Source organism: Numenius arquata, chromosome 12, assembly GCF_964106895.1.
Source record: "Numenius arquata chromosome 12, bNumArq3.hap1.1, whole genome shotgun sequence".
Lineage (NCBI taxonomy): Eukaryota > Metazoa > Chordata > Aves > Charadriiformes > Scolopacidae > Numenius > Numenius arquata.
The window spans coordinates 28,932,497-29,076,675 of record NC_133587.1 but is presented as its reverse complement, the minus strand read 5'-3'; the positions used below and the strand labels follow the sequence as shown (position 1 = coordinate 29,076,675).

The following is a 144,179-nucleotide window of genomic DNA, read 5'->3' as shown; positions in this document are numbered from 1 at the left end:
TTCTCTTTATGTTAATATAAAAAGGAATTCAACCTGAAATAGTTACCATCTGTCTGAAAGAGGACAGGAAAACGTGGTTAGAAAAGAATGTCTAAAGTGTGGAGCAAAATACAGTCCTGCTAATGGTAACATTTCTGTCATTAACATTAAAGATTAAAGCCTATAATATACAGGAAAATATATTGCATGGCTTATCACATTTTTAATGAAGGGTTCAGTGTTACAGCAGGCAAGCGCTGAGAAGAAAAATGTACCTCTTGGATTTTATTTGCTCTCTTGGGAAACTACCCTATCATGATTGTAGCCTGTACGATCAGCCAAATGAACACCAGGCAGTAAGTGAGCAGTCCCCAAAAGGTTAACAGAGCTTCTTCCTAATGTTACAGCAATGATTAAAAAAATTAGCTCACATTAACCTTTCACCTTTCAGTGGATGGTTCAAATCTAGAGTGTGTTGGTAGTGATTGAGAATGGTTACTATAAGTTTAATGTTTTTTTGGTGGCTTACGCAATGCGAGCGGGTGGTCTCTTGCTGCTTCCCAGGGGAGGCGTGTCTGCCCGACTAAAACCCCAAAATAACTTGCCTCAATTGGTGCTAATTGGAAACCTCCCTGGTAGTTTCAGTAGAGACCCCTGGGTGGGCACAGGCGTCGCACAAGCTGCTACAGACCATGGCTACAGCAAAGGACACCCTCAGACACTCTGCCTTCCCAGCGAGGTTTTGAAGTCCTGAATTTTTAATTAAGGCAGGTTTGCCCATCCTTGGTGCTGAGCCTCCCCAGGGCCCTGCTCTAGCTTTAGCCCCTTCTCCCTCCCTCTTCCCCACATTCCCCAGGTCCTCCCAAGGGTGCTCCCTAATTCCTCATCCCCACATGCAAGTTAGACCAGACCTTCACACATGGGTCTCACTGGACAAAGTATGGGAAGAAGGCCTGGCCATGTAAGATTAGGGGTCTGCTCTCTTCAGCTATTGTAATTTTGCGGAGCTGACTTTTGCCCTGGCAAAGAATGCAGCTGCAGCAACCCATTTACCTCCTGCATTTGTGTACTTCATCCATCTCCAGCCCCGGCCCCTTGCTCACTCCCCCAAACCAAGATCCACAGTGTAAGCATATCCATAAGGTGAGAGACTGCAAGCATTTGCCATAAGGTAACAGGCACAGTCTGGCCCAAGAGCATGGAACTCTGGCCCGATGATGTGGACTCAGAAACACAAGGTCCAATGCACTCCCCAAGGTTCGCCATGATGACTGAGGCAACATTAGCACAACCCCAGTACGCCCTGGTTCCCTGTGTGCCTTCAAATCTTGGACCAATTGTAAACACTTAATCAATGACACATGCACAAACACAAGCTCTGTGCAAATCCTGCTTGTTTTCTGTAGAAAATCCTTTACCTGCTCTAACAAACGACTCCCCTGCCTCTTCTGTTGTATTTTGCAGCTAGAAAAAATTATCAGGCTCTGGCCGTGTGTATTTCTTGCTTCTTGGGTGAGAAAGAAAGCAATCAGCACTCAGGTTTCTTTTTTTTCTTGGGTAAATAGTTCTTGTTAAACCAACCTAAGTAAGGTGATTTGCAGTATAGATTTTTCCCATCTAGGTTATCAGAATAAGTTCAGTCAGCACATTCAACCCTAGTCTCTAGTGGTACATAAATTTAATGCAACACTCAACTCTCCTTCAGTATTTTTGGTGTATACTCGAGTTTTTCTTGGCACAGAGAGAAGTGGCAGGTGGAGTGATCAGAGACTTTTTTCCTTCAAAGTGAGATTAGGGTTTTTTTAGGTTCCTTTGTTCTGTAAAAGCCTTGGTCTAATTTCCTACAAGCTATCTAGGACTGAGAATGCCATTTCTTTACTAATTTATATATTTGATTTAAAGCTGTACACTGATCTCAGTGGAGTTTCTCTATTTTCAGAATCCTGCTAAGAATTTTTAAGCAAAGGGATTTATGCACAAGAAGGGCAGGTTTTGTTGGGATTTCTTTATTTTGCATTGCGCTATCAAAGGCAAATAGTTTCCTCTTTCTTCCCCCTGCTAACTTCTTATCTCAGCAAGAGAAAGTGGGACATCCAGGCTAGCTCAAGGCAATGGAAACCCACCAGCATCTGTTCAGGATGACATTGGTTGAGTTGAGCCCAGGCTGAGCTGGGTATCTTAAAGTTAAAAGCCCCCAGTGCGCGTGAGGAAGTGTGCTTGGGAAGGAGAAATATGAGAAGGAGAAATAGGATTTGCAATGAGCTGTCTTCTCCAGGAATATACTAAATAGAATTCACCTGGCAAAGAAAATTGGAGGATGCACGCAGATTTCTTGGCAGGTGCAGAGAAGGCCTTTGACATGATTTAATGGTATTTTAAAAGGCAAGCACTAGAAACAAATGGGAGTGTGCTGGGATGAATTAGATGGATTAAGATTCAATGCGATAACCTAACAACCTCAGGAATAACTAATGACCTACCCTAACAGAAATGTCTGCTGGGTAGGGAACAAGGCAAAGCTGTTCACTTTAATGATTTTGCTGGCACTGAAGCCTCTCATTTGGGATGTTCAGCAAGAACAGCTTATAACAAGTATTGGCTGAAGTCCTCCATTTGTGTAAATTGTCTCGGTTCCTTTGGCATCGGACGTGTGACCCTCTGCCCCACCGGAGCATCTGCCTTATCCTGCTACCAAGACAGAAATCAATGCAGGCCTAAAAGTGAATGATATATTGACAGCTGAAATACTCTTGTTTATAGAAATGCTTTCATAATACCAGGAACAGGATAGTCTAGAATTTAACATCCAGAGGTGGCAGGGACTGCCCCAAATGTTTTATGTGTGAAGAAGTGACAGCAACGGTTAAAACATCAGAAAGGGTGACTGTGGTGTACAGGCACTGGTGTGACACCCAGCAAGACTCCTTTCCGTAGTAAGAGTGACGCTTCGCTCCTGTGACATTTGAAATAAGAAATGAATGATAATGCACCCAAGAACTGTCCTTAGAACAAGTACTTTGCCACAACCTCTTTTCAGTTTGGTAATTATTCACTGCATCAGTTCAAAAGGAAAATTATCATGACCTTGGCTGAACAAACTAAAAAAATCTCCTAGCATATCAATTAACAAATTGTATAAGAGCATTGCAATTAATTTGTTTAATCGAAGTCCCTATTTCTTAGCAGTGCCAGGCTGATTTACTGCCTTGAAGGACACAGATACTCTGCAGAAATGAAGAGAATGCGCTAGTCACAGGAATGAAAATCCCCTTTCTGCAGTCATTTACGGGATGAGAACACTGGGACAAGTGTCCATAAATCTCAGCTTGGCCACTTGACTTGCCAGCAGTCAGAGCTACAGAAAATCCACCTGAAAGGCAGAGGGCTGTTAACTATGCAGAGCATTCATCCCAGCTATGAGGGGCTGTGGGTGCTCTCTGTCAAGGGACCGATGGGGAAACCATGGAGATCTCCTGCACGTTCAGACTGCATGGTGCATATCACAGTAGCATGCAACATGGCTTCAGTCTCTCCCACAGCTTTCCATGGGATTAGAGCAGCCCTCAGGCTCTAAGTAGCAGTAGACAGCACCACTGCCAAAGGACCAAGCATATATTCCAAATTCTGGTGGGATGGGCTGAGATCAGTTCCTCTCTTTTCCTATGTTCTTGTAATGTATATGGTCTGTACCAGCAGTGGCTCATATTCCCTTGCACAACTCTTTCTTTCTTATTACAAAAACCGTGTTACTGAGCAATGAAGAGCTGCGCAGCCATTAGGCCCTTGATGGTAAAACAGCATGTACACCTGCAGATGTGGGTGTGTGGGCAGCTAATTGCAAACCGTGACAGTGTATGGCACACGCAATTTAATACAGTTGGTAGTTCAGAGCCTGACCTTCACAAAGGCTACATAAAAATACTTCCCTTGATCAACCTCAGCTCATGATTTCAGCTGTGGCACCTCTGAGGCACTGCCCTGGGTGTGGAAGATGTCTCTGTCCTGCAGCGGGGCCCTGGGTGACGTTGTGCTCTATCAGTTATTATCAGCTCCTTTAATTACTAACAGGTATGTTAGAAAGCATCCAAATTGTAATCAGACTGAAATGGAGTTATAATGATATCTGATCTGGGAATTTAGTCCAAAGCTTTCCTTTTCCATGATGGTTTTCATTTCCTGTAATTTAGAGCTGGAAGCATTTATGGAATATCACATGGTTTTAGTTTACACAGGAAATCAGCTGCAGTTGCGGGAAGATACTGACTTACGGGTTTTAGGGTTTGTTTTGTTGTGGGTTTTTTTTAAGAAACAAAAATTGCTTCAGAGGAAAACATTGCGGAGTTCTACCTCTGCTGTTTGAAGCCTGCGTTCTGCAAAGGGATCCGTGATTATATAGGAACAAGCAGTTTATTTCTGTTACATGATAATCACTTAATGTGAATGAAGCAATAAATGCCTTTCCTTTTTACAGTGAAGAGATAAACCAAGTGCAGGAAAAGATGTGGAGGAGGGTGAGGGGAAGGGATGCTGGGCAGCTGCAGCAAGAAAAACCTCTGAAGCAGGAAGTATCAAATACAGTCTGCATGAAAAGCCTGAGATGGCCAAATCAGATTAAAATGGGAAAAGGTGGTTATGTTTCTTGAGTCACAGCCTGCCATTTTAATTACTCTCCTAGGGAGGGGGTGGGGTACGTCAGGACTAACACTGCATCATGCTGCACCACCCAGACCACACCACAAAAGCCTTCTCCATTCTCAGGGGTGAAAAGCTGGTTCTCCCAGTGGGGGCCAGGCACATTTCTCTTTGGAACTGGGGTGCAAATGCTGAAGTTTTAGTCTTGGGGAGGAAAAAGCACTTTTGAACTGCACTCCCACAGGTAACATTTCTTCTCAACAAATTACTCTTCCGAAAGTGCCAGCAGAGCAGCTCGGTGCGTTCTAACTGGAAGGCCAGGGCAGGGCAGGCTGGCATCCCTCGGGATGTGAAATGCCAGTCGGGAGATATCAAAGAGCAAGAAAGATAGCAGGAAAGGGGGTGGAAGCCAGCAAACTGCAATAAAAATTCACCTCTTCCCAAAGGCAGCCCTGCCCACGCCATGGTCTCTTTGGTGCCAGAGCAGAGGGAGATGGCAGGCTGCGAGAAGAAAGAGATGGACCGCATAAGTCAATAGCGACTAATGAACCGTGTTGGAAACACCGTCAAAAGCAAAGGGCTGGGTTTGCAGGACGGTGAGAGCAGAGGAGTGCTGGCTGCTCGCTTTCTGCACACAGAGGTACATTATGATTTTAAATGAATCCAGAACAGCTGAGGCATTTGTGGACTAAAAGCCAACATAACCATGACCATCTTAATCATCCCCTTGTAAAATGAGCAGCCATATGCGTGAAATCAGCCCATACATTTTATGGAATATCTGTTGTATGCTGGACAAGAACTTGGACTGAGGTTTATTTTCTCAGGACTTCAACTCCTGAAATATAAACCATGTAACCTTTCTCGTCATAAAACCAGAATTTAGAGAGGGGAGGGGGAATCCAAGCTTTGCACTGCGTGGCTTTGCCTCTCACATGGTGCTGCACTTGACAAAGTCTGGTGCTATAGTGGACCCTATAAACAATGATTCCTTTACCACCCTGCATGAACAGCCCGTGTCACGATGGGGAAGAGCGTTTAAACAAAGGTGGCATGGCTTATAATATTTGTTAGCAAGATATCAAAATATTTATGTGCACAGTACTTCTTTGCTATACTTCTTGAAAGGCTGAGGTTAATCAAAAGGAGCCTGTTCCTTGTCTTAAAATCTTGTCCTAAGTCACCTGCTCCTTAATTCCCAGAAAGCAATATCATATTTCCATACTGGTTGCTTCTCAGCTAATTGATTCAGTATCAGAGGCAGTGTTACTCTGCATTAGGATTTCTCAGGGTGGGAGAGTTTCTCCGTGACCATACCTCTCCTGGGCTCTGGCTCCGCAAGGTTTTGTGCATGTGTTCAACCATCTGCTCTGGAGTAAGAATCCAGGCTCCATCTCCTCAGGCCTCAGCAGGACCACTCATGGGCACCGTTACACATATGCATGGGTCTGTGCAGGACCGTGGTCTGATTGTATTTTATGTTGTACCATATCCTGTAATATATCCCATTGTCACTGGCTTATATGTCACAAGTTCCTTCAGCTCCCGGAGCAACCTGTTGGAAGTGTGGTGGTTCACAACAGCCAGAGAGCGCTCCTTGCACTCATGGTCTCGTCTTGGGCTTTCCGCTTGCTCCACTTTCATCTTGTTCCATTCTGGTTCTTCAGCATTTCTGAAGACTTCAGGCTCATTTTTCCCTCTCCTCTCTTACTGAGGTCCATCTAAAACCACCAAGGTTTTATATAGCCATAGCCTGTCCAACTATGTCCTGGTTGCTGTGTTTCTACTACCTGGCAACAAAAGCAGCCTACACCATCCCCTGAATAGTACTAGAAGCGAAATGTGTCCAGAGGAGAAGACCATACTGCCTGCATGGGAGAAGATGATGGGGTTTAGCACCCTTTATATGCAGAAAAAGTTGTTTTTGTTAGGGAAGGTGTGAGCAAGTATCTACATGGGAACAGGGCTAAGGGGAGCAGACTGATTTAGGAGAACAGGTACTGACTTTGGAAATGGGAAGAATGATTTTGCCTGGGCAGTGCTTGTGGACAGTGAAAGGGTGCAGCCAGGGGGGTGAGGAAGCCACTGATGGACCCTCCCATTCCAGAGAGGAGATCTTTCTTCTTAGGGCTGTCAGCAAAAAAATCCTGCTGAAACAAAGATTTGCTTTTGAGAAACAAGCTGAGAATTCTTTGAGCAAGAGAGAAGAGCTGATGCAGAAGATACCATGCAACTTACCTGCTGGGAGAGGATGTTGGGACCTTCAGAGCATCACTCACTGTCCTCACGTGCTGGACACGAGCTTATGGTACTGTGGTGCTCCTGCCCTGCATCAGCCCAGGGGCAGAACCTGGGGGCAGAGGCTCCTGCCTGGACACAAACATTGAATGATGGGGAACAGGCTGTGGACCTGGGATGAAGATCAGTATTATTTCATGGTTGATCTCAGTTTCAGGTTTTCTTCTTCTAATGGAGACTTCCTGGATGCTGCAAAAGAAGATAGACTCGCGGGAAGTTTAATCACAACTTCTTAAAATGTGAATTAGGCTCCCCTTTGCTCCCTCCCTTCCCCTCCTCTGGGGATCAACCTCAAAGCTGGAGCCAGGAGTCCAGGCAGGACCGCTGTGCTCCTGTCTTTCTCCAAGCCCTGTCGAAGCGCCTTATCTTTAAGTAGTCTCCATGCAAACAGTGTCTGTTGGAACACGATGAATTTGTGCAGATGTATTTACCATCCTGAACTAGATTTTAAACAAATTGACATTTTAATATGCATTTATTCCTGTCGCATTTAAAAAAACCTGCTGGTATTATGCCAGAATGCGATATATAATGATGTTGTTTAGCGGCAACTCTGTCATTTGGTGTTGTTGACAGTAAAATAAATTAACATAATAAACATAATTTGTTCAAAAACAGCTAAGTAAAAACAGATGGTTAAAATATTTTGGCAGGACCCGTTAGCCCAGGTTTACATGTGTGTTTAGACATTAGTTCTGTTTGCAACATATGTTACATATTTTCTTGATCCCATTTAATATGCAAATACACACCCTCTTCCACAGTTGTATAAACAGGTCCTTTACAGCGTGAGCGATGGGGAGGGTGGGGGGAAATGGGATTTTTTTCTTACTTTTCTGAGTCAGGACCAGTTCTCGGCTGCATAAATGAGAGACGAAAGTAGCCATAGTACTGTAAGAAACAAATAGGACAGAAGGTGGAGCATAACAACATATTTGTGTACTGACACAATGGATCTATTACTGGCTGCTGATACCTACTTGTGCAAGGCTCTGGTTTGTTGCTCGCTCTCCCGACCACGCCAGAACGTGCTGTCCCCATCAGGCTCCACAGCCTCCCGCTTACCTAATTCTCACCGCACTGGCCTGAGCCCCAACAGGATTAATGGTCACATCTCGTCTCGTCCCTCCCTCCCTCCTGTTTGTGAGGGCTAATGTGAAAAAAAAAAAAAAAAGGAGGGGAGAAAGCAAGCTGCTTTTTTAAGAGAACCTGACATTGGAAGGGAAGAAGCTGGGATTAAGTTCTTCTTTTTAACTCTTTCGAAGCTGCAGCTGGACTTATGCAATCATGTGAATACTATGAAATTTTTGTTAATGTTTAAAGGTTATGTGTCTGTCAGTCATTTTCAAGGCATAGGGACATGGTTTAGTGGTGGACTTGGCAGTGTTAGGTTAATGGTTGGACTCCATGATCTTAAAGATCTTTTCCAACCTAAATGATTCCATGATTCTATAGCAGATGAAAGTAAACTTTGTGCATCGTACCTGGGCATATTTTAAACAAGCTGTATATTTTATATAAATCATATATACATGTATACATGTACACAACATGTACATAAGATGCAGCTTGTAAACCATAGCTCCAGAACAGAAGGAGCATGGACACATGGATATCACATGGGCCATCGGTGCCTTTCAGCGTGCATCTGCTTCTGGAGAGCTTTGAGCCAGAAAGCAAAGGTGATCTTCAGTGCCTTCCTGAGAGAGCCCAGGATGTACTCATACCAGGCTGCACCATCCACACAGGGTGAGGCTTGTTGATATGTGGACTGGAGAAAAAAATGTTTTGATGGGTAGTGCCAGTGGTGTGAGCTCTTTTCCATGAGTCAGTAGTAAACTGTGCACACTTCAAGGTTTCCAACTTTCAGGTAAACTGTACAAACTTCAGTACTAGGTGGCCTCAGGTTGTCCCTCTGCCCAACTTTGCAACCCTCTTTCTCACTCACCTCACGCTTGCAGAGGGAGAAGGGCTGTTCATATCCCTTCTCCACTCATCCTCCACAAAAACTTCTTCACCTCCCTTGGAGATCTTCCCCTGCCTGAACCCTCCAAATGCCAGCAAATGTCACTGCCCATTTATCTCTCCCCACACTGGTGGCTCCCCACTCCCACCCCATGTCTCTTCCTGCCCCAGCACCTCCCAGCAGCCTGGAGGGCAATGCTGGGGAAGGGTCTGGGAGACATTTCTGCCTCTGGAGCAGAAAGAGATGAGGGAGAGAGGGGACAACAACATTACCTTCCATGCTGGTCCTTAAAACAGTGACTGACAGCATCCACACCACGAGCGGCTAGGGCATCATCTGGCCAGGAGGGCCCTGGATGCCCCAAAAGTGTGGGCTGCTCTCTGGGGAGGTACACAGTCCGACGATGCAGAAATATGTGGCACAAGGGAGCGTTTTCAGAGGTTCCTCAAAATGTCACTGTCCCTTCCTTGCATGGCCCTGCGACATATCTAATATAAAATATTATTTGTGAAACTTCCTTTTAATTGCTGTTTAATGGCTTCTAATATATTTCAAATAGGCATCTGCAAGTTCATTTTGACATTTATTAGAAGCCATTAGATACCAATTTAATGGTGATTTTATGACAAATGTCTGACATCATTAAAAATGTGATGGTTGATAAATTATAATGTGATGTGCTTTTGAGCATCAGGGAATTAGACTGTTTCCAAATGTGACTTGTTTTGATGTTGTAAATTAAATTTTATTTCTAATTGATTTATGTTTGTGGGCTCTCAAAGTGGAGAATATCAGAAGTTGAAGAGGAAGTAGGTTCTGAAGAGGGCAAACGTAGTCAACTAAATCAGCATAGGTTCTGATGGTTTGATTTGGGTGAAGGAAGAAGGTATTTGGAATAACTTGCTTTCTAGAGGAATTGCTTGATCTCTCCTACCAGTGTTCCATCAAGTACATTCCCCTGTATTAGTCTGATTATTTGTTTACCGCTTTTATTATTGTATAGCAGATGGATGGTCATTCTGGACCATCTTCCCTTTGTGCCAAAGAAAGGACAAGTGTTGGTCCTGCCCAGGCAGTTTACAGTATAGGCTGGCTCGGGGCTGAGGGAACAGGGAGACAGAATTAGTGTCATAAATAGCAAACACTGGTCTTTAGAGAGCTTTTCATAGATAGCATGCAGAAGAGAGGTTTAGAGATAATTGGCAAATGTTTATAGGAAGTTCCTTGTGAGCGCAAGAGGATAAATGGTAGAGGAGAGAGCTGTGCAAACTGAAAAGGGGTGACAGAGGCTGCCAAGGGATCCCTAAGCTACAGGGTTCAGGCAGATCATGGATGCAGTTACCAAAGGAAATCTCCATCTCAAGTTGCATGGAAATCCCACACTCACATTAACGTGCACAAAGCAATGGAACAGAACCGTAAGTATATCTCAGATTTCAAAGTGAGTATGAGACCTGCAGATGTGGGAAAAGATGCTTTCTCACAGAAGGCCCTTGGCTTTATGGAGAACAAATTGCTAAGGCCACTGTGTCTGCCTAGATGGAAAACAGGACTTCTTGGAGACAAAGGTACAAGTCAAATGACATGGTGTCACGAAGGCAAGGCCATCTAGGTGTCCAGAGGCAATCATGGTTCAACAGCTTGGCTGTCTGGCAGGACTGGCACAAGCAGGCATGCCTAAGCAAGCAAAAATGCTGATGGCATGGCAGCATCTGGTTTGACATATGTGCCTGACCCACTAGGGATGCTGGGTATGAGCCTGGGTAGCTTGATCTTACTGATGGCCATAGCATCATTGGTGCCTCTATCCATGCCTGCTAGATCAAGGCTGTCTTTTCACAATCCCACCATGGTACCACGGTCTGTCTGAGAGCTCTGCATGGAACATGGCACAGCCTCCATTGAGACGTCAGCCATACCTTCTTCATTTAATTCCTCATGTGTGGCTGAAGTCAGTGGAAGGAAGCAGGAGGAAGAGGGGGGTGTCAGGCACACTGTAGCATGGACAGTATGCTACCTGCTCCTCCACAGTCTCACCACTGGCTGGAGGACGCAGTGCTGCAGCCAGTTTGGGTGAGGAGGCCCACTGGGTTCTTCTCCACACTACTGAGGCAGTCTTTGTCTTCCAAGCCTGGGCTGTGAGCCTTGCTCAGCTACCGTACAGCACAGTACACAATGTACATGCATTTTAGTGATTCTTACACAGGCCTGGAGTCAAAAACAGTGTCCGCAGTAAAACTGTGCATCTTCCCGACTCTAATATTGAGCCATGTGGCTTTCTGAAAATGAAGATTTTTGTTAAACAAGATGCCCTTTTTTTAGCTGCAAGGGTAAACTGGAAGAGTTCCTCAAAGTAGTTATACAGTGTCAAAAGCTCTGTTAAAGAAAGAAAATCTTTTTCAAATCCTTCTGGGAGGTGTTTGCCTAACACATTGAAGAGTCTATTTTGGCTCCATTAACTTATTTTCTTGTCTATTTTTCAAGTCTTTGAAGGTTTTTTTCTTTTTCCTTTGGGTAAATGTTGTTTTACCACTGCATAGTTAAGTGTGGGGGTCCTACAGACATGTCATGATGGAACAATAAAGGTTTGACAAAAGAATACTTTGCATTTCTATCACTGCTGTGTATCTGAGGGTCTTCAGTTTTGATGAAGCTGAGCTTTGCTCGTCTTGACTAAGGGCTTACCTCTGCTAGGAACACTGCACACAGTACTAAGGGAGGACTTCACAGCACATTCATCACAGAATCATAGAATCATTTATGTTGGAAAAGGCCCTTGAGATCATTGAGTTCAACCGTAAACCTAGCACTGCCAAATCCACCACTAAACCATGTTCCTCAGCACCACGTCTACACACCTTTTAAACACCTCCAGGGATGGTGACTCAACCACTTCCCTGGGCAGCCTGTCCCAGCGCTTGATGACCCTTTCAGTGAGGAAATTTTTCCTGCTATAAAATCTAAACCTCCCCTCGTGCAACTTGAGGCTGTTTCCTCTTGCCCTGTTGCTTGTTACTTGGGAAACTGACCCCCACCTCGCTACAACCTCCTTTCAGGTAGTTGTACAGAGTGATAAGGTCTCCCCTCCGCCTCCTTTTCTCCAGGCTGAACATCCCCAGCTCCCTCAGCTGCTTCTCATTAGACTTGTGCTCCAGACCCCTCACGAGCTTTCCTGCCCTTCTCTGGACACACTCCAGCACTTCAATGTCTTTCTTACAGTGAGGGGCCCAAAACTGGACACAGTATTTGAGGTGGGGCCTCACCAGTGCCGAGTACAGGGGGACCACTACCTCCCTAGTCCTGCTGGACACACTGTTTCTGATACAGGCCAGGATGCTGTCGGCCTTCATGGCCACCTGGGAACATGCTGGCTCACGTTCAGCTGACAGTTGACCAACACACCCAGGTCCTTTTGCTCTGGGCAGCTCTCCAGCCACTCTGCCCCAAGCCTGTAGCGTTGCATGGGGTTGTTGTGACCCAAGTGCAGGACCCGACACTTGGCCTTGTTGGACCTCGCACCATTGGCCTCAGCCCATCAATCCAGCCTGTCCAGATCCCTCTGTAGAGCCTTCCTACCCTCAAGCAGATCGACACTCCCACTCTACTTGGTGTCACCTGCAAACCTGTTGTATGCCAGTAGTTTGAGCACAGTACCATGGGCATGCGTGTCATGATGTGTGCCCATGGTACTGTGCACAAAATGCCTGCCTGCAAGATGTCTAAGAATGCCTTTGGGAGCAGACAATGCCTTAGGGTAAACAAACCCCAGAGTATTAAATGGCTTATTCCAGGATATGGGGAAAAATAGAAGCAGCTCCCGGGCTGAGCCTGAATTCCCTGATGCCGAGCCCTGGTACCCTGCTGCTGGCTGAAGCCCAGCCCCACGCTGCTGACTTGCCGGTCTGCCCATGGCTCCCCCAGGCACAGAGCACCTCGCAGTCCTCCGCACACTCGTGTGCGTCTGCCTCGCCTTGTATGGAGGTCCTCAGCACAACGATAATTGTTTTGGTTGTGCTTCTCTGGCCTTTTTCTCCCTCTCTCCCTCTGACTTTTCGAGAGAGAGAGAGGTGCTGGCCAAAGCCGAACACACCATTCCAGGAGAGGAAATACCATTATACTGGCATCATGAAGGAGAGGGATCCTAGTGCTGTATTTAAAGCAAAGCATGAGCCCTGGGTACATCTGGGTTCTGTTCTCAGTCGTGCTCCAGGTTTTCTCTGAAGTTTGCCCTACTTACTCCGAGTCTCTATGCCACAGCCTCTCTCCCTGTGAAAACAGGGCTGTAATATTTTTCCTGCATCTTAAAAGTATTGGGATTGTGAAAGACTCAGATACTTGAGTGGAGATGTAATTAAAAATGCAAGATAGGGTGGATTAATTATACCCCAGGCCTCTCGTAACAGAAGCCAAATGTCTTGTTCTGTGGTTTTATAAGGAAGAAATATGTGTTTGGACCATGTATGGGGGTTGAAGCAGAGCTGGGAGCTGGGAAAGCCGTGGTGGGGAGAGCAGGGACAGGAGCTCCCCCCAGACCTGCAGTGGGGTTCCTGGTGCTGCTGCTGGGATTTACTTAAGCACAGAGAGGGCTTGATTAGGCAAGTTGCTGAATACACCTGGAGCTGCTGAGCGAGAGGGGCACTGAACCCAGCCTGGCTTTACAACCACCTCAGCACCAAACAGCCCCGTGGTGGTGTATGGGGCAGGCTTGGGGATTTTTTTTTTTATATGGCCATGCACAGCCATTGTGCTGCTTTGCCTCCTCTGTGTGTGTGTGTGCACAACTGCAGCATGCACGCCCTTCTTGCCCAATATGCCTGGTGGTAAAAGATGAACCTGACCGCAGATTCGGCATGCCGGGGTTAACCTCCGACCCGCTGGCAGCCGATGCAGCTCCAGCCCTGTTTCTTGTTTTGAGAAAAGGGAGGAAAAAAACCAGCTCTGTTTGACTTGTTCCTGTAATAGCAGCTGATCTGGACTGGATTTTGTCCAAGTCTTTATGTGATTATACGGCCCAATCCCCACAGTATGTACACAAAGCTATTAAAAAAAGATGAGACATTATAAAATACAGTCAGGCTTTAAAAAGGCCTGCTTAAATTGTAAGGAATACTGAACTTCTGCCAGGGATTTTGATATTTGGTTGAAAATTGAAATCCCCTTACAAGATTTGTTACATTATTGAGCAATAAGTATCCCTAGTTAAATAATGAAAAAAACCTCCAGTTTTACTGGTGTTCTGCTAGTGAGTTGTCAAGCGAAAATAAAACAAAATATGCCAGTGTATGAGCACTGAAGCAGAGTTCCTGCAGGAGGGGAAAAGCAGATTGATGGCCGTGGTGCGTCTCTCTCTTGTAGAAACATGACAACGTAGAGAAAAGAGAGGACGGGGGAGCTCACTTGTGGTGCGTGTAAGAATTGGCTGAGCAGCAAAGCCCTTATTTTCTCTGGATAATTTTTTCCTAAGTGAGCAAATGCCTGCTATAGAAATGGCAAACATTTTCCGAGCAAGGTTCCAGGTAGAGAGTGTTGACTTGCGTATCTGAGAAATCACTTAAACTGCAAACTTCATGAGCAGATGTCAGTGTTTTGAAGCCGTTTGACATTATTAAAGATGCAGGTGGTACGTTGGCACTACTGACTCAGCTCTGGGCAACGATGGGCATTGCCTGGGAGACGCAGTATCACATCACATCACATCACTCTTCCCGAAACTCCGGTCACGCTCAATGAGGAAAGCCAGGCTAAGATGAACCATAAATCTCAAAATACACATTTTTAGTAAAAATTACGTGTGAAGTCCAATTTTAAAATATTATAATAATATTGATGTTACTGGTGTGTATGCCATTTTTCACGTGTAACGGGAAACACACCAGATCTTTCATGTCAGCTTAGGCCAAACCTAGTAGACTGTGAAATTCTAGAGAAGAAAGGGATTTAAAAATTGCAGTTTTGTCTCCAACCTCCTGTTTTCTTGCTGCTCCCAGATTTCCCCAGGTGCCTTCTCATTTTCATCAGCTCCCAGCAGCCAGAACCTTGTCATCTAATATGTTTTTAGCGTGTATTGATGAGTCCAAATGACCAGTACTCAATGACCAAAACATGCCTGGTCAAGGCTGCCTTTCAGGGTCTTGTCTCTCTGCCCGGCCTGATCCTGCAGTGTGCCCAGCTCCCTCAGCTCCCTCCTCGCTGGCACTCTGCTGCCGGTGGCTCTTAGAATCATGTTGGGTTGGAAGGGACCTTTGAAGATCATCTAGTTCCAACCCCCTGCCATGGGCAGGGACACCTCCCACTAGATCAGGTTGCTCAAAGCCCCATCCAGCCTGGCTTTTAACACTTTCAGGGGTGGGGCAGCCACAGCTCCTCTGGGCAACCTGGGCCAGGGTCTCACCACACCCATCGCCAAAAAATTTGATCCCTATGTCCAGTCTAAACCTAGCCTTTTTCCATTTAAAACCATTGCCCCTTGTCCTGTCACTACAGGTTCCTCTTCTCCACTGACAGCAGCATTTCTTTTGGTTGCCTCTCCACAATAACGGGGAAGGGAGCGTGGCAGGGACATAATGCCCAAAGGAGTATTAATTCCCTCCCCACGGGGCCCCAGAGCACCTACCAGCGAGGCTGTGCTCCTGCTGCTCCTAACCAGTGATGGTCTAACCCAGAGAGCAGCACTTTGCAATTCCTAGACCTGTGGTTCAAACGTTGATGCTACTCCTTACACTTAAGAGGACACAGAGTATCTCTAAAATAGAACTTGGGCGGGGGGTTCATTGGTTTGGTTTTTTTGGGGTTTTTTTTCGGGTTTTTTTTTTTAAGTGTGAGCATTTTATGTCCCAGGTACAAATGTTTGCAGGGCAACAGAGGCTGCAGTGGGACCATGCCTGTTTCTAACCAACGCCGGGTGAGATACCTGCTTGCCTTCTGCTGCCTGCGCAGGACATTGCTGCTTGGCCCTCCAGTGAAGATGGCCCAAACATGACAAATGAGTGTGTGTGTGTGTGTGCGTGCTGAGCCAGCTTCGTGCCAGGTGACAGCTAAGGACTGGGACTGAGGCATATTCCTTAGGATCTTTTGTGTCAGGCCCTTGGGCTGATGGAGCTGGAAGGGATTGCTAGAGGAAGAACGCAAGGTGAAAGCTCTGGAAAGCACAGTAAGGTCCCATAGGTTTAATCTGAACCTTCTTAAACCATGTGAATTTGGCAAGTTGAGTTTCCAAGTTCATCTGGCTGAGACACCGTGGAATCAAAGAGAAAGAAATCTCCTTTTCACTTGGTTCCAGGTGGAGCAAGATAACTTGTTCTGGCTACCTTTCAGTGTCCCAGAAATGTGTAATGATGTATGGCAAAGTGTGTGCCCCTACCCTCTGGGGGAGAGTTCAGCATCTGCAATAAACTTGCAGAGCCTAAACCATGCCCAGAACAAGAGGATGCTTTTCAAAAGGAGCTGGCGAGTTCTCACCATCGCCTTCAGCAGTCACAGTTTAGCCAGCTGATTTAATAAGAGACTTCAATGTATGTTCTTCTTCCAAAAAAACAGATTCCCCTTATTATTCAAAAGGCAACAATCGACCTAGGAAAAAAAAAAGTTTGCAAATATGATTGTTTCCTTCAGCCTGTGAGTTATGCTGCTTTCCTGCTCAGCTGGCACTGTTTTGAGGCGTACATTTGAGTATTTAACATGCTAATTAAATGCCTTGCGCCACACAGGCACTGGCCCCTTTTAGTATTTACTTGAAAATTCCCTGAGGAGCGGGTGCTGTGCCCGCGCTGGAGCAGCAGAGCTGCCCATCGCCGCCTCGCACCAGGACCGAACCTCCGGGACACACGCACCCAGACCAAGACGCAGCCATTGCCAGGTCCCCTCTGCGTCCATAAGAAACGTCTGGTGCAGCAGAAAATGGGAACTGAAGCAGAAGCATTAACTCTTTGCTTTCCTTTGGGGAAAACCCATGGAAAAAATTATTCCTCGGTAATATGCTGGAAGAGTAGTTCACGTATGGGATGTTTAGCAGTGCTGAGAATCACCTACGCTTTCATACACGATAAAATATTATGATGATTTATTACATGAGAAACCTTCTGATTAGATTTAATGAGGTTCCACTGTATTGGTTTATTAGAAGGGAGACAGTGCTCATTAAAATAATTTCCAGAGTTAAACTGGAAACATTATTAGACATATTTGGGTACATGAGAGTCCCATCTATAGGAAAGACATGTATTTATCTGAATGTGAAAGCAAAGGGATCCTTTTAAATGTGAGGAAGGTGACAGACAGCAATAGTTCAGTTTTCCAAACTGAAATTTTAGCTCTGGTCAATGCTTATTTTCAGGTTCTGCATTATATCCGCGCAGCCTTGTCTTCCCACTAAGAAATATGTTAGATAAGGTTTGCAAGAAAAAGATCTGTGTTACAACTAGATAAAGAACAACTGAGTCTGTGGTAGCTGCTAACTCAATTCTGCAGTCTGAAAATAAGGGATGGAAGGGTTTTGTCCCGGAGAAGCGGAGTGACAGCTTTGTGCTTTCAGAGCACCTCAGGCTTCTCTCAGAATGATTTATTTTTCACTTTACTCTGTATTTATTAAACCGTTTGTGCAATGTATTATAAAAGCTGGAAACACAGCAGAAAAAATCCATTTTCCTCATGTACTGCCGATCACCAGTGACATGAAAGCCTTGGCACAGCCCGTCACCAGAGCATGGGTGAGTGTCAGACACACGTTTCTTTCCTGAGTCACACAAGAAGGGAAAACTTATTGAAATTTTGTGTTTGCATTGGACTGGACAGCCTGAAAACTCTGCTTAATGACACGAGAGGAGTTTAACGTAATTTAAAGCTAGTCTGATCACTAATCTCATCATAAATAAAGTCGTGGGCTTTTTCTACTTCCCCAGCTCCCACCAACTTCATTGTCCGTTGATGTCAATAGGAATGAGCGCCCTGGGTCTGCAGTGGTGTCTGACATTTTAATGAGCCACACTACAGGATCTGAGCAGCACTGAATACCCTGGCCTCTATAGATTACACAGATTTAGGAGACTGGGAGAGGAAGAGAGAGGCCGAGATGAAAAAGAAACCTCTTTTTTGCCTAGCTTTACACCGACCAGAGCGGAGAGAGCCATCAGCAGGTGATAGGATTGGATCCAAGTCTTGAATCTTTCCTTCAAAATGCCAGAGCCTGCAAAGGGTCTGAATAAAACATGAGGTGAAAATTTGTGTCTCACTTCTACTGTGAAGAAAAATTAGCAGTGGAACAGGAGCGCCCCTTCCCTGGTTTGACTGTAGCTGCAATCCCAGGAATTAATTACAACTTGCCCACTGGGTATCTGGCCAACAAACACTTGTATTGTATGGAAAATTTATTTCTAGATTTGTTTAATTGTCTCACAACTTTTTTTCCTAATAAAAGATCTGTTCCACTTAAATCACAGAATGCCTGGCCATTGGCTTTATTTGGAAAATACACAAAGACAGTGGATGTTTGTACTATATTTGTTAGACAGTCACGCTGCAGTACAGCTCAGGGCACCTGAAGTTGAGCACCTGAGTTGCCTGTGTGGTCACAGGGACCACAAATGACACCCAAAGGTTGATCCAAGACATCCAAGACAGATGTTGAAAGGCAGGAGGTGTGACTTCAACTTCTGTGTCCATTCAAGTGGGAGGTGAAAGGATCTATGCTCCTTTCATAAGCCATCTCACCGTTTGTAAGATGAAGCAAGTCTCTCTAATCTCTCTGAAATTAATTTTTTTATTTTAATTTTTTTTTTACTTTTTTTATTTCTCTTTTTCTTCACGGTGATGGCCAGAGCTGACCTGCCACTGTTGGGGCCTGCAGTGCTAGGACATCCTCATCTGACAGCACAGTGCAAAGTGGGCTGACAGCCATGTGGGATGGACCTCTCAATAGAGCAGTGCATGTGCCTGCTACCTTTCTAAAATTGTCCAGCCACTGCTGGGAAAAGCTTCAGTATGAGGATCTCTTCCCCTGCATGAATGGAAAGGAGTCCAACCAGACCTTGCTCTCTGTTGAGACCAGGAACAGGACTGAAAACTCAATTTTTATGCCACTGACCCCAGCATGGAAGTTCTTTCTGAAAATGTACAAAGCCTATTCACCTCATTTCTCAGAGGGTAATCAGCTGCCACGGGACAGGAGAAACATTTTGTCACTATCACCCTGACTTAATTTGAATTTCATTTCCAGGAAGAATGCAGTGTGTGATGAAATCACCTCACCACTGCTGGTGTGCTGCCAGTGACGCAGGTGACAGCTGGCTGCAGCTAACTGTCCCTTTTTATGTCCCATCCTCAGTAAAACCCACATAAAACAGGACATCACACCTCCTTCGTTGTACAGGCAGGGAAAGTTCCAGGTTATGATGAGCAATGTCCGTCACTAACCTGGGAAAAGAGTCTTGTCACCTACTTTTGTACTCAGCTTGCTTCAGGTGGGAATTCTAAACAAGGCAATGAATATAAGCTTTTCTTTTCTACAGAAAAGCAAGCCTCACAGTAAAAGACCTGAAGGTAGAGGAACTACCTCATCTACTTCTCCTATGCTGGTCTGCCCATGGCCTTCTTTATTTTTCATATCCAGAGTAGTTTTGTATACACCAAGGGGACTTCCACCTCTACTTTGGAAAACTCCACCAACTTCTGTTACTTTGTACCTGTGTCCTTGCATGAAACATTTCTTCCTGTCTGTAAATTCATCCCATTACATCTAATCTTATCCCAAATGAGCCAGCCTTGGTGTTTATAGCCTTCGAATACTTGCAAAGGGTTATCATATCCTCCTCCTTTAGTCATCATTTGGAAAACTTGTTTATGCTGAATTCTTTCAGGCTTTCCTCATCCAGCCGTTCCCTCCCACCTCTCATCCGCGGTAGTGCTCTTGGAAAGCCCTCCAGCCTGTCTGCATCACCCAGGGCCAGGTCTGAGGTGCACAGCATTGATTGCAGCAGCCTTGGTGCAGAGCCCTCCTGCAGCCCCAGCACCTCCTCACCCTGTGATGTGATGCCCCAGTGGGCAGCCCCAAATCACACAGGCTTGTCCTGTCCCAAGTTGCAGCAGCGGCTGCTCACTGACGTGCCTGCTTTCTGGGTTCCTCTGTACTATTGACTAGCAGTGTTTCAGATTATTTCCCCCAAATGTATTAACTTCAGTTTTCCCAAGCTAATTTGGTTATTTCCTGCTCATATTTCTAACCTCTCCAGCTTCATTTGCTTTCGACTGTTTGGGCCAAATTACAGAGAAAGCAGAGATGAGCCAGGATGTGTATCCAGGCTCTCCGCCAGCCATTTTTGCAAAGAAATCACCCAGGCCACAAGATCCCACCTCTCGCAAGTCGCAGTGACAGACTGAGTTAGTGAATGGCCTTTCTTTTTGCAGCCTACCTGCTTATGTGGGCAGGATTGGTACTGGGCACCAGCCGACCTGCGTGGTCACAGGGACCTGAAGGTTTCCAGCTCCTACAATGACTTGCAAGGTACTCCTGAGTCCTCAGGGGAGATCGTCAGGTATTATTTCCAAGCAGTTATTTGAGGTTAGACAGAAAATTGAACGTGTCCTGATTTTCAGATGCCAAGTGCTTGTAGTTTCCATCAGTGATTTTGGCCATCGTGCTACCTAAAGAATGGAGCTCTGGGTGCGATTTGACTGAGAGCAGAAAAGTTCACCACCTTTGCATTTCACCTCTGAAATTGTTTTTGTGTAGGTGAATGAATTTCAGCAATTTTGGAATTGTTTGCCCGCCTGTGTTGGATGTGTGTGTGTTCTGGGTTTGGAACCAGAGACCAGGCAGAGGGACATCAGTACTCCTCGAAAGCACAGGGACTGAAGGGGTGATGACAAGGGCCACTGGAAGTCTGTGGCCTTGCTTGGGAGTGGGGTGGCCTGTGCTTTAGCCAGCAAGCTGTTGCATATTTTCCGTCTTCATAAATAGCCAGAATCCCCTCACACCTACATAAGCTGCTTTCCAGGAGGTGACCTGCTTTCCTGAGACCAACCATTTAATCAAACTGGGCTTTATTTTTGGTTTAGTTCTTTGTGTAAAGTTACTCCTGGTTCATGAACACTTTCAGCAGCTGTTCATGGCCTTTCATCATTGCACCTCTCACTTCCTTGCGGCTTTTTCTCGCTTGGCAACTGAGGCATCACATCTGCTGACGCAAAGTGAGCGTTCCTAATTTCACTGCCTTCAGCTTTTAGAAAAATGGCTCTTTAGTAGAAAACAGCTTAAATTTCACTGGACTGCAAATGGTCTTACAAACTAATATTTACTAAGTTGGACTCAACCAGTGGCTCGTTCCCGGTACCTGGCTGGAGGCACTAGGGCAAGCAGGGCCAGCTCCACAGAGTGGCTTATGTGGTGTGGCCCCCAGGCCCTTAACAGCCTTAATGACACAGAGTCATCACCTGTGTGAGCCCCCCCTGCGTGAGCTCGGTCCCCTCTGCTCCCTCCCTGCCCCAGCAGGCTGACATCAGATGGGCAGGAAGATGACCTCCAGCCCCTCAGGCCAGACATCAAATCCAAATCCCTCAACAGCTCTAACTACAGCGTTATGGGTTAAAGGCGAGCTAGTGCTGCCTCTGCCAGCCCAGCAGCAGCCAGGGCTGGTGTGCCTTGTGCAGACATCATTAGTGGAGACCCCTGTGCCTTGGAGTCCCACAGGGAGGGGAGGAAGAGCCTGAGCTCCTGCATAGCTCTAGGTGAGAAGGTGAGGAGTCCTGCTGCAAAGGCAAGGGCTCAGGGCAGACCTCCAGCTAAGAGCCCTGGGTTACTGGGAAAACTTAAGCACCTCCAGTCCCCACTGGGGGGAGAACCCGACTCCCACAGTGACTCCCACAGTGGGATTCCTCTCTCCTCACTCTACAGTGGAGCCATACACCCCAGTGTATGGGAGTGGGAGAGCCCTTTATAGGCAGTGGGGAGAAGGAAAGCCCTTTTGGGTACAATTCACCTGATTTGATATACCCATCTGCTTTTGGATGAGGTGACTCCAATCCTAGAATTCAGCAACTGAACCAAGTTGACCTCTGCTGACTATAGAACTGAGAGGTGGTGGTGGCTTCCCCAAAACCTCCTCTTAGCCCCTGTGTGGAGCCATGAGGTGGATTCAGGTACAAGATGCTCTGCAAGCCTGAAGGCTGAAAATGGACAAAAGGAAGAGTGGGTAGGCAGGGCATTGCAACGGTCACAGTGAAAAAGCCATTTATAGCTGCTGCCATGGCCTCCCTTAGCTTTACCCATCCCTGGCCATCCCCTTTTGTATTCAGGAGCAAAAGCTGAGGAACTATTGGGCCTTCAGCTGTGGTGAGTAAGTGTCGTAAAAAGTGAGAAAGGGAGGCTTTGAATGATGTAGCTGTCCTGGCGCTCAAGTTGTCTGTGGTTACCCAGAATCAGGGGAAAGAGCCCAGAGGTATCCTGGTTGGTGGGCTGGGAGCCAGCGCAGGTCCCCTGATGTCAGCGCAGTGCTGTGCCCAAGCTAACAAACCTGAGGCTTATTAGCTCAGGTGCAATGGCAGGCGAATGCGTCAGTGCTGCTGTCAGACCCACTGCTACGGGTGCAACACCAGGCTGCACCTTGTGTTGTTACCAGCTCTCTGTGCGTGGGCAGCCCTGGGCTGGTTTGGAGCGTATGGGGCTCATAACCACTACTGCTTCAGGCCACATATGCAAGGCCCACCTCCTTCCCCTTCTATATATACAGTAATAAACTCCATGAAAAAGTCATAGCAAGTGAGAGAGAAGAACGTCCAAGCCTGGTTTTGGTCACCCATTTTGGATCTATGCCTTGGAAAGCAGCAAACTGCCAATGACCTTCTGGCATGAGTAGTTTAACCTCACTCTGTTAGTTCCCTTGTCCTGGACAAACGTCCCTTCATTTCTTACTTGATGTTAGAGACCCCTGTCTCCTCCTAGATATTAAAATGTGTCTTACAGGTTGAAATTGTTGAGGTCCCAAAATGCTTTCTAGAGATGTGATGTACGCGGGTGACTACACATTGTCAGCAATGACCAGCAAGACTGCTGTTGGTTAGCACATTTAGCCCTTCCTAACAGAGCTCCCACTGCAAGGTGAAAAAAACTTAAGTATTCAGCACATGACGTGTTTAAAATGTGCAGGGTGCGGGGGTGGTTTCTCTGCAAACCCCCGCTCTGTGGTCTGGCTGAATATTTCAGGAGTGGAATAAAAGCCCCTCTCCAACTCGTCTGCCCCCGAACACCCAAATAAGGGTGTATGTATTCAGCACAGCACTGCTCTCAACCCAAGCCCCAAACGCCAGCAGGTGCTTCTCCCTCTCTTTTCATCATCTGAGCGTAGCTGATGTCTCCTGCCAATTTCAAAGGCGAGCAAACACAATGGTGATGGAGGGCGAAGCAGCTGGGGAGGCGGCATGGAGGGGGCACGGAGGGGGCCCTGCTTGGCAAGGTGAGTGGTGCCCACCGGGCCAGCGGCCAGCCCTGCCAGCTCTCTTTGTGCAGCTCTGGGAGAGAAGGGGGGAAGGAAGAGACGACAGCAAGAGAGTGAATTCACAGTGAAGCGCCTGGGGCCAGCGAGCCGTGGCTGATCTGTGCCAGCTGCGAGCCACTGCTCCTCTCCTCAATGTGCCAATTATTTTGCTGGAGTAGGGGAAGAAAAAGCCACCAGACGTGTGCATTTGTGGGCAACGGGGCTGGAGGAGGGCGGTATGGATCTATGGCAGGACTTTAACTGCACCCCACTGACCCACAGCCATCACAAATCCTTTAATGCCTGGCATTTGGGGTATGCTCCATGCCCAGCCGCAGCCTGGCCAGCCCCAACTCCCGGGTCCTGAGGGAAGGGGCAGCCATGGTCCCCATGCCTATCCCAGAGAAGGGAATGCCACAAAACCAAGCCTGGGTCTGCCAGGGAGCCATTCCCTGAGCTGCCGCAGGGATGGGACCTCAGCACTGGCTTGCTCAGATCGGCTTCCAGATAATCAGCTGGCAGGGAAAATGACCCTAAAACTGCCCCTGCTGAGCTACTGGTGTCAGCATGGAGGGCAGTCCCCTCTGCTATTCTCTGTCTCCTCTGTCCCACAGTCCCCCCAGGGGATGGCCAAAGGATGTTTTTGCCCCTTTTGTGCGATCCTGCATGGAAGAGTGTTGTTCACCTCAACCACAGCCACTGTCCCTGAGCTGGGATTAGCACCACCTGCGTGGGAAGCGGGTTGGGTCAGGACAGCTCTAACACCCACGGTGGGATGCTGGGGCTGGGGAGATGGCACGGCTGCGGCTGCCAAGGGCTTTTGAGGAAGGACTCGTGCAGCGTGGCAATGCCGTTCTGTAGAGAAGCACCACGGGCTGGCGTCGGGCAGGGGGACTCTCTGTAGCCCCTCCAGCACAGGGGTGTCAGCCAGGCACCACAGCCATGTGGGCCCCTTGGGAAGGCAGCAGCGGCTGGTGGCCCCGGGAGCATTTTCTGGGCACTCGACTTTTTGTACCCTGAGTTCTTGAGGCCCGGCCTGCGGCAGAGCACCCCAGCTCACCACCCGCTGTGCCGCCCTGCCACAAGCCCTCCCTGACTGCAACAAACTCTTCTGACGCCGTACAGCGAAGCGTTACGGCCTTCGCTGGGCGAACGGGTCACCAGCCCTGCCTGCCCCCGCTACCCTGGGCCGAGGAAAGCCGGCGCCAGAAGCGCGGTCGCCCCCCGCCGGCGGCAGCCCTGCCCCGGGCCCGCCAGGCCGCGGCCGCGCTGGGCCGGCAGCCCGGGCCCCGCGGGCGGCGGCGCGGCGGCGGTGCCACCTACCGGCGGCGGGGCTCCACGGCCGGGAGGGAGCGGCCGGGCCCTCCGGCTGGGCGGGCCGAGGGTTCACCCCCAGGGTGGCGACTGAGGCGGGCTTTCGGGGCGCCGAGCGCCGCCTACCGCTGCAGGGCTGGCCGCTGAGGGGAAGGCCCGGCCGGAGGGCTGGGTGACGCCAGGCGAAGCGCCCCAGGCCCGCGGCCCCGGCACCAGGCAGCGGCGGGTTAACAGGAGAGGAACCACAGAACCGTTTGGGTTGGAAGGGACCTTTAAAGGTCATCCAGTCCAACCCCCTTGCAATGAGCAGGGACATCTTCAACTAGATCAGGTTGCTCAGAGCCTGGTCCAACCTGGCCTTGAATGTTTCCAGGGGTGGGGCATCCACCACCTCTCTGGGCAACCTGGGCCAGTGTTGCACCACCCTCATTGTAAAAAATGTCTTCCTTATATCTAGTCTAAATCTTCCCTCTTTTAGTTTAAAGCCATTACCCCTTGTCCTATCGCAACAGGCCTGGCTAGAAAGTCTGTCCCATCTTTCTTAAAAGCCCCCTGTAAGTACTGAAAGGCCACAATAAGGTCTCCCCGGAGCCTTCTCCTCTCCAGGCTGAACAACCCCAACTTACTCAGCCTGTCCTCACAGGACAGGTGGTCCATCCCTCTGATCATTTTTGTGGCCCTCCTCTGGACCTGCTCCAACAGGTCCATGTCTTTCCTGTGCTGAGGACTCCAGAGCTGGGTGCAGCACTCCAGGTGGGGTCTTTCCAGAGCAGAGTAGAGGGCCCAAATCACCTCCCTCTCCTTGCTGGCCACGCTTCTCTTGATGCAGCCCAAGATACAGTTGGCTTTCTGGGCTGTGAGTGCACATTGCCACCTCATGTCCATCCAGCTTTTCATCCACCAGCACCCCCAAGTCCTTCTTGGCAGAGCTACTCTCAGGCCCTTCAAGTATGGCTTCAAAGCGGCATGAGGGCAGGAGAGGTGACAGCTGGGCAGTGAGGCTCCCTTGGTCTGTGTCCCACAGGCGCTCTCTCCTGTGGCCATAGCTTAATGCTTGCATGGCAATTAATTACAGGCATCGCGGGCCAGCCACGGAGGGAAATGCAGGCTGTCAGCGCTGAGCCTGAGCAAGCGGCTGCTCAGCCCTGCAAACACTGACCCCTCGGCACTGCGGTGAGAGGCACTCGGTCTGCCCCAGGGATGGGCAGCTCTTGTGTCCCCTGCCTCACCTCTCACCCTGGGACATTTAAACCTTCACTAGGTGAATACAATCGCATGTGTCTAGCTCAGGTTTAGCCAGAGGAAGGACGTGAGCCTCTATGGGGATGATGTCCTCATGGTAAGCAAGGGGCATGAAGCCGGTCTGTCCATCCCAGTTAGCAGCGGTGGTTGCAGGGCAGGAGCACAGCGATGTGCCTGTGTTACAGACGCTACTCATGGCAAACAGCAGGCACAGTGTTCACCAGCCGTATTTTGTGTAGTGCAGTAGGCAGTCATCTGCCCAGCCATCTGCCCTTGCTAGGCCCTGTGGCCGTGGCTTACATGATGCGATGTGAACATGGAAAAAGGACAAGCCGCTATTAAACTCAAACAAGGCTGGCAGCCTTCAGCCACTTCTTAAAATAAAACAAAAAGACATCTTAATCACTCCATGCTGGCATTTTCCCAACAGTTTTTCCTCATCTCTTCCTTTCCAAGAAGGCTCAATCATTATCCCATCTACCAGGGGCGCCTTCTCATTAGCAAACATCCTCTGCCTGCCTTCACTGAGCTCTGCCTGCCTCCACACACACAGCTCAGTCCCTTCTTTGGAAAATCCTGCTTTAAGGGTTTTCTAACTTTTCTTAATGAGTTTGGCTAAGAAAGGGGAACATTTGGTGTGTATCCTTTGGGAAGTAACAAACCCATAAGAGATCCCTCAGAGGACAGAGTGAGGAGACTGCATGTGCAAGTGCGTTTCCAGAAGCTCCACTTTTGCACTCGTTTGTGTCTGATGAGGGACATCTCACCCTAGAGAGATAACCTGGAAGCAAATCTGCTGCTACCAGGCTCTCACAGACCATTGCCTGTTCTATGTCATCAGAAATGAGGCAGTTGCGGTAAGTTCCCCAAATACAAAAGCATATATCCTTCTAGCACTTGGTCTTACAGTGTATGAACATCAACAAGTGAGGTGTGTTGGGAAAGGTGGTATCTTACTTGACCAACCAATACATGCTTCTCATAAACCTCACCTTATGGAGTCTTTGTGCGTATTTTAAGGACAAACTGTAGATTTTCTTCTGTGGTATCTATTCTGTCCAAACTGGTACTAAGAACAATGGTGGTTCCAGAGGATCTCATCTTCACAGGTCATTCTTGAAGGGCTCTGACTTGTCCCCCTGTCTGCCCAGTCTGAGTCTGTTGCTCAGACTCTGGGATTCCAAAGTTCATTCCTGTTGGTGTCCTGGGTAATTTTGGCCAGTCCTTCTGTGCCTCACGTCACTCCCAACCTTGAGTGCTCCATCTGCTTCTGCAAAGTCTGTCTTGCAAGTCTTCGCTCATCTAGTTGTCATGTGTTGGCAGAACGCATGGCTCTATCTACATCAAAAAGCATTGCAAAAATTAAGTCTGTTTTGCTGGAAATTTTGATACTAAAGTAAACCAGAGGCTTCTGGATAAAGTCAAAACCTCAGACTATTTTTGGTAGTTTTCTTTTTGTGAAGTGCACTATGTTCCTTAGTATTTATTCCACTGGTGTGGTGTGGTACGGTGTGGTACGGTTCCACCTCTGGTCTGCAGCCAAATTTTGAAAATCTTTTCTGAAATAGAGAATCATCTTTCCCAGATCACTTATAAACCACTTGGAAAGAACTGGGGGGAAAGATTCCACCCCCCACAACTGTGCAGTAAGGCACCAGCAATTGTATTCCTGAAATACAAGTGTTAGAATTGTTTAAAAAAACTACCCCACATATTTAAATTGCAAGACTTCATTGAAATGAAGGTAGCAGTCAGAGTTGGAGAAAGAAAAAACATTAGAACTAACTGAGATTTTACTTGAACTACTTACAAAAATGACTTAAGTTCAAAAAAAGCTATAGAAGTGAAATGACAAAATATTGCCTGGGCCCCCACAAATCAGTTACTTTTTTGTCTATAAGTCATGAGCAATTTATAAAACATAGAATGAACAATGATTCCTGTGAGAACAGAGGCACTTTAATAATGAAGCGTTACCACTTCAACAACATTATTATATACAGCATCCAATTTCTGGAGCTGCGAGGCAGGTGCCTTTCTTCACAGCAAGTCACCATTATCAAGGAGTGATTGTATTTAGGTTACTTTATGTTTACTAGCTGCATAAAGGCAATTAATAGCCCCACAAGTAAACAGTTACCAGTTCGTGCAGCATATTTCTAAATTAAAGGGATTAAATATCAGAGCGCTGCTGTCAAGCAGAAGTGGCTCAGCAATTGCCTCTGGAAACCGAATGTGCTGGTTAGCACAGCCTGGAGCCTGCAGGCAGCAGAGGGGCAGCCTGAGCAAACACCACCCTTTTGGGGGGGTAAAATTGAAGCTGAACAGGTATCAGCTAGTAATATGGAAAACGGGGACACTACATGTTGCTTCCTTTTGCCTCCTCTTGCTCCTCTAGCAGTGCATGTGCTCTAGGACTTTTGTCTGGTTCAGTAACTTGGTGGGTAGTTCCAAGGACAGGGCCCTGCAGAGGCGAGAGCAGAAGTTTGGGATGGTTTAGGTCCTGATTGCAGCCATGGTGTCGATGACCAGGATAGACAACCCCTCAAGGCAGCTTGATTGGACTGGTAGAGCCACAAGAGTAGAAATGCATAACTGCAAGGGTTTGCCAGCACAGGGCCTGGACTGTGTGTGTGCAGAGACGTGCATTCAGTAGCTTTTACCATGAATCTCTACAATCAACTTCACCTTCTGTTTGAAAAGATAAAGTTTTCTTCAAATGCCCCGGTTGCTTATTGTGATGACAGAGCAGAAAACAGAGCTGTTTTGTTTTGTGTAAATATTGTATCTTTTAGCAACAGGAGCTAAGAAATTTGTCCAGAGTCTGGTACTTGCTGTGAAAATATATTCCTGCACTAGACAGAGAGTCACACTGTGCAGGAGTGACTTACAAAACTTTGTACAAGTGGTACTTTATTGTGTTGCCAAGAGAGCAACTGGTGATTTCCCCTGTGTCAGTGCACCGGACTGCATGTGGACCTCAAGTCATGGGGCTGCCCTCACTTATGACTGTGGCTGTAGAAACAGGATGGGGCCATCTTTGCCACTTGGGCTGCACATTGTTACGGAGGGCACAAGATTTGGCATGAAAGAGTGTGAAGATGCAGTCCCTGTTGCAGATCTTGTGTGCCTGCTGCCTTGGCACTTGGGCACATCGCATTGATTCTCTGAGGAATAAAGGACAGGTCCCCGGGCTGCCAAATGGGGAGTTTAAGACCACGCTGCGAGTCACAGAGAAGGTGAGGTGCCTTGCAGCCAGCACCTCTGCTAGACTGAGAGATGCTGATTTTGAAGGGGAGAAGAATCACGCTGTGGCAGGTACCACATGTGTGAGCAGCGGATTCCCTCACAGGTGGCTGACCAGCAGGGTCCCTGGGGTGCCCTCCTGCCTGCTGGCAGGAAGAGCTACTGCTTCATCCTTTTCTTTCTGGGACCGGCCGTACTTACTGCTGGGGTGTTTGGGCCGTGCCTCTGTCCATGGAGAGGTTTTGCACTTGTTTACCTACAAGTTCAGAAGTCAGCGCCCAGAAAAATACTGCTAGCAAGAAGCCAGTACAGCTCACATGCTGTAAGGCTTGCTGTGAAGGGAAAAATATTATGAAAATATTTTAGCTGGGTTTTTGTATTATTATTATAGGACCAGGGTAGTTGGATTAGGTAGAGAAAAACAAACACTGTGACAACCCTACCCCACAGTCACAGGTTTTAACAAAACTTGGCCACAGATCCAGCATGAATCAGGAAACTGCACTGACTCTCCAGACTGTTCTCTGGGCAGTTTTGGCTACCAGCGCCCCAGGAGAGCAGTGTGTCGTGGTGTAACCCCCACCACGCAGCTGCTTGCTCATCCCCCTGCCCCGCAAAGGGAGAAGAGAGAGAAAAGGAGGGGAAAGGAAAAAAACACGTGGGTTGAGATAAAGACAGTTTAATAGAACAATATCCGAAAAAGAAAAATAACACTAATGATAATAACAATTATAACACCAGACACTCTCACTGCCTGGTGACTTGGCACCATCCTGAGCAGTGATCGCAGATTCCCTCCCTCCCCTGGCAGCTAATCCCCATTTATATACTGAGCATAGCCTCTGTGGCATGGAATGTGTCATTGGCCATTCCATCCTTCTGCCTATTCTTCTATGGGAAGCTGAAAAAAAGTCCTTGAATAATGTAAACATCACTTAGCAACAACTAAAACCAACAGGTATTACTGACATTCCTTTCACAGCAATCACTAGAAAGAGAAATTAACTCTTTCCCAGCTGAAACCGCGACACAGCAGAAAGAGGAGTTACTCACAGTGAGCTGTTCTTCCAGGTGCTCATCTTACTCCAGCGATCAAATCACAGGAAAACAACATAGAATCAGCGTTAACCTTACAGGGCATATAAATACGAGACCAGAGGAGGGAGAACCAACCTGGCAATTCCCACACCGCACCACAACCTCTTTCATCCCCATCAAAGATCAATTCCCACATTCAGTCTCAGGAGGAAGGTTAAAAACGTTCCTCTACCCATGGCAGCATCTCAGGCTTGTGTGATCAACCTCCTGCTTGCTGCCCTTTGAGAAGGCAAGGGGACTGCCAGAGCCAGTACTGACTGGCTGAGCACCGTCCTTACCCTGTGCCCAAAAGGAATTTCCTTGCAGCATCAGCTCCCAGCAACATACTGGGAGAGTGCATCAGGTGTAAAGGGGCCTTGAGTGTTTGGGCAGCGACTCGGGCGTACAGGCTGCTTTCTCCTGCTTCTGGATGGCCGTGACCTATTATTGCAAGCCTGCCTTAGTTTCCAGACACAGGGATGCGGAAAGCAGGCACACCGGATGATGTTATTATTTGAGCTATTTCTCCTCATCTGCTACTTTATCTGAAAGGCAAAAGGGAAATTTGGACTGAGAGTTGGCAGCAGAGACCGGTCCCAGAGGGCTCTCCAGTACACAGACTCCACCACACCAGCCTCGGAGCCCCACTGCACAGGGGGTTACTCTGCATCTGCCACTGCCCCCTCCCACGACAGCACCAGGGGCTTTCAGAGAAGCTCGGAAGCTTTCACCCCTTGTGCACGTGTCCACAACTCCTGCCCAGCCAAGTACCCATCTGGGAGACTGTTGAGATGGTGGTGGATAGAAACTAGCCCTCCCAAACTGTTACAGATTAGTTTTGTTTTTTCTCACCCTGCTTACCTTCCATTTCCCCTCCTCTTCTGGCTGAAGCACACAGGCTGCACATTCTTCAGACACAATGTTTTATTTGCTGCTTTGGCATAGTAATGTGTTCATGTTTCCAGCCCATTTCACTGCTAACAAATCCTTACATGTGCAGGAATGTTCGTGTAATCAAAGAGCAATATTTTTAAGAGTCAGGATTGAGCAGTTTAAAACCATAGCAGATAAGAGTCAGGGCTCGAGGCCTGGAAGCTGCGAGAGTGGCAGAGAATGCCGAATGCCACGTTCAAGGTACTGCCTTTTTCATATACAGAGTCCCTGTACCAGATACTCTGCCTTTGACTCCACCCAAGACATTAAGAGCGTTCTTGGGGATCTATTTGAGACAGGCAAACATTAGATAAAATCCAAGTGAGCAAACAACCCCTCTGCCCATAGCCCTGCCCAGACAAACCCTGTTTCAGCTGTATTTCCCGCGCAGGGCTGTAGAAACAGTTCAAGAATGTTTTAAAGGCCCTTTCCAATTTCCAACCATAAATGGCATCTCCACCATGAAGAGGTGCAGAAAATTACAACACAACCCACAGTTCTGCCTGAGGCCTTACACTGATTTTGCTTTCTGTTGTCAGCTTCACATTTGAGGAAAGCATTTTGATAAATAACAAGTATATTAAGGACAAAACAAATGCTTTATTTTCTGCAGAACCTTGAAGCTTTCCTAGGTAACATTAGGAGCAAAGCACTGAAGTGGGAAGTTGGGTTCTGGGTTCCGGTTCCTGGAACTGAGACTCAAGATACCATAATTTTCACACAATTTGGTAACTCCAAGAGCTGACAGCACTGAATTATGGTTCACTGCCTGCAGGTCCCCGTGCCGGCTTGGCTTGTCTTTTAGCTAAGATTCTAAAGGCTTTAAGGGTGAGTGGATGTTGCCCTTCAGCAGCACTTGGAGGACTGATGGTGTTTTAAAAAAACAAAAGCGAATGATACTACCCTGCCAGAGGGAAAAACAAGGTCAATCATGCTATGCAAATTAGCTCTCTGTTGGAGAGAAAAATCAAAACAGAGGAACCTGCTACCCCCACTGTACAGATTGAACATGAATAAACAAAACTTAATTCCTGCTTGATTTTATCACCAGAGAAGGTGAAACAGGAAAATATATGGGTGCAAAAATACTTAGATGAATACAGCAGTGACTTTGGAAACCTCTCAGTGCTTGAAAAATAAACTTGTTGCCATAAAGCTCTGCATTTTCAAACCGAGAGTGTCGCCCAAGCAGAAGACACAGCTAAGGACCTCCGAGAACTATCAGACATTGAAACAACCTGCTTTTTGCTGGGGGCTACGTAAGAAGTATCCTCACTCTGAATACTGTTGCTACCCTTTTTGTGGGTAATTTATTTTCAGTTCTTGAAAGAAATCAGTCCTGAAAGGAAATACACCAGTGCTGAAAATTCACCTGTAGTATCTCAAGTCAGGTGGATAGTACTTGTGTATTTCTAGACTTTTGGTTTATTTATTTAAAGGCTAGCTTACAACTTATTAACCCATCCGTCAAAACAAGACTAATTTTAACTATGGAGCAATATTTACTGCAGATCCTACTGAAATACACCTCCCACATCCAAAGATCCTGCTTCCTTTCGCTGGGCCTAAGAGAATGACAGAAGCAGCAAGAGGCACCACTGCAGGTCATTGCTTTTTACCGAGGCAGGAGCAGCCCCGAACTGCAGAAGGAAAGTTATGCTGGCAGGAATGAAACTCTGAAATCCACCAGGCTACTAGAGGGGAACCACACATGTTGCTACAGAAATGCCAAATGCCTGAAAAACATTTCAAACAATAACACATTTCTACTTGATTATTCTAGTCAATATTTTAATTAGCTGAATGAAAATTATTTCGACTCCGGTATACTTATTGAAAGAATGGACACGATGCCATGCTCATTTTCAGTTCAAGTTTTACTCTCAACTGCATAAAGGTTGAAAAGATTTTTTTCAAAGTTTGAAAATCAGCATAATAATTTTGGTTTCACATATAAAACAGGGCAACCCAAGGGATACAGGAGCTGTGTGGCTGTTCCAATGTTCAGCATTAAAGTGTCGCACAACCTAATTTTATCTCGTACATTGATTTTTTTGTACATTATCTGCTTCTCAATTTATAACTCTGTACAACACCCGCAGATACCTAAGGTTAAAATATTTTGATAGAATACCGTGTTATGGAAGATTCCAATGACTTAGTAGAGATTATAGTACAAAATAATGACAAGTCAGAGCATTGCTAAGAGTTTATTCAGAAGCTTTTACTTTCAGTTCTTATATCACAAAAGACATGTTTAATGTTTACAACAAGTATTAGAAACTGAGATGTTTTTATTTCTACTATTATAAAAGTAACATAGGAGACCGTTCTAAGCCATCTTCAAAATGCAGACCAATCTGTTTTTGTATATAAACTGTACACAAAAAACAAGGCACTATACATTTTTGGATAATAAAGTATAAAGGTTGATTCGCATAGTTTCTCAGGAAATCCATGCTATAAATACAAACGCTTTGTTCAGTTTAGCACCTGAAGCAGCACTGAGAACAATTCATTACCTATTGCAAAGAGAAACTTTTCAGAATGCGTAAGAGATACATATTGGTGGTACAGCTAATTCAGTACAAGCAACTGCCATCCAGCTACTTTTCTGTAGTTTTGACATGAAAGTCTTGAAAGTGAATTATATATTGCATTGTTAAATACATACTTGTTCTATGTGTTTATATAAATATAAATTCTTTGTAATCCACAAACTAACAAAATAACACTTTACAAAGAGAACTTCTTCAAAACAAAAATGGCAAGTATTGTGTATAGCCAAAGGACACCTGCTCCAGTAGCTCCAGAAACTACTGTTTAAGTGCATAGGAGAGCAGAGCTTAAACACATTGCCTTTAAGAGTCAAAACTAAATTCCATTTCCAAAGAGTTCTCTTGGCCGTTTATAATATTACACACCTCCAGATAGGTAGTCGCTAATAACTTCAGATTATTTCTATTTATTTTGTAAATGTGGGGTACAATTCTTCTAAAGGGCATAGAAAGTGAAAACAGACATCCCTTTAGTGCTCACTCCAATAAACACAACTTAGAAAAGTCCTTTCGCCTTCTTCAGATTAACCTGCTTCCAAGATGGCAGTGCATTGTACTCTTCTCTCGTCATCTCTAATGCAACCTGTGTTGAAAATGAGAGGATATGTCATTAGTAAAAACACTTATAAAGTAGCAAAACTGTCAAATGACTTCACAGTATGGTTAGACACGCATGCAGAGAGTAACAGTGCGCCCATTCTCTCCTTACCTCAAAGTCCTCATCTGAAAGATAAATTTCAAGCTTCAGTGGATCAACTCCCTCAGGCAGAGGTCTAGCTAAGAGATCTGCCAGCGGATACACTGTTTTACACAGCTTGGCCAGCACGTCCTCTACAAGGATTATCTGATTAGAAACATCAGCATCCTGTCGGGAGAAAAAGAGAACAGAGAACCTGGGATCACAAAGCTGAAACCACCAGCTGCTCCCACTGCGGATGGCAGGGGATCAGCGGGCACTGCCTCGTTCATGGAGCACAAAGCTATACATTGAGTTCCTCTCACAGGCGAACAGCCCTGCCCTACAGCAACTTCACAGCTAAAAAAAGGTCTGCACTTTGCAGAAGGACATCCCGTACTCTCAGAATCTCAAGTTTAAGGCTGAATTCTGTGTTTAGCCACAAAGCCAGCATTTTCTACTAAGGATGGCTGCAGACGACTCACAAAGCAGAAAATACCGCTGGCCTTGAGATGCCCCTTCACTGAAGGCTTTTAAAGCAGTCACATGTAATTAAACTGTGACTCCGCTTCCCAGGTGGGGAAGGCAATGCTGGAGCTCCTGGAGCCAGCTGATCTTTTGTGGGGAATTTTGCTCCCCTGCACTTTGAGGCTGGAGGATGGGCCATGAACTCTTGCTGCCTCTTTCACACAATTGAAACAGTTGTTCTACCAAACCCTAGCAGATATCCTTTAACAGATGATTCAGGTAACACTTTCCTCCTGTTTTTAACAAAAAAGAATACGAGAAAACAACCAGGAATGCCCGTGATATCCATGCTCCTAGTCAGAATTTAGCTGTGTTGTTATTTTTTTCCTGTGCAGACTCCTGAACTGTACTTTGTAAGTTCATCCTCTGGATTTTGGGTCTTGACAACACAAACAAGCAATGTTACTGGAAAGAGTCTGTGCAATGAAGATTTACCATTTCTGTGATCTCTGCGATGTCTTCCCTGTGTTCCCAACTTGGGAACATATTAGTGAAGGTCAGAGGCTCTAGACCGGCATGAATTAGGTAGGATTTTGGGGGCTTCTTTACATTTTTTCCTAAAACCAGTCAAAATACAACAACAAAAAAAAGAGAAATTACGAACAGTACCATATTTTGCAATGCCACCCACTAGCCAAAGCTAACTCCTTAGCATGTTTAATTGATTCTTTCCTAAAAAGCGGAAGAAATTTAAGGCAGTAGAAATAAATTTCACTGGAATTTTTTTTAACGTAGTATAGCATCTTTTAACATGTTTTTCAGTATTCTTAAATCTGCCTTTTACTCTATCTGACCACAAAGATCAAACCATGTATGCTGAAAAACCCTCACAGTTACTTCCTTAACCCGATATATTTCTTATCTTACAAAAATAGAGTTGGAATAGAGTAAGCAGAGTGTGACGGTCTTAAATTAGCCAAATTCAGGTAAATGAACCCTTCTGGTATGCTCAGCAGAAGCGTCCTGCCAGCAGCAAATAAAGCTTAAGCTTGGAGGCTTAAGTGAGAATGTTCGGACTGTTCTTAACTTGGGATACTGAGGTCTAACACAATCACTTTGTTATTACAAATTCAAGGGAATGGGATCTGAAAGTTAACAGAGGTATTGCAATAGCTGCATGGTAATTACTGACTTTCAAAGACAGTCCCGCTTCTTTAAAACACATATGTGTGCACACTACATCGGACATGGATGTAACCCTGCCTTGGAGTGATGCCGTATCAGATTAAGAGGTTAAAGTGATTATACCAAGTACTGGTGAAAAAAGACCCTATTGGTTGAATGATTTAATTCCACAAGTATTCAAAAACACTGATAAACTCCAAATATTATTAGAAAGAGGTAGACAAGCAGTCAGGGACTGGGAGGAGCTATCATTCAAAAAAATATTGTACCTTCATCTTACTTAGATTCAAATAACTCACTCTAATCAAATCTTACTTCTAGATAGGCAGTGGAAAAGCTGAAGATGTTGCAAAGTCCAAAATCAGGTGAAACTAACAGAGCAACATGACACCACCTCACTTCAGAGGGCTGCAGCTTCCCTAAAAACTGCTTCTTGCAAAGTTCTGTTATTCCCTACATTCAATCTCAGAGCATCTTTAACACACTGAGATTTCTTCCATGGCATATAAATCCATTACACAGAAGACCCTGTTTCTTACTGTAGTCCCTACCTGCACTTCGTGCATGTGGGCTGTCAGGCAGGAGGGTCTAAAAGAAAGCAGCCCCCTCCTCCCCATTGCCAAGGAGCACCCCAGGGAACCTGTGCTGACTGCAGATGGAGAGCCTGGCTGGACACCACTGTTCCATTCCGTTTGCAAAAGCTGAACATTAGAGGTTTGGCTTTACATCAGATGTTGGGAGCAAACTGATTAGAGAGAGTATGTTCACATGAAACTCTGAATAGCAGAGGTAAAAGCCCTTTGGATTAGTCTAACAAACGTATTAGAATGGGAGTGCTTTAACTGTATGATTTATACAGGAGACTTATCATTTGAACACTTGATTTTAAGCCCTTTCTTCCACATATTTTCACTGTGATTTATTTGTTTGTTCTACCATGAATGAAAAATTTTGCATTTAACAAGTATGTGTGAATCTGCTCTAGTCGCACTGCTCCACTCACAGTAATTCAGCCAAGAGATCAAGGAGAGTGGTGTTTGCTAATGTCCTCGTACAGGTAAGATGATTTTGTATGTAAGTGGAGAAACATTTTCATTGCATGAACTCTGCCCTCAGCAAAAGATGCTCTCCTCATTAAGAACCACTGAAGGGTAAATCAGATTCTTCCCTCTCCTAGCGGTCTGCAGCTCAGCTCTCCAGACTGCTGATTTAGCAGATAAAACCACAGAAAAACTTCCAAGACATTTTGACAAGTTAAATAAGATTTATGCACAAGGAGAACTGCTAGGTATATTCAAGGGATATTCAGAGTTGCTAATCAATCTCTCTTATACCATCATGTAGTTAAATGCTGCAAGCCAGGAAAAGAAAAAACAAATTGGGGGGGGAGAAGGGGGAGAGAGAGAGACAGATGAGGAAAGCCATAAAAACAAGAGAAAAGCTTTTTAATGCTTCTGATCACTCAACTGTATTCTGGTAGTCAAAATAATTGCAGCAGCATTGGTATCTCCTGAAATTCAATTTCTCCACCTTGATAAGTAACAACACATAAGAGCTAGTCAGCCCTGACAGCTCGATGCAATGAAATTTTGAAGTGGTTGACAGAATCCCAGATCACAAAAGTGATAGACCACCAGAACAGCATAGTGTAAACAGTAAAATACTGCTAAAGAAGTTCACATCAGCTTTAGCACAGAAATAGTCCAAGTAGAATCAGTCTTTAAGAGTAACAAACTTGCTCTGTACCTATTCAACCACACAGCCCAAAGCTTTTAAGAACTACTCCATGGCAAAGAGGATAAAGCCACAAATGCTGCAAAATCATGGCCAGTGGTAAAGAACTGAGCACCCAACAAAAAACTTGTGCTATGATGCATATGTTAAACTTCAGACCCATGAGGAGTCACTGAAGAGCTTTCCATTGTGCATCAAACTCAGATGCAGCAAATCCAATCCAGTGCAGAAGGTAGTAATCCCTTTTCCCATCATCAAACTTGATGAAGTTAAAGAAATCTGGAAAAGTATCCAAACCTCAGCGTGTATATCTGATTCCATCTCTGCAGGGGCCAGAAAACATGATTTTCATTACCACAAGATTACAGCACTGCACCAGGAACACTGAGACCAGGATCTTACTTCTATCTCTCTCACTAGCCTGCTGAGCAACTCTGGGCACTCATTTGCTAAGAATGAGTGGAGAATGCATCTTCAAATGCACTGATACCACTCCCATTGGGGAAGCACCTTGAGTACCTTTCAGCTGGGGACAGTAAGGCATGGAAAGGTACGACGCACTCAGAACAGCCAGCACAACCTTCTGTTACCTTTGCAGTACTGGAGCACTGTCTCCATGGCGCACTTCCTGTCTGTAGCCCACCTGATTCGAGCTGATCCAGCGATTTTGTTTTCCACAGGCCACCAGCCTTGCCACAGGTACACTTCGTGGTGATTGTCAACAAGGAACAGTGCTACACAGCCAAAAAGTAACAGACCCATCATCAGCTGCTTATTAGTTCTCAGAATCCCCTAAACAACCCCAGTCTTACATGCTTGTCAGCATCAAAACAGGATCATTTCAAAGCTTTTTGTTATTCACCCAGCTGAGTCTCAGCTAAACTCAGATTCTCTGATATAAACAATGTATTTCTATAGCAAGCTTTCGGGATCCACGTATGTTTGATTAGTTCTCAGCATCTTTATCACAGGAAAATTACTGTTATTGCTCAATGCTGTATAAGCATCACATACACACATTTTCCTGTGATAAATCAAGTTAAAAGTCATTACAGTTACTGAATCATTGCCCAATGCAGGATAGAGTTGTCTGTTTTCTTGTTACTTAAGTATTTACCTGGCTGTGGAGCAGTGTAAAGATCCTCTTGCAAGAATGGCATGGAATTGATGACCGCAGGGTCTCTTGAAGGGTAAACGTACTCAGTGGCTGAGAATTCTCCTGATGAACTACTGAGGCTGAACAGGCGGGGTGTGAAATTAAACTTTCCAGGATCTTTAAAGAACAAAAATTAAGAAGATTTCCTATAGAAAATGTCAGAGATTAATGTAAAAAATAAAAACAAAAAATCAACTTTTAGAGTGACTATAAATTCTCTGATTTTTGAAAAATCAGGGGACGTCCAGATGTCTTGGGGGACTAGCAACAGCTGTGAAGAACTTGAGCTAAAAGGCTGGCTGCCATCAGTTTGAATCTGATCCTGGCTAGTTACTATCAGCCGTTTCATAACTGGCTGTTTTGCAGCTTAAGTGAAGCAAGCCCATCTCAGAGTTTACTTTTTAGCTGAAAAATTTTCCACTTGGTAAATCAATCCCCCTGCTACCTTTGTTGGCAGCTTCAAAGCAAAGACGGGACAAGAATGTGTGCAGGACTGCCTCCTAAATCCCTTCAGGAGAGAAGAAAAATGTGTTGGTAACAGCGTTTACTGTTGCTCTGTGCTGCATGAATACAGAGGGGCTGCAGAAGCGGGGGGAGAACAAAATGAAACACTTTGTTTTCCAGCCCTTTCCTTCTAGAACAGTATTACTTAACTCAGTAGATTTTTGGAAGCATCTCTCTCGAAGGGATCATCTCAACTACCAAGTTCTTCAAAAGCTTTACATTAAATCTCACAGTACCATAGACTAGTAAAGTAAAATGTGATGCCAAATCCAGGAATGCAGGTCTACCTTGCAACATGCAATCATAGGCCTTTCGATCTCTCCTTCCTAATGCGTCCCAGAATCCCAAGGGCTCTGACCCTTCATCACATTCGTGTATTGTCACCTTGCTGCTGCTGTGCAGCCCTGCCTCCAGCGGACACCTACAAGACACAAAGAAAGAGGGTGAACCCAGCTTTCCTGCCCCAAACACAGCTAACACAAACCTGCTGGCCACTCCCATTATTAGAACCCAAAAGCACCCTATAGGCTTGTTGCACAGTTTGTGTCAACATAGGCTTTTTGAAAATTATGTAAAAAAACATCAATAAACAAGATATGGAATTTCAGCAATCATTCTCATACCATTTCTGATCACATACGCAGGGTGGAGGAGATGCTCGCATGAGCTCTCAAGTAGGGATTCTCACTGCCTGTTTTTGTAACTACTGCTGTTCTCCTTGGATGCTTTCCCAAATTCATTTCCTCTTTCTTATTCACAAGGCTTGATTCTAATCCTCCTATCAACTGGGATTTAGTTTGCTATTCAGATATTGAGCATCTCCCTCCAAATGGAAAAAGACTGGGTTTTTTGCAACTGTAATTAGTACATTAGGAAGAATAAGTGCATTTCACCTTAAGTCAAAGTGATTACAGAACATGTGTTTTCCCCACTCCACCAAATGAACTATCTGTCATTCCTCCTCCTTATCAAGCATACACCTATTGCAGTTGTACTCATAGGACAGCTTTATTTAATTTAACTTTTCTTTGAGACAGGCTATTTTAAATAAATTGGTAGCCTGTAAAAACATCTCTAAAATACAGGTCAGAAACTCACTGTTCTTTTATTTTATTGGCTGCTGTTCTTCCTACGTCCTTGGTGTGAGATTGTGCTTTGCAGCCATGCCACAGGTAGATAAGAGCTTTATTTATATTGAGGACAATCATGGATGTCCGGGAACGCAAGCTGCTGCAGTGACATGCTACTTCAAGCAAGTTTCCTTCATTGGGAACTTCTCCTCGCACACAATATAGCCTCCAGTCACCTGCAGCAAACAGGAAGAGCGCAGCAGTATTATACAGTCGTACGGGATCGAAAATTCAACACCTCTGCTCTGGGAACAGCTGTTCTCTTCCTGGATGATTTTCATATATTGCATGCCTATAATGTCACAGATTAAACTAGCTAAGCATCAGGTGTGGCTAACTACTTGAGAAACCCCATTGCGGAAAAAATGCCTTATGAAACCTTGCTTCAAGAGTGACGTGAAGAGCAAGGTCTACTGTGTTAAGAGCTGAAGAACTTAACAGAGCAGAAGAGTCAAGTTTCTGCTGTTTCATGCAGGAAAAAATATGGAAACAAACACAGTAGTCCTTCTATTCAGCTCCTCTTCCCTTGTGCACCTTAGGTACAGGAGGTCACATTCAGATGTGAACTGGGACATTTCCAAGTTACACCTGCACTGAAATTCTCCCACCTCAACTGCAGCATTCAAGGAATATGTTGCAAGAAGCAATGAATGGGTAACAAAAGCTTAGAGTTCTCCTTGGAGCAGATCTGTTCATAAAAATACTCTTTTGTCCAGACTATGTAGAAAAGAACATATTTTAAAGCAAACAGGCACTTTGCTTAATTAAAAAGCCAACTAGAACAATTTATATGTGTATCAATACAATAAAGTCAGCTTGCTCTAGGGCGACAAAATCCATTCTAAGCTCAAAGAAGAAACAAACTACCTCGAAACAAAGCATTGCAAAGCTGTCTCATGGGTTTCGTGGCATTCATTTCCCTTTTTTTACAGAGTATGGTAGTTGAGGCTGAACTCAAAGTGCTTCACAATAGTTAATAAAGGAGTTTGGGGCAGAAGCTCTAAACTAACAGTAATTTACTTTGCGCATTTTCTTCTTCCTCTTCCCTTCTTCCAGCATGCACGATCATCCCTCCTTGGAAGCACTGCAGGAAGCATGGTGGTTCTTTCCCTTGAAGCACTTGTACCTGGAAATTGAAAGAACCACTCTTCATTAAAAAAATGAAGAAAGTATACAGACTCAGGAAAGCTAGTCTCTATGGATTATTAAAAATTATATAGTTATGGCCACCCACAAAGTTACGGCTTTCCTTGTACTTTACAACTGCTGACTATTGGTTAAATTACCATATGTATCAGCATACAATGGGTTTCATATGTGAGCTGCATATTAAAAGAAACGTCTAGTTGAAATCCAACAATCAAGAGTTCCACAGGATAAGGAACACCAATTAAACTTTAATTTAAATTATTTTAAACTAACCATTTTTTGAATTCTTTACAGGACTGGACCATCTTGCCTGATATTCTCTGAAACTATTTGAGATATCGTAGGAAATGAAGTAGGTTCACAATTTTCTGTACACTGGGTTATGTGACAACATGCATGTTCTTTGCTCGTTAAACATTGAATTTTGATTCAGAAACCGATACAGTCAATTGTTAAATCAGCTGTGTTGCACAGCTTCCCACACCCTGGGTCAAGTGTATTTGTGTGTCTCCTCTGTGCACTCCTGTCTTACTGGTCATGTCTATGCTGCTGTTAAAAAACTAATTACAGCATTATCAAGGTTCTTGTGTGCTGGTAATGGAAAAGCCACAGCAAAGCCTAAGTCAACCTAAAGACAAAGCAAGCTAGCCTGTCCCCTGTTTGAGCTTCAAACTAGCTATATCTACAGTTGCTAGGCTCTCTGCAAAACAACACGATCTACTTCAGAATTACAGAGTAAACAAATTGAAAATTTCAAGTCTATTTTCATGCCTTGGCCTGGCAGAAAGTGCTTCTCCTGTTCTCAGCACTAGGAAGACAGTCCTGTTGTCTGAATATGTATGGAAGGGAAGGCACAAATTTGTTTAACTGTGCTTCACCTACTCCTGCAGGGAGAGGAGAGAAGACATTCTTCTTCAACCATTCTCAGAAATGCCCTCTTTAGAAGGGGGATTTGGGAATGAAAATCCATAAAGGAGTTTATGTGTCTCTGGAAGTTGGAATAAAGGGAAAAGTAATTTTGAGGTTTGGCTATTTGCACTGGCAAGCACACCTTTACAGAAAGAAAGGAGGCAAAAAAGATAATCCGCATTTACGGTTAGTGGCTACTTGGGCAGGCAAGTCTTACCAAGACTGCCACCTAGGTCTGCAGGAAGCTCACCTGTGCTCCTCTCTCTTCATCAAGTTCCACTGTCATCAGTGCCGATGTCCCTTTCTCACTCACTGTGGAGTGCCTTCCTTGCCAAAAGAAATACACGCATTTCTCCTTTCCAACAGCCCTTACTTGTTGCTCTCCTTTTTGCCTGCTTCCAACTGCAAAACAGAAAGCACATGCTGAAGATTAAGTAGTCTGGCTATAGGTTTTAACAGCACGTGGTTTAATCTCATCTGCCAGCTCAGCACTATCCTGTCCAGAACAGGAAAGATAAAATGTCCAATTGGAGGAACATTAGGTCTCCAAGCCAGTATGTCCCCATGCAAAGTTGGCACTGTCTCATCTGGTGGATGTAAGCCCACAGGCAGAGGTGCCTGCGTTGGCCAGAGAAAGAGATGTAGAAAGAACTGGTACTATCTGGAGAAAAATAACTGACATCACTTGAGCCAATTTGCATGTGAAATGGTATGTCCAGTCATGTTACCAGAAGAGCGCATTATGGCTCATTTTCCACATTACACACTGTTCTTTGGCAGCAGGAGAGATGCTGGCTGCTGAGCGATACTGGAAACAGCAACAGTTGGAAAAGCTACAGGCATAAAAGAAAAATGTTTCTTGGTAAAGTGGTATTAGAAAGGAAAACTACATAACAAAAGAACACCAAAGCAGTGTTTTGCAGTCCCAAAAAGTTAGGATTAGGTAAGTTTTATTGATTTATTTTTTAAAATTAACTCAGTATTTCATGTTGGTCTGGAAAGTGCCTTAGCAGCAACTCTTTTTTTTTTTTTTTTTTTTTTTTTTTTAAGGTTCAGTATTTAGTTGGTACAATAAGCAAATAATGTTTACAGCAACAGAAGTTCAACAATACAACCAGTTATGGAATATTTTACTCTTTCCAGTGAATACTGAATAATCTGAAATAATTAAATCAAAGATTGAAAAAAAACCCAAGAGCTTTAAACCAGATTCTTAAAAAAAAAAAATAATATTAGAACTTCTGCCTTGATTTCAGCAGCGCTGAGCAGCATCCAACCAAAATACTTAGAAGAAAGCATCCTGTTTTTTTCCAGCTGAGAATATTCAAACCACTAGTCACTTCTAAATTTTATGGTTTTCACTCTTACCTGTACATTCAGCCCACAGAAGTACTGCTTCCTACATAACAATCGATTCTGTTTTGGAGTGATAGCAAACATTTTCATCCATTGGGATTAGGAGTCTGTTTACGGTTCAGTATTAGTGTTACCCACTTCTCCCAAGCCTTACAAGCTTTTGTATTTTTCTTGGATTTGCCAGTATCTGAACTCTATGATCCTGAATAAAGCCTATCTATATTTTTTTTTGCTAAAAGCCTGAAGCTGTCTGGCTGTTATACTGCTTTCAACCAGTTTTAATATTTTCCCATTTGGAACAATTACTTTTAGACTATTTCTACTTTACTTGCCACAAAAGCCACCTATTCTTATTTTGGTGCTAGAAGGGAGAGTTCCAGTGAGCATACTGAGCTGACTGATTTTCAACATTTACCTGCTGCTCTCAGGCTCTTTGTCAGAACACTGCTCGAGTTTTCCGCTTCAGACTGAAACCCATCCCAAAGTGTTCCCAGAAACAGCAAAAAGGACAGCAAGGGCAAAGAGCTGGCAAGAGCTTTTCCTGTCATTGTTACTGTTTTCCATTATACAGCAAAGGTTTTCCTTGTGGCTAAGCCTACCTCTCTTGCAAGATGTTCAGACTACTGTCATTAGTCCAGCTGCCTAGTTATTTTGGTGTTAAGCTGTGGGCACAATTCTGGCATAATAAGCTGTCCTGTGAAGATGTGCAACGCCACTTTTGGGTAAAAGGAGAGATGGACAGTATTACATTTGACGTATGAAAAATAAATTACAGCTTTTTTTTTTTTTAATGCTTTCTTTTAAACAAAATAAAATAATAAGCTCTGCTGCTTAATGGCCTAGGAAGGTTAAATTACCATTTCTAACCTTTAAAACACATCCAGGGAAGTCTAGGTCTGGATCTCACCACTAACAGAAGCAGTTTTAGCTGCTCCTCTCCAAGTTTCAACAGGATGAAATGGAATTGTTCACTAACCTGTAGTGCTCACCATGTACTTCCACTTCACCACATATGTGTCTCCCTCATGGAACTGCCCGATGCTTTGCTTAGGCAGTCTACTGTAATCAAATTCCAGGATATGCCAGACATCCACAGAAGCAGTGATAATTTCAAACTGCCTCCCGTCTTCTCCTTCTACAAGTCCATAGCCCCGGCCAATATTCATTCCATCCAAGACAGTGCCTACAGTTGTTTGGGGCACAGCTACCATTAGCATGACATCATATGGTTTAGTCTCAGATCTGGATTCTTCCTGTCAAAAAACACAGAAGAGTATTCTTTGAGCATAGTTTTTTTGTTTTTTTTTTTTTTACTCCACAGATCCACTCAAACAGTTTGACTCTCGCATATTTCAGTACTTTGGTATCTTGTCATCATTTGATGCCTTGTCAAAGCCACCTTGGCAGTATTCATTGAGCTGCGTAGCACTAATATAAAGCAACTCTGTGCATTCACTGTAGGTGGTGATGTTCCGACCCCTAGGTCAAAGCACACAAGACAAAGAAAATGCTCTGAATCCTTGAGAACAAGCTTCTCTGGCTTTCATCCCAGCTAGGTCATCTAGTTTGAAATACCTAGCATGCTTATATGCACCTTCTGGTGAAGAGACTCATTAGAATTCTTCTCATTGAGTTTCTTCAGCTCTGTCCAATCAAGAAATTTTTCTTTGAACAGTATGGTCTCATTGTGTTCTGTGAGTCTGCCAAACACAGCCCAGTCTGGGCGTCCTTGTCCCTTTCTGTACAAGGGAACAAAAGAAATAGAATCAAATTAAACACTGTGAAATAAGGGCAAGAAAACTAAGTTTCTGCAATGAGACTAAACTCGAGTTTTGATACCTGGGTATGAGGGGATTGCATTCCCCTGGGTCCAGAGGATTTATGTCACAATTGGAGTAGTCAAAGGTGCCATTCCACAGGTGTTTTGCCAGCTGGAATGCCACTTTTCTTTGTGCTAAAGTAACTTCCTTTCCATGCCATACATATACTTCACTGCCAAAATCAAACACCAGCACCTAAAAACCAAACCAAAACAGAAAAAAACAACCTACCATTAGGATAGGTGATACCCTGATCCTCCAGTTTCCTAGTGCTGCAAGCTGGCAGCGTGTTGAGCACAAACTCCTCCAAATATCTGAGTTTCTGCAGCGGCACTAACAACTAGCACTGCAACGCAATTAAGGCCAGGGCAGTAGTCTTCACTGTGATGTCTAACTGTTGAGGATGACTGGAAGCAAGGATGGGGAATGCTATGAGGTGTATCTTTAGGTGGTAGCTAAGTCACTCGCAGATTAGAGAGCTCTTATCACTGAACACCTGATTCTGTTGCATGACTGACTGCTGTCCAGTTACAGCAGCTTCACTGGCATTTAGACCTAAGCTTTGTCCTGCAGCTGTGGAAGGCTGACAGAAGATACAGCGTGGGTAACTGCCTCAGCAAACAGGCAGCAACTGGAATACTTTCAAAAAGAAGGAACGTGTCTTTATTTTGGAAATCTGCTCTCATTCCTACTTAGATGGGTGAAATAGTTGTTTGAAAGGGAAGAGTCTGCTAAGCCTAGAAATAAAAATGCTTGAAAGGGAAACTTTTTTTTTTTTTTCCAAAGTGCTACCTGTTTTGCACTTCATGACTTTGGAGTGAGCCACTGTTCACAAAAAGATTTACACTTACTGAAATAGTATTTTACTTTAAAGATAACATCATCTAATTTCTTGAGATCTGCAGCACACTTTAGACAGCAAAGTGTTCAGAAGCTTTTCAGAAACACAGAGGACCCAATTTTCAGCAGTATGTTCCTCGCTTACCACAGGAGCAGTAAGTGGCACGCTACCTCTTTTGGTTGTAGCAGGGTACATTTTGGCACCTTTCCCCAGTAGTCATCCTCAGGAATGAGTTTATCTTCTACGAGACGGTAAATGCAATTTGTTTCTATTATTGCAGCTTCATACATTTCGTCTTCTTCAGGACTTCCAGCAGCTAAAGGAAAAGATTGTCAAAAATAATAAAAAATTGTAACATCCAACTATCTTTACTAAAGAGAACTGACTCAACTATTTTACTGTCATAAAACAACAGATACTGTAACTGTAAGAATGCTTACACTGGTAATTTGTCTGTCCACCAAGGAGCTTCCAGAAGTCTTTGGCTGCATGGGTATGGGTATTTATTCCTTCTTCTATAGTCTGTATATAAGAAGCTCTACAACCAAGTTCCCTCTTTGTCTGAATTAAAGTTGCAAGTTCTGAAGCCTAAGAGATTAACAGTTATCTGAACAGGATTGCTTAAGTCTTTGGAATACTTGTGCATATCTTGTTCAGGGAAAAGGCAGAAGATAGGATATAATAAAGCAAATAGCAGGAGAAATGGTTATTATTTGTTGCACTAAATAAACAGACGCTAGCGAAAATGTTACAGAAATACTTTAATTCTTTCATTTGCCTTAAAACAAGACTTGATCTTCATGAACATGGGAATAAAAAGGACATCCTGCAATTCAGACTATTTTTTGTTTGAGTGCAAATCTGTTTCCTGAGGATATCCTCTTTTCTCTTGCAGCTTCACAAACTGCACACTCCTATGTCATTCACTGCACAGGCTAAAACATATTTACAGGAATCCTACAGATCTACCTGTCAGTTACATGCCACTTTTCAAGAAAACTGGCACCAAAGCTCAATTACATCAAAGAGACCTATGCAGTGGCAGTTCTAAAAATAAATAATAAAAAACCAACTAGTACTAACCTTTGCTTTTTCTATGACATTTGCAAACTCTCCTACCCATAAGAAACATAAATGTGGAGTTAATAACAGGAAACAGTCTCCGCTGTTCAGTGACGAGGCCCTGGGTTCAACTAATCTTGTTTGAACATGTCTTCTTCCTAAGGAGAAAACAAAGCTAATTATATTCCTTTGATTACTGCTATCAAATGCCAAGATCTAATTTGTTTTGAATGAAATACAAACAATCCCAGCACATTTAGCAAAATATATGGAAACAGACTGTTAAAGAAGAATTAAAAAGACTACTACTGTGGAAAAAGGGTTTACTCACAGGAAGCAAAAGACTCGTTGCCTCCTTTCAACTAATATTTCTATTATTTACTGTTCTTGCTTTAACAACTTTTTGTCCTTCTGGAAACAAATGAATTAAGTAAATGGCAGACAACAGTCAAATTCCAGAATCCTTTACATTTGCTTAAGTGAAGCTATTGTACAGTTTCTGTAGGCAGTAAAAAGTTTTAAGAATTTTACTTTGAAAAAAAAAAAAAAGCTATTATTTTGCAGAATCAGATGCATTACTATTCACTGTAAGGGAAAGTGAAGTAAAAACAGTGGCATGTCACTTCCAAGTTATACTGAGCACTGGAAGAATGGAACAGTTCAAAAGTTTCCACAGGAGATGGATAGAACTTGTGAAATAATCTGTTTTCTCCTTGGAAAACACACACCAGTGGCCACAATGCAAATCTGTTTGTAAGGTTTTGCATTTGTCACACAGTTCTCACTTATTCTTTTAGGTTTTCGACATAAGTTTTTGGACATAGATCTAGAACAAGGTAAGCATCCAACTGTGGTAGAAACTCCCATATGTTACAATCAGCCTATTATGTATGGAAAGTAAAAGCAATTCCAGCATACCTTTAACTTGTAGCAGCATTAGCTTCTTGTATGGCACAGCACTGTTGTTAGAGTTTTGCTCTGTTAGATTAACACTCCGCAGGCTCACGTTGCTGAAGTTCTCTTTGCTGGCCAAGCCAGCAAGTGCTACTTCTGAGAAATTTGAGTTTGTGGACACTTGTACGTAAGAAGTAGTAGGAGAAAAAAACACACAAAAAAAAAAGCAAAGAAAGGACAAAATTATAAAAAAATAATTGGTTGTTGCATTAAAAAAAATGCCCCCATTATTTCCAGTTTTTCTCCTTCTCAGGAGCAACAGTAAACCAGGTTGAACTCAGATTAACTACTAGCCCGAAAGCTTTGTGGGTTTAGCAGTACCTAAGTTTCTAGATATCATCCAAGAGTAAACTGTCAGTGTGAGAATTATGTTATTTGGCAGAAATACCAACTTTGCTAGGAAACATGTCTTACCCAATGTTTTTTGAAGTAATGTGTGGATTTTCAATGCCTTATAATTGATTAATGATAAAAGACAGCAGAGTAGCCAAGTCTAATTAACTGAAATTCCCTTCAAATTTGTCTCAGCCAGTGTGATGCAACAGTCATTTATATTTCAAAGTATTAGTCATGTTTTACTGTAAACTTAAAGCCTAAATTCTTGGCAAATTTTGCTTATTTCTCAACCAAAGACAAAGCACTTTATGAATTTATAACTCAGGGAAATGGTTCTCATCAAATGACAACAAAGTATTTACACATATAATTAGCATTTGCATCAATACAAGCAACGTTTAAAGCTGATCTCCCTTTATTCAAATATTAATAAGGAAAATTTGTACCCAAAATGGTAAAATTGACTTGAAAAACCTTTGAATAAATTTTACAATAACATCTCTTGCTGTCCATCTGGTTGTCAGGAGAAAGCAATGTCACAAGTAAAACACAAAGCCCTGCCACAGAGCACTAATCCTTTATGGAAATTAATTTTGGAGTCAAGGCTAACCCCAGTTTCCTACAGAAAACTAGGACCCAAAATTGAGGCCAGTGTACCTGAACAAAAGTTTATTCTTGTCAGCTCTCCCCTCCAGCATAACATAGTGCTAGATCTGCTTTCCTTGTTCCCCTGTCCTCACCCTGCAGGTGCAGTGGCACTCTCTCTCTGCACAAGGTGATTGTGCTAAATATAAATAATTAAACCTATGCACAGGAGGCAGCCGTAGGTAGCTCTCCTTGAAGAATTCACACACGCCCTTCCCTCCAGACCTCCTAACCAGTCTACATTCAACCTTACACCTCAATCAATATATTGCCACTTAGAGAAAACATTCCATTCCTTCAGTTGTGGTTTTGCGTTGGAATTTTTTGTTTTGTTTTGAATTGAAATAGCAAGACAGTGTCTTGTGCAAATCATACATTTAGCTTACTTTTTTCTACTTTCATTCGTTTTGACTCCATGAAGGCAACATTCAGTCTTTGTTCAGTATATTCGTGAAGAATATCTTCTCTCGCTGCCAGCATTTTCAAGGGGTTTCTTGAGGACTGGACTCTGCGCGTAGGTCTAACTGCACGTTTGTGCTCTGCTACAGAAGATATTAACCTGAAAAACAAGCAGTGTTAATAATCACCAGTTAATTTTTCTAGCCAGAATCATCTAATGACAAGAGATTTGCTTTGATTTTGGGTGTGACATTTGTTAGGAAATCAGGATCAGTTCCTTGATTCAGGCAGAAGAGTGATTTCAGAGATGTGTAGAAGAAATGGACATGCCCAGTACTAAGATATCTACAAGATGACTTAAAGCTGAGCATTTTGACTACCACTCCTACATGGAAAACCAATGGGGGAAAAAAAAAAGTTCTTACTTTGGTGCATAAGGATCAAAGATGGCATCAAAGTCCTCATCAAGGTCCAAAGGCACTGAGGAGGAAGGGAAATCCACATGGCGATAAAATTTGGAAAACGTTTCATCATCATCCAGCTTCATCACCTCTTTTACAGATTTTCCTGTAACTGTCAGCACTGTCTCTTGCATCCCAGCAACTGCAAGAAAAAAACAAACAACACACCACCTCACTCAATAAATAATACTAGAGATTGTAACTCTAGAACGCATAAACTTGGCTTGCTTGGTAGTTGCTGGGGGTTTTTTTGGGATGGTGGTTTTTTGGTTTTTGTTGTTTGTTTGTTGTTTTTTAAAATGACATTTGAAGGAGAGATGGTAGAAAAGTCTGTTGGAAAAGAATGATAAAAACAGACTGTAACTGCTACTCATATGCAATAATCTTTATTACAAAATGGTTAGGAAGTATGGCTAACTAAAAAGTTAGGCACTATCAAAAATGAGTTGTTCTGATAGGGTGATATAAGCTTTTTATGGTTTTGTATATTCTGTCTTGCCTCCAACCACAAAATTCCTTCCTTTGAAAAGATCTACTAGAACTACAAGTGGAAAAGTCACTACTTCACACTAGTGAATATGGCACAATCATCATCCTGTGCTAGTGCCCCCTCTGCTGAAATGCGAATAAGTTTCTTTATGGTATTTGACACTATGAATTACAAAAGGATTTTTACCTTACAAAAGGAGGACAGACACGTGAGAGGGAAACACCAGAGAACTCTAGACAGCTTTGTAAGTAGCCAACAAGCTGTACAAGGAAGCTGCATGAGCTGCTACAGAGAGTGTTTTCAAAAAAGCAGGGAGGTAAATGAAGTGTGCTTGGGGCAGCTTAGTGTCCTATCTTGATCTTAATGATCTTAAACTACATTTAAAGCTGTTTCACTGTATATGGCAATATTATTCAGACTGGCTGTGTGGTTTTGAGAAATTTTCCTCTTGAGAAGAATGTGTACATCACGTGTAGAGAAAGAAGAAAGTTATTTTGGCATTTGCGGTTTATTCTATTATACTTTCATAATACAATAGCATAAGATTTTTTTATTAAAATTTAGCAAAGACTGAATCACAGAAATAAACAGTGTGATCAATAAATGCATTCTGAACAAACAAATACTCAGTTTCTGTTACCAGATATTTTCACTAAGAGCTACTTTAAGCAATTTGCTGAAGTTGGAGAGCGGATACATTGCCACCTTTGGTAACTTCACCAACCTTTGTTATTCAGCCTTCCCAAGAATGACTCCAGCTTGTCAAGCTTCATATCTGATTCCAATTGCATATCAGGCCTGGCTTCAATTTCTAAGCAAACCAGAAAGTAAAACTTGTTAATTGACAGGAAGTGAACAAGCCTGAATGTATTTCAGCCATTTTTATTCCTTACCTTCCAAGGGCTTTGTAACTGGGGTGGTAGACTTCTGCCGGTTACTGAAAGGGGATGCTACTGGGGTTAGCGCACTTGGAGAAGCCAGGCCTGCATAAGAACAGTCAACATAGAAAATGCAGTCCTGGGTCAGCCCACGTTTCCAACAATGATGACAGGGGAAGCTATGTAGGGAAAGCAGATAAGCCTGGCCGCTTCCTACAGTCCCTCATGCTTCCCCAGCCTCCACAACTGTCGCATTAGGGATGGCAAAGTGTACTGCCTTGCGTGCTCCTTAAATCAACAGCAGAAACTGTCCCATTCACAAGAACAAAGCTTTGTTTCCATTTGCCTGTAAGCAAGCTACTAACAAGATACATGCTTTCTCTTGAACACAGTCATTTTGGTTGTTTTCAAGGTAGCAGCAGTTCACTTGGTCTGCATTTTGGACTCCAATTCTACCACAAGCCACATTTTAAAAACATGCAACTGTTCTGAACGAAAAGATAAAGTTAGCAGGAAAACTATCAAGATCTTGCTTGGCATCTTCACAATCACCACCACCTCGCCCCCCTTTTTAAATTTAAACTCCTTTCTATTCATACACATAGAAGGATGCATCTGACTTCTGAATGCTATCCCTGGATTAAGGAGTAATTCTTGGGCGCTGTTGCATTTTTAAGAACCAGCAGAAATGGAAGTAGAAACGGAAGTCACAGTTCCCACCACGTCAAGCACTATCCCTCCCCTTTTGTTGTACTCTCCTTCCTCCTTTTCACTAGCTATCATAAAGCAATTAATTCTGGACCCAGTGGATCAAATAAGATTATTTTTGTTTAGTTCTTTTCATGTGAATCTAAATTGCTCCAGTAAGATAAATGGCACTCTATAGGTTTCACGTTTTTTATTAGGCAGAAAAGCACACCGAAGCAAAGGATTGCATCTACTACCTCTTGTTGCCTAGATTTTCAGTAAATGGAGAAACTGTCATTTAAACTTTCCTCTAATATCTATTTTTCACTTAGCCATAGTGTACTAATTACTGAGCCACATAAATTTAAGCCCTTAGTTATTTTGATCAGATTAAACTAATATTGTGCTGGGAGAAGATATACTAACCACATTTCCACTATATCTTTACTGCAACTCCTAGCAAGTAATAATTGTCAAACACCAAGATAGATTTAGAATATAATCTAGTAGCTTTTCCACTAACATTTTTTTCCCTGTTACTTAAGAGACTCAAAATTCCAGCAGGTTTTAAGTCAACTGGTAAAGCCTTCATCAAGACGTATTTGAGAGGACACAGCTCTTAAGCAGCTCTCCTAGGACTTAATCCACAAGACCACATTGACAACCGCTTCAGATGTTAGTAAAGGATCATCTTCCAATTAGGACTGAAAATTTTTCAGCCATAAGAAGCAATTAAAATACAGCATCTGTGCACATGTATATAACAAGGATTTAATTTTACATTGCTTTCTCATCATCTCTTAAATTAAAAACTCATCATGGTAATTTATTCTTTTAGGCAACAAAAATAGCACACATCTGAATAAAATCCCACTTGGACTATTTTTATTGATGCCACTGTCACTGGATTACCTTGCTTCTCCAAAAGAATGATTGCAACACCTAAAAAGATCCTTTTAAGGTATTTTTCTTTTCCCACTAAGAAGAGCAAATGCTATCACCTTCTATTCCTTTCCAAAGACCAGTCTATTTAGCCAAAAAAAAAAAAAAAATCTCAAAAAGCAGTCTGTGGACAACTGAACACTTCTTTTTGGCAATCCTCCAAAATAGCTTAGTCTTTAAACACTAACCACTGTCATTTCTAACAGCAAAACAATATAAGCAGCAGCTGAAATCTGTTACTGATAGGTGTCATTTGTAATACCCTGTATCTGTTTATCTGCCAACAGAATGTGGCATGGATTGCTAATGGAGTTACTTCCTGTTGAAATACTGCCCTCACCCCACACTGATTTTTTTTTGGGTGGTTGCCATGTAATTCAAGGTTCATTGTTGTGTTCTTGTAACAAAACAAAATTTAGTATTCATTAACCACAAGAGATCAGTTTAGCTGCCTTCCTCCCAAAGCTGTTATCATCCCAGGCGCACTGCGGGAACACCTGTATTTCTACCATGTACAGCCTTCAGAAACTCCTGTCCACTTCAGAAGAATGATTGCGCCTGGAAACACTGACTGAATTCAAGAGATCCCAAAAATGTCAACATTGCTCCCTTGTCATTACTACTCACAGAAATCTGCTCAGTGATTTCTTCAGCCAAACACAACACTTCAAGTTGTTGTCCAAAACAGCATCCATAAAAATAACACGTGTTTGCTAAATATTCCCAGTGATCCTAAGAGTGGGGGAAGCGCCAGCAATAGCAACAACTAGATTTCACAACTTTTCTCTAGACAGTGCACCTGGCTTTTCAAAGGAAGAATAAATAAGAAAGAATAATCCAACTGTGCCCTCTGGGTTGTATTAGAAGGAAAAATGAAGACTGTTGAAGTGATTGACTACCACCAGTTGGACAGAGTCCAGTAATAACTGGATGGTAGTGCAACAGTGCAGAACAAAATGGATCAGTACCAATGGCCACAAGAAGTTAAAGTGAACAGTCTCATGACACGATATTCAGTTGAAAATAAACAGTCCTCCTCTTGCTAAACATGGATACTGCTTCTGCATAGCTTTAGCTTGACTTTATTTTGACTAGACAGATAAGCAGTGGCTTATTTATACAGGGATCATTTCATCACTGACCTTTCTTTACCATTCGGCCAGCTACAGTGAACTGTGTGGAGTCATTGGCTGCTCCTTTACCCTTGGACTTCCAGGCTTCTTCTCGAGCTGTGATCAGGTGTTTCCTTTCTTCAATGGTCATCTGACTCTCCTGGTTATCTGCCACCCTCTGCTTTTTGGGAGGAAGAGACAGACATGTTTAGAAATAGATAAACTGACCAGGATATAGCAAAAGACTGGCTGAACATTTCAACTGCCAGCTGCGGAGGGAAGAGAACAGGAGAAAAAGCTACTGAAGTAAAGTCACAGACACAGCTTAGTGACCCTGACCTTGAGAAGCTCCGTTGTCTTGCTACCCCATTACACTGTGAAGATAAGATTTTGGTCTATGCTCTTTGACCTTTTTTGACACTACCAGCCAAGGCAAATGGCATCCCTCTAAGCAAAGCAAACCACTTACTCTGTGTATGATACAATTATCCAGGCTTTGTTCTTTTGAAGCATGACTTGCTACACTAGTGAGACCACTAAACTGACTTTCAGCAGATGTTTTCAAGTGTGCAAATCTGCAGGTGGCACAGGGAATAACAATGAAGAAGTGTAACTTCAGTTGGTGTTTTCTGAATCAGTCTCTCAGAGTAACTCAATTCTCCAGGCAGGATTAGCAGCTTTATATCTCCAGAGGCTGCTCACTTTTGTTCCTATGTCAGCTTGCTCTACTGAATATTTTCCAGTGACTTTGATCATCTCTCCCACTCCCTCTCACCTCTGCTCTTTTTCCCTTTTAGGTCACTCTCAGCTTTCTTCAGTTGCTGTAGATGGTAGCAGCCAACAGACTGAGTGACCAGAAGCAGCTAGGAGCACTACCTTAGTGCCCTCCTAACACAAAGGATTGATGATGGTGCATTAAACAGGAAAGAAACTAAAGTTACATACTCCGCTGTAGTAGGTCAAGCCAAAGAAATATTGCTTCAATGCACTTATCTTAAAAAAAGTAGCAACATTTCAGGGATGATACCACATAGAAATCAAGCATGAAAGTATTTTTAGCACATGGGACTGTCAACTCTAGAATTACTTCCAAATTGTGTGCTATTTGGCATTTTTCTTCACAACTTAGCTGCTAGAATTGAAAAACCACATGAAAATCTAAAGCTTTAGCACAGCTCTAGCTCATAAAACCACAAAGGGGAAATGAAAACGTATGCAAAGACTTATGAGCATAAAGTAAACACACTCCTTTCAAGAAACAAGGAAGAGATATAAGCCCAGATATTCTTATTTATTATTTTCTTAAAATCAAACAGACTAAATAAATCAGTGGCTTTGCATAAAAGCAATTGTGACTGCAGGGAACGCACTGAAATAAGAGATTTTGTAGCTTTCAGCATTTACTAGAAGCAGTATCCATCAGCCAGAAGAGTAAAGACAAGCCAAGAAATGGCTGTACAAGGACTAGGACACGAGAGCCGTCCACTCCTTCCCTCTGGTTCCCTTCTGCAGTAATGCTTGCTCTCAGTTTATTAGGAAAGACAGCTGGGCAGCCAGACACTATGACTGCAAGTCATGATAATCAAGATAAAAACCCCTGATTTTTCCCTTGAACTCCAAAATGTTCAATAGAAATAATAAGATTCCTCATCTGTAAAAGCCTCTGAATGCTTTAAAGAAAAACACTGGTAGTAATTTCTGTTCACTTCCCCCAATCTCTACCCATTCCAATGCCAGCACAGCCACCTCTGGGATGAACAGCTGGTAGAAAAAAACCCACAGCAACATACTAAAGCAGATCTGGGCAGGAAATTAATAAATACCTAATGAAACCACAAGTGAAACTTCATTCACAAAACAAATACTTTTAACTTAGTGAGGATGCTGACTTCCATTGCAACACAAGGGGAAGTGAGGGAGAGGTGGGAAGTAGTGTCATACGGATTCTTTCATATGTTTTGGTTGGTTGGTTTTTTTTGTTTGTTTTGTTTTTTTAAGTGACAGGGGATTAATTTTGAATTTTGTCTCCAGTGAATACCTGAAGCCTCAGAGTCTGCAGAGCTACTGGAAATTCTGAAGACACAGACCTGGAAAGAGTGTGTGTTAATAACTACACACGTAAACTATAAGAAAGACCATAAGTAATTCTGGAGCTGTGTCAAAGGAAAAAAGAGAGTAGCTGTCTAACAACAGAAACAAACATTATTTTTTTTTTAATGGAAGATTTCAAGCTGCTCCATTGGGCAGAACACCTTTGGAGTTCCTAAAAAAAATAAATAAATCAGAGTGGATGTGTATGTTAAAAAACTCAGAGAAATTCCATGTTAGATCTCTTCCTAATGCATGACGACTCACGTGATGATTAAAAGAAAGAATAATTTTCTATAGCTGGAAAACTAACATAAGCCAACACATTAGTCAAAAGAAGTTTCAGAAAAAAATACACCTGGAAATCAGGAATAGTTTAGAAAGCTTTTGCAATTGCCAAATGGCAGCATTTATGGGGGAATTAGTTGGGCAAAGCACATTCTGCCTGGGAGAAAATATGGCAAGAAAGGTGAAACTCAACAAGCATTTAAGTGCAAATTTATTTCCAAGTGAAAAAAAAAAAAAAGATATAAAAGAAGAATAAATCTCAAATTTGTTAACTGTGACATTTTGATAAGGGGAGCTAAAGACTCCAATAAAAAGCCAAAAAAAGAATTAGTTGTGGATGCCCCATCACTGGAAATGCTCAAGACCAGGCTGGATGATGCTTTGAGCAACCTGGTCTAGTGGAGTTGTCCCTGCCCGTGGCAGGGGGTTGGAACTCGATGATCTTTAAGGTCCCTTCCAACCCAAACAATTTTATGATTCTATGATTCTAAATAACTGGGATAGGAGATGCCCCAAACACAAGCAGTGAATTAAAAAGGCCGCCTTTGAAAATGGGAAATATATAAGACTGATAAAAACTCAGATGAGGGACGATATTTAGAAGAAGCAAAACTAAAGCATACAGACACAGGTCACACAAGCTACGTGTTCTAAGAGACGCTCATGGGAAGACTGCTGTAAGACAATCAACGAAGAATCAAAGCACAGGCACATAATTAATGCCATTCCACATGGCATTATGGAAAACAGGTTTAATCAAAATGGTAAGTTTGATGAGATCAAGTATGATTAAATATGTTAACACAGTTATCTCTGATTTCTTTAATATATTTGACTTAATCATGGATGACATTCTAAGGGTTTTTTTGAGCAATATAAAAATATCAGCTCATCTTACAGGCTGCAAACTAGTTAACTGACTGAAAAATTATTTCCAAATGGAAAAGAGCCATGGAGTGATCTGATTCATCCCAACTTTGATCACAATGTTTTCACGCACATGGAAACAAGATACAGTTCTGCTGAGACAACCCTCAGGATGACATCAACATACAGAATAGTGATGAAGATAAAGAAGAAATAATCGCGTAGATGGGTAAAAAAAGTTTATCAGAAAAATCTGGTAAATGAGGCTTTTAAAAGAAATGTTATTTGAAAAGGGAAACAAGCAAAACCCAGACAGAAAAAGATGAGAAAAATTCCCATAGAACAGTTGTTCTGAAGAGATAATCTGTACTGCAACAGCTAATCCATTTCCACACTTCCATCTTGGATGCTGACAATTTTGAAGTGTTTCAGGAAAGAGCTAAAATATTTTTTCAAGATTTGAAAAAAAATCTACCTCAGAGTAAATCAGATGAATACCTATTTTTACTGAAGAGAAGGTTAAGAGTTAAGTTTTACCCAGTGAGAATAATTACATATGAAAAATTACTTGATATTGCAGTGAACTTTCTGTCTGTTGACAGTTCAGAATAAAGACAGCATATTTTTCTAAAAGATCTGCTTTAAGTCTGAGAAGGAGTTATAGACTCAATGCAGGAAGAGTTAGAAACAGGGCTTACTTTTCTCCCACTGCTTGGCTAGGTTGGATGACAACATTGGTTTTTTCTAGCACTGCAACACATTTCTTGAGGGTATGCACAAGGACTTCACTGTTTTTGCAGCATCATTTCCTGCTAAGGAAGGGCCCAGATGTAGGCAATGCTCCATTTTGTACCCTACAATCTTCCAGTCCAACCAGTGTCCCCTTCAGGTCACAAGCACACAACTGAGAGTGGTCTGTTAGCTGCTGGTTTGTTGCTTGGGGGTTCATTTTGTTTTTTAATGCAAGAAATAAGTGAATTAATGGTTTTCTATGTTGAATATCAAGACTGCCCCTACTGGGGGTGTCCAAACCAAGCACAAACACAAAAAACCTATTTTTCAAAAGGGGAAGCCATTTAAAACCAATGTTACAAATTACATAAAAGAATAATCCAAAAAGTACCTATTTACTTCTTAATACAAGTAACTTCTCTAGTTTAGGCTCCTAAGACAAAAAGGCATGAGAAGAATCCAACAATTGTACAAGTATGGAAAAGTTTCTGCATTGTTTTCCTCTGCAACTTCAAATGGGTCTTGTTATAAGGAGAAAACTCAAATGGAAATGCACAGCTTCCTGTTCAAAAATGGTTTGAGCAAAGTAGAACATACTCAATTCATGTCTTGTGCAAACAACAAAACAATTGTGTCAGAAAAAAACCCAAACAAATCTGTATGCACCTTGATACTATGCTAGAAGGAAGCAGGTTTCTAGGAGGGCAGGATGCAGCTCACCATGGTCAATAGAAAGATGAACACCTTTTGGGTGTTCCCCTTTTAAGATAGATGGGATGATCAGCCCATTGAAGAACCTCCTCTCACTACTGGGGGGATATTGTTATTAAGTCAGACTATGCATTTGCCTTCTAGTTACATAGAGCTGGTGAACTCTGTTACAACAACATGAATAGGTTATCTGAAGTAAATAGCAATAAAGCTATATTAAAACCAGACTTACAGAGAATAGGTAATACTAATACATTTTAGTTACTAGCCCCAAATTTAATTTTTACTTAAAAAAAAAAAAAAAATCAAAGTAAAAGATCATCCTAACAGTTACGAAAATGAATGTAGACATGGTAAATATCAGTATTCAAAATGTTTGTCATAGTTCCAGGACCGTCTGGCATAATCATCATCCTCTGTTCTAGCAGTGAATATCTGCCCCTTGGATTCACTGCCATTACACATGCTGGCCAGAATGCTCCCCATGTGCAACATGCGCTGCATTTTGTGTGAAAATGAAGAATCCAGTGGTTTCCCTGTAGTACTACAGCCACAGATCTGAGCTGGGAGGCAAGGGACAAGGAGGTGTAATAAAGCAGAATTAGACTTGCATAGACCTATTGAGACTTTCCAGAGAACTGTCCTGGTTTTCTCATGTTTTTCTTCAACTTGTTTTTTCGCCCGCTCCTGCCTTTGCCTTTTTTTTTTTTTTTTTGTTACCTCTGATCATTTGAAACTGACACTGTTTGCTCAGATCAAGATCCAGTATTCTACTTCTGCTCAAAGACAACTTTGTTACGTAGCTCTAGCTGAAGAGTTTATATTTCTCATTATCTATTAATTCTTCATAAGTAAGCTCTTCAAATTTTTTATAATGGAACTGCAGAGGTATGGACGTGATTTTGAGGACGAAGTCACATGAATCACACTTCTCTAACATTTACTGGAACAGCAGCAGAACTCTATTCCCAAGCAAACACAAAGTTAACTCTGTTGCTACAAGTTGCTTTGGGAATATGCATCTTAGATCTGAATGTAATTTTCTGTCTTACTCCTCCCTCCAATAATTAAATAGGAAGTTTGTACAGCATTTCACCTTCCATCTCCAAGGATGGTGTTCATCAGAAATCAGAGAGCTTGATTCTTTCAAACTAGTACTACAGACCTTAAAGGAAGAAAGAGAGAAGCGGGAAGATGGGACAGTCAGAGAATAGAAGCAGAATGTACCAAGGCAAAAACCCTTTAGACAGGGACTAGGGAAAAGCACTATAGGAAAGTCACCTCTGAACAAAAGGAGCTTGTTTGTTACAGTCAATAAATTAGATGATTTTATGTATTACATTGTATATGCGCATTACTTAACAGAGAAGTCACGCTATACAGCATTTTATTCTAAAATAAATGCTGTGCAGTTACATATTGCTCCTTTTATACACTCCTTTTAACAACTTGCAAGTTTTCAGTGTTACAATGAATGCAATAATGTCTCCTTCACTTACTTTCTCACCTATATAGTCTAACAGATACAGAATTTTTAGGAAAGCAATGAGAAGAGAAACACTAGCAGAATGTATATTGAAGAAAAGTACACAGTATAGTGGCATAATACGATGTTTCTTTAAAGCAGCATTTATTAAACTGGTTAATCAGTTAAGAGGATTATTAATTTCCTATGTAAAAAAACCTGTTAAAATGTGCTTACTTCAAATTGTCGAGCATTTAAATTGTGCAGACTTTTGCTCACCTGATTAATAGGTAGAAAAGGATGAAATTTATGGAGAGCGGGTATAACGGGAGAGTAAGTAGAAGCATATACAGGTTCCTATGACAAGGACAGAAGCAAAGCAAAGGAATTAGAAAAGAACTGGACTATCAGAAATGGAGATCGGGGGGCGGAAATAACTCATCTTCCCCTAACTTCTTAAAATGAAGTAAATCTGAATCTTTTAATCTTCTAAAAATGTTTTCCCTATTGAAAAGCTAGAGATCAAAAATATTGTCATAATACAACAGCATGTTTACCAAAGCCATTCCATGCAAGAACTAAACAAGTTAGTAACAATATCACTACAACTCAACATGAAACAAACCAGCACAGCCAGAAGATACACTATTCATATGCTGATAATTTTTATGTCTCTGTTTTCATGCACCATTAAATAGATGAACCATGTCAACCGCAATGTGAATAATTCTGCTGCAAGTTTAATCAGACCTGGCTAAATAACAAGCCATCTATTTTCTGGATGAAAGGAAAGAATGCTTACTAAAACTGGGATACTCAAAAGCCATCTGGAGGGAATTGCTAAGCTCAGAGCACTCAGTGAAGGTGAGTTCACCATTCTAAACAAAGCCTACAAATAACCCCTGCCTCAGAGCTGGGCTTACCCAAAGCTGATTAGACATGGCTTCATCATCTATAATTCTTCCTCCTTTCTATAGGTTAAAGCAAATGTGGAACATTGCACAGAATATAGGTAAACACTGGTCGAGTGGCTCAAAATGAAGCCTAATCATTAGAGTTTCAGTTTTTATTAGAACTGGATATGAGCACTTGATGGATGCCATATATGAAATGGATAAAACTATTACCACAGCAGGAGAGTAATATTTTGCCTAAAAGTAACTTTTTAAGGGTTTACCCCCTTTCAGATTTTCATACACTTCATCTCTGAGTAATTCTGAATTGACTGTTCAGCCCTAGCCTTTAACACCAGTGCTGAGCTGCAGTTTGAACTTGGTATAAGAATTAAGTGCATTTCAAATGTCATTCACTGCTTTAATGTGAATGTGGCGGCACTGCAGCCGGTAATCACATTAATCAGGGACTCCATTAAAAATGGCTGACTATAAAATAGTATCAAAATAGCAAGATTTACTGGAATGAAAATTCCTAGGGAAAGATTTTAAAGTTAGTTAACTTTTCTACCCATGAAAAAACCCAACAAACTGGAAGTCTTCCATCCAACTGAAGATGATGAATACAAATATACTAAATCAGAAATATTTTTCCCAAATAAAAGGGATTTTTTTTTTCCAGTAAGACATTACTCAATGTACAATTGTTCCCCTGATGTTAGAGCTATTTTTTGAATTGTCCAAGTATGTTTTACCATACATATAAATAATTTAAGAAGTCTCACAGCTTCCAACAAATTGTCCTCCTATGTGCAGCAATCATCAAACCAGATGCTAGACCTCCAAGTAAATCTCAACGTCCCCACACATCCATATCTCCTTGATTTAATTCTTTATTCCCTTTTTTTCCCCATTTGAGGTTGCTCTGTCAGCTTTTCCATGAATTTTATTGTTTTTCTACAGTTTAGCTTACATATAAATGACTATAACACATTTGGAGAAATATCCCACTGTGCAGACAACTGTGCAGAAGCATTTTGAGTAGAAGTGATCAAACAACACTATTTAATGTAACTTTTATTAAAAGTATGTCTTTCAGCTTTTGCTGTCTATAGGAAAGCTAAATGTACTCTAGTAACTTTCTATTTTACATGGCTATGCTTCAATAATTAAGATTCCAGAACAAGTTAGATAACCTCTTAAAAGACACACCCATACACAAAAGAAAATGTAAAAAGGTGTCTGACTACATGAAAAGGAGTGACATACTGCAACTAAAAATGTCAGGCATTATTTTGAACCAGCAGGGCATGACAGTTTACACACCTTTGCTGTTGATGCATGACTGCCATGTGTGGAAATTGTATTTTAACTAGCTCAAAACACAGGAATCAATACAATCCCTGCATTTTACTGGAATCTAGCAGCTGAAAGCACAAAGATTCTTAAGTATGTTGCAGTCGCAAAGCTCTTCTACAAATAGAGACTTCAGTGGCACACTGCTTCATGGTCCTCAAAGGATAATAGCCACCACATTGATTACTTATCAAAAATAGTATTTCCAGTTATAAGGGCAGTTGACATGATGTTTTATAAGCAGTGTGGTCAAATTAGTGTAAGCTTTACATCAACATTGCAAATATCCATACAGTTCTGGGAGTTGTTAAGATTTTTTCTTATACATCCAAGACTTCACCCCATTGGCAGCCATGCAAATCCTTTGATTTAGGCTCTAAATAGCCAAGAGCTAACATGAACCAACAGAGTGGGTGACCCAGTGTCACAGAACTCCCACTGCTAGCATTGTCACATCAAAGCTTGTACCCTTCAAGCACGTCATGCTCGCTTACTTGCTTTAAAAGCCTAACTTGTGCTATGCTGAGTGAAGCTGCTGCATATGGTAACACAGCAGGGAGGATACGGGTGCTGGGGAGTTAGAAGAGAGAACAAAGGTTTTGCCTCTGCCTGAATCTTGGCAACTGCTTAAAGCTTTTTCTCAACTCCATTGTCTTTAGCTGGAGTACATTTGTTATCTGATCTCAACAGTTGTCATTTTGGAGACTAGCCTGTTAAAAATGTGACCACAATTTTGCTTTCCTTGCTGAAACTATTTTTGCTTTGGGACATCTTTCAGACTAGCAACTGGATTTTTGAGCAAGTCCACAGGGCTAAACCAAAACAAAACCCATAACCCAAACTACAAAAATCAGCTTCCTTGGTTTTCTGTCCAGTTAACACACAACCATTGATGAGTCACATGTTCAGGCACAGATTATCCTCAATAATGACAGACTGTGTAACAACTCCTTACTTGTAATATACTTATGGAAGACTTTTTGTTCTTGTTTACCTAAACTATTTAATAGAAGCAGCATTTTCACAACTAAATGATCGGATCCAAAGATTACTGTCCCCACTATTAAAATTTATCAGACAAATTTTATCTTCATTTGTCCTCTGTGAAAATACTCCTTCGAAAATAAAAGGCTTTTGAAACAGCCTTTTTTATCTGACACTCATTTGCAAAATACTAGACTCAGAAGAGATGCAAGTCTGCATTACTCCTGTAGTTTGAACCAGCAGTCCATTTTGAAGCAAGTCTCCCAGTCATCCTCACTTTTTGTGCTTTGGTTCACATCGCAGAATGCACAGACTTTTGGATGAAAGTAAGCCCTGAAGCGCACTCCTGGATTCCCAGAAACACCACAGTTGCTAACAGGCAGAGGCTACAGGAGCACACTAAGCTTAGCTTGAAGCAAAACAAGCAAGCATGGCATGGATAGCAGGTCCTCATCAGTAATCGCTGTGCTCTACAGATCCACTCCTGCTGAGCCACATAACTTATTCATGTATAGACATTGTCAGAGCGTGCTAACAATATGAACTTCCCTTTCCTCTACACCTTTTTACTCATCTCCCACTCTATTCACTAACACTGCCAAGACAGATAATATTCTTGTCCAGATGGTTTTGGCTATCTGCAAACACTAAAGATCATGCAAGATAACCAAAAGACAAACGGCTCATGAATACTCTGGTACCTGCATTTTCTCAGTGTTTCTAGGATTCAAAATTACTGCTCAAAAAAACCTATACGCACAGAGACAACACAGCTTTAGGTATCTGAAATTTTTACAAGCTCACCCATCCTAAAGAAAACACCTGAACTTAAAGTCTTAAGCTAATTTCACTGGGGGAAAAAGGCTTAAAAGACACTGTAAAGACACTGTAACCGATATTACATGTCCCAAGACAATGAACACATTCTCGTTTAAAGAGCTCTCATGTTGGGAGAACTGCGTTTTAAACAAGCCTGACAACAAGAGGAATAGCAGGAGGTAGTAGCTAATATTAGGCATGCCTGTTTAGTTGGATGCATCTTCAAAACGCTGAACCATTTCAAGCAAGATGTTTTTTCCAAACAAGGATAGAGTTACCTTCTTCAACAGCTGCTCTACTTCTTGCATCTGTGTGCTACGATCAGTGACAGACACTTTTGCGTACTCCTGCTTTTTGCTGAGCCTGCTCTTCCAATCTTCTTCACCACTCTTCTTCAGCAATGCCAACCTAGAAGAAAAACCATGCGAAGAGGTAACTTTAAACCCTTTACTTCCCGTTATCCTCAAAAGCTACTCTTATTGTTTTGCTATGCTGCATTCAAGAGAATATGAAATTAAGTTTTATAACATTAACTACAGTTAATTACATTTCATACACATATACAAAGCTCACAAATGAACACCAAGCCTTTACTGAACATGTTGAATGGGAATCATCTGTCAAAACACAAACATCTAGATCTCAGACAGGCACTCCAGTAGGGTAGGGGAAGTCACCTAGGAATGACGTCTACACAGGCATGATCTTCAGCTTACCTTTCTCAGAAATTAATATTTGTATGAATTTTCTAGCTTTCAGAAATCATTCTTAGTAATCCATAAAAATGTAGATCTGCAATACTTGTGCAAACAGTTGCATTGGTCCACTAAATAGTTTTTATTTTAGTTGGATTAAGTATTCCTACATAACTTTCTTCAATTTAGGGCATTTCAGTAAGGATTATACAAAACCCTTAACCCTATTAATATTTGAACATGTTCAGTAGTTAAAGTGTTGGCAACTTATTTTGACCACAAGATATGGAGATTCCTTTTTAGAGATGCGATTACTGTTACCCTCATAGTAAGTCTTGAAACTCTGAGGAGAAGGAAAGGGTAGGACCGAATAGGTCTAGCCAGAAGCCAAGTTTCAGGTAGCTGCTTCCTGCAAAAATCCAGGGGGTGCAACCATGCTACTGACCAATTCAAGGATGACCAATTGGTCCTAAGCAGTCATTTGAGAAAAACCGAGAATGCAGAAAACAGTAAATCCACAGAATACAATGGCAGTAAGAATGTTAGTATTCAAGAAAGCAGTTATTTCCTCTCTTCCTGCCCAGACAGGCAGCGCTGGCAGGCTTCACATCGCCTGGTTGCTTCATACCTCACAGCACGGGATGAGTAGGGGTGAGAAGGACTCACAATAAGGAGTTGAGGCCATGGTCATTGATTCCAGAACGTATACAAGATTTCACTGCCCAGAACTAATCTTCTAGATTGCATCCATGCATGTGTGAAACTGTGAAGGAGACCAAGATGGGACTTGAATTGCCACCACGCAGTTGAATTATCTTCAACAGTCATGTTCTCTCAGGTCAGCTTTGCTTAGAAATGATCTGTGATAATTGAAGCTGGAAGGAGTTTTGGTCAGCTTTGGCCTTAAGATGGGTTTGTTTTTAGAAATGGCTATAGCGGCTCAGCATAGCAAGCAGAATTTTTTTTTTTTAACCTGACATTTGCCCTAGACCTTTGCCCCAAATGGATTGGTTAATCAGGAAGGGAAAATCCATCATTTTAAGACACTTTCTGTTTCTCTGGAGACTTTGTTTTCTCCTCTGTCATAAGGAAGGATTCATACCAGCCCTCCACTCTTCAGTTTTATGTAATGAAACAACTCATTCCTAAAGCAAGAACACACTTTTGTCTGTTTTGAGGAATGAAATCACCACTTAATAAACATGATTGCTCTGTATGCCATTGAAAACTTCACTGCTGTGTAAAACCTAAAGCCATGTATTTGTTTCGAATGATAGAAACAGCAATAAACTCAGACTGCCCTGACTCAGCAACAACTGGAGAGCACCCTTTTGTATTAATAAAGACAGAAGAACTACCAAACTGGTTCACACAAGCAAGTGCACCAGCTCAGTAGCTTAACTCAAAGTAGACAGCAGTTGATTCTTTGGAAATTCTGCAAAAATAAGGCAGTTATTTGGTGTAATCCTTGGATTTGTTTAGGGTCTACCAGATTCATTGCATACCTCTATTTTGATAAGTAATGAATAATCTTTCATTATTCACTTCCACAGTTCTATTCATACTGCTTTTGCCTCAAAAAGTTCCTTTTCCAATCTGAAAAAAATCAGTTTTACTCTTTTATTGAAAGAAAAAAACCTTATATATCTGCCCTTCTTTGACAGCTTGCTCTGCATCCTTCTTTCACCTACTACTGAGAGTATCTGCCATCACGATGGAATGATCATCATAGCAGAGGTGTCAGGAAGAGTTCAACGCAAAAGCTTTCACAGCTGAAGGTAAAATGTTGGATTAATACTGAAGGGAAATAGACAGAAGATTTGAACAATGGTTTCGCCTAAACAAGGAGCATTGTCTGAAAAGCCTGGGCAAAAGTCCTGGCAAAAAATGTCAGAAATGACACATCTTCTGTGGCAACATTTTAGTATCTTAGCTGCTAGTGTTATCCTTGAGTCAGACTAAACTGGACACAGGCTTGGCTTTCACATGTACTCCATTGGCTGCACTTGACCAGTTCTTTTCAGCTAAATCATAAATCCTGGAAGCCAACATGAGATAAGCAACTACAAAAAGGAAGCCAACTGTTAAAGTGTGCATAAATTCACTATAGTGGCAACTAGTTACATAGGAAAGTCTTGTTCTGGTGTCCATACATCAAAAAAGGTTGAAAATTAAGTTTAGGCTGGGGTCTTCCTGAGAAGGAATGCATGATGGTAAGAGGTCCCACAGAAATTAATTATCTGTAGTTTTTTTTTAAATGACGATCATGGCACGCAGCTGATTTCTAAAGTGGAGCTTATACGGTGGCCTTCTAGCAACTTTGGTCTCCACAAAGATAGGTAGTTAGACACAACTGATGCTCCATTCGAAGTCCTCCAAGACATTCCTCTTCCTGAAGGCAAGACAATTATAAAAATGTTTCCACTGCTCATATATAACACATCAGTGGATTGGCCTCAGCTGCCTAAAACAAAACATACTCAAAGATATGACCTTTGCTGCCTCTCACCTTCAAGCTGCTTGTTTGCAGAAGAGAGAATGGGTGTCTTTTCTTCCTTGAAAAAACATGATTTTCACTCTTGCATATAATCTAGGTAATTCTGAAAATGCCAGGTATGCACTCACTCCACAAGGATAATATTAGTTCAGTGAAGTAAGTCTTTGTGGAAAATCACTTTCATCCAGACCAGCATGAATACATCCTGAAGAATATCATTACATCTGTGGAAAAGCTGTTCTTCCATAAGGTGAAAGAATGTCTGACACAGCCAGAAAAATCCATTGGATGGGAAGATGAAGTTAGTGAATGTAAAAGGAAAAAAGAATCCAAAGCTTAATAGTTAATCTTTAGCAGAAATGTTCTTTGAGGTTTATGAATACTTGGCATCAGCTATAGCCAAGCAAAAGAAAATGACTGGTTGTAGCTTTTTAATTCTGGGCCAAGAATTAGATTACTGTGGTATTCTAGAAGGCTAAAACGTTTTGATACCAGCTCTGCCGTGTACAGATGTTTGTGGAAGTAGAATATACAAATTCCTGACAAGACAGCAGGTATTTTGTTTTGTCAGCTTTGGGACTGACTAGACAGTCTTGGAGGCCTAACAAAAGCGATTCCAGATTGTGGGTGTGACTGACAGTCTTTAACATCAGTTCCTCAAGAGATCAACTCAACTGAAGCATTAAATTTAGGACTGAAACAGCTGCTAATACTTGGATCTTCCCTTCCCTCCAACCTCCTCTTTTTCCTTACCAGGATCAGGGAAGGCAGGTCATTTACCACCTATAAAGCAGAAGTTATTGGTCTTAAACCTTATCTGCCCCAACAATCGACATATTTACAGAAGATGGACGGGAGGGATGAAGGTTGCTTTAAACAAAACAACAGTAAACTGGAAAAGGTAAGTACATCCTTTAGAAGGGGGACTAAGACTGTACAGCTGTTTTAGCTATCCCTGCACCCCCTCTTTATGTCAAGAGGATAACAAGGAGTGGGGCCAGGTCTACAAATGAGGATGACTCACATACAACCCAGAAATACATGAATTTAGGAAGCACGCTTTGGAATCACGTTTAAGAAAAAAATGGTTAGGAGTTCCTAATATCCCACCCACCTCACCAAGTGAGGGAATACTTTTAGACAGTGAAAGTTTAATCAAATGGCTATTTTTATTTATTGTTTCTGCCTCCACAGCAAAAGAAAATAGAGTAAAACCAGGACTATTTGTCAACATGAAGCAAACAATTGTGATTTTACTCACTGGACTGCTACCAGATCCTTTTACAGTTCGGGGCTGAGTTTATACTCTCAAGTTTTAACTAAATTAGAGTGACTTTTACAAATACTACAGCAGCTATTGGAGCTCTAGCCATGAACTCTTAATGTCCGCACAAGAGCAGAACACAACATTTAGTTTCAGATCAGAATGATCTTGGGTTGGAAAAAATATTTCTAATACTCCCACAAACCTGTCCAACTTATTACCATTTTAAAATCCCTACAGTAAGTTTTCAAAAGTCAAAATGGCAACCATGTATTTCTGAAGCAGAGAGTCACAGAGTCTATCCCTGACTCCCTGTATTCAGCTTATTTAAGGGAGACTCCCATAGACAAACAGAAAACTGGCTTTAAAAAAAAAATAATCACATTATATCTGTTGTAATCGAAAGCAGAACCTGAGGAAGTATACTGAGTATATCAGTATAACTAGAACATCTATTTTTTACAACTTTCATTTTCTGAACTACTTATTGATTATTCAGGTGGCTCTTTCAAAATCAGATTATCATGTTCTCTTGAACAGTAATTCTCATTCACCACCATCTGCTTTATAAGCATGTCAGGCAGATTAGCTGCATGTTTCTGCCATTAGCATTTGACATCTAATAAAGCCTAATAATCACTGCTTAGCTTTTTCAGAAACAGATTTAAAGCTTCTTTTTATACTATCAATCTAATAACTGTATTTCTAGAGATCATTTTTAAAAAGTGAAATTTAAGTACCTTTCCTTAATTGACATCGTTTTGCTGGAATTATCAAGGACATCCTCAGCTGTTTGTGCTTTGCTCTCTCCAACAGAAAACATCTCACAGGAATTCTTATAAAATTTGCCTTCCAGTTGTTCAGAGAGCTCCTGCAGTCTACAGGATGCTGCAGCTGCAGTTTGTGAAACTGTCCTCATTGCTGATGTGCTGGTGAGTTCAGAAGTAGGTTCAGTGTGATCTGCCCATTCAAAAGAGAAGAGTGAATTAGAGTTAGTGCTACACTCAAACATATTTTATATTACTAATACCAAAGCAGCAAATCTGGTTTTTAACATTCAAATCACATGCTATTCTAACAGAGAAGGAATTTCTGGCTGAGCTAGAGTACAAAGATTAATCATTAATCATTTGTGACTGAAGTTCCTGTGAAGCCACAGAATACCATGTTCTGAACTTCATATGGATGAGGCACAAACTGCTGCTCATGTCATCACATCAACAGGAAAACAAATGGACAGATGAAAGTGAGAGGGGAACAAAGAGTGGCTGAAGAGAAGCACACAAAATTTAAATAAGAAATTAACTTACTGGTAAAGCAGTTTAATACATAAGTAGCATGCTAGGAGGGCATTTAATAGCTTAATAAAGGTACTATTTTCTAGGAGAGTGTTGGGGGCTTTTTTTTGGTTTCGTTTTTGCAAGCAGAAATTGAACCATGGGAAAAACTGCCTTGATGAAAGATAAATGTACCAGTACAGTTATCCTTAAGGAAATATAAGTGATCTTCATTTTTCTTTTTGACTGGCCTTCTTTGACTTCCCATTTACCTTGCATGTGCGTATCAATTTCTTTCTGTTCAAGAGGCTGAAAAAGTGCTTGTGAACTAAACAGTTCCATGCTGCCCTTCCTCAGGAAGCTGTATGTTGTCTCTTTGTGGTAGTCTCCTGTTTTTTCAGGAACAGGATGTGTGGTTGTTTCCTCAAAGGAGCTGTACTTTGTAATATCATTAGTTTCACGTGCTAGAAACCTCTTTCTCTCTTCCTCGTGCTTCTTTGATGCTCTGTTGCTTTCTAGTGTTTCCATTGAGGGCTGCCATTGTTCTGACTTCTGTGTGCGTTTTCCTGAAGAGTCTGAGTTTTCTGCTGAAGAGTGGAATCTCAAATCAGCTCTAGCGGCAGCGCTCACACTCCCATCACTCGCTGGTTTTGTGTGCAGGTCTCCAGCATAGAGCTGGGAAGTGGTAGATGCCATTGTTGAAACTGATGTTGCAACTGAAGTTGATAGGGGAGTAATTTTTCCACTTTCATTTTGTACCTATGAACACAAAAAAAAGAGACTTAAAAGCTCTGAAATCATCAGTTCCTGAAATCACATCAGTTCTTCAGGGGTGTGCTTCCATATGAATATAGTGTTCTATAAATATAGACCAGAAACTGATAAGGAGAGCAACAACACCCCCATAAATTGTCTGCAGGTGGATTACTCCACCCAGGGAAGAAAGGACTGCATGTCGACAGCAACATCTTTAGTAATAAAGGGTGTCGGTGTAGCATGCAACATGACGTGTCAGAGCTCCACGAAAAGTTTCATACTAACATGGTGATGTGCAGCACTGGGGAAAAAAATTAGTTCAGGTTCCAGACACCGGATGACATGCCATGTGCCCAGCCTAATCAACTCTGCATCTCAGCAGGGCTAATTAGCTTTGGCACAGCTCTGCTCTGATACGGTTATGCAGCTTCCAGCTCAGGATCTAGCTCAGCGCCAGAGACTGCTCTGTGCTGTTCTACACAGGGAAGACATTCCTGATGCTTCTGCCACATAAATCACCTTCGTGCAGGACTGTTAGTCTAAGACTTTTTCAAATATCAAACATTGGCTGTCATGTACACCCCTCTGAGCAAAGTTATTTGAATCTAAGAAGCATATTAAAAAACCCTCCAAATTTGCTCTGCCAGCCTCTACAGTGGAACAGTTATCTTTTTTACTCCTCTAACATAATAATTTTATAAAGTTTTCCTAGAGACAGTTAGGATGCAAAATTTTTTCTGAAATGCAGAGCTTGGTTTTGTCTTCTCCAAAGGAGATAAAAGCTATGAAAAACTGACAAATACGCTTTTGTTCAGCTTTTTTTGTTGTTTTCTTAAACTGCAGTGCTAGTGAACAGCATGCTAAAGGAATAGACAAAAATCACACCAGTAGGAGGAAATCAACTGAAAACTTAAAACGCACATGCAAATTCCATAAAGCATGGACAACACAATCATTCATTAGAAAAACGGAAAGCAGAGCAGAAAATACTACGCTGGCTCAAAGATTCCAAAAAAAGATTAAGAAAATAGTTACCAGTTTACTCTTTTTCCATTGCATCTATCAGAATTAGAAATTTAGAGGAGATCAGCAAAGGGATTTCAGCTTTAATTACAAGATATTTACATTTGCAATTATGTATTTTGGTAACATATGCTCTAGTTATCAGGTTTGATACTTTCCTTTTGTTTCTTCCTAGAAAAACTGTAACTACACCCCAAAACATCCCAACACTCCAAATGAACAGTTCACTATAGAAAGCCTTTTTGAAAATAGACTCCCACTGAACTTGGTTCACAGTCAACTCCGGTTTCTTTGGCTATGGTCAGAAAGAGATGACTAAACATGTTTCCTCTGCATTCCCTTGCCTGAAAAGCAAGTTTGTTCTGTAAAAGTCTGACAAACTACTGAGACTGTCCCTGGCTTCTTTCCCATCTGCTTCTGCCCACTGCTGTTGAACACCTTCTGGCCCCCAAACAGGTTAGTGACACAATCATTAGAGAGGCCAGGCAGTGACAGTGGGTGGCATGTGAAAAATGAATGGAAAGAGGACTATGTAAGGTCTGGAAATCTTGCTAAAATTAATTTTTTCTAAATATTTTCCTATTACGTCATGCCTAATTAAAGTAGGCATAAAGTATTATTATATATCTGTACAGCTTTGCACCAATATGGTTAGAGAAATCCTGCCTTCTCACTATTCCATTAATTTAATATGGAAAATGTATAATCATGAATGAAGCATACAGAAAGAAAAATGGTAGGAACTTTCTAATTCTCAGATTGATCCAAATCCCTAGAAATAAGACATGCATTGGAGTTGAGCTTCACTGTTAAAGTGATTTCTTTTAAAGCTGTAATACTAAGGACTGATGTTTATGCTATTGTGAACATGAGCTCTGAAAGACCACTGCTGGAACATCTTATGCTCAAATTTCACTAAAAAGGTATTCCTTTGCAGTTCCAACTATATGAAGGATTCCAGAACAGGAAGCCCAATTCCCCTGCAGATATTAAATCATTTTATTTTGACCATGACTTTCTGAATTCCAAAGTATTCTGCTTTTAGGGAAAAAATATAAAAATAAAAATCAATCCCCCCTCCCAGAGGAAAATGACAGATTATGTCCTGACTAGTGATGGAAATATATAGTGCTTTCAAGAAAGAGTCTGAAAGTTGCACGTGACAATGCTCCAAAATTCCCTGAAAATACATCTAAAGCACAATGATACCTGTCACAATTTTTACCCCTTTTGTATATACTTTTAAAATGAATACACTTTTAGAAGATATGTAAAGTTTTACCAGAAAAGACAGACACTGTGAAAGGTACAGCATGCACTAATAAGGAGGATGATATACTCTTGAATTACTACAAAAAGAAAAATGCGCCAATGAAGTCGGACATTTTAGAGGATGTTGTTCCTCAATGTCAGAGGACTGCTTCCTGACAAGCTTTTTCCTGTGAATATGTCATGACCCCAGTCTGTAGCTCAGAACAAAGAAAAGGCCGTCTGTTGCGGCATCTTACACTGAAGCAGTTTTCTCCAATAAAAAGAAACAAACAGAAAAGAGTTAAGACGGCACTTACCTGTTCAACTTCTCCAAGAGTGACTGGCTGCGTCTGGTAACGAGCATTCATTCTCCTGTGCCTAATATCTCCTCGACTCCTTGTGGAGATGGCCCTGGATACTGGTTGAGACAGTTTGTTAAACAAAGCCATCTTTTCTGCCAAACTTAAGGTGGAAGAATCTGGTTCATCAGACTGATCTTGCCCCATCGCCTCTTTGGCTGCTCTTATCTCCTCTTTAGCTAAAATTTTTTGGTGTGCTGATGCCTGCAAACTGAAGAAACAGAACTGGAAATGAGTTTTGAAGAAGCCATTATGAAGTTTTAAGATCTGAACCTGATAGAAGCAGAAGAACTGCACATGAAGCACAATAGCCAATGTAATATAGCAGCCTGAGTGATTATGCAGTGGTTCAACATTGGCATGATGAATTCTAATTCAACAGCTAAAGATTTAAAAAAGTTAAATTTTCATTCATAAATTCATTTGATTAGGACACAATGATTTTTTTAAAGGGGAACTCAAGTTGGTCTGAAAATATTTCTCTTCAAATCTCTTTATACAGCATACAGAGATAAGGAGAGACACTTAAGATGCCTGCTGTAGAACAAACACATGTCCTACAGGGCAATTTATGTAAAATTCAATTTGATTAGAAATAATTTGTGGAGCATATATGACGAAAACATTTAAAAGACGGATTTAAATTCCAAGTTAGTGCTGGTACATTAGCATAAATTTTAATGCCTTTTAATTTGAAGTGGAACAGAATTCAGACTGTCTTTTGTTTTGGCTTATCTGGGGTAACTCAACAACAAAAAATAGTTTTGAAATATTGTTTTAAAATATTGAATTAATTTTGAAGATTGTTTCACCAATGCTGAAGGCAGACACATTCATTCATAAAAGCCGTAACTGCATTTGTCTCTACAATCATATATTTTATTCACCTCTAGCTAGATTCAGCCACATTTATGGAATTATAGTAGTATTCTTTCTTTTTTTTTTTTTTCTGTCGTGGTCTCTGCTAAAATTCTCTCATTCAGAACAGTAAACAGTATTCTGCAATTTTACCTATAGGTGGCGCAATTTCTTATCTTTCCTTTAATTTTGTAAGCTAAAAAAAAAAATATATGTAGAGACAGACAAAGAGGATATGTACTGCTTGTGAAATCAAGCACCCAGCTTTTGTATATTCATCTCAAGATGACATTACTGTATAAAAACCATACAAGAGCAAAGAGGTTCTGCTAGGTTTGCTCACATGCAAAATAATTTCTTTCACAAAGAAGAGTATGTTTCCAGAATAGGTAAGTGTGGTTAGAAACATCCTGAAAACAGATGCTTGACCAAAAAAAAAAAAAAAAAAGCTGCATTGTTTTACCATGCAAACATAAATGAAGCTGACGAATGTTTTAAATTTTCTTGAAACGAGTATTGACTTGACACATTGAAAAGGCATTCAAGACTTTAAAGATGCATCTGCTATTGAGGAATCTTGTGCTCCATGTAACATGCATGTTTATCCCCCCCAGTACCTGATAGGTTGTACAGTGCTCTTAACTACAGTGGGGCTAGGTACTCTTGTCACTACTGTGTGGGTATTCACAGAACGTGAAGCAGGGGTAGATTCACTTTAAAGAATTGCCAAGGAGGGAAAATTCACAGGGAGAGAGAAGAAAAAAGCATTAAGAAAAGCAATACATTAAGTGTTAACTACAGAAAAGACCAAAACCAAACAAAACAAAACAGAAAAAAACAAACAGCAATGATTTTTAATTAACTGAGTTATCTGCTGCAACCTTTGCAAAATAACTTCAAATACTTTGAAAGAACTAAAAAACCTAGAGAAGCAAACGGGTTGTCTCTTGAAGTTACTCATTACCCATAACACAAGATATCTTTTAGTAGATCATTAGGTGAATGTTCATTCACCTTTGTTTAATTTTCCCCCCAAATGACTTCCCTTTTTTTCAGGAAAATTTCATGATGTATGACCGGAGTGCAAGAAACACGTTTCCAAAAAGTACGTTTGAGATTTCAGAGTGCAAAAGGTTTTCCCCAGTACAAATAGATTCTATAAGAAATTGTGCAGATTTCCCTCAGGGCAAAGTATCTTTTTCATCTGAGTTACAAACCAATGCTGTGATTAATCCTGTTTACCTAATCTACAGGTTCAAATGCTTTCCGCCAAGTTACAGTTCATACAAGTTATGCTTCACTAGTCCCTCTACTTCTAAAAAGGAATTTCAACACAGCTTCCCCTGCGGTTCTCAAGGAAGTCAGCCCTTAATGACAAATGTTTTCCTTGCTACAAAGTTGTAAACACCACGTATATGGAACTCATTCCCAGATCTAAAAGCAGGAACCAAAGCTAGAGTCAAGGTATGTACAAGACTTACGTAGCTGCAATGACCACTTCCTCACTGGTAATTGGTTGTGTGTGCGATCTATCCTGCAAACGCCGCAGTCTTCTCTCTACTGCTGAACTTCTCGTAGGTGGCTTAGGAATATTTTTCATTTCAAATGATTTTTCCATTTCCTAGAGGGACATATGTCATAATCAAAACCATGGAAGAAAAATTCTAAAATAGTACTTTCTTTTAGCCTTCTTGCGTGCAAAGTAGCAAATTTCCCAAATGCCCATCTTCGAATTAGAAGCAGGATGTAATTGCACAGTGGGTGTCACAGAGTTAAAACTCACTACACGTCTCTCTAAATGACGTTCTTAAAGAAGGCTTTAGAGCAACAGGTCTACTGTGTAGGTAGGCCAGATGAAGTAAAAAAAAAAAAAAAAAAGTTATGTAGCTTGGACTTTGTTAACTGCATTACACAATTCTAATGCATTTTGGGCTCTTCAGCATCTCGTATATGAAATGTTTAACTCAGCCTTCTATTCAGAAAATGTAAAAACTTACTCTAAAAAGCAGCCTCTTCGCAGCTACGCTTAGTTTGGCTCGGTCATCCAATTTTTCTTCGTCTACACAAAGGCAAAAAAAAAAAAAAAAAGGAGACAAGGTAATGAATCAAGCTCATATTAGGTGCAAGGCTTTTTTGACTATATGATTTCTGAACTCAAAAATTGTATTTTACTATGACGAGAACAGCACCAGCAAAAGACTTATCATGAACCAAATTGCATAAAATTTTCCTGTATTTATATGCATTGCATCGAGGAAAATTCTTAACAGGATTTGAGAACAAGAGACTTGTCTTCAGGACAGTTCATTGCTTTCGAGTTATCCAAACAACCTTTTATGAATAATCAGACTTACTGTATTAGTCTATGACAACACATAGACTAAGAAAATAACTAGACTGAAAGATTGTCTTAAGGCTCAGTATTCATCCTGCTGTATAGAACAGCCATTTTCTACTAGTTGACCATACAAGGTGGTCTCTCCTGGAAGCTGGTCATTCTGATTACCACCTTGCACCCCCATATTTCAGAGGTTCAACCAGTATCCTTAGGAGCTGAAATCAGCATTCTCCAGATCCAAGACCCATCATCTCAAAGCTGCAGAGAATATCAGCTTTGAAATAGCGTAAGGCATTAAATCTAAATTTAGCTACTCATGACATTATATACTTAATTTGTGCCAGACTTGCCAAGAGTGACAAGAGGGAAAGAGAAGCAAGATGGCAGCCTGAATTATGTAATTTATAATAACAAGCATCTTGCTACTTCCTTAGCTAGTAAACGTTACCAGTATCTGTGTCACACTATAGTAAAGGCTTTTTTAGTTATTAGTCCTAGACCACCGATTACAATGTGTAATTTTTCCCTCACCAACTAGCTTATTTTGTGTCTAAATCAGAAAAAAGGCCCACAACTATGTTGAAAAGTGTCGAGCCATTCCACCCCTGGCCTCCCATACAAAGTTAAGTATCCACAGACAGACCTTAAATGAATTTGAAATCAAGTCTGTAGTAGACAAGGCCCAAGGAAAAGTGGTACTTCAAACGTATGATAGGTAACGATAGTTATTTTCAAGTGGACTTTGTTTGCATTATCAAACAGTTCTTCAGTTAAACCAAAACCAAACCAAACCCTTTTACTCCCATTTCTTCCTTGGAAAATAGTGTAGTAACTTACCTTCAGCAGTTGGTATTTCTGCACTCAAAATTGACCTAGTGAAAAATTATCAAACAGAAAGAAGTTAGTTGGAAACAAGAAATCAAAAATTAAATCCAGACTCCACCTGAAGTAGCAGGACCTCAAAAGTCTTAAGAGTAGGAAAACTTTATCTATTTTTCAAGTTTCACCAGCTTCCACTTTGACATCCTTTAATAAAGCAGAAAGGCAAGCAATTGCAGCCAAACTTAAATATACTAAAGGAAAAAGATTTCCAGTTCATCTTGCAGAAGATAAAAGACTAAGATTTACTGCCAGCTCTTTTAACATAAAATATGTAGCTTTGGTTGTTTAAAAAGAAAAAAAAGTAAATGATAAAGCAGAGTAGATTGAAAGGAAACTCTTTATATAAAAACAGACAAAAGCATTTATCACTAGACAGAACCCAACAGCTACAATACTTTATAATGATTCACTGTTCACCATTTTATGTGGGGGGGGGATTTGCAACAAATTGGTTTTGCCGGCGGTGTTTTTGTTTTTATTTTATAAGAAGCTATAACAAATATTTGTTTGTTTTTAAAGAGAAGCAACAACCTTGCAAGATGTTTATGCTAATAAACCAACAAAGTCTCTTCACAAGCTTGTTCATGTTTACCTGCACCAGAATGCTACACAGAGCTACGTACGTGCCTACCTATCTGTCTCCTTTCGTTCTGCTGACGTTATAGGTTGAGTTTTAAATCTCTCAGAAGTCTTTCTATTTTCACCAGGAGAAAAATAGCGCCTCGGCCTTCGTGGCCCTCTTTCACGGTCACCATTGGCAGACAAAGTGCTACCTGCCGTTGACATCTCAAACCGAGATTCACTTTTAAACCGCATGATAGAAAGCACATAGGAAAGAAAATAGAAGAGAGAAGTAAAGCATAGATGTAAGCATCTCAGCAATTCACTAGAGATCACTCTGCATGCTCCTCCGGTAACATGCGCAGACATACACATTCCAGCTACTCCACATCACAACTTGCACTAGCAAGCAGAAGCATAAAAGCGGGATTCAAACCATCTCAGCCTCCAATACACACTGGTGAGAGCTAAGCTGTGTGCTTTAAGTGCTGAACACAACTGATGTTGAGTGTGTGAAATTTTTGCCAAGGACGTGCAAGTTTCACACGAAAATACGTCTGAAATGTCACCTACAGTTCCGTTTTCTTGTTGGCATTAGCAGTCTCCAGAAAGACATTGCGGAGCTGGGCAACAGAGACTTTTGTGTCAACTGTGCCAATCTCACCGTTCGGTGCGTTTGCTTCCATGCTCTCCTTACTTTTAAAAGCTTCTAACTTAGGAGCCACAGTGTAGTCAGACATTGAGCGAGTCAGGACTTTATGCTTTGCTGTCGACACTTTCCAAACAGGAGCTTTTGCCTTGGGAGGCTGCGATACAGACCCACTCTGTATGTACATAACGGCTTCACTCCTCTCTATGTTCTCAGGGGTCTTAAACTGCTGCTCAGGAGCCTGCCTCTTATTGCACTCCAGCTCTTTCTGAACTTCAGAGTTAACTGTTTTCAGCTTGCTTGTGAAAGAGGAACTCCCCGCAGGGGTATCCGATTCTCCTCCTCCAAAGAGGCCTTCATGGTTCTTCCCTTGCTTGCGAATCTCAGATGGTAAAATCGGTCTTCTGCCTTTGGAAGCCTGTTCACCCTCCAAGGACTCTTCTTCATCGGGCTTTGCTCCATAACTAAGTGCCTCTTCCTTTTCACTCTCTGATGCAGCGGCTGCTGACGATTTTGTTAAGAGGCTAGCACTGTCTGGGAGGAGGCTGCCAACAGAGATGTTTGCTGGTTCTTCTGTTGCCATCAGCTGAGCTGTGTGAGCAATGCCAGCAGGCTGAATATAGCCATGTATTGGTTGGCGGACTGAACTGACAGGCTGATTTATAACCCTATCAAAGGCAGACGTTTCTGTCTGAAGAGGCATGTAGTGGGCTGGCACTGGATGGGATTTTCTCTGAGATACTGTGTCTGTGACAAGTTCAGGGCTTCCACGAGCACTTTCCTCTTTCACCAGTTTCTCTCTAACTTTTACTCTTTAAGAAAGAAAAAGGATTAGAGCTGTGAACAGCAATACCCAATCTGGGAAGGAACACAGACACCTACTGTGGGTACAGACAGCAACATCGTATTCAAATAAAAAGCAATCAATACATAGAAGAAAGCAATCTTATGATGCAACCCCCTTCCCCTCACCCCCGAATCTTAGCAGTAACGTTGCTCAAATACATTCACGTGACTCATAGCCCTCGAACACGCATGACTCCTGAGAAGGTAACTGAGCAAGCTCTGAAAACGTAGTACAGCATGTTCCCATGAGGTCACAACTGCGTTTGTCAAACAGCACATACCCATAGTCTCAAACAAACAAGATGATCAAATCTGCTTTTTATATTATCAAAGTGTTGGGCTCAGCCTGAAATTGCAAATTCTATTTGCAATCATGTATATATAGTCAGATTTTTGAAGGCAGCCTATGTTATATGAAGATGCTTTTGCATTGGGGAAAGGGACGAAAAACCACGTTGTTGCCTCCACCAACGCATTCAGGTGTTTGGCCAGAGAATTTTTTTACTTGTGCTTTTGTGTATCACATAAGACATATAAAATGTCACATGTAGCATAACTCATTTCAGTAAGGGAGAAAAAATGTTGACAGTGTAAGCCTTAAAGCCCAAAATGAAACTATGGCATGGCTGTTGCTCTTCAGAGGGCTTGCAGGGGAGGAAAGGATTAAAAAAACCCCAACAACCCCAAACAAAAAAAAAACCACAACCAAACCCAACCAAACAAATAAACAAACAAACAAAAAAAACCCCAGCACCAAAACAAGCATTCTGTTTTAAAATGTTTCACATTACATTCTAACATGCACAACTTAAAGGAATGTTCCCCAAAGTTACCTTACTTCAGTGTATTTTCCAGAAACACCTCTAGACTTGTGTAACATCCGTGCAAAACAGAGTTGCATTCTACTTTTAGACACTCGATGCAACTCCAGTAGGGGCAGGCAGGCACGTGCAGCCGGAGGCAGCCTTTGCTCTATGACTACAGCTGCAGGTAAGCTCCCCAACAGTTTTACAGCCACGTTGAGTGTTTGGATAGCTTACAGGGCAAGGGTTTGTAAACATCATATACGCGGCACTAAAAACAAAAGCCCTGTACTTCCTGCCCTCCCAAAGGGGTATAAAACATTATTTTAATTCTGAAGAAGGAGAGAAACTCAAGTACGATAGGAGACTAGCTCTTTACTCGAAACTAAGTAATCCAGCTCAAAGTATGTGCAATTCCAGGCTTGCTACCAAAGGACTTCTTGGAGTTTTCATTATTTAAAAAACCCAACAAAATAAGATTTAGAAAAAAAGGCAAATGAATACCTGAGAGACTAATAACCAAAGTTATCTGAAACACCAACCTTTCTAATATTTTGGTATTTCTTATCTCTGAGGATAGGTGCAGTTATCAGGGGAACTTCTTGAAGTTACTTAAGCACAGAAAGTGTGCTCAGTCTGAAAAAATGGTTCTTTAAACTACATGTACCAAGCATTCTCCAGAACATCCACACTGATGTTAGTACTGGGTTATAAGAATTACTTTAATCACGAACATGGAAAAGAGTCTTCCGTGCAATGCTTCTCATGGTGGGCTAACTGTACATATTACCAAATGGGGAGAAAGCAGCTGCTTTTAGCTCTGACCAAGATCTTGCTTTACTTTTCAATATTTTATTATTTTTTTACTTCTCTTCTACCATCTCCTTTGGAATTCAACAAATTAATTGTAGGGAATGCTAAGATGGATTCCTGTGTGGTATAAAAATCTGCTGATTTGTAGAGTACAAAACGGGATAAAATAAGAAGTTATAGTGACATGGTTTAGTTATGGGTTGTGGGTTGTGTTTTGTTTTGGTTTTTTTTTAATCAGAGTTAGGTTGATGGTTGGACTAGATGATCTTAAAGGTCCTTTCCAACCAGACAATTCTATGATTCTATAAAAATTATTGGAAGCCAGAATCATAGTAGCTGTGGAAGAAGCTAGAGGCATTTGTACTTCTTCATCAAAATACAACTGGTCGTAAGTTACAATAAAAGCAGATGCTTCAGAAAAGTTTCAGTAGCTGTTTATCCACAAGAAATAACACTTTCTAACTCGCTGCTGTTAAAGGAAAATGAAAGGCAAGTGTTAAATGGAGAGAGAGAAAAGAGAAAGAAAGGGGAGGTTTGTAGTCTGATTGTTAGCCACACAGCTACATTTTATGATACCTGGAGGGCCAGCTGATAAGTGAAGGTGTGTCCCCTTCTGAATCTTTCTGAAGAAACCACTCAGGTTTTGCTTTCCCTGCACTACTATAGAAAACAGAACTTCAGGTAACTTTTGAGAACTCAACACATGTTCCCGTTCTTTCTCCCAATCTTCCCTCCCAACCACTTTTTTTGTTTTCTAATTACTTAATTACAGAAGACTGTTCATGAAAATAAAAGCACAGCACATTAATCAAATTGAACGTTGATAAAATGTGAAAAAAACTGACATATTAATTCCACAAACATCTAAAAAGTGTTCTGAATGTTAAATATTACACAAAGGTAACTTTACCAAGTGTACATTGTCCAGAATTTGAGAAGTGAAAGCAACTACACAATCTTATTTTTGTCATTTGCCGTTGCAGGTGAGTTTGACAGGTTTATGTGAGGACACCTGGAAAAGTTGCTAAACCCATTCCTTTGATTCGTAGTTTGAAGCGGTAAAGACCTCTGGGTCCAAAACTAAGTAGTAATATGAATTTAATGACGTTAGAAATTCAGGTGGCCATATCATACTTCCTAAGAGTTTCTTAGGAGCTGCTGGAATCCCTCTCTCCTCTTGTAGCCCTGTATCACAAAAACTTCGGAAATGCAAACCCAGTTAGCTCAAGTCAAACATGCTGTGTGGGGAAAAGAAAAGCTTAAGAAACAAAGCAACCCTCCATTTGATCTTGTCTTGACTTTATTCTGTTTTCATTTTGGAGTTGAAAGCATAAACAGAAACGTGAGCATTGCAAACTTAAGAGCCCTACAGGAAAGGGTGTTTGCAGACTACCTAAGTACAGTTTCTCAAATACTTTCCTAATGCCCATCTTTTATCTACAGTCCCTCAGCAACAGTACATCACATCAAATACTTTTAACTTGCATTGCAGTAGAGTCATTTGGGATGAAAATCCCAAATTAAGCTCTAGGCCATCTACTTCGATTTTTATTAGCTGGTCTTTTAATAGAAATATAGGAAAAAAAGCAAAATCAATGACTGCTCTTAAGATAAAGGTGCATTTACTGCAAATAAGTTTAAATTTGAGAACTCACCTACAGTTGTCACCTTATCCAAACCAAGCTTAGAACAAAGTCAAACACCAACTGTTAAAACATCTTTTGTTTTTCCAAAGGGTTTTGAATTCCTAAAGAAACTGACCAAATAGAAGGTAAAAAACCTTCCACAGGAGCTGACCCGGTAGCTGGAATTGCTTTGAGGCAAGCAAACTTCCTTCTCCTCTCTTAATGTGTACTTTGGCACATTTTTATAGTGGGCATGGCTCAAGTAGCAATTATTTGTACTTGATCATTCATCCTTTGAAGAGGGCAGTCAGAAGAACGCAAGCCATGTTTTGCGTTTAGAGTTCATCTGCCACCTCAGCAGCCATATGAAGACAATGTTGAATGATACCTTCTCAGCGCTTTGTTGTCTTCAGTGATGGATATAGGATTAATTATTAAATCATCTTAGGACTGAAGGCACAAAGCTTTTGTATGTATTCCAAAGCAAGCTGCATTTATTTTGCAATTTGAACTCAGCAAATTTGAATTTAACAAAAACAATTTTGCAACTTATATAATGTGGAACTGACTTCAAAACAGCAGACACCTGGAAAGCTGGTGTTAGCCCTTATTTTGCTTGTGCAACTGGCCTTACAGGAGACTACCACATAGTAATGTAGCGACTTCTTTACGGCTCAGAAACAGGGACAAGAGTTTCTCCGAGGTTATTCTTAAATCTCTGAATATCACACCGGTGAGTACACACTGGCACTGGAAGTTGTCAGGGGTATTAAAAAAAAAATGTGCTCTTGGCAATTCAGCAGTTAAAATACCACTTCCTGCCTACGCATATGTACAAACAGGAGTCCAAATCCTAAGTTTAAACTCTTGGCTGCTGTAAGAGCTACACCACATCTTGCCGGGTGCAGATGATTTCCTTCAAAAGATAAGACAGACAGTTAATTGTGGGGAACCTGTTTTATTCAAATACTGAACCCAAGCCTTGTCCTGAAAGAATCTGAAATGAATGATAATGCAGACAGCAATTTGTATTAAGTTATGACTTATTCCTGCTGCTTTTGCCCCAGTCTCTCATTTGTTATTATGGCACTACTGCAGAGCAGAGATGTGAAAACCACCATACCACAAATGGGATGGAGTTTAAACTCTGGAATTGTCCTAACTTCAGAACCCATCTGAAAATGCATCCTACCATTTCATTATCTAGAAACAGAGAACAACTAAGTCTCAAAAAAAGGAAGACATTTCAGAATGGGCTCGTCTCCAGTGCTTGCCAAACACAGCTGATGCCTCAGCGTTTCACACAGCGTTAGATCTCATAGGGACCTATAACTTTTAACAAATGAAAAAGTATGCCCCCCATTAAAAACATTGTTTCCTAAGTTATTTTTCCTTTGCCCAACTTTTGCAGCATCTTTTATTATAAAAAATAGGTAATGCCAGAAGTGGTAGATTTAAAAAGAAACAGCTCGAATTTGTGAATGATTTGATAATGCCTTCAGCTTACTCAGTCTGAATTTATAACTGGTTTATAGAGCTGCATTAGAAACACACTTGCTAGCTGAAAATGAAAGAGCTTTATAAGGAAACCTGATTTCTCCACATTAAAGGCTAATCTGTGAATGAGCAGATTCAGGTGTCTCTCTATAGCCAGCACGCTGTTTCACCAGGGCAGCTGCCATCCCACCAATGCTGCACGCAGCACCGCTTCTTCTGAGTTGGAAGAAATAACCTAAGGCGTTTCATTGTTGAGTGTTTCATCCGTTTCCCCTCAGAGAAACAGGGACTAGGATTCCTTTATAAGACTAAAGAAAATAAACCCTCTTTTTACACTGCAGCAGACACATTCTTGGCTATACAGCTTGATGGGCTATTCTCTTTGCTTTCCTAAGGCTGAAAACTTCATCCCTTCCTTCATCTTATAAAACAAAGAAAACAAGCTGCCAAAAGTCCTTTGCTCCAATATACCTTCCTATCAGTAATTGGATTAGCAAAGAGATTTATCTCAAACTGACCCTTTGAAGACAAGGGATAATATTTTGTAGTATTTGAGTTGAGACTGCTTCAGAGAAGTTTTTTGGAGCCTGGAATAACCTAGTCAGCTTAAGGAGTTTCAGTACAACTCTAGTCTCAATTGTATGGATGACCCTACAATGACTATTTTCCTTACTGTAGTAGCAGAACTGTAAGCTTAGAACAGAAACTAAATATAAGATAGTACTTCCTAAGTACATTGTCTTACTTTCCCACTGATGTCTTTTTTGAAATTACAATATTCCTGTAAAATTTTGGCTTAATTGGGAGAGTCCAATAATAGCTCATATAGCCACATATCCATGCAAAAGAAGGTGAGCAGGATTAGAAGTCACCTGAATAACAAAAAGCTATGAAAAACATATGAAGAGACTATTACTGGAGTGTGTCCTGTGCAAGAAAGTGAAACAAAAAAGAAGGCTAAGTATATTTGAGCGGTTTATAAGCACTGTAAATAGATGACTTAATCAATCCAACAGGCGGTTAACTTTTGACGTAGAAGATTGCTTCCTCATTCAAACTTTAAGGTATGCTGATGACAGTTAACAAAAAAAGCCACAACATAGGATAAAGAAAAGGATAAAGAAGTCCAGTCAAGGTAGCTTGTTTCTGGACCTACTGCAAAAAATGCCAAAAAGTGTAAATGGTTCAGTTTATGCCAGTTCATTCCAGTTTTTTAAGAACAGTCCGCACTGCTCAACATGATACAAATGTGTTTATGATTAAATTCTCATTACAATTTACATCATTTTTTAGCTGCAACATTTTAGCTTATGTTATTACAGTTATTATTTTCCATCTATCCACCTACCTAGAAATTGAAGAATCACAATTAGAGAAAGCCATGCTTTAAAAAAATTCTTAGTCACACATTGTTCTCAGTCACCATAACACTTTGACAGTCTGTTTTTGCACTAGAGTATGAAACTACAATGTGAAATTATTGAAAATTATTTTTTTTTTCCTTCTGGTAGAGTCTGGTTACCCTATTACTGGTGTAAATTTGTCAAATCTTAAGTAATTCAGCATACCATGAGGGAGGCTACATTTTCCAAATCCAGCATAAAATTTTAACTCTCCCTTCTGCCCTTTCGCACACATAGCCCAATATTATCTGAAAGGTTACCTATCACAATTCAAAAGAGTTTTTACACTTTCACAGCAGGAAAAAAAATGAACTATTATTTCAACTTTCAGCTTTTAACTTGGAGACCTGTTTTATTTTGGCAAAAGCCGTCATGAAACTACTCAAATCTTCATTGAGAAACATCTTGCCTTCACTTGGAAACCCCCACTCAAACAATTACAGGATACAGAGGAAAAAAGTTAAAAGGCTTGCTCTGCTCTAACAAGTTATGAAAAAAAAAGAAAAAAAAGAGCCAATTTAGAACCATAACTGCTTCAATTTCTAGTTTGTGTAAATACCTTAAATATCAATTATTTCACTCCCCCTGCAAATGACCTAATTTTGGCATAAATTCTATAAATATAAAGTGAAACCAAGGATATATCTAATCATAGAAATAGATACCCACTTCCTTGCATCAGAAACACAATGTGATTCAATAAACCCAACCAATCCAGCCTGAGACATCCAAAGGCACCAAATAAATTCTTCAAGGGTAATAGATACATTCATACTGTAGACACTGCTGCAGAAGTTGATTAAGATAAAGGAATGTGCTGTATAAACAAACAAAAATCATGCTTACCTTTGCCTGATGTTACTGTGCAAGGGCTGGTCATTCTGCAAATGGATTGGTGACGCTGCCCGCTTTGGTGAAGAAAGGGACTCTCTGGGGGTTTGCTTTGGTGATATTGGCACTTCATTATAGGAGGAAGATTCTCGTCCAGAAAGTGTAAGGGAGACAGAACTATCCAAGGTTGCTGAAGGGTCAGAAGCCTGTCTAATGGCACTGTCATCATCTGCTTTTCTATCACTCTTTTCATTTGAGAGGTCTTCTTTATCTGGAACACCATCTTTTTCACGGCTGGAGTACTCTTTGGATTCAGAAATCACACTCTTTGACTCCTTCGTCTCAGTCCTGGACAAATATAGAGAGCCACAGTCCTTGTTTTCATCATCTTGCCTTTCACTTTTCACTCCCTTTCTTTCCACGCTGTCGGGATCTTTCCTTGCCCGCGTATATCTGGATGAGTAGTCAGAATCCAAATCAGAATCAAGAGATAATCCGTATTTTTCTGCCAGCTGGCGTCGCCTCTCTGCCTTGTACCTAGCTATTCTTTCTGCTTTTGACTCCAGTTCCTGGACATCCATGTTGCCTGTACTATACAAGGGCTCTGTATTACCTCCTGTGATTTCTGCTCGGTATCTGGATGATCTGGGCTGTTTTTCTACAGAAGAATCTGAAGTTTCCTCCTCTTCATTTGATCTTCCTGTCAAAAGTACAACATATATGAGCAAGTCCATCCCAGAACTCCGAGCACCCTACCCACAGTTCACATCGAGTTAACTAAAAGCTTTCTGTTTTCTTACAAATCAAAGTGTACTAGTGATTGCACAGACACATTACATGTTTGCACTTGTGTCTCCAAAAGCACGTACAAATGATTCAGAAATGTGCATTAGTTATAATTCTTTAAGAGTCTCATATCAAATTATTGTTGTTCTAAAACAATATGGATAATCAACCTTTTTCAAATAAAACAACTGGAGAATTAAAAGGCAAGTTAAAAAAACCCTGACCACAGCTCTCCTAAAAACTCTTCTCCATGTAGTACTGAACAAATGATAGGGTAGTAAACATGAAGTAACTCAGAAATGCAAGATTGTCTGATATATACTACTTACCCAAGTGGGGACTGTATGGATCAGTTGCACGCATATATCTTGGTGTATCTTCCTCTAGTAAGCGGTGTGTGACTGATCCTGGGCAGTTTTGTAGAAGCATGGGTTGTGTATCATTTTCAATTCCCTCCAAGCGTCTAGCTATTCTCTCTTTTCTGAAAAAGATGTGAAAAACGTGAAATCAGGCATCTTTGAAGATTTGAGGGGAGAGTTTCTATGAGGAAGAAACAAAACAAGCTGTGTGTTTTGTTTTACAGGCCGAAGACTTTTTTTTTTTTACCTTTTCATTTCCAAAAAATCTTGGTTGTTTGGTTCAAACAGTTTTCTTAATTCTGAAACTGAGACAACAAAAGATTATACAGTTTATAAGCTACTAAACTCACAGAAACTTGCTAAAATGCTTTATAATAAGAAGAAACAGTCAAATAAAGCTAAGAAGTTTGATATAACTTTTGTCGAGGAACAAGCATTTTCCTCATTTTCCTCATTTATTAAGCTTATGTTGTCAAAAGTGCATTAGGTACATAGGTGTAAACCTCAAGGAGTCCTCCCATACAAGCACTTCCAGGCTAAGCTAGAATCTGCTATGCCGTCCTAGCAGTTTTCAAGATCTACTATAAACTGGGCAAGTTGTATTTTGAATAGGTGAGGTCAAGCTTACATGCTATAGTAACCTGTTTCAAAGTTGGGTAGTACGGAATTACTGCTTAGCCTGTCTACACAAAAGTTGGGAACTGACTATGTTTAAAGAGAAAGAGTGCCCCCTATTCCTTACTTTCCTCCACTCTCTTATATTGAGCAGATTCCAAGAATCCCAGTGACTCATGGTTGGAGTGAAAATCGCCATGTACCCTTATGATATTCCTGCATGGTTAATCACTTTATACTTTGCTACTTTTCCCTTGTAGTTTTAATTGGACATACTTCCCTTCTCTCCCCCTAAACTGTTTGGTGGTGTTATGTGCTAGTAGACAGCTGTCACAGTTCACAACAGCAGGCATGACAGATGAAGCAATCTCTATATATACACATATGTGCACAGTTAGCAGTGATGTTTGCAAACCACACTGGAGCACCGAGTGCTACATAAACAAGTGTGGCAAAACTTCTTACCACCAGAAAGAGAAACCATCCGGGTTACCAGAGCGGGGGGAGGCGGTGTGTGCCTAACAACCCCCTTACCCACATACACCCTCATATCATTGCCTTGGCAAAGATGTGGTGCTAAAAGCTGTGTGCACCTATTCTGATGCAATGCACCTCTGGGGTTCCGATCCTGTTGACCCAGGGTTCAAAAGTTAAAGTAAGCTATAGCCTACAGCCTGTGAAATCAGCCCTAGATCGCCATCACAAAAGCCCGATGCGTCAGGAGTGTCTGGTAGACACTGTTCCACACCACCGCAGATGTAAATCTATCACCTTTTTTTCCCTACCAGACTTCATCATTCTAGATACTTAGAGGATAAACATTATTGAAACACCACCCTTTTATACGTCAGATGCACCTTCTCTCCCTTTCCTCTACTGCAAGAGCCTACATGTACAGCTCAGTCAGAGTTTCAGATTTGCTGAGAAATAGCCAGGAAGTTTGCTGTAGTCAATACCAGTGCTCCTACCTCTTAGATACAGATAGCTACTATTGACGTTGGCCGTCATATCAACCTTACATGCTGAAAAGCCACTAGGACTCCAGGTAAAATGTTTTGGATCAGCAAGAATGAATGTATTCTGATCATGACTACTCAGAGAAGCAAATGAATGAGCTATGAATATAGTGTCTGAGGCTACAAATGAGTGCCTACTGAGAATGTGTGACTAACAAGGGGAAGAAATCAACTGGGCCGCTCTCCAAAACAACTCCTTCAGTCTACATTTTTACAGAAAGCAGACTAAAGCTATACACTTCAATTTCTCAAGCCAGGTTAGCTCAGATTGTGATCATGCCACAGAAAAAAATCTAATACACACACATTTGATTCAACTAGCAGGGCAGAGTAGCTAAGTATGCAGCTACTTCACAGTGCTAATCCATAGGACACCTCTTCCATGCCTAGTTTCAGCATCTGCAGCAAAGAAGATTGAAGCTTTTGTTGTTCATGAAGTTGACAGTGCAAGAGACCCACTGAAAGTCAGCAAGCTCCAGGCACAGATCTCTGGAGCTGGATTGGAACTGGACTTGGGCAATGCAAAATTTGCATCTTGAACCAACACCAAAGCAAGGATGAGCCCTTACATTGTGTTTTCATTGACTTTTCTCTCAATGCATAAGCAGTTTCTGCTGCTGTCCTGCCTCCTCAAGCTGTGCTAGCAGTGGAACTGTATTAAACAGAGAACTCCACATGAAACCAGTTTTAAACTCACATTCACACTAAAGGAAATGATTTCTCATAAATACTTTGCTCTCACCTCTGCCAAATCTACTTCTGTTTAAGACTGTTCCTCTGGCTATTGAAGTTTTTCTGTTCTATCTGTCAGCTATACATACATAAAATGGTCAAAACAAACCCCATAATTTTTCTGCCACTTCAGAGAAGTCAAAGGCCTCCACAGCTCACAGTTAATAAAACCACATTCCATCGAAATCCTGATCATTTTTCTCCCTAGTCACCAATTTACACAGTCCCTAAAACCATCATCAGACAACAGGTCTTTCACACAGCTTTAGTAAAGCTCTAAAGCATAGCTTCATATACTAAAGTCTTTTCCTTTTTTCCCCCCAAAAAGGAAACTTGACTATAAGACGTCCACATACAAAAAATGTGGAACATCCAAAGAACTCCCAGCAGCATTAGCTTAACATCCCTTGCTACGTGTTAGCTGAAGTTCCAGAGATTCTACTACCGCTTTGCAGTCCTAAAAAGAGCACTGGCCTCATGAAGCATCTCTCCAACACCTTCCCAAACAAGATGAGACAAAAATAGCATAGGACTACTCTATGCCGCCTTACACTTTTTCCACACTTGAGATTCCAGACAGTAATTTCAGCTAGGTTGGCCAACATCTGCAGAGCTTTTTTGTGAAAGCAGTTTCAGCCATATTCTTCTTCTGGAGAGGTGGGGAAAGGAAGTGCAAGAAAGCACACAAAAAAAATAAAAAAAATAAATAAAAAAAATGCAGGAAGTCTTCTACTCCACTGATTTCTTTTTGCTGGATAAAATATTTGACTTCAAAACAAGAAAGTCAATTGAAGAAATTTCACTCCCAAGGACACTGGTTGGCCCTTGCAAGCTTAGGTGATTGGGTTTCTCTTTCTCAGTTTGCAATTTGAATATATTGGTGCCAATTTCCCATCTGTTCATGGGATGTTCTTCCACATGACCATTAGAAACTATACCATTTCAAAGACACCCATGACAGCATTAAAGAATAACACTTCAACCTAAAAGGCAGCACAAACATCTGATTCAGCACACAAGAAAAGACTAAGAAGCTTAAAATAATTAATTTCACAGTAAAAGCTCCTTATCTTAGCTACTTCATGCCAACATACTTTGTAAGCACTGCTGGTCAGTATAGTTAAGGGCAACAGGAAGAACAGCCACAGTTCAGGAACAGCCCTGAACTTCAGGTTATTTCAGGATGTTGAGTAGGATGCTATGGTAGGATACCCTGTAAGGTAGACTGTCAAGAGGCATCTTAATTTTGGTAACTGTAGACCTTCTGAACAGAATTTACCCTACAATAACAGCATTTAGCAAAAGCAGTATTCTTTTGTGTCTCATCCCAGAATAAAACCCCAAAAGTAGATTTGGAGTGCGCTTCATAAAAAGGTTTAAAAATATCCTCAAATTAAGGCAAAATTCTTATAAAATTTAGAAATCTTGCAGAAACTTTTGTTACAGAATGCAAACATGCTTTTGCTGAAAGCCCTCTTTGGTAACAGCAGAGGGAATACGTGTGGATAAAGTTACAGGCATGTGACAGCAGTTTTATTTTTAAAATACAGAAGCTGTAAAAACTAAATCAAGCCTTCCAGAAGTCCCTAGCAGAGAGTGAGCACATACATTTGTGAAGCCTGAATAGATGTGAATCAAAAGTTTAGTGACAGAGGTGTAACTTCTCAGAGATGGTAAATAACCATCGCAATGCAGGAATATACATTCTCATTTTGAGGAAATGTATATTTAACACAATAATGAAGCTTACCAGCCTCTTTCCTACCTCCTCCTCTCACCTGGAAAGATGATGGTCTACAAAACCGGCTGGAGAAGCATTTATCTTGTGTTTATGCTAGCAGAGGCATACTAACATGTTCAATGCTTAACTGCAGGCAGCAATATGCGGGACCTCAGCTAGACTCCTTGAACCTCAGATCAGTCTGTATCAGTTGAAAATTAAATGTATTCCTCTGATTTTCCAACATGAGCAAAGCAGGATCAAAGTTAAGGCCCTAGGTGGAACAAATCACCTGGATTTTCAGAAAGTGTTGGGCCTCAAGTAGTCCCCTCAGAACGTAACCATCAGCTCCCACTGCTAACTTTTTCTTGAAGTCTGGTACACACCAAATCTGATGTCTTCACTACAAAAATAATTTCTTAGGAAACACAGATATCTTGGAATAGCAATTAGTTCACTAAGAAGCAACTTACAGAGAAGGTTTCTCAAGTGAAGGCACTCACAATTAACTTGTTGGCCAGCATGATTGTAGGGTGAATTATATGGAATAATGAGGGACTATGTATTTTTATTGACTAGTGCTCTCAGGAAGTCTGTATTGTATAAATGCATATCACTCTTTTCCATCATGTCAATGAAGTCTCTTTCTGAGCATCTGTAATGATTATAAAAGCATCTGTAATGATTATATTATAAAAGCAAGCATAGCACTTAAAGGTTATGCTGGAAGAAGGGCTTCTTTCTAAAGGATCTGTGCAACAAATGACATCAAAAGAGCAAGACAGTTCCTTTATGTTGGAATTAGTGCATCTAACCTTGTAGTTTGTCTGAAAAGGGTAAAAATACCATCAGAACAGACACACATACAATTTTAATCGAAGTTCTGAGATCTACAGCATCCCTGAGTGAAGGGAACATCTTTATGTCAGTTACATGTAGTTCTTCAGTCAAATGTCACACTTTACTGGTCAAGAACTATTTCCAAGCAGATTGTGATTTCCTCTAAATAATTAAAGAGAATTAATTCTCACGTCTACCTCAACTGTGTCAAAAGGTAAAGATGGAACTGCTGTTTTCTTCCTAAGTTATTCAGACTAAGACAGAAATTTAAAAAAACCCCCAAACCCCATAGGTACTGCAGGTCCTTCAGCATACAAGACTAAAATTCAGTGTGTAGTCAGCAGGTGATGCAAGAACAGTGATTCTACCAACCACTGAAAGGGACTGTAAAGAGCTATGACTACAAGCCAAGTCAATACCTTTGAATTCAGTATTAATCTAACTGTACAATGAAACCTCTCAATTTTTGAATTTCAACTATTTCTTAAGCTATTGAAAACTAGGTAAACAAAGCTGAAGTTTAGGAAGCAGGGATGTAACAAAGGCCTTGTAGAAGAGCACTGTGGTTCACCCTCTATGCATAATTCACAGGGAAAAGAAAACTCATTTACAAAACATCTGTGCCTAAGTGATTTTAATTGTGCCTTGCACTTGCATAGACTAAATTTCACATGCTGTTAAATTACCACTTGGGTTCATAATATGTCTCCCTTACATACCTTTTGGAAGTACTGCTAAGAGATTAGCATCAATATCCTTTGTGCTGTTTGCAAGTTCTTCCTTATCTTCAAATGAGAACTCCTTCTGAAAACTGAAAGCAACATCTGGTTTACAGAACTGTGGATGTTTCTGCTACAAATCAAATAAAGTCAAGATGTAACCAATTTACTGCAAGATAGTCTAACAGAGATATCAAATAAAATATTTTCCATAAGAACAAAATAAGAAATAACCCCAAGAAACTCACAAAGTCAAACCTAACATAATTTTAAACTTGTTTGGAACTGACTGTGACACATTTTTGCATTAAATTACTGACCAGAGACTAGCTTCAAAATGCTGTAGTAACAATTACATTTGAAATAATCTATATGGAATGATTCTCCATAAATATTAAAACATATTTCATCAAATGAAGCACTGTATATACACTCCACCTAGAAGCCTCCTGTATGACTGCCCTATTGTTACTGCACTGATCTCTGGATCTTATATGGCTTATAATACACTAATATGAGCAGCAGACCATTTAGTTTTATACCTTGTCTTTTCAAAAAAGCAGAAGTGCCCATTTAGATGAGATAAAATATTTCTTTAAATATGTTCATTAAATATACAAATTTTAACTGTAAAATGTAGCTGTCATAATGGTATACAGTGGATACTGTCGACAGAGACTTTTTGGAGGAAATGTTCCTCCTTATTGGTAAACAAAGTGAGAAGATTTTTCTCTCCAATTATTAAAAATAGAGAGAACTGCTGTATTCTGCCATTGTGACTTCTAAACTACCCCAAACACGCATAAGAAAATTTATACCAGTCTTAAAACCTTTAGTAAATTGTGTAGACAGGTGTAACAGATACAAATCCCCACAGTGATCCCAGGCTCTTCATTTTGCCACGGTAGTGAAGTGCCGTAAGATTTATGGTCATTCTGATAAGACAAACTGCACAGCCTTAGTGTTGGAAAATCCTTTCTTAGGACAGGTTTCAAATGGCTTTTTAAATAATTGAATACCCTTTCAGAAAGTGTATTTGGTTAGAAAAGAAAAAATAGTAAAAAAATATAGTAATATTCTGTACTCACTATTCCAAAAGAACATTTCTCATTGAGAAGAGTTTTAAAATATAATGGCTAATAGCATTTTACATGAACTCCAAGAAGTATTTGCTTCTTTATAATTTATAAATAATATTCCTTTGTAAGAAGACATTGAGGAGAGAATAAAACCTGTGAAATGACAATAAAGAAACTGGGCTGTGTCACACTCAGGCACCATGCCACCTGCTGCAAATCGTCTCCAATGACTGCACTTACTGAAATTATTCCAGGTGCTGCCAAGAAAAGCAATGTCAGTCACTACAGAAAATAGCAAATAGAAGAAGAAGAGCTGCAATAAGCTCTCCATTACAGAAAACTGTGTATCCTTACAGGACAAAACCAATTTAATGGAACTAAACAAACAACAAAATAAAATTAAAAAACAGCACACAGCAGCCACAAGCAAATAGGTGCATGTGCCATCTGAGACTGGACAGACTCAGAAGGTTAATTGCCTATTTCTATATGCCTAATTCCACATTGCAAACACTTATGATTCTTCTTAGCCTCACAAGATGTTATTTTCTTAAAAGACACAGCTTCTGGAGAACCCCAAGGGGGACAGATTCCCAGTTTCCATCTGAAAGCAGTTCCTACTCCTTTTGGCTGAAGATGAGTTTGAAAAATGTGAATAATATTGGTCTAAGGCTATAAATCAACCCCCAAATTTATTTTGTCAAATCAATTTGATTACTTAAGACTTGTCTCAAAAGCATTGAGGGACTGAGCTCATGACTTTTGAAAACATGGGCTTTATTTAGCAGCATCTCCAATTGCTTCCATAACGCTTGTGACAGTGCAGCACCTTAAGTTTCTCTGGGGGGAAGAAACCTAACAGTGGGACTCTGAACAGAAGAGCATTCACTCATACAGAAAAATCCTGTTTAAATTAACTACGCACTAACATCCACAACTATGCCTCAGTCCCAGATGAATTTCCAAGGGTAAAATCATACAAAATTAGATTTGGCACTAGCAGGTTCTGAAAATAATTGTATTATTGGATTGCTTGTGGATCATCAACAAACTTTTAAATACTGTAAACTAGTTAGGTTCATTCCTGCCCCTTCTTCCAAACTCCAGGGAGTTCCAGGGACTCCAAAGCCAGAGACCATCTAAACCCAGTCGAAACTTCTTCAACTGGGTTTTCATCCATTTGTTCCTGTGCCGGTGTTGTTGGTTACCTTACTTCTTTTTCTTCACAGAAGTTTTCCACACCTACTCAGCTTCCTCAAGACAGGCTCTCAGTTTCACTGTTTATATGTAAAAATACTCTCTATCTGTTCCAGTTTTAAGTAAAATCCTTTTTATATATGGTGTCCAGAATTGGACAGTCTTTATTCCAGATCTGGGCCTTAGCAGTCTTATAAAAACAGGAATTTTAATAGAGAAAGCATTATTATATGACCAGCCAGATGAATACCGAGATCTACCACACATTTGCCTTTTTATAACTACACTATATTGGTTGCTCAATCCTGCATGAGAAACTAATATGCCAAGGCTTTGCTTTCATCAGTTGCAAGTGACAGAAAAATTTATCAGCCCCCAATGCACAACTGTGCACTTAGTATTATTACATTACATCCCTTTTCTATTACTCCTCAAGGTCATCCAGTTCTTCCTGTATGTGAGCTCCCTCCTCCTTTGTACTGAGGGTGGCTTCCAGCCTTTGCTCACTGGCAGATTTCATTAAAATTCTTTTAATAACCACAAACTTCTTAAGCTTGACCCTTGTTGGACTACATGGCATCACAGGTTATCTGCTTTGGAAAAGTCCCTTCACAGTTCCCCCAATGCCCTCATCTTCCATTTCTCTCTGGACAGACTGTCAACTTTTATTTACTTATCTATTTTTAAATGATTAACTATTTTCATGTACTATTTCATCCACAATGGAGGAGTTTTCCCTCTCCAGAGGCATTTTTGTTCCCTCTCACGAATCTGCAGGTTGCATTGCTTGTCTTAAATATTTGCACATTACATACACAAAATGTTTTAAACTGATGTATCAATTACATTGCTTTCACTTGCACAGAGAATTCAGAGCACTACTCTGAAGATGATACAGTCCGGCCAAACAATTGGGTATTTATAGAGACATATATAAAATTAGTTCTAAAAATGACAGTAGGCATATTTAGGCCATCTCACAGTATGCAGTAAGAACATTCATTAGGAATCTAAATTGAGTTGGAACGATGTTAAAGCAATTCCAAATAGTGTGAAAAAAAAAATAATCATAAGTTTGCAAGAATTCTTTCTTCTTAAAGCCCCTGTTAAATCTGGATACTGAAAGAGGAACGTCTCCTCCTTTGCTTGCCTGAAATATAGCCTGTGATCATGGTTCATGAAATGCAATCAACAATATGAGGTCCCACAAGTTTGTTTCACACAGGATTTGTGTGTGGTTTGGCCTCAGGTTCCCTACAAACTCATTATTCTCTCCAATGTTCAGGAATTCATATGATTCCTATTAAAATACAGGCAACAATATTTCACAACCTCAAAAGTTTTTCTTTAAAAACAATCTATAACGTGGCATTTGTAGAGTATTTGACCGTCTCAGTAGTTATACTGCTCTTGCAACTTACAAAGTGTGGGCTGCTTCTATACATCAGGGATTCCAGGCTGAAAACTTCATCTACTGCAGCAGCATACGGTTTCTAAATAGCTGTCCCACTAACCTAGTTACATGCCCAGAAGCAAAGAGAAGTTTTATCCAAATGCCACTGGTAATGCTGCCCTGCCATCTGGATTAGAGCTATGGGATGTACGGAGATTGTGTTATTGAAACATGTGCATGAAAATCCACTTGTATACCTGCCAGCTAGGTGTTTGGAGTTCATTTTTCTTCTCTTTCTCTGCCTCCAGGAGAATACCCTTCTCTGGACTCTTAAGTAAAAGGTCCATTCTACAGTCACATCCTTCTCTACTACCCTCATTTCTACTTTCCCCTACCTGCCTTCCATAACACAACACGTCTAGTACACATATTCCCTCCATATCTCTACGGTACATAAGAAACAACATGGCAGGGAATCAGATGCCCTCCAGAAGGTGTGCATGACTGAAAAGATGCTTGCAAACAGGAGCCTGGGTGCCTAAGGCTGGTGGATTCTTGTGCAACTGAGCCAACAAAACAGCTGGTTGCTGGGGCAAGAGTCAGTTTCCGATGCCCTGACCTCCTCTCTGCGCTGTTATCAATGGAGTCCAGCGAGCACAAAGGTGGACACCAAAAGCAGTCAGAGTGAGGATGGAAACAGAGAGGGAATGTGACCTGCCACCTTGCTTAACTGTGAACTGTATCCCCATACTCAGCTTTGTGGAACCATCTCCTAAGATTGCAGGCACAAGGCAGCATGGCCCTGCAAGAAAGCAGCAACATTACTTCTCCATTCATCTCTGCAGTGTCCCCCTCCCATGTGCTGACAAAGCTCTCTGCACGGCACGGCTGTATAGTTAATTCACCCACTTCAGCCACTTTCTTTTTCAGACAGATCAGTTTTCCAAGCTGGTTCACTAAATGTCTGCACTGTGTCCGTGCCATGGAAGGAAACACAGACATTGCAGTGGCAGGAGGCTCAGTGCAGAGTGAGACTCTTCCCTTAGCAATGCCAGCTATACATTTTCACATTCTTTAGGAGGCAGTTGGTGGTTTTAATACCTGTTCAGAGCATCTGCTTTATGCCACAGCTTGGTCCTGCAAGAGGACCAATAATCATTTTCCCTGACAAAAGAATAAACACAGATTCAAGCAATGACTGCAAGTTACAATTGTGCAACCCAGTCATCTTCACTGGGCAAGAAAAACTTGACCTTACCTTAACGCTCTCTTCCTATGGAGCAATCGTGAAGGTTTAAATCTGACTGAGTTTTCTTTGTCAAAATCTGTGAAATGAAAAAAGCACACCATAGTGAAGATCCTTTAATAAATGGGAACTTTTAGGAAACTAGGTTACAGTCTCCAGTCGTAGCCCTTTCCCACTGGAAAAGACTGTACAAAGGCCTTGCCTCTAGTCAAAGGAGCATAAGGTGGTATGTCCACGACGGTGATAAACCAAAGCCTTGCAAAAATGAGTACAGACAGTAAACATATCAAAAGCGTCAACCCTTTATGGAACTGCCATGCTCAAATCCCAGTATTCATAATGCAGCACTGCAGCCTGGGACTATAATTTGAACTCCTTGACTCAGTTTCCCAGCTTATAAAATGGGTGGTAGACATGTTTGTGAATCAAACTGCAAATGAGAAATGCTGCAAGCAGCAAGAGCCTTTTTGGCTGAGCCTAGCAATACTATAAAAACTGCATATTCACTGCAGAAGTCGGAGATGCCCAGCTGAGGATCTGTTGCAACAACAGTATTACACTATCCATAACATAAATATTTCTGAAGGTTGTCTACTGTTTGGAAGCTCTCATTTTTTTCTGAATAGCCTTAGAACACGCTTACTTTCAGAAAGGAACAGGTGTTTACACTGAGAGCAAAACTGTGTCACATGCAGCCTTATATTCAAAAAGTACGTATCATAAAGCAACTAGTTCCCAATCCTTTGTGAACCATAACAAGCAATCAGCAATCTCCCCTCTCTCCCCCATAGATTTAACGTTTTCATTTCTCCAGTCAAGAGCATCATTACAGGGTCTAATCAATGACCAGTGGCAACGGGGACCAGTGCTCCAAGTACTGGCTCCCTCCATTCAACAATGAGGATGCTATTAAGAGACCTTAGAGAACTGCTAGCCAGGGAGCAGGGGAGCACCTGGTCTGGGACTGCTGTCGAAAAACACATGAAGCTACTAATAATTTACTCCCAATGAGAAAATTGCCTTCTGTCCCAATCCACATTAAGTCAACTACCCCAAGTCCCTAAATTAATAAACAGTTGTTCACTGACACAGTGTTCACTTTATTTTTTCAGAGATAGACCTGAATATTACACAACCTGGACTTTAGAACAATTCAAAAGCAGCAACATCCCTTTTACTCTATCTCAGAACTGAGATTCAACTATTTCAAAAACGAGCTAAGCAGAAAAAAAATATTTTCTGCTTATACAAAATATTTTAAAATCTAGGTGGGATGTTTCTTATTTTTGCAGAAATAGTTTAATGAAACTTATAGCTGACAACAGATTTAGAGAATATATCCTTTGTCTATGCCTTTCAAAACTTTTCACCCTCCTCCTCTCTTCCACTTCTTTCTGCTACCTCTCCAGGTAAACAGATTTTAAATAAAAGAAAAAGCAAAAGAAAAACTACCATTTTAACAGCTTGATAAAGCTGCTTAAAATGTGCAAAAAGGCATTTTTTTAGGCATCTGCTACAAGCCACTGCAGATTTCAAGCAGCTTTGCTAATAGCATTCTTCAACTTTAATAGCCAACTTTTTCCTGTTTTTGTTAACATTCATTTTCTCTCTCCAAGAAAATGGAGAATAAAGCACACATTACACAGAAACATCTTGTTAGACCAAAACAGAATATTTTAAGAAAAACAGGATAAATGCTACATAAATCATTATATTTTACACTACAACATTAAAATAATAGTCCATGCTGTAAGTATCCTCTAAAATGGCCAGATTTACATTACTGTGAGAAGAGTATGCAGTAACTTAAAAAGCCCAGCTCAGTATCAGCTTAGCTAATCAGAACCAGGCATATCTTAAATTTATAGCTGTTCTAAAGGGATATAACCCATCCTACAGTTTTTGGCACTAAAACAGCTGTCCACCATGAAAACCACAAGTAGACCACAGAGAAATTCTCCCTACCCTAGCCAAAACTGGAGAGGGGATATGAGAAGGGAAGAAAGTAGCTTTTATTGCTTCGCTGGGAGAAGGGAGGGAGAAGGGCTACTAAGAGGGGGCACGCAAGCCGGTCTGACTCTTCCTACTCATTGCATACATTCAGTAACATAACGCATCTAAAATGCCTCAAAAACATCTTAAAACTTTGCTATATTTCACAGGGGCAAACTCCTCTTCCCCATCCCCCAAGCACAGAAAACCCAAACAGATAATTATATTCTGTTACACAGTTTTGATATTTTATGTATTTCCTCCTGTTCAAATTAAACCCCATGTGGGAGGATTAAAGTCCAATAAAACTTACTTACTACAATATGGAAGTCTTAAAATTAAATACAAACACAGCAGAAAAAGTAAAACAACTCTGCTTCAAAAGAAAATAAATATATCCACAAGATAAACAGTTTAACACAGTCCTAATTCAATGGTTAATTTAAAGGAAAAAAACCTAGCCTCACAGTACTGATATGCAGAAGGAAAATCTCTGCAACAGCATTTTGTTCCTTCTTTCACTGAAGAATTCTAAACATGCTCATAACCACGTTAAAACAATTTTAAATATTTGTATTGAAAATTAAGAGTATATTTACCAAAGTGTAAATCAAACTTGCTCACAAGTTTAACCATTTGTTCAGTCTAGTCCCTCTCCCTCTTAGGTACAAACTATCCGATAAAACCACTATCCATAGTTTAATACTTAAGAAATTAAAAATGCTGAATATATATTAAAAAAAGAAAGAGATGCAACCTTTCAGTGTTACTTAGTATATTTAAAGGCCCTAAGTCGGTGGCAAGCTAAGCTAATTAAAAGATCCATCTAATCGGATCTTTCAAAAGTGTCCTTTAGGAAATAATGAAATAGCCTAGGTGACTAACTGCATACTGATTGCTAAAGTAGCTAATGTAGCTGCAGAAGATCCAGTCAAACAATATTTACACATGCATACATATACACAAGAGAGATTAAACACACACAAATAAACTGCATTTTCTTCTATCTACGTGGAACTCTTACCTTGCTCCTCAGAGTATTTAACATTTCCCAAATAGCTGGAGATCCAAGGATTTCTGAACATGGTTGCACAAACAAAGGATTCGGCAAAGAGAAACTACAATAGCAGCTAATTCTCAACCAGCCACAGCCCTAGGCCTGTCTTAGCAATATCGTGTAGAGATTTTTCATAGCACAGGACTGGAGCTGTCAGGCTATCGCGTCCCAGGGAGTACAGTAAATGCATAGCAATAGGCTGCAAGCTGGAGCAGCTCAAGCCAGTAATCAGATTACAAACAGAAATTAGGCACATGAATGCTAAAACAGATTGGGCAATAGTGATTGGGAGATTTATAATATTACCACTTCAAAGATCCAGCCAAATCACATATTATATTCCTGCAAAATGAATATGAACGCCCTAAATCCTCATATAAAAGAAAAAAAAAAAAAAAAAAAAGAAAAAAACTCCAAGAGGAGGAATAATTCCTTCCTATCTCTAATCAGGATAAACTGCAATGCTTGCTTAAGAAAAAGAGCATCCAGGCTGCCAAAAAAACGGACTCTGTTAATCATATCATTATGCTAAACGTTTTGCCTAACTATTAGTTGGAATGTTTAATACAGACAAGATTTATGGATAACATATGAGCAAAATTACTGGTGGGGGTGGGGATTTAAGAACAAGACACCACAGCTCCAAATATTTTAATTTGAGACAGAAGGTGTAAAACTGCAGAAAAGTACTGTCTAGCTACCATATTTTATTAAACAGATTTGATGGATTTTGGATTGAAGAGTGGGACGTCTTTATAGTTCATTTTGAAAGCCTACAAGTATTTGTTCGAAATGGTGCAATAGCCCTGGCTCAGTGTTCCACAATGAACTACCTGATGATCTAACACACACATGCGCACAAAAAGAAGCTTTAAATACGTGACTGAATGAAGTCCATGCACTTAACCCCATGCAACCGAAGGCAGTAACTGCCTACTAGCTTCCCTCCAACAAACTTCTTCCTGTCGAAAAGATTTCAAGTAGTATCAGTAGAAAACTCACCACAAGGCTGGGGCTGCCAGGACCACAGAAAGAGAGCGTAGAAACACAAGACTGAAGCTCTTGACTTTTCTTGCCTGTTTTTATGATACCTGGTACAACAGGACCCTGATCCATGGCGGGAACCTCTACGTACAGGCAAAATACAAGCAATGATGCTGTGAAAGAGACTGCTTAATCACAAGTGAAAAATATAATCTGCCAAAAAGCTATGAATTTCTGTTGGCTCACCATGAACTTGTATTTAGTCTGTCTAGGTCATCAACACACTGCTTTTCATGCTAGCAAGTTCTTGCAATGGATAGAAGAATATGCACTCCATCTTGTCCAGTGCCCTTGCTATTTGTATTCTCTTATTTATTTTTAACCACGAATAATGTTGGAGTCTCCTTAACCGAACCCCCTTTTATTAGCTGATCTTTCAACAGTACAGAGCACCCTGGAACAAGAGTCACCCAGCACATGGAAGACGGCATTGAAGCCTCTGACCAACCGAGTAATATCCTCGGTTCAGAAATATCTGATGGTGTCTACTACATTTTTTTCTTTGCTTGTAACCTTACTGGCTCTCGTGTTTAATTCTACCCACTTCACAGCACTACCCATAGAACACAAACTGAACACTGTGCTGGCTCTCTTGACCAGCTGTGAAAGCCTCCATGTACTCAAGCCTAGTAAATACAAAAGCAGTAACAAAAAATGGATTCTATCAACACTGGTCCAAACTTGCCATTAACCTGAAAATCCACTTTAAGGCCTAGGCATAAGTGCAGGTGTGCTCAAAACACAAAAACAAAGCAGTGCAGAAATAATAAAGAAGCTGCTGGTAACAGCTAACAGGGACATTCTGGACTAGTGTCTGTGTAGGTGTATCAATAAAAGATACACCCAGTTCTGAAAAGGTCCCTTCCTTCCAAACACTGCTTGTGTGAAGACTGCTTACTTGATCTTGTGAATAGAGGTGTTATTACCTGGAGCATTTTTAAGCACCTGTAACTCATCTGGTACACAGTAAGGGAATTGTTTCTCATAAAGTGCAGATAAATAACAGTCATTTGATAAATCTTGTGTCTGCAGCCTTTAGCAAGGTTGAAGGAGAAGTCAGACTTGACAGCCGAGTTGATGCAATAGCTTGCGGCTGCCAAAAAAGACGATCCTACCTGTTTCTGTAGGACCTCTGCTCCCCTAGTGACCCAGTCAGATGACTAAACTGGTAGTAAACATTCCCTTTTAGTTTTGCTGGGTATGCTTTTCAGGAGGTGCCAGAACAAACAAAACGGCACAGGATCTTATAATCAGGAAATGGATCAACCCTTCCGGCTAACAAAAGAGGCGAGCTCAGCTTGATTGTCATCACTGTGTCTGGTGATATCCCGTATGACAGAGAAGGAGAGGTGTGTGTGTATTTGTGGAGGTGTGTGTGTATTTGTGGAGGGAGAAGACAGGCCCAAAGTTCCCACATTCCTCTGCTGTACATCATCTCCAACATCATTTTGTCCTCAGCACCCCTCTGGTGAACAAGGTACAGAAGGTAAAGCACACAGAGCTGCAGAAAAACTCTAGAGTACCGTTCACAAACGTGTATACTTTAAATAGGTTCTTGTGCTGTTCAAATTCTACTCACACAACACAGTAAGAAGCCAGTTTCTCCAACAGCTCTAGTTTCCACCTGGGAAGGAATACCTGTAGACAGGCTTTGGTGCAAATAGGACTCCTTTATCTACTACTTACGTCTGGCAGGTCAAGAATACAGGGGCCATCTCATGGGACCAAAAAGAATTATTATAAAGGAAAGTAAAATATCCAATAAAATGAACATCTATATATCAAGATCTTAAAAATAAAACCAAAACAACCTCACCCATAGTCTAGAGTTTGGCTTCAAGCTCTATTCATGTTAGGTTGGAAGGTGATCACCAGTCATTGCTCTGCATGTGGTATCTACGAATCCACATTAATGTCACTGCTGTTAATACTGAAACTCTGCTACTGTGCAGAATCTGTGACCCCAGAGTTTCTTGAGCTTCAAGACAAGGGGTATGCTTCCAATATTAAAACTCTTAATGCCAAGAGATGCTGGAGCCTTAGGATATTACACCAATGCTATGCACTTCACACAGATCATTGGGACAACTTTCCTCCCTCCTTTCCATCAGAAAGGGACCACCTATTGCAAGACAGGTCTCTGCACTGTCCCTTAACCCACATTGGCAGTGGAGAAGACATCTTGGGAAAAACAGTAAGTCAGCAGGGTCAAGCAATTGTATAAAGAAAACGAGTCTTAGATTTAGCGTTTTTGCTGCTTGTTTGGAAACAGCAAGTTTAAGAGCAAGTCTTTCACAGAACAAAAGAAATTCATCTCCAAATACTTGATGAGGGAAGGAGGAAGAGTATTTTGACCTTCAAAGAGAGCTCCAGGACCTAGAAGTATGCTCAGCCAAACTATGTTATCAAGGCTGTGAGGCTGTGTTACAAATTGGTAGTAATGTTCTTGTCCTGCTCTGCCATCAGTAATTCTTGAGTATTAGCAGCCTCCAACATAAGCAAACAAAGAGAGAACAACAGTTCAGCCATTAGAAAGGGGGGCAAGCCCAGCTGGAAGTTGCGTTTGCAGTCATCTGGGCAAAGAGCTAGAGGTTAAGCATGCGTACACTTCAAATCTGAGACTGCTCACGAAAGACCAGCTGGCAGCTAAATGTTGTTCTGAAGCTTCCCACAGGAAGAGAAGGAAAATATATTCTTTTTGTCTGGCAAAACTAATCGCTGTAATCAAAGCTGGAGTTTAAATGGCTTGCAAAACTGTTCCCAACTTACAGGACTGTCAACCCCAAAGCACTGAAGAGTTACGAATCAGGTCCCACCAAGATCAAGTCTTTTTTCTTTCTGAATTTTGATTGCTTGTGAATTTATATTTAGAATTGCTCCTCTGTGATAAGGAGAACTAGATACTTCATGTGACTTGCAGTTATCTTAAAAACAAAAATCAAAGAAGGCCATGACAGCTGTTTGGAGAAAGCCTAAAAATAATTATATAAAAAAATAATCAAGACTGCAGAGGAAAGAAAACCCACAGTGACTACAAAGAAACTTTCGGCAAATATGCTAGTTAGGTAAACAGAAGTCTGTCCAGCATGGAAAACTGAGATGATCTGTATAAACAAGATGATGAAATCATATTTTCATCCACACTTCATGGGTAGAGGTCTAAAGGAGCTCATGAATTTTATTCCACTACTCTTCTGGACAACAAGAGTGCCCTTGGAATAGCAAGTCAAAGTGAACTGTGCCAAGATCTGAGATGCTGTGGATGATCACAGGAATGAATGTCAGAAGAGAGTGCTAAACCGGACCACTCCCTTCCATCACTCCATCTGACCTTCCCCCCCAGGCTCCAGGCTACTCGCCCACCCCAAGCCACGCTGTCAGTTTCTGGCATGTAGGCATGTGTTTGTGAAGATAAGTGACAAGGCACTAGAAGAGCCTCCCTTTTTTTCAAAATTATTTTCTATTCAATTTTTGTTTCGTTTTTTCAAAACAGAAGGTTATTTCAGTAGCATAATCACTTAACAGAAAGGTATCATCTCTAGTCCCATTCAAGCATCCTCGTTTGCAAACAAACTACGTATTCTGGGTTGGCAATGCCAGTTAGTTTTCTCTTATCCACCCAAACCAACTTGCCACTGGGCAGGCGATATTCTCATTTCCTAAATGGAAGCCATGTGTACAGACTTTTAAACTAGAATAATTTCCTGATATGGTATCGACCCTCCAGGGGGAAGTAAGTTTAATCCTCTTCACTTTGGGGTTTTTTTCCCCCCCATTTCTGCTGTGCCACAGTTTTTGATAGCAAAGATCAAGAAGCAAGAAGATTTCTGCTTTTTGGCTAGTGATTATGTTTTGGACAAGTCTTCAGGCGATGCAGTGCTGAAGTTTATATATGTGGTGTACTTTAAGATGTACAAAGAGATGAAAAAAGCTGATTAGTAAGGGTTATAAAGGGGACTAAGTTTTTTAGGACAATCTGACAGTTGTGTTAAAAGAATATAAATGGTCTTTCTGTACTGCATAATTACATGCTCTGGGAAAAGAGAGAGCAACAGGTATTTTTCCACACAAACTCTAAAAAAACCTTTTTGTCTCTGGATTACTATTTCAGATTTGAAGAAATCTCACTAAAGTTATTAGTTTTAGCACTCAAAAATCTCTGAAAAGGAGATTTTGGTACCTTTCAATCTTGTAACACATTTTCAGAATAAGGAACATGAAGATAATGTCCCCTGACATTCCTACATCTCATATCACTATTCACAAAACCGTATGGCAAGACTGTAGTGTAATTAAGGATCTTCAATGTTTTCCTCTTTAGGAGTAGGATCAGTCTAGACTAGCTCCTGAAAGGAAGTTCAAAGGCCACACACCCCTCTCACATGTGGTAATTAGATATACCAGTGAGGCATGTTATCCAAATTGAGTCAGACCTGTTTGTCTGTGGGCCTGAAATGGTAACAGAAGACGTCAGGCGTGCACAGGGCCAGGGTTAGGCATGGACTAAGCACATGGCTGGAAACAAGGGATAAGCCAGAAACTCCTGTCCCAGCACTACATACAATTTAAATGATTAAACAGCCCAAGGACTTTGAAGAGACATGGGTTTTTACCTAGCAAAACAACATCTGAGAGCATTTCACACCATGGCTCACTGTAAAGCAGCTGCAGTTCAGATTGTGAAGGCATAGGGTTAGCCACAGCTCTGTGGACATCCTTCACTCAAGCCAAGACACAAGCAGCAGCTTCGTCTTTACTACTGCAGTGCATGAGAGCTTTGCTGCTGCAATGACCAAGGGCTTAAATCGCTGTTGGATGACTATCTGCAAAACTCCTGTCCTCCAAATAAGCAGCCAGGGTTTCTAGGATAGGACACTAGTTTTGTAGGACACTACACTTGGTAGTCTCTTCAGTCTCCAGAACACCTTCTGCCACAGTGCAATAGAACCAGCACAAGGCTGTCTCCTTGCCTGGAGTGGCAAGTGGACTCGTGCAGTTAGGTGACACAAAAAGCACAGCCACACTACTGAAGTTTTCTCCCAGTTGGTCTTGAACACCTCTGCACTGTTATCTCTGCACGCATGTAAAAGCCCAATAAGGGAGCAGAGAGAGGCATGCATACCACAAGGAAGAATTTATAACAAAGTTCTTTGGCTCTTTATAATAGTCATCTAAGGAAAACATCCATTTTGTTTACCACTGTGATGTGACATTTCACAGGCCACAACATATCCCTGCATACTTACCTTGAAATATAACTGTCATTTTCAAGCCTCAGGCAGACAGCAACATTGCAGACAACAAATCCATGACCCCAGCTCCCATCCTGTTCATAGCATGTTGCAATACTTTCTCAGAAAATTAAATATTTAGTAAAAGAAATAAAGAAAAAGCATCTGCTTTATTCAAGGGCTGATGGTCAAGGTAGGGACAGCTCAACAACAAGTACTGTCACTGAAAATAATGTCACTATGAAAAAGCTCATGTACCAGGCTCCATTTGCATCCAGCATGGCTAAGCAAAAATTCACAAGGAAAGAAAATCTGGTTAGCACAGTGATGCTGCAGTTCCGGATCCTGTTCTCTAGAGAGCAGGTTTAAATTCATAGCAGCCACGGCCTTTTCTCTTTATTGCCCTCATACACTCTCAAGGCCCCCGGAAAAATCATAAATGTGCCTGGTGCTCAGGAGAGTACCAGTCACTTAGAGCGAGTTAATCACAAGTCAAATCTGAAGAGCTTTCACAGAGCTGCCCAGGAAAGCTTGCACAGCACCTGCCTGTACTGTACTTGTCTAAATCTATGGGTATTTTACTAAAGGAAAAACACAAAGACTTTTTCTTTTTTTTTTAAACCCTTCTTCCATGTGAAAGACAGTTTTTATGTGGTGGGTATGAAGCAGCCTAGTCGAGTCCTGGTCTGCACACAGGCAGCGGGTGCCAATATTTCCCTTCTCCTGGGAGCAGAATCATTGCTTCAGCCAGTAAAAGTCTTCCAATAAAGGGCATAAAGCCACACAAGAAACAAATCCTGAAGTCATTCCTCTTAGTTCAGGTGTATCTCTGAAATGAAAACAGGAATGAAAACACGCTTCTTAGCAAAAGCCACCACAAAGTGTTCCAGTATATGCAATGATGGGGTCAAACGGCGTCCTAAGGTTATAACCAAGCATGTGAAAAATACGTCAGGAAAGAGAACTACGGCTATTAATATCTACACAAAAGGATTTTATTTTTTTAGAGCCACCAATAGCATAATTCTTGATATGTGCCAAGCAGATTTGGGTCTCTGACAGCTGGGCTCAGACAGCAGCAGCTCCCTGGCAGCAGGCTGCCAGTGCTGCAGTACTGGGTCGTATCTCCCGGGGTCTGGGCTGGATCTGTTCTGGGCTGTGCGTTCCCCGCCGCCATCCAGCATGTTCTGTCCCCAGACGCCGCCGCCGCAGCTTGCCTAATAAGGCCACACGCGAGTTGACTGGCTGGCTTATAGGTCACCCAGTGTTTACCTTGCAAGCCAGCAGCGCAGCAGCGGCCGGAGCATACCTACCCCTTGAGCAGGCGGCGGGGGCTCAGCCAGCCCCCCCTCCACAGCTGTGCCACCGCTCTGCCATCCCTGCACTTCCAGAGCCCTGGGAATCTCAGTGGATCAACTCTGGTCAGGAGCTCTCGCTGCTCTTATGCCAGAGGTTAAGCTCAGCCAACAGCTCACAGCTGAGGGAGAGACACTTCAGTTTTACCGCCAGCAGCGTGAAAACCGCAGCGAGTTCGGGTGCAGTTTTCACCACAGCACGTTTTAGGACCACTAGACGGAAAAAATAATCAGGTTTTTCACTGCATGAATTGCTTGAAAGTAGGCCAGCAGCATGGATATAAACAGCCACCTTCACAGCTCCAGGACAGCAGACAGATTCTTGTCAAACACCAGAATCAAGTAAACTAGATGAAAGCAAGGTACAGATACTCATTTGAACACTACTATTTAATTATTTAATACTCTTGATCAGTTATGGTGAGACTCACTGCAATTCAGACAGATGGCTTCAAAAGTAATGACTTACTCTCCCCAAAATAGCTGTCTGGCAAAAAAACCCTGCTTCCGCTGCTCACTGCCTCTCTTGTGATTCAGACTAGTTTTTCCTTTATACCTCTCCCAAGGTAATTTCAAGATGCTAGATTTGGACACCATCCTATCCTCTTTCCCAGCATAGAGTCTGCAAGCAAAGCCAGGAGACCGCTCTGTGGTCAGTCAGCAGACAGAGGAGAGCAGCACCAGTCACCTCCCGCAGCCCTGTCCAAGGGGCTGTTCAGAGTGGCTTCTACCCCATGGGATGGCACAGACAGCGTACTCTCCTTCGTTTCCCCCATGTCTGGCGCTGAACAGTAAAATATCAGGACAGTTCAGATGTTATTTGTACCCTGATATTTCCAATCTTCTAAGCACTTTGCTGCCTTGAATGAAGCATCCCCAGCGAGCGCGCTGCTGGAGGGCTGGCAGAGACTGTCCCCGGTCAGCAGGGACGGGCACAGAGAGCACAAGTCTACGGGAGGGCACTGGAGAGCAGACTAAGGATCCTGCCCACTGCCCTGGAAACTTTTAGCTTTTGCATTTTATAAACTCTGTATCACAGCTCCTTAGTACTAGATAAATGACACCACCCTGTAAGGCCTAAATACCTACCTAGTACTACTAGATGTAATGATAAATTTACCAAATGGTTCTCATTGCTAAAAAAAATCTCTAACACAGAGGGAGTAAAACTAAACCATGACTAGCACCCCACTAAAACCGAACTACAACAGTTATGTCCTGTTCCTGCAACAAACCTAGGGTTCACACTATTATAATTAAAAGTGATAGCATATACAGCCAACTTACTCTTTAAATAGTACATGTTAAAAAATGCAGCCTGGAATCATGCTGACAGTTTATAAGCTTAGCCATTATCATTCTGGGCTGAAGCTGTGCCCAGATACATAGAGATCTTGGCTCAGAACTGCTGATTTTCTACTAAAAGTCTATTCTCACCCAGTATGTGCTTCACTAACACAAAGAAATAGGGCACACACATTCAAAAAAGGGCCAGCCAGACACGATTACACACAACTAGTCCTAAAAAAAGATAATTCACTTTGTGTCCAATTTGCTTAGATCAGCAGCACAGTATGCTCTTATGAGTATCTAATCTCAATAATGAATGCTGTAGGAAACTGAACAACACACTAGGAATGAGACGGACTGGAGTGTGGGCAACAGCCCTGTTAACAGAGTTTCAGGAAGAAGTCAGGATACCCTTGAACTATGGAAGTCAGTCACACTTCCCAGGAGAATCTCAATAAACTCAGGCATATCCAGAAAAAAAACAGCGATACCCTCACAGGTGACTGCTTATTTGACACCAATTAACTTAGTGCCATTTTTGTAACTACACACAAGAAAATGCTTTCAAATGCTTTTACACTTTTGCAGTTTTAATTTTAAATGGGGGGTAAATGAACAGTTGACTTTTCTCCATTCTAATATTCCCATTTTTCACCTTTGTTCACAGACATTAAAAATTTCAAAAGACAGGTTTCAGGGAGGAATTTTTGGGACAGTTTAAAAATACAGCAATATTTCCCCCACTGTGCAAAAGATGGGAAAAAATGGAAAAAACAAAACAAAACAAAACAAACAACCACTCAACCCATTTTTAAATCTGTATGCTGAATATGGTAAATGCACAAGGACACCAAAGTGGTAGAGAAGTCACCCTCATGACAAAGTATGGCTTTTTCTTTGTTCAGGACAAAGCACAGTTATTGTACTCGGTTATACCTGACTGGTACAGAGTTGAAGTTCTCATTGAATTCTTCAAGAACAGGGTAGAATAATAATTTCAGCAAAATCAAAGGTGATGCTGAAATAACAGAGTAATGGCTCACATAATACCTTTACTTTAAATCAAAGCTGAGGAATTTTTTCCACACACGCTCCTCCAAACAGGCCACTTCCTCCAGCGACCTTACAAGAGTCAGCTGCCACCCCAGGCCTCAGTCACAGGAGAAGAAACATCTACCACGAATCAACAATTACGTGCTGCAGGCACACATTCACTGAGAAGACAGATGGAGGTTCAGTGAGGTAACAGGGAGGTGTTCTTCCCCTGGTGTACAGATCACGCTCAAAAGCAAAACATTGTGGCTTTGTTCAAATGAAATGTAGTGAGCAGAGAAGACAGCCTACAAATGAAAGAGCAAGGGCAGCTGCTTGGGGAGACAAGAGGTTTGTTACAGTCCAGCCTCCCTGAGCCACCTCAGGAAGGTACAGAGGACGGTCCCCAAGGGTGGTGCAACCTTGATGCCTGTGTGATGGCTGGAACGGAGTGCTCTGCCACACCACGGCTTTTACTGCCACACGGGAGGAGCTCAGCTCCACTTGTCCTTGATGTTCACACATCTTTCCGAGACTAGAACTGCCATTCCCAACTCTACTCCTTTTAGTCTCCTAGCTCTCATCTTTGCCAATCTATCTCTTCTGATTTTATTTCTGCTGCCTTCTGCATATCTCCACCTTCCTCCTGTACCCCATCCTATGGGTAATCCCACTGCAGTTGTATTCTTCAGTATTTCCAAATCTACTTCCACTTCGCCAGCTCCCACTGCAGACTCTCTCATTAGAGACCCAGTCCCACCTCAGAAGCTCTCTTCACCCACCCCGCTGCACTCTCTCCCCAAACCAGGCCACCTTCTTGAGCAGGGTTTTGTTTTCCTTCTCCAGGAAGTTTCAGTAAAGGGCTGTCCAAACTAGCAGACTTGATCCTTACCCTCCCCTTTACTGAGCGAGATCTGCGCATGGGAAGCTAAGGATGTGCACTCGTGAGAGCTGAATCAACCCAGAGCACACAAAACTTAATTTCAGCAGCACACTACAGAGTAGGCCAACGGGTTGGGAGTAGGCCAACATGCCTTGGACGCTTCTTTTGCAGGTAAACTCCCTTCATCAGTCACCTTATTTGTCCCATGAATAGCACCAAAGGAATGCTGTGCTGTTTGAAGAGAGGCACTGAGCATGTGTAATGGAAAAAAGAGACATCCTTTAAAAGAGAAAGGACAGGCAGCTTGAACAAATTAGAATTGGAAAGAATGAAGGACTCCCTGGATGTCTTTATGGTCATTGGTTATTATAGTAGTACACTAACAGCCAGTTACAGAAAGGGTGCTGGACTAGGTCCTTGCAAGGCAAGCCTTACAACCCAGGTTTTGAAAATATACCTACAGTAGTAGCCCAGTGCTGAGCTAAGTGTTCAGCTTGCTCAGACAAGGCAGCAGCAACACGTTCAGGTGCTGTGGGAGGACAGAGCTTAGGATGGGCTGCCAAACCCAGCTGGGAAACAGGGAACGTTCTACAGCGACCCACACCACACTCTCTCCAAATCAAGGACCTGGCACTCCCCAGGAGCAATGAAATGTCACAAGCCTTGGGGAATTTTAGGGTGCATGGACCCTGAGAAGCTTCATTCTTAAAATGCCCCATCGTCATCACAGGCCCCAAATCCACAGCTAAGGCTGGACCCACAGTTTGTGATCCAAGCAATACATGACAGTTGTACATGAGCTTCAGCACCTTATCAGAGCAGGTACGGGACATTTACACAAGAAATTAACTGAAATGCACCTATTGTCAGCATAGTACACTGCTCATGGAGTCTGCAGAAAGGTACTCCTATGGCATGAAAATAGCCCTTCTTCCTACAGTAGGGAGCCTCTGGAAGGCATCTGCGAACTTTATTTCGGTACCCCAGCATGACTGGCACATTTACTATTAAGTTATAAATCAACACTCCACACAAAGGATTTTGAAGTCCAAGCAAGATGCTTGTTTTCCTCACTGCCCTTCTACACTTGGCCTGATTTTTGTAAGTGCTAATAAATAAAATAAAGCCGTAAAAGAGGTAGGTAATCCCGCAGCTTCCCTAAATAAATGATTTAACAATTTGTATTGCACTACAGCATACAAACACCTTGCTTTGACTTAAAAAAATCAAGGTCTGAAATCATCAAGTAAGCAGAAAAAAGCTCGGTCAAGGCTACAATTCAAGACATTTAGACTATCTTGTAAGTGTATTTCTTGCCAATGGCTTTAAGTCAAACTACAGCAGTATTTTAAACTCCCATGGAAAGTATGCCTGCACTAAAACTCAGCACAAGAAACTTAAACATCCTGACAGCATGTGGCCATGCATGAGATCACTGTGAAAAGCTGCAGCATTTTCTTCAGCTCTTTATTTGCGTTTTCTGGGAAGTTTGAAACCATAATCAGCAGCTTATACCCAAAGTCTAGATGTCAAGACAGCACAGACTGGAGTAAGTCCAGGAGTTGCATTAGCTCACAATATGCAGTAAAATAACAAAATCCTATCCAAGAAGATCCGGAGCACTAGGATGCTATTTAATGAAGGTTGAACAAAACTAGAGGATTGCTCCTAGAGAGGACAATATACAGGAATTTCACTTGGAAAGCATAATTTCATTTTTATAGTTAAATTTCACTTTTTTTCTCCTCAAGGGGTGTGTGTGTGAAAGCATTCTATTAAACAGTTTGGCATATGTAAGGTCTCAACTAGTTGCTTTTTTAGGAGCTTTTTGTTTGCCAAGAATTATCTGTATTACTTGCAAGTCATTATGAGGAACAGTGTGAGAGCATCCAGCTTCTGATATTTCAAGGGTCTGAGGGTGTGTAAAAACCATCTACATAGAAACTGGGTTTTACAAAGGTTTCAGGGGAAAAAGGTTTGGTTGGTTGAAGTTCTTTTAAAGCTTTTTTTCATCTATTGATTAAAAGAAAAATTTCTGTTAGAATAAGCACGCAACTCTTGATTGAAAGAGTCTTATTCACCTATCCTATCTTTTTGTCCTGTAATAGGGAAGCACAAAGAAGCAGAAGGCAGGCAGCTTGGTAAATAACCTTGAAAAATTACTTCCAAACATAGAAACGTAGGGAAGAGAAAGGAGGAGACTAGGGGATGCCAAGGTGAATCAGCATCAGGAACGCCAGAAATCTACATCAGTGGAGACCACTGCCTTGTTTTATTTAAAAAGTTTAGCAGTTGTTTCTCTGTGTTAGTGATAAACTGTTAGTAGTGGTGCTTTTTTTCTAATGGGTGAAGCATGCCACTGAGGGTGTTCACTACTTTGTGGCAAATATCTTAAAAGGAACATCCAGTAACACACATAGTTAAACACTGCAACAAATTTATTCCCCCCCCCCCCCCCCCCCCCGAAAAATAAAACTTACATTTTATTTCTTTCTTTAAATAAAGGGCTAACTGCTCCTGTTCATAGACATTCTTAATTTTTTCCCCTTAACAGCTGAGATTGTGAAGAAAAACAAGTGTGGGCTTCATACAGGATACTTCAGTTTTCAAGTTTAGAGACTACAGCAGGACTTTGACTTCCTTTCAGTTATCCTTACTAAGGGATAGGGTTTGGCAAATAAGATGGTAAGAAGAATTAAGAACAGATACTGGGTCCCATTATGTTGGAATAATACATAGTTATGCACATCTCCATCTACTGGAATTGCTACAAATAGCTTTTTTCCCATCCCCGTTTTTAATCCCATCAAGTGTTCTGCCAGTTTATTCTCCTTCCAAGCACTGGTAGTATTAACGCATCAGGATGGGGTCCTATAAATACTCATATTCCAACTTTATAGAGCATCCTGGCTACCTTTGCCATAAATAAAAGCTATTTATACAATATACATCTAATATACAAACAAAGCCCATACCTGTTACAACTGAGCCACCACACTCCATTAAACCCCAGTTAGATTACAGTTCTTCTGTAACTTGTTCCACAACAAAAATTATTTGCATGCCTAATGCTGCTACTCCTTTTTGGTCAAATATTTCAACAATATATTAGTTTTATCTTCTAATATTAGGTTCCCTGTGAACCTGCTACACAGAGGCCGTACTCAGGCCATCTAAGCCTCAAGCTTAGGGTTACTCGGTGTCCAGCCTGGATTTTCAGGAAATCTCCTGAGGTGTAAAAGCCAGGTTACTAAAGCAGTGGTACTGCTACTAAAGTGGCAGTGGTGGAGGGCATTCACAACTAATCACAGGTAGTTTCTGGAAAAATATGAGAGCAAAACACAACCACCTTGGCTTCAATGCTAGCCACGTGACTGATGACTTGTATGACTGAAGCATCACGTGAAAGGGATATTTTAACATACCTTAATCTTTGAAAGTTTCTGTAAAACAGCCTTCAAGGAAGTCGAGACACAGATATGCCATATCCTACACCACCAAGGATCATAGAAGACGCTGCAGTCTCTCCCTCAGTATATCCTATTGCTGTTAAACCGCTCCAAATACATGACATCTTTTTCAGATTGTTGGTTCAGCAGGTTGGAAGAAGCTGGCTTCTAGCAGAGAAAGACAAATGCTAGCGCAGCTACACCCCTCTCCTGGCAAGTAATTTATCTAAATTAGATTAAGCTTTTCTGACCTCCTCCACCTACCCACAGACTGGGTTAAATGCAAGGGTTACCTATCCAGTCCTTTCAGTACTAACAGGACACAGCTGAGTAAACAGCTCTCCCCTCTGAACATACAGCAGTGGGACTCAGGAGAAAAAAAAAAAAAAAAAAAAGGCAAAAAACCAGGCTGGTTCCCAGGCCTCCCGACACCAGACAAAAAGCATCAATCATTTTGAGTGTTATAATTGATATTGAAAGTCAGTTTTGCATGATAAAGCCAGATACCATAACTTTAAAAGCAACTGTTGATATACACAGAGGTTAATCTAGAGGGCATTTGTACAGACAACCCATTAAAAAGAGGTAAGAAGTAAGATGAGCAAGTTAGAAGATAATAACTTCTACTTTAATATGTGTATTTTGACATTGCTTTAACTACAGTATTAATCACTTTAGGATACCACACTATAGAAAAATAGTCAACAGCTTTAGAAAAAGAGCACCAAATGGTTTTCCTCTGCTCTCCACAGTGTACAAGTCCAATATACATTGGCAGTGCATCATCCAATGTGTATCAGAACAACCACCTTGATAAAACATCCTAATTCTAAGCTTAAAACCAGCACATTGCCAACTTTATTAGCAGCACAAGTGAAACATCTCTTGTTCTGCAAAGCATTGAAATTGTTTTTCAATATTTCATCTCCGAATTTTGTTTCTGCTTCAGGAAAATTGTAGATTTAAAAAAAAAAACCCACTAGCATTTGAGGCTTCTTGCTAGAATGGATTTGATCTGATTTTGGAAGTAAATACTTCAGGCTTTTTAAAAAAAGAATAAACAATAGAGATGCTTTTGTTCTTTCTGCTATTACCTTTACAACTACGAATTGACTACTAGGTAACTTCTTAAGTTAGCAGCGTAGGCTACTGATGGAAACCAGTTGACAAAGAATGCCTGAAACTAGATTTGCCTGATAAAGTTCCTTTACATAAACCTGATTATTTGTCTAAAAATGACTGCTCTTGCAATCTTGATTCTCAAAAAAAATCTACAAAAATAAAGCCTTCCAAAGAGAAGACAAACAACTAAAATTTCCTAATTCCCCTAGATACTGAGAAAAACAATTACCTTCTCACTATCCCCCTTCCACTGCAGGAATATCATACCAGCAAGCTCTTCTTTGACACTTCAACGCATGTCTGATTGAACTGAGTAGTTTTTTGTAACTTCTGTTTAACCTTGAAATCTGCTGCTTCTATTTCAGACCTGATGAAGTGCTGGTGTGCCTGTAAGCTTGTCTCATTTTTTCCCCCCATACCAGCTGGTCTAATAAATTACCTCTTCCTAACAACCTCATGTTAGCTATGTCCTTAGATCATACACAGCAAAACACCATTATGTCACTTCAAACTTGTATTAAAGCCTGATAAAGAGTACTTCTGTCTTAAGAAATAATAAAAAACAAAGCCAACCAAACTACTACCTTGCATTATAAAGGTAGCCATTTAGCTTCTCCGCTCATGACATAGATCAGACTTTATATGCAAGGAAAGGCTCACTTATTAAGGCTCATGTTCCAGGAATAGGAGCATTTTCTGTTTAAACTGCTCTAAATGTTAAAAAAAAAAAAAAAAAAAGTTTGAGGTGATTCTTGGGCTGATGGTTAGATTCCTAAACTGTCTGCTACAGAGCATGAGTGTAAAACAACCAGTTTGCATGATTTAAATTTAAAAGCAACTTTGTCACTTAATTAGAGAAAGCGAAGGGGGGGAAGGGGAGGGAACAATTTGTTGTAGATAAATTGCCTCTTTTCAATCCATGGGTAAAAGGTCCTTTTTTTTTTTTTTTTTTTTTTTTGTTAAGGTCGGGCAGTTGGAGGCTTAACTCCCCTTTCAGACATGCCTTTATTTGGAAACAATGCAGGAGCAGGCAGGGCAGGGCTTTTTCATAAATGCTGCCTGGCCACATGCAAACTAACAACAACTTGGCAAAATGAGTGGCAGCTCTGCAGGATCAATGCAGCCATATGCTCCTCTAACTGTCCCTGTACAAAAAAACAAATGTGGAGTTTACAGTTTGAAAAAGCAAACAAACAAGAAACCCCCTTTGTAATTACTTATTAATCATTAAAGAGGAGAATTTTAGTGTCTGCTTTTAAGCAGAGACCAGGGCTCCATATAAATCCTGCAAAGCTTGAAGCTCACACAACTATCCTACTGCCGGTATCACAGTGCTATCTTCAGGATTGCAGCGTATTTGCTCTTGAGAGCAAGGACTGGTTTAGATAAGAAGGCACAGTCATGTGAAATGTAGAGTCAGCATTGGCTATGAATGAGAGCTAAGTGAAGTGCCGACAAATGACTGGACATAAAGCTTCAAACCGAGCACCATCAATGTAGCAAAATGCAGGAGTAAGACACAGCTCAGACGTTGGCCTTAACGCTCATCTGTTCACTGCAGTACCTGCGAGATGGTTCCTTGAGATCACATCCCCCTTCTTCCCACAGACAGGTAGAAGAGACTATTTTTGCACAGCCACTGACGAGCCCACTTTGACAAAAATAAACATAAGTAAAACTTGAGGCAAGCCATCTTCGTAATACTCCTATCTCCCAGGAGTCTCAGGAACATTAGTGGCAGAGGAGACCCCAGGAATTTGAAGTTATAACCTGACCTCAAGTGCAACATCAGGATCTGTTTGCATTTCCTTTCTGAACCCTGCTTTCTCTCACACCAAGAAATGCTCCCAGTTAGGAAAGTAATTGTATCTTCAGCAATTTTTCTTTTTTCTTTTGAAAAAAAAAAAAAAAAAGAAAAAAGCCCCGATCAAGTTCCATGCAGGCTTTCTTCCCCATCTTCTTCCTCTCAGATATGGCCAAGGTCAGATACAGGAACCATACAAAAAGGCATTAAAGGAAAAAAGAAAGAGGAGTTATCTATTTAAAAGTATTTTCATCTTCCTCAGAAAAAGAACTTTTGTTCCAGAAGTTAAAGTTCACATTCTGCACAATCTTCAGCTTGGATTATCCCCTATGCTCCTCCTGGAGTACTGGCTCAGTGCTGCTAATTGAGTAAAAAATGCCCACTTCATTGCAGATGCCTAGCACTGCTGTGGGTGGACCATCACCACTAAGCCAGTCTCTCACTTCCAACCTTTCTAGACCAGTGTTCACAGAAACACCTGGCTTCGATGACAGAAACCGTTTGCAACCATCTTTTGATGGATGGTTGATTTGATTATATCCGTCCTCAGGCCTGTGGATCCTGCTCACCTTGGGAGGATACCCAAAGAATCTCTTGAACCAGACACGGTCTGCATCTGCATGAAAATGCCTCATCTAGAAAGTCTGAACAGTGGGAAAAGGGGAAATACCTACTAAAAAACTTAATTTGCTAAGGCAAAGCCTGGACTTCAAACAAACAAGGCTTTTCTTCCCAGAAGACAGCCTTGTGATGAAGATTTGGCATCTGTTCAGTTCTCCTTCCATGGCAAGTAGCCTTGTTGTCTCCTGCACAGATGCAATCAACACAGCTTTACCTGCCTGCAAGTTATATTCAAAAGGCTCTCGTCCAGAACAGTCTTGAACTTTGTCTTCCATCATGAAACACATCTTGCAAATGTCTATTTTTATTTTTCCTGCTTGATCTCATGTAGAGAGGCCACACAGTTAAAGCATCTTTGGAAAGCTTAAAGCAGGAAGAGGTGGATGAGGGAAAGGTAGTTTCTGTGGCACAAGTCCCTTTGTAGTAAAAGAACTCGTCTGAGCAATAAGTGTGGAAGTATTCATGCTTACTTAATCACACAAACCGCAAGATTAGGTAAGTGATAAATATGTTTTACTCTCAGAGGACTCCTAAGGCCTCTGCCAAAAAGGCAGCCTGTATTTTACACCCAAAAGTAGACACTGCCTCTTTAGTCACCCTCTTTAGTCACTCTTTAGTCACAAGGGATGCTGAAAGCTGAGTTTAAGTGATTTTCCTTCTCTCAAAATTGCAGCACATCTCACTAGACATTAGTGATTTCCTGTTGCACTCTCCCAGCTGATGAGAGCTTTTAGGAGCATTATTTCTGATAAAGTATATTTCAAAATTTAAGACCTTTTGCATTGTTACGGCCATATAGCATCTCTATTAGATTTACTGACCGCTGAAGAGTTACATCTTAAGAAAAAAGATTTCATTTCCAAACACATTGGAACGATTTTCTAAATCCTCCCAAACCTTCAGAATCCTATTTAGCACGTTTTGAGATTTGCAGTTGTTTTCAGGATTTTGCTGGGATTTAAGAACTCCCTCATCTATGTTGTCATCTATGACAGTTGGGGTTGTTCAGCCTGGAGAAGAGGAGGCTGCAGGGAGACCTCATTGTGGCCTTTCAGTACTTAAAGGGGGCCTAGAGGAAAGATGGGGACAGACTTTTTAGCAGGGCCTGTTGTGATAGGACAAGGGGTAATGGCTTTAAACTAAAAGAGGGAAGATTTAGATTAGATATAAGGAAGACATTTTTTACGCTGAGGGTGGTGAAACACTGAAACAGGTTGCCCACAGAGGTGGTTGATGCTCCATCCCTAGGAACATCCAAGGTCAAGCTGGACTGGGCTCTGAGCAACCTGATCTAGTTGAAGATGTCCCTGCTCATTGCAGGGGAGGTTGGACTGGATGACCTTTAAAGGTGCCTTCCAGACCAAACTATTCTATGATTCTATGTTTATAGTGTTTACTGTTCCTTGTTCTGGCAAAAGAAAGGGGGTGATCAGCTGTTTCAGTTCCTTGACAAAAACAAATTACTAGTTTGTTTTGGTTTAGATTTTAACTTCACACCACATCTAAAAAAACTTCCAAATATTACTGTGTTCCTCTTCCTCCTACAGGTTGCGCTGTTAAAAGGGTCCTGTGTTACAGATCTTGATTCAAGAAACGCAGTATCATGTTCTTTCTTTTCACCCTTTCTATTTAAGAAATGAAGCACGTACTATTTGAAGTGGAACGGTAACATTAATTTCAGTAAGGTCCTAAAATTTAGGACTTTACCTACCCTGATTCCACGTTAGCTAGAATCCTGTTCAGCATTTTTTTTGCCCATCATACCAGGAAACATACGAGGGATTTGCTTTGGCATTTCTTCTAAAGTTTCAATCAATGCTGTGGAAAAAAATGCAATGGGAAAAATAAGAGTAGCCTGACCACCAACAAAAGTTGGAGATTTTTCAATTTGCTTCTGCCAAATGGGACTAGAACTGTGACCTCTGTATCTCTCTCCAACCCCTCTGCACTTCTGAAAGCATTATAAAACATTGCTTTCCTACAAAACATAAATCAGATATTTTCCATAACTCTTTTGAGAGGAAGTCTCTTAAAACAAAGCAACAATCCTTAAAACTGATTGCTACCTTGAGTAGGTAAAGTTACTGTAGTATTAGTATCCGCTGTAAATACTAGTGAACACTACAGATTGCATTTAACAACAGGCAATTTTCAAGAGCTTCCCAGCTCCCAGCAGGATACTTTATGGCAGGCAAGCCAGAAATTGTGACCAATTCAGTAACAAAAATAAGCACAAAAGAAAGGATCGGCAACTCAACTACTTGAAGCTGATTTATTTCCACAGTAGCTGGATGTAAATACTTCCTCTTCTCTACACTGGTAGACTTTCAGTTCAGGGAATATATTAAGAGATTCAGAACCTACATCCAATGCTGTGGCTCCCTCTGATTGTTGTATTGTGTAAAAACTATTGTAAGAGCATGTTCAGCTAAGTTAGCCAAGAATTTTTCCATTTCTATAATTAACTGGAGTCTGACATCATCCCCCCTCAAGGTTCTCTTAAAATTTTAATAGCCTGGTTTATGAATATTCATTTGCCAGCATTACACTTGAACGGATTTATGAAAACCCAATGGCATGTCAGTTCTCAAATAGGTTCCACTATTCCTGCTGCTTCCTTAGCATATTTACTACAAGCCAATTTTATGCTGTCAGAAAGTGCATCAAGCCCACAGTTGGTCCAACCTGGACCAACCAGGTCGTTTCATAGAGATTAATAGACACACAAGACATGTGAGAGCTACTGCTAAGGACGCCTATTAATCTCTCTGCTGCACATGATGCTTCTTCACAGTCCTCATCGGTTCTAGGGTATAAAACCTGTTTCTCCCTTATCTCCTACTGTTTCTCTCCTACATTTGGAATTGCAAGCCAAGCACACGACAACCAGCCCTTCAAAGGTTGCTCCTATGGGAGAGAACAGTCACCCAAACCACAAAGGGTTTATGAGATGTGTACAGACAACTATTTCACACAGTCAGCTTGCTTCAGGAAGTCAGATGAAACTGTCACCCTGTAACCACTAAATAAAGTTTGTGACACATTATTCCATTACCAAGAGGCATAAACAGTTCTTTTGTACCAAAACGTATAATTTGTTTGACAGATGTTTACTTTTTTTTCAGAACTGTGACAGTGCTGCAGTTTTAAACCACTGGATTGGACATTACTGTATTTCACAGACGTATAACCCAACCATCTCCAGATGTAAAGCACCTCCTGTTCTGAAAGGAGAGCTCAATAAAAGTTCATAGTGTGGGTAGATGGAAAGCTGTTGTGAACCTGAATCGGGCAACAAATGTTTAGAGCACAGTTTGTAAGGCATGCGAAATTTAAGGCTACATTAAATGTATTAAGCCAGGTGTATTTTTGGTCAATTTTTTAGAAGCTTCCTCCTAATATTCCTACAAACTGGAAAGCAAAACTAGAAAGCCAAATAGTATTTGTCATTTCTTTTATCTATTCCTTGACTATGCTCCTCCTTTGTCAGCAGAGAGGCAGCTCAAGAAAGCTCAGAACTACTTTTGTCATTTCCTAACAAAATGAATTTAAATAGATCTTTCTGAAGGAATCGTCAAACCTTACCTAAGTACAATGGATGCAATTTATGCGCTTTTCCCCTCACCATCACCACTTCAGAACAAACACAGTAAGAGGTTTGATCTGTCATAAACAAGCATTCAAAGTTTCTGCTTTCTGTTTCTGCTCCAAATATTTACAAAGCAATGGAAAGCTCTCAATTTGGAAGAGTAATTTCCAATAGTGTCATTTGGCAAATGCAGCATTTAAAGGTGTCTCCAAACGAAACCTGTAGACTACTCAAAGTGGAGAAAAAGGCAGAGAAATGCAGATAAAGAATAACTTAAGTAATAAAAAAGGGTATAATCCTTGAAGGGAAAGGGAGGGGAAATTAGAGACCAGTAACTCAGACAGTAAAGAAGAAAGGTCAGAAGTCCTGAAGGATGTAATCATCATCCTGTTTTAAAAAGGGAAAGGCTAAAATTGTGACTGATACAATGGCCTATTGGCCAGTCCAGAGAGTCTGAGGTACCATAAATGAAATGGCTTTACAGAACATCATCACTTGCAATTTTTCACTTGATGCTTCCTCTAGCTTCCAGGGCACAGCATTGGCCAGAGACTGATGTTTGGGAATAGAATTGTAAATTCTTACCAAAACCTGGTGAAAAGCTTTGTGCTACAGGCAGTTCTAGACACTGGTCAGGGTACAGTAAGCACAGCATCACTGTGGTTGAATTACAGTATTTCTTGTTTGCTTCTGTAGAGAAACCAGGCTATTTGGTCTTGTTTTTTCTTTCCCAGTCTTCTTCAGGGAGGGGAGGGAATAATTTATGTTATGTCTTCAGAACACAAAGAACTATTGTCAAAGTCACAAGCTGCCTGTTTGCCCTAACAGGGATAAATGGTTTGTGGTGGAGGGGGAAGGGGAATCTTTCATTTGTAAGATTTCTCCTTTAGAAACAGAATAGGCTTTTTGACATTATTGTTTTTTTAAAAAACAACAGAAGGTTAAAATAATTTACTTCAAGAACCTCTGAGCTAAAAGCTCAATTTTTTGATTTTCTAAGAGCTCCAGAAGGAGGGGAAAAAACCCAAACCAAGTCTGACTTGCAAAACTTTGCCCACCCCACCCCCTCCCATTTATTTATTTTTAATTACTTGCAAGCTAAATCTCTAGCTTACAACAAAACCAGGTTTGGGTAGCTGTCAAACCTTAAAGCTAAACAGCTACAACACTTGGCAGGTGGCTGTAGGAAGGACTTTTAGCTACAAGGGAAAACATGATCAGCTGGGTAAAGCTGAATGCCCAATTTTTTTTGGCATGTGATACTCTTGTAGGATATGCAGCCATGTTGGCCAAGGTCTGGGTCCTGAATTATGTAAATATTTCCAAACATTTAGAGCTTGTCTGCCTTGCAAGACCACCCACAGGGAGTACAGCTTGATGGCCATGAGAACAGTACCACCAACTACATTGGTTTTTACTGTACTCTACTGAATACACTTAACCCCCAGTGAACTGACAAAATTACTTCTCTGTGTCACGAAGATTCCCACACATCTGCCCAGCAGGAGCTGTAGTAAAGCATCCCTTTGCAGGCAGAGGGATGCATCTCAGCTGCATCGGTTTTCATGGTTAGGTTTCAGCCTTCCAGGCTTGGAATATGCAATGGCTGCTCTTAAATTTTGCTTCCCTGCTAACAGGGGGGACAAAAAAATACAGGTTCGTGAAAGCAATGCACACACCAGTAAACTACTTGGTAATTCAACTAATTGTCACATGCTGCAAGAGAAAAGCGTTATATTAGTGTTAATCAATCCAGAGTTGATTTCAACTCAAACAATTTGTTACATTCTGCAGTCGAGCAGCAGGTTGCATTTCACAGCCACTGAATCAAAGATACGAACACAGAATAAAATATCCCGAGGTACCAAACAAGGCATTGTCAGGTTACGTGACACGTAACTGAAGTCATGTTGAGAACTAGTCATTTACACCTCCTAGGGTGTAATCTCATGATGCAATACTCAGATTAAATCTTAGACTATTATCCCAGTATATCAACCCTGTCTGTTCCCAGCAGAGAGGTGACCCGAAGATCCTGTTTAAACTAGCCCATTTATCCAATCAAGACAGTAAAAACAAAAGCATGAGAGCTCCTCTTCTCTTGGTTCTCCTTGAAACTAACTCTAGGTTTCAGTCTCAAAGCCTGTTCCCTAATCCTCAATTTCTCTCACCTCCTGCTTTCACTCCTCTCTCTCTGTCCCTCCAAAGTCTTGCATTGGGAGCAAGTCGCCTGCTGCGGAAGGTGCCTTGGCATGCCAAGAAGACAAGCCAGGGCAACTAAGCCTAATAGTTCTTGATTTATCTGAAGTGTTTGCCAAAAGGAATGTGTGTGGAGTCACTTTTTTTCCTGACAATTACTTCCACAGGGTTGTGTTGTCATGACATTTCATTGTCTGCATTCAGTCTCGCATCATCACAGGCAATTGCAAGTCACTCTTAAAAGTCTACTCAATTACTGGCCCTAGGTTTAATTCAGAAACACTCATCCGTTTAACATATCACTATATACTAGCTACTTCTGTGTTGGCTTCAATCAAGCTGTAAAGTTCCTGTGATATCAAACATAAGTCTTTTGTATCTGCACTTCAAAATTACTTCATAGCACCTACTTTTACTTAAGTCCAAACAATCCAGCCCAGGCAGTATATAAACATGTACTTACATCTGAAATGAAAGGTTCAGAACTAACTAATTTCAAGTAGAAGTCTGTTCAGACTTAAGGCTCCACAACAGTCTTTCAGAAGCAAGTATATAACTGGGCAATTTTAACACCAGGCTAGAAGAAACAGCAGTAGGCTTGGTCCAAGAACAAATATGGTGTCTCAAAGTAAGAGAGAAGTTCTCTTTGGCATAAGAATATTAGCACAACACTCGCACAACACATTGTCCTACCTGCCTTACTACGGTTTGTTTAAGCCTCTAAATCAAGCAAACTGAGGCTATCGTGAACACAGTATGACAGACCTCGAGTTCCAAACATTAAATGCTGACATTCTACCTGATGGGGTAAAAGCAATGCAAAGCACTGAGGTACCTCACAGCTCATAAGGCCTACAGTTTTTGTCCCTTCTCCTGCCATCTAACCAGAGTCAAGACAGTGTTCCCTACTCACCCATCCTTCATTCTCACTCCCACATTGAGTAGCTCTTTTCTAACCCTGACTCCTCTCACTCCCCGTAAATCAGCACCTGCGCTGGCACAGCCATGGTGAGTGGAACTGGGGAACCCATGGGGCTAAAGGGGAAGGGGAAAAATGTTCTCAGATAGAGCAGTTCCCTGATCTGTGCACCCATACAGCCAGCTGACACGCATGGAGAGTGTGGTTCAGGAGCAAACTGGGAATGAGGGCGAGTGAGAGGCATAATTAAACTGGAATTTTAAAGCAAGGTTACCACTTCCACTATTTCCATCCAGTAATCCAAACCATCAGCTGCCTAAAGCAGTCAGAAGAACTTGGTATCCCTAGCCTTAAATATTTGCAGGAACAGGATCCAGTAGGTGTGCTTGAGTGTCTAAGATAGATGAACAACCATCATTCCTGACAGTAGTAGAAAAGAATGTGAGTGGCCTCATCAAATGGTGTCCAAATAATTATTTCCAAAAGAAATGGGGAGACCTCAATTTGAAACAGACCAGCCTGAAGCCCAAACCCACTTCAAGACAGCCCTAAACATCAGCCTACAAAGAAGAGAACAGCAAGGCTGCACTTGCCCTCCCTTGTTTAAAGCAGGGCAGCTGTGAAGAACATAGTCTTATCGATGATGTTATGCTTTTCTGCAATTACTAATTGCTATAAATCCTCCTAGTTAATACATCTGACATACATTATTAGCTCAGAGAACAAGATGTTGGACTGAAACATGTTGATGCTGTTTTCTCCTTTGACTCAACCATCACAAATCCTTAGAACCAGCAAGTGTACATAATCCAAACAGCCAGAAACATGATTAACACTGGAAAAACTAAGCCTTTATGGCTCTGAGTGGGTGCCAGGATGGATCGTTTTTCCTGTGCCCACCTAAACAGAACCCTTACACATAAAGGATTGTGACTTCATCTAATGACTGATCAGCAAAGCTTCCAGCCTCTGGTCAGAAGAGAAATGCTGACCATTTGCATGTATGGGAGCTTTTTTAACTTCACAATTCTTTAAGTTACCAGAGTTCCTCTGACCTGAATGCTTATTTCTCTTACCTGGCACAATATGCTACATGTGAGCATATGATCATCAAATCTCTTCTTTTGAGCTCTGAGATACTTCAAGACAACCAAATCTGTGCTACTCTTACAAAGAACCTAACCTAACCAGGTTTTCTACAGCTTAAATATTCCATCTCCATCTCTGTGAGGTCTCTGGCTGGACAGGTCACTCTTCAAATACGCACGGCAATCAGTAGCTAGATGAAGACTCCGTGTAGATTCCTACGTGCCAATGATTAGTTCAGATAGTCTTTCTTGCTCTGAACAAGCCAAAAGAGCCTTATGCTTTCTAGAAATTTCAAAAAGGAAAAAAATGTTGAAGTTGTCTGCACACCAAATGCAAACAATTTTTGCAAACAGAATACATTTCTTCCAGAAGTGTTCTGGTTCACTAGTGTGTTGGGTACAAAATAACTGTAACCAGTTGAAGCACAATTCTAGATTGTTGCTATATAAGCAGAACTGACCACAAACAAAACTTCCAATGTTTTTTGTTCATTCTCAGTACAGTTGGTTAAGGTTGACTGAAAGTGCAGTGTTTTTGATTTTTTGCAGAGGTACAGGAACATTTTTGTGTTAACTGCTCAGTTCAGTTTTAAATGGCTGAGTGGCAGGACTCACCCCACCCCAAATACTAACAAAACAGTTATTTAAACATCCATAACTCCAATATTTGCATGTATAAACTGACAAATGCATCTTGACGATATCAAAATTGTGTCTGCCACAATTACATTTGTAGCATACCTTTAGATATCTGTCTACTGATAATCAGAATATTTTAGTATGTGAGAGCTCTATAACCAAAATGCATTCCATGCTATTTTATAAGGTATAAGGTGGGGTTTTTCCTCCTGTTTCCCCACTGATAATTTAATAAGAAATGGACGTAAGAAAACATGAGAAACTTCAACATGAGAATTTGGTATTTAAACCTGTAACTGTAATGTAGTCTTTAAAGATTTGAGTTCATTTTACAGCTATAAAATTAAGTTTCCCATTCTGAAACACAACCTCCAGCTATGAACATAAAGATTCCTTGCTTGCAAAGACAACCCTTACTATCTGATCAGAATGAAAGGATGGGGGTTGAGCTATGTTTTCAAAGTCAGCTTGTATAAGTTACACAGGTTTCACTGAGTGCAACTTCAGGGAGTTCATGTATGTTTTTTGTTTGAAGTAGATTTAGTATAAACCAACTCTAGTTAGGGTTTTTAAGGCATGCAGTAAGCTTCATTTCCCTCAGCTTTAATAGTTTATCCTGTTGCTTAGAATTACCAACATTGAATCCTTGAGTCTGTTTCTTTCAAATGAGCTATGTGCTCTGGATGGTTTGACTACAATAAGAAACGTATCATCCAAGGTTAGCTTCACTCACTGCAAAATAGCTGTTTGTCTTCACAATAAAGAGAAAGAAAAAGTCAAATCCAATGCTGCTGGAGCAACTGCCTCGGTTGTTCAGCTCCAGTTGCCTGTGTTAACAAATCAGGCAAGTTTCTTTTACTGGAAACTGAAGGGAGGCAGGTGTTATGATGACTGACATCAAAGCCAAGTGAACCCAGGTCTTTCAACTCCCAGCGCTAACTCGTGGCTACAGGGTTAGCATTACCAACCCCTTGTCACCACTGGAGTGCCAACAACTACCTGACATGTTGCTTCCAGTAGGATCTCGCCTTGTTTTCGGGGCCAGTTGGCACTTAATGGAAAATAACATTGAAATACTGACTGTTTTTCACTCTAATACAAACAGTTAGGGCAATTATTTGCTAGGAGTTAAAGAGTTATTGTAGCTGTCTCTGAGGCCTAACTGGGCTTCTTGTCAGGTAGGGTAAGATTGAAAAAGTCACAGGTGAAGCACATACAACCTGCATATTCCCTAGATCATTTGGTGCAACTGTTTTGAAATATTAATCCACACTCCTTCCTCCTTCTGCAGCGAGCTAATAGGAGACAGTGCTAGCTTTGGTTTATTTTAGAGAACAGACAGTAATTTTGTCTAAATCTAAGGCTGATATGATGGAATGAGAATGAAATCCTGCAGATCTTTGCTGACTGCCAAGAGTTTTACAGGTACAAGCCATGAGGAGCACATTTGTCAGTCATTAACTCCATGGAAGCGTTATTAACTTCTCACAGTACTTTGGCGCGCAATTTCTCGGCTAACACCTGAATCCAGTTCCTTTGTAACAGACCACTGATAACAGCATGGCAGCTTTCGGTGTCAAACGACTCAGTTCTGTCAGAAAATCACACACTTCCTGTATAATGGTCTGATGGAGCCTTTAGAAGCGTAGCTGGCCTTAGTTATTACAACACATGATGCTTCTTGTCCAAGTTCATCATAATGCTCTTTTGTATACCTGAAGAGAGACAGCCCCAGAAATCTGAATAATTTTAATCTGTCTTTGAAGTCTTACTTTACAGATTTTTATTATTATGATTTTTTTTTAACTCTGAAAACTAGCATCATTAGAGTAAAGAGAGACCATTCCATCAACTAAATGCAAATAAATCAGCAAAGGCTTAATGCATAATTGCTCTACCCTGTCTACTGAAAGACTCCCTTCAACACGCCACCACGTGAGTAAATGACATCAGAAGCATTTTTATCTCCAGTTACCCAACGCATTCTTATCTGCTTAAGGCAGATTCCAACTAGGACATGTTTTGCTCATTAAAAATCACGACCTTCCAATGTGCTTGTTAACTCTAAACTGCCTAGTTGTGAAAGTTGCAAAACCAGTGAATTAATTAATTAGTGGAGAGGATTTCCTGTGAGAGCAGAGCACACTATTCCCCTGCATTATGCCAAATGGATGCTTCTCTGTGGAGAAACAGAAGCCTATGCATTCAGCAAATAAACCGTGATGCCTCTGCAAAGTGAATAATCTCAGCCAACCTGTTGCTGCAAACTATTACAGAGCTTTTGCCTCTTGAAAATTGTAGTGCAATTGGCATGCACAACAGACAACACACTAAGGAACAAACGTGAACTCTGACAATGGTAATTTAAACTAAATAAACTTGTGCAATTTTCACCCATGTTCATTATACGAAAGGCTTTATAGCTAAGAATCCATCTCGTGAACAGGTTCTAAGCAAGGAAAATGACAATGTTGAATTTAAAAAAACCAAACCCACAAACTCTACATATTCTTAATAATGTTTTGCATAAACAAATGTACTGAGACTATGAAAAGCTTTCATACCACTTCATCAACACAAATCTAAACAAGAGAGAAACCTCAGCTCCTCATGTGTTACGATGAGTGCAGGGTAATGCACGTACCCTTTCCACACAGAAAACTGGCAAAAGACTCCTCTGACCTGTCTGGAAATCTCTTGGTCAAAAATGGCTCAACTCCACCATCTGAGTCTACCTTGACTCACTGTGAAGAAGAAAACGCGCACTGTCATTTCACTTTTCCTCAACTATATAGTTTTGGGGAGCTCTGTGTACAAATACTGTCTTCTCTGTATAAGAAGTAAAATCAGCCTGTCCCCACTACCTTGACCTCACATAAACTATCAAATATAAGGAATTTAGCAAAGAAATGCCAAGTACAAAGCTACAGTCCTTCTGAATAAAGTTCCTAGAAATCTGAAATCCTCCTTCCAACTGGAAATTTTTGCCAAGAATATAATTTAGCAATGCAATCAAGACAAAACATCATTGGAAGAGGTAGAATTAACGCTTAAATTGACTAACTAATACCCCAGAGATAGCATGGAAGAAAGTTTACCTGTTCCAACAAGTTCAAGCATCTGCTGCACAAAGAGGAGCTGATATTGTTATTTCTCATCAATCGAAATATTTCCTGCATTACACCCTTAGTGCATTTGAGCCTGAAACTCAAGAGCTCTAAGAGTGTCTTCCTGCTCTTGTGCAGACTCTGGGGTACCCAACTTCCGTACCTTATCCATATGTCTTGGTGGTCTTTTTTAAGGCATTGACATCTTCTAACAGTTTTACAGGAGCACAACACAGGCACACTGAAACAGTGGAGCAATTTACGTTGACTTGCATTTTAAAATGCAAGTACCAAAGAAGGCAAAACAGATCATATAAAAAAAGATGCCAATTAAAAATACTAATTTTACTGGAAACAATATAAAAACATTTTAAAGTCAGGTATCAAACTGAAATACACATCTGTTAATCCAAGACAAAAATTAAGAGGCTATCTGAAGAAGGATATTGGCTGGGCAGTTTCCTCTGAAGCCTCACTGCCTCTGACGGCAGTAGGATTCAATCTCCTATAAAATATGCAGAGAGAGACGAGTATTTTAATGTATATCTAACAAGATCTGTGTGAGAAAGATTAAATGTACGGGGTCTTTTATTCCAATAAAATATTCCTATTCCTGAAGTGATAAAGTAGTTTTTAAACAGTAACTCTCCAGACATGTTCTGTATTCTGGTATTCTCCAGGCTAAAACACAGGTTTATATAATTCAGAATAAAAATTCTAGATCCATTTGACAGAGAAACACAGATTTGTAATCCAAAGAAAATGGAAGACAGTCTTAAATTGCTAGTTCCTGAAATTTAAACTGAAAACCATAAAATTTATTTCCTTGGCAAAGACACTATTCTTGTGTTTCTGGAGATTAAAATACAACACCTAGAACATCTTTAAAGCAAGGAACCTCCTCTTCCCAACCTCCTAACCCTTATGCTCCCCCTGTTTAACAGCTGATACTGCTGCAGGAAGGGAAGGTACAACAGTGCCGGTAACTTCCACCCTTTGTGTCATAGTAATGTTTAAAAATAAGACCATGGAAAGTTGGAGGAAGCTTTCTTCAGAACACTCCAAGTCTCAAAATACAACTGTTACCCAACGCAACAGTATTCACATGCATAACAGTATTCACATGCAAGAACTTCTTAAACACAAGAGAAAAGTACTACTGAAAAATTTTGGTTTTATAGAAGTGTTCCTACAGATGCTTGTAGCACTATGGCTAAGGTTAATGCATTAAAACTGAAAAAGAAAAGAGACACCTCAATACACAAACCAACCAGCGACAAGACTTTCCATTCATAGCAGAATGAACTCATCCTCTAAGCAAAACCACGAGAATAAAAACACAAAATGCCTTAAGGAAGGCTGAATGACTGGCATGCACAGGCTGCAATAAACCCACTCACATTTCAACCTGACAAAGCTGCAAACATTCTCAAACAACTGTCTTGAGCGACTGCGTGCAAGCTCTCCAAATGAGGTGCTACTTACTTCAGAATCCTGTAAAAAAATCCACTTGTCTGCCTTTACACAAGGGAGGAAAGAAAGAAGGTACAGATGCAGCAGGAGGGGTCAAAGTCTTCTCAAAATAGTTACTGATAATGCCTGAAGCTCTCTTTAGAGAGGAATTTCATAATTCTTGTTTTAGAGAAGTTTCTCACTTCAGCTAAGTCTCCTTTCCAAAGGACCTAACACTCACCCGCTAAGAAAACAGAAAACTGACTTCACAAAAGTTACCAAATATCAACATGCAAGGCTGGCAAGTACATGTGCAGTCAAGATGATTCAGATAAGTCAGATAAATTTAGAACAGCGCTTTCCTAAAAGCATGCGTTCACCAAATGCAGTAAATATGCAGGAGCTATATCCAAGTGCTGATTCCAAACATTAGTGCAAAAAATTTATTAGTGAAAATCTCCTTTTAAGAGTCCGCTCCCATCTGAAGTCCTCAAAAATGTTATTCCTTGATCTGCCTTTAGTATTTGCATCCATCACTGGATTTATCCACATAAAAAGCTATAGGCTCTCCAACCTCGGAGGACTAAGCCAAATGCAGTGTGGCAACTTCACATAGGACCAACCTTTTATGGTTGGAACAGTAGAGCTTTGAGACAGCTAATCTACCATAAATAGCTCTTGAAACTCAGAAGGATCAAATCAGCTGTTGCAACAGTCCCAGCCTGTAGCTGCTTCAAATCCAATTATGCTGTCAGCTCTATCTTGCAGCTCTCCTTTTTACTCCCCCCATCTAAAACTTTTTTAGTCTTGCTCCTGCGAAATTATAAGCTGCAAAGACAAATGCAGCAGAACACAATACATTTAATCAAAAATGAAACAAGTGGACAGGTATTCCGAGAATTATCTTAAGGAACAGAAGGTTTGTTCTGTTAAAAAACAGCTTAAAAATGTGATGCCTGATAAAAATAAAAAATTATCAGCCCTGATTTGTAATGCAAACATACGATTTGAAATAAGCAAATAGTTGCAAGAACAGCAAGCTCAGCTTTAAAAGGTGGGCACAACCAAGACAGATAAACTATCTGTGCACCAGATTAAGGCATAAGGCACTGAATTGCTTGCATATTTTTTCTGTAACTTAAATAGACTTGAGAAGTACTAGAACTCACTGTTATAAATCCCTGTACTGCAATGTTTCCTTTCAGGTAGTTAGAACCATTTTCCCCCAAAGAAGCTGAGAACTATGATTTAAGAATTCTTAAGGAACTGGGAGCTTCCAAAAATGTATGTTTACAAACCGTACAAGTCAACAAGAGCACCATGGGATAAAACCCTGAGGGAAGAGGGGTCCAAGAAAGCTGGCTAATATTCAAAGATCACCTCCTCCAAGCTCAGGAGCGATGCATCCCAACAAAGAAGAAGTTGGGCAAAAATGGCAGGAGGTCTGAATGGATGAGCAAGGAGCTTCTGGACAGTCTCAAACAGATAAAGGAAGCCTACAGAGGGTGGAAGCAAGGACAGGTAGCCTGGAAGAAATACAGAGAAATTGTCTGAGCAGCCAGGGATCAGATTAGGAAAGCTAAAGCCCAGATAGAGTTAAATCTGGCCAGGGACATCAAGGACAACAAGAAAAGCTTCTACAGGTACATTAGTGATAAAAAGAAGACTAAGGAAGATGTAGGTGCTCTTTGGAAAGAAGCAGGAAACCTGTTTACCCAGGATATGGAGAAGGCTGAGGTACTCAATGACTTTTTTGCCTCAGTCTTCACCAGCAAGGGCTCTAGCCACACTGCCCATGTAGCAGAAGGCAAAGGCAGGGACTGGAAGAATGAAGAACCGCACACTATAGGAGAAGATCAGGTTTGAGACCATCTAAGGAACCTGAAGGTGCACAAATCCGTGGTACCTGATGAGATACATCTGTGGGTCCTGAGGGAACTGGCAGATGAAGTTGCCAAGTCACTATCCATCATATTTGAGAAGTGATAGCAGTCCAGTGAAATTCCCACCACCTGGAAAAGGGGAAACATAATCCCCATTTCTAAAAACAGAAAAAAGAAAGACCCAGGGAACTACAGGCCAGCCAGTCTCACCTCTGTGCCCAGCAAGATCATTGAGCAGATCCTCCTGGAAACTATACTAAGGACCATGTAAAATAAGGAGGTGATCATTGACAGCCAACATGGCTTCACTGAAGGTAAATCATGTCTGTCAAATTTGGTGGCCTTCTATGACGGGGTTAAAGCATTGGTGGATAAGGGAAGAGCAACTGACATCATCTATCTGGATTTGTGTAAACCATTTAACAGGTAAACCTGCATGACATCCTTGTCTCTAAAGTGGAGAGACATGGATTTGACAGATGGACCACTGATTGAATACGGAATTGGCTGGTTGGTGGCACTCAAAGAGCTGCAGTCAACAGCTCGATGTCCAAGTGGAGACCAGTAACGAGTGGCATTCCTCAGGGGTCGGTATTGGTACCAGTGCTGTTTAACATTTTTGTTGGAAACATGGACAGTAGGATTGAGTGCACCCTCAGCAAGTTTGCTGATGATACATGGTGTGGAGCAGTTGACATGTTGGAGGGGAGGGATACCATCCAGAGGGACTCTGACAGGCTTGAGAGGTGGGCCCATACGAACCTCGTGAAGTTCAACAAGGCCAAGTGCGAGGTCCTGCACATGGGTTGGGGCAATCCCAAGCACAAATCCAGGCTGGATGGAGAATGGCTTGAGAACAACCCTGAGGAGAAGGACTTGGGGCTGTTGGTTGATGAGAAGTTCAACATGAGCTGGCAATGTGCGCTGGCAGTCCAGAAAGCCAACTGCATCCTGGGCTGCATCAAAAGCAGTATGGCCAGCAGGTCAAGGGAGGTGATTCTGCCCCTCTACTCTGCTCTGGTGAGATCCCACCTGCAGTACTGTGTCCATTCTGCCCCTCTACTCTGCTCTGGTGAGATCCCACCTGCAGTACTGTGTCCAGCTCTGGGGCCCCCAACATAAGAAGGACACAGACCTGTTGGAGAAAGTAAGGAGGAGGGCCGCAAAGATGGTCAGAGGGCTGCAGCACCTCTCCTATGAGGAAAGGCTAAGAGAGTTGGGGTTGTTCAGCCTGGAGAACAGAAGAGAAGACTCCAGGGAGACCTTATAGCAGCCTTCCAGTACCTAAAGGGGGCCTACAGGAGAGATGAGGAGGGACTCTTTATCAGGGAAGGTAGCAATAGGATGAGGGGTAACAATTTTAAACTGAAAGAGGAGAGATTTAGGTTAGATATCAGGAAGAAATTCTTTACTATGAGGGTGGTGAGACACTGGAACAGGTTGCCCAGGGAAGTTGTGGATGCCCCATCCCTGGAGGTGTTCAAGGCCAGGCTGGATGGGGCTTTGAGCAACCTGCTCTAGAGGAAGGTGTCCCTGCCCATGGGTTGGGGGTTGGAACTAGATCATCTTTAAGGTCCCTTCCAGCCCAAACCATTCTATGATTCTAGGAACATAACTCTCAAAATTACCACTGGGACTACTAGAACACAGCAATTCCTGAGAGACTAGTGCAGTGACAATGTTCTGGAAAGAGATACATGTTTGGATACAGTGAAACAGGTGAGCAGCATTATCTTTCTGGTTCACCTCACAGTGCAAAGAAAACACACAACACAAGTACATAAGCATAAGTTAATGAAAGATTTTTTTTAAAAACCATGTATTATTAACATCTCCACGGTCTTTCCAAAACAAAGAGATAAATTACTCTAGTGCAGCACAGGAACTGGTTAAAAAGGGAAAGAAGTGCCTTGTGGGCAAAGCCTGGATCTGTATCTCCCACAAGCACATAGATCCTGAACATTGCCAGGTCATCCTCCTATAATACTGGGCATGACATCCACCATCTAGGCATCAGTCCTTCTTGTATAAGCGGGGAAAAAAGAGCATTGCTAATTCTTAATCTTCAAATTGCTTTAAGAAGGGCCTGAAATTTAGCTCCTCTAGAAACAACGTTAATGAGAGGGTCAAAATACAAAAGATCGTTATACTCCATCTAATGTAAAACTGTCAGCCATATGCCATTCTACTCCCATCTGAGCTTGCATTATATTTTATCATCTCCATTAAAGGGTCTGGGTTTCAACTGATTTGCAAAGCATGTAACACACAAAAAGAGTCACTGGTTTCCATCTTGCCTACACAGATGATGACAAAGCAACTTCAATTAAGTGTGGGTGGGTTAAATGAAGTGGTTTGCTATATCCTCCAAATCGTGCATGAAGAACCCAGCTGGGTCACCTTCTGGAAGCCTCAGAGAAGTCAAAGAGGTGGAAGAAGGCACAGAAAGTTTTCCCTTTAGCCTCTAGCAAACGCCTAACTGAATCAATTCAGATGCACAGGGGACAGCGCGCTTTTTATTAGCACGGAATAAACTCAGCATGTGACAAGCAGATAAAACAGAACAGCAAGATCTGCCCGAATAAGTTTATCACTTTCAACAAGGCTTGTAAAACTTGTGACATTATGCTTCTGCACTGTGGTGAAAAAAACATAGCTGAACCAACTGCTGACAAAAGTTCAACAGCACTCTTAAAAATGCAGCAGGCATGCTTGCAACTGGTACGAGAAAGAGCAGCCGTGAGCGTGCTGCCAGAGCACAACCACTGGTGCTTTATGCCCTATCCATAACCGTTTAAAATCCAAGGTCTTTTTATTACTGTGGAATTTGAAAGATGTGAGTTATGACATGGAAACACACCCCCTCTCAAGAAGCAGGGCTGAGAACGCTTGTTTCTTTTATAGAAACAACTCTACATCTTACTGTTTGCATTCACTCTCCCTATCACACAGGGAAGTATGTTGAAGACGTCACTTTCACATCTAATTTGAAAAAAAAAAAAAAAAATCCTGTGTGTGCTCTTTTCACATAGACTTCCTTTGTTATAAACACACAAAGCAGAACTGACTACCACAGAAAGGAAGTAGTTTCTCCCTCTCCCTCCCCATTACAAAATTTCTGCAAACAGAGTAGAGGAAGCCACAGCCAACACATTGGTTCACCACTAGCTCTTTACAGCCAGCATAAGATCTAGCGTGTATCTTCCAGAGACTATCAACTCTACTATCAAAGAGAGTGAGGCATCATGCACTCCTCAGACAACAAGTTCTGTCCCAGTGAAGGCAGAAGTACAAATTAACAGACGCACTTTTGATACCAAGGTCTTGCATTGCAAGAGACGATATGTGCTTCAATGAGTAACAGTCAAGAAATAACACCAGTGTAACACACAGTAAAGTGCACGCAGCTCGGGAAGTCTGGAGTAAGCATATATTCAATTTAACAATTCAGCTTCCCAGTTTATAGATATGTTCTTTTCAGCTGGGCTGAGGCGGGGCGGGGAGGGGAAGGAGAGACTTCCGAGAAAAAAAAAAAAAAAAAAGACAGACAAATTTAATAAAAAGTGGCTTACCAGAATCCATTGTTAGAATCATGACCCCACTTCTGTGTCCCAGGAAGCAGGAAGCCTTACCCATCCAGTGTATGCGAATGACTCAGAAGGACAGCATGGCTTTGTTTCAGCTTATATCTTCTAGCTCATTCACCCCTCCTCCCTCCCGTGGGATAAAAGTGTTGCCTGTGCCTGGCCATCCCTATTGGCTCAGCGAGGCAACACCACTCATTTAGCATATTCAAGTTTCTGTGAGAGCCTAAAATGATCCACAGAGGATTTTTTATTTCTCTTAAGAATAAATAAATAAATAAAAAACCAAAAGCCAACACAAACACTTTTTGTCTTTCTGGGAAAACAATCCGTTCATTCTTTCACTATCAGATGCATATTACGGTTGGTGTTATTGCCACAGGGCCAAACAATTCCCTAGGCTGTGAATTGATGAGAAGGTAGCAAGTCAGGGAGGACAGTCCCACGGACTTCAGTAATCCCCAGTTTGGCTGCACTGTCTGTCTATGGGAATAAAGCCACACATTTTGTGTCAAAGCCTATGCCCTCTAACCCATCTTATCTTCAATGCAAACTGCATATTCCCCCAAAACTGAGGATCTCCTAGTTTGTCTGGGAAGATTTGCTCTTCCATTTTATTTTTAAACAGACAGAACAGTAAAAGATTGCTGTCTTACTGAAGACACACACACAGACTCTACAGGTTAAACTCTGCAGTGAGGAAAAAGTAATTTTTTTTCTTAACCTGTAGCATTCTCTAAATGCAATGAGTGGTATAATTAGGCTCTGCCTGAAGAATTTATAAAGATGTTACAATCTACTTGTGAACCACCACTCCCAGTGAGATAACAGAGCGATCAAAAAATCACCACAATGTAAGTGAAAAATCTCTCTGATCAAGAAATATCACACCCCTTTGTTAACTTTGATCAAACCATAGGACAGCCTAAAAAGTACACTTGGAAGGAGAAAAGGTGGAGGGGGAGAGGAGTTTGTTTCTTTCTGTACTGCAAAATCCTTAAGCACTTGCAGCCAGATCCTGAAAGCCGAGTTTCTGTATCGTGCAGTATGAACTGCTGACAGACTTGGTATCTGCACTCAGGGATTCAGCAAGCACAGTGAATGAAACACTGGTGTTCCTTGTCTCCGATAAGAACTACCTTTTCTAAATAAAGCACAGACATATTAGGCTACTGTCTCACCATGTTAGTCACCACTAGATAACCTAAGATTCATAACTCTGAGATACAACCACAAGTGTATTTTGGAAGTGTTGCTTGTGGTTGTTGAAATAAACCAAGTACTCCCTCTCCTCCCTCTGTTTTTAGAAAACATATCAGTTGCAAGTCTCCAACACCAGGGTTTATAGAGCCACTAATGAAGCTAGAATCCACAAGTCAAAGAAATTACTAAAAGCAATACAACTGAGTCATCACTTCTCAAATTTCTTGACCTTCTCTTGCTTTGCATGGCTTCACACCAACACTCTTGAGTCATTACAGTTTGAAGGAAACAACATATTCCTAAAGATGAAAATTTATGACACGTAGTAGAACACTGGAATAAAAGCTTTGGAAAGAGGCATGAGTAATTCATATCCTACAAACAAATCTGAAATCTTTCACTGAATGGAAATTAGGAAGAAATGACCCAGGTGGACAGGCTGCTCCTCAAAAGCCTTACTACAGAAAGAAGCACACAGTGTCAGAAGGGATGTCAGATTGAGTGGATTAGTGGTTTCATCCAAAGTTTACAACTCTCAAATACCCAGGATGCTGTTTTGTTGACCATAATAAATGGCTAAGGACATTTGGCAGCAGCCCAGGCCAAGCACGTGTTAAACTTCTGGGAGTGACATAACTTCCTTTCTTGCCAATAATTATCAGAGTTTGGAGAGAGATGCATCAGTAAAGAAGATGCTTTTGCCCTGTTCCTAACTCACTCTTTCTCACCTGGCTACATCTTTACTAAAAATTCCCAATGCTCTAAATAAACAAACAAAAAAATCCATGACAACAACAACAAAAAACCATCAAAGTTTTGAGTATGCCTTTAAGTAGAGCAATCCCAAAGCCTGAGAGGAACTGCATGGAGAAAATAGCAAAAGACCAGTTCTTACCAACAAGGTAAAAGGTGAAGTGCTGGTACACTCCTAAGGATAACTGAGGACATCTACTCTTTACACAACATGCCAGGCTAATTCAACAGTAACACTTCCATCCTCAGGCACACTGAGCATGGGTAATATTGCCAGAGAACACTGGGCACAACATGTCCTACGCCAAACACATTTTAACAAAAGCATTCTCATACATTGTATAAGAGCAAACCACTTTCAATAGGATGACATTCCCTGTAAGCTTGGCTTTTGCAAGACATCTAGTAGTATGGTTCTGTAGTAGTAAAGCATAAAAGTTCAAACAAATTTTTCTCAAAACAGCAAAACAAATAATTTCTGGGTCAGCAAGAGATTGTGAGGTACTGCATGGCATTATTTTTTTAAAAAGGTGCAAGCATTAATAATTCAGCTTACAAAGTATTCAGAAAGGTAGTTCAATTGAAACCACAGTAGAGGGGAACAGTCTTATTGACATCTGACAAAATAAATAGGAAATAAATGTTTTTGCCTTTATCCTCAATAGGAAAGAATCTAGTTTCCAGGTAGGTTACATAGAACGCAGCACAGGTGTTCAACATGTGACATTGACCTGAAGGATATTCCTGCACTGACAGGGGATTTATAAAATCTGGACATCCCCAGCGTTTCAATTCTAACCTAGACAGCAGAAATGAAACCATTCACTGTTTTTCAAGCCACATTAGACAGCAAGAGTTGGCTGAAATCTCTGTAATCAAAAATAAACCAGTAAACACTGCATGTTTCTTCATATATAAGCAGGGCTGCTAAAGCAACCAGCAAGACAGCACATGAACTTGCGCATGGCTTTGCTGTCTTCTGTGGAAGTTACAAAATACAGGTAGTACATGATAAATGGTATGCTGCTAGCAAAGCCAACAAACTGCAAATTAAAAACAAACTAAATCCACAAAAAACCAAAATATATGTTCATAAATGGCGTTTACTGGAACGATATGAAAAGAGAGTATAGGAGACTCATCTGATCATGCCCTGCACACTTCCCAGTCTCTGAAGTCAACCGGACAGTCCTACCCAGATGCAATTCTAGCAACAAAATAGAAAGCTAGGTCATGACCTCCAGAGATCACCAACTTTCTTCTACGATTTTACAGTCCTATAACCTAGATTCTATGTAATTGCTTACTGAATATATATGTTATAAGCCAGTTATGGGCACAGGAAATACTGCATAGTATTTCAAGATACTGTGGAAAAACTTAGACATGTTCATCTAAAGATTACATATCCAAATAGCCTGTGGTTTAGTTACCAGACCTTCTCAAGCTATGTCTTATCTTAATCAAATTGTCTGTAAATTCTGTAGTGTTAACAATCTCTGATTGTTTAAATTGTCTACTAAAATAATCCTCCTGTATTTTAGTTGTTGATGTATTATTTTTTTTTAAAATAGAGAGAGAATACCCATCCACATGGTCTGACAGCATTATCTTCTGAAGGTTACAACCATTTTATGGTAGTATATACATAGAAGCAAACTCAGCAAGAAATTCTCTGGAGGCTTGACTTACTTGAGTCTTTGCTGGAAGGAGTTATTTAAGTACATACTATCCTTAAAAACCTAAATTCACAAGACTGTTCACATAATTTTCAGTACATGCTTTAGTCTTGCAAGAACAGGCTACTTCTGCTCACCATTAAATTATTCACTGCACAGAAAGTACACAGCTAATAACTGTGATGTGAATATGCTTTCTCTAAGCATTTTTGAGGAGATTTTATACAAATGCTTTATTTTATACATTTTATACATTTATTTTATAAATTTTATAGAAATTCAGAATTGTTGAGATTCGGTCCCTTTTTTCCATGACCATGCTCCAACCCCAAATCTTTGGGAATCAAAGTTAGGTTTTGCTTTTCTACTGCAAGCCCTTCCAACTTTTCGAGCTCTCTAGCACGTGTAAGAGTAAGCACTGTCCCCAGTCCCCCACTTTTTTTTTTTTTTTAAATAAAAAGTTAAAACCAGCCCAATAAGCTTTTATTCAAATTTCTACTCTTTACACTGTGTTCCCTTAACCTTCAAAAGCTATGGAAAGTTGCAAGGAAAACAGTTCTCACATAATTTTGGAGCAACAACTGAAGCAGTGCCTACCACACCTCTGAGAAAAAAAAATAATTAAAACCCAACAACCCATAGTTCATGGTTCACACCTACAGCCATTTTTCAGCACAGGCTCACCTTAAATCTCAACCATCCAGGTCTGACCCTCTAGGTAGATCTGCATCACCATGTCCAAGTGGCTCACAATCCAAAAGGCAGTCCTCCTCCTATAAGAATTAAACAGAAAAAAGTATGGGTAAGAAGCACAAATGCACATCACAGGACATGAAAACAACTTCAGAACTACTAGGCAGTTGCACAAAGGGGATGAGTCCTGATTGACTACAAGAAATGAAGCAGTTTAAAGTATATTCCTACCTTGCCCATTCATATAGAAAAGATCATCACCACAAGCGACAGCACTTTTCAAAGCCCAGCTATTGATAGACTGTATCTATAGTCACAGGGAAAGTGAGGTCTTGGAAATTTGATAGGAACCCTGAGGAACTTGGCCCTTCAGTTACTACAGTCTTAGTCTTTAACATTAGATACATTCTTGAACTACCAATTTCTCTAGAAATGCTGAGCTTTCACGTAACCACTTCACAGAAAGTAGTCTGGATTAGACCTTCAGTAAGGTCAAGCAGCACTGAAGACAGCAACAAAACAGCAGCATCTACCAAAAGACTATTATGCTCACTATTACCACCACATGATTCTTAGTTTCTGAATTCCTTCTTGCTACTTAACTGTAGGGCTGTCTCATCACTTCTACTGTTCCTGTCTTCTTCCTCTTTATATATTAACCTTTTAAAAAGACAGAAAAGGAAGGATTTGAAAACAGCTACAGTTTTGGTCAACTACTTCATGGGTTTCCTGAAAGCCACTATGATGTTGGAAGAGGTGACATTTATAATGCACAGCACACGTTAAACCTGGTGTGCGCTGCCACTATCCCACTAGCATATTCCATTATTTCTTCTTTTTTGGCAAATTTGTGTATTGGCTACATTTGTGTATTGGAACAAGAGGGAGATGACTGTAGCGCTGCAGTTTTGAAGGCCCGCAGCTTTGAAGCCTGTCAAAGTCTAGACTTGTAAAGGAACCTTGAGTATCTGGTGCGAGTGGAACTATCTTGACAGAGTCGTTCTGGGTTTCTTCATATTTGCCTATGCCACTATATTGTACAGTTAGTGTCAGAAGGCTTACAAGAAGCTTTGGCAAGAACACACGATGAGATAAATACAAGGCCTAAGAAACACAGAGCACCTACCAGGAAACATTTGAGATTGAAATCAAAATGCAAGAGCTGACAATTGAATTCCAACCTTTTAAAGACTGACCGTGGCTGCAATTTTTTGCACTCTCTCTACAGTTCATCCAAGAAGTGTGTGGCAAGCCACTTGAACTGTTTATCTGATAACTCACACATTTTGAGAGTTTAGAACAAAAGCAGGAAAAGACACTCCAAATATTAATTTTTGCCTTTTTGATAGACTCTGCTTTATTACACAATAGATAGATCCTGGAATCAGTCAGGACATCACGAAGGAAAGACAAACCTCAAAACACCATTTGGATACTTGATATTATAAACTAGAAAGAGAGGCTAGTAGGTAATAACTTTTGCTTAGCCACAAAGATCCATCATTTTTGATCCAGGAGAATAATCAAACTTAGAGTTTTTCTAGGTAAATATTCTTCTGGATGCAAATAACATCAATATTTGGATTAATTTAACATCTGACAGCTGAACCAGGAAAGACTGTCACTACGTGCACAGCGGACAGAAATACAGCTGTTCTGCAAGAATCTGCAGTGGCCCATCAGGTTATTCACTAGGCTGGCTACAGTACAGCTACAACAGTTTCTCTTCTTTCAGATAAGGCTCATAGTTTGTAGAGCTCTTACAGGCAGAACAGAC

The 144,179-nt window shown here is 41.2% G+C and overlaps 1 protein-coding gene across 1 annotated transcript; it reads right to left on the bottom strand.

Annotated features, from left to right (window-relative positions):
- Positions 1 to 33,015: 33,015 nt before the first annotated feature.
- SVIL (supervillin) lies at positions 33,016 to 138,193 on the bottom strand. Its single transcript, XM_074156910.1, has 40 exons — positions 138,063 to 138,193; positions 98,747 to 98,813; positions 93,820 to 93,911; positions 88,425 to 88,482; positions 88,148 to 88,299; positions 87,048 to 87,732; positions 82,253 to 82,336; positions 79,139 to 80,026; positions 78,636 to 78,806; positions 77,960 to 77,994; positions 76,782 to 76,843; positions 76,266 to 76,405; positions 75,402 to 75,497; positions 73,885 to 74,137; positions 72,329 to 72,352; positions 70,810 to 71,296; positions 70,001 to 70,220; positions 65,083 to 65,212; positions 61,032 to 61,109; positions 54,632 to 54,782; positions 51,876 to 51,965; positions 51,707 to 51,793; positions 50,457 to 50,634; positions 50,019 to 50,191; positions 48,616 to 48,771; positions 47,719 to 47,855; positions 47,076 to 47,223; positions 46,806 to 46,951; positions 45,814 to 45,989; positions 45,569 to 45,713; positions 44,951 to 45,227; positions 42,869 to 43,020; positions 41,581 to 41,686; positions 40,529 to 40,736; positions 39,718 to 39,851; positions 38,888 to 39,043; positions 38,361 to 38,504; positions 35,347 to 35,468; positions 34,417 to 34,572; positions 33,016 to 34,290 (listed from the first exon to the last, which is right to left on the bottom strand). Exons 1-40 carry the CDS (start codon positions 138,124 to 138,126, stop codon positions 34,204 to 34,206), a joined length of 6,915 nt encoding a protein of 2,304 aa, XP_074013011.1. The 5' UTR covers positions 138,127 to 138,193; the 3' UTR covers positions 33,016 to 34,203.
- Positions 138,194 to 144,179: the final 5,986 nt, after the last annotated feature.

What these genes read in the sequence shown, in the direction of transcription:
- SVIL (XM_074156910.1), bottom strand. Translation starts at nt 138,126, where the DNA reads ATGGGTAAGGCTTCCTGCTTCCTGGGACACAGAAGTGGGGTCATGATT. An exon ending in CTTTTCTACCTATTAATCAG is followed by an intron (nt 54,783 to 61,031) that starts GTGAGCAAAAGT and finishes CCTCCCAAAAAG; the next exon opens with CAGAGGGTGGCAGATAACCA. An exon ending in TCGCAGAGATCACAGAAATG is followed by an intron (nt 34,573 to 35,346) that starts GTAAATCTTCAT and finishes TTCTCCCGACAG; the next exon opens with GATGCTGATGTTTCTAATCA.